At 43.6% G+C, this 144,179-nt stretch overlaps 3 long non-coding RNA genes across 3 annotated transcripts; 2 read left to right on the forward strand and 1 right to left on the reverse strand.

Moving 5' to 3' along the window:
• Positions 1–48,448: 48,448 nt before the first annotated feature.
• On the reverse strand, positions 48,449–50,945 carry LOC106491193 (uncharacterized). The gene is made up of 3 exons (XR_001293734.1): positions 50,857–50,945; positions 50,148–50,217; positions 48,449–48,838 (listed from the first exon to the last, which is right to left on the reverse strand). It is a non-coding gene; the product is annotated as an uncharacterized lncRNA (long non-coding RNA).
• A 5,951-nt stretch (positions 50,946–56,896) lies between these two features.
• LOC136991404 (uncharacterized) lies at positions 56,897–115,054 on the forward strand. Its single transcript, XR_010883600.1, has 3 exons — positions 56,897–56,932; positions 112,652–112,784; positions 113,322–115,054. It is a non-coding gene; the product is annotated as an uncharacterized lncRNA (long non-coding RNA).
• Positions 115,055–129,703: 14,649 nt separating this feature from the next.
• Positions 129,704–131,305, forward strand: LOC106491190 (uncharacterized). Its single transcript, XR_001293732.1, has 2 exons — positions 129,704–129,794; positions 131,038–131,305. It is a non-coding gene; the product is annotated as an uncharacterized lncRNA (long non-coding RNA).
• The last annotated feature ends 12,874 nt before the right edge of the window (positions 131,306–144,179 follow it).

A 144,179-nucleotide genomic window follows, 5' to 3' on the forward strand; every position in this document is an offset into this window, starting at 1 on the left:
TTTTGCTCGCAAGGAGCAGGACAGCAGGGTTTGCAATGGATGAATTCCCAGGCGAGTGCAACAATGCCGAGCTTCCCTTCCTCCCGCTGCTCCGGTTTCATGGGAAGCTGCAGACGATGCTTTAATGAAAAAGAGGCAATTGCAGACGGAGGCTTCCCTACGTATATGCAGAATAGGGACCACACCTTTGCCAGCATGTTTGCAAAACCTCTCTGCTGACTTGAGCCAGTCCTTTTCATAGGCTTTTCCCTTTAATACTCTTGCTGGCACAAGTGCTTAAGGAGAAAAATTACATTTGGATAATAATATGTAGCAGCCTTTAATAGCACGCATATCCTGCATGAAAGTAATGCTGGGTTTCTTTTTCCCTGTTTTGCTCATTTCCCAGTCTAGGCAAGTCCTTCGTTCCCTATGTGCCTGTCAAAGAAATTAGCATAGGAATATAAGGGCTTTGACAAAATTTGGTGGATGCTGATATAAGGACTATTTTCCCCTACGGTAGTTCATTTGAGGTATATTAATACAAATGTGTGCACCTAGTCACATAAAACAGTGAGAAATGGGCATTAATTACTTGCAAATTGCAATTAAATTACATCTACTGTACACCAGGCATGGATCATAGCTAATAATCTCACAAGAGTCAGAAAGGACTGACTACCTAAAGTAAGCAGAACCTTAAAATGTCTTATCCTTCGCAGATGATGGGCTTTCGTTCTTTCAGATCATATTTTGCATTTTCTTGCCAGAAGGCAGATTAATTGTTAAATATTCACAAATTTACATTGCACACTGAAGCATCATATTTGAAAACTGGCTTCATGACTCACTTTTAGCCACCGCGGAGGGATCCAGGTCCTTCCAGCACTTATGACAAGCTACATTTTCCACAGACTCTCAGCTCTGTTGAGGATTGTTTCCAACCACTCTCTCTTTTCCATGCAGTTGGAGGAAGAAGCCATGGGGATGCATGTCCATTTTTCTTCCAGCTTCCTTCTCTTCCTGACACATTTTCCTTAGCTGGTCCATCCTGGCCCATCTCTTCATGTGGCTGACACCAGCCTAGGTATCTCTTTGGCTCTTAACGTGATGACTGTACCTGCCATTTATCCGGTCACTGTGCAGGGCCACCTCCTGGCTCAAGGACTGGGCTCCGTACTGCCTTTCTGTTTATTCGTATCTCCCCACTGGTGCGCTGAGGCTGTGCCTGGGACACTGCAGTGGTCCAGCCTTGGAACTGCAGCTGCCTTTGCTTCCCCGAATCACAGACCTTGCAAATAGCAAATAAGGCAGCGGATGGCAGCGATGCCTCCCTGCTGTTTCGTGTGCGTGCCATGCAGCCTGCATCGTGCCCTGCAGGGCCCCATGGGCTGCCGCCCCACTCCCCGCTCGCCCCGCCAGCGGGCACCTCCGCTACTACAGTGTTTTTGTGCAATCAACCTGCAAAATCCTTTTCTCGTTTGGTTGGGTTTGGGCTTTTTTTTCAGATCTGCTCCCAAAGGGCAGCTCCGTCACATCTTTCGTTAGCCAGCACTCACCTCAGCCCGCTTTATTTTTGCTTTGCTCCCAAAGTCACTTCCAGCCTGGGGCAGCATAGTACCAAGTGGAGAGAGTGTTTCTAAATGCTCGATACCCAGAGCTTCCAGGCACCCTCGCAGCCTGCTTTCACTTTCTTAAAGACGGCAGAGGAGCCCTCCAGGAGCAGGCTGGAAGCACCCGCTCAGACGGATGACTGCCTGCTGGCCCCTTGGCTGCCACGTGCTGCTGGCCCCTGGCTCGCAGAGGGGCAGCATCTCCCCTGCAAGGCTCAGGTTACCCCCGAGCCCTCCTGACCAGCTTCTCATCACCCACTGCCATGACCACTTGTCTGCCCCTCAGCTCCTTTCCATAATATCTTTCAGGCTTGCAGGACTTTCCCAGGGTTTGCTCCCCCCTCAAAGCCACCTTCTTCCCTATGAGCTCTGGCAGCGTTGGCCCCTTCCCTGGCCCCTCACAGCGGTGCCCGCGGGTCTGAGCCGCGCTCTCTCCCTCTCCTGTGCTGACCCATCTAGCACAGCGGGAATTATCTCTGCAAGTCACTGAGTCACTGTTTAAATGTGATATTAAATTTTCCTTTCAACCTTTAGCCTGTGCATTCCCCACACCATAAAGCATTCAGTAGATACAATGCATTCAGCCTGATATATATGTGTATGAATGAGGTGCATGACACTGCAATGCATAAACCATTACCTCTTACTATCTCTCACAGCATTTTTTCCCACTTGTTCACCGTTAGTCTTATATAAAATGATTTGCAATCCGTGTGTGGGTTAAATTGACAACCTTTCAAGGCAGCCTAGCTTAGGACACAGAAAGATCAAGTTCTCTGCCTCGGGGCAGTCACCTTTTGAATTCCTGAGACAATATGTGCCTAATACCACTACAACCAGCCACGCAGCGGACATCACCCTCATGTCTTCTGGAGACACACTACCTCTGCTGCTGGGGAGTTAGGAAAACTGGGATTGGCCGAAGCTGAAAAGACATAGGAGAAACACCTGCCCTGCTTGAGATTTTGATCAGTCCTACGTGGCATGGGTTAACACAGTCCCCAAGCTGCAGTATCTGGAAAAAAATAAAAATTGCAAACAGGGAGACAGGGTGGAGGCAGGGGAAGCCCCCAAAGCCATAGCAGCAGATCTCAACTCCATTTCCATCAAAGCTCAGGGGCCTTCCTCATGTTCCCCAAGGAGACGCTGCCTCTCCCACATGTTTTGGGTCTTGTGCAACACTGGGTGCCTGCTGCTCTCCAGCAGTGCAAAGCAGACATAAAAGGGGGCTGCGGCGTTGGCGCGTGAAGAAATCCAGGGGTGAGGGACACAGCTGTGGACGTGGCAGACCCATGCTTTGGTCCCCATGCCACTTTTTAAGGGCATCATTTTCCTTATGCCTCGTTTCCTTGTCTGCAGATCAGTTTTATGGCTCTTCCCTGCGTTGTGCAAACATGATGAAGTCTTTGGGCTACTTGAATAGCCCAGGCCAGTGGCCAACTAAGTTCTGCAAATAGCATTTCTGAACTGACAACCATTTGGTCTGACTCTACATTAAAATATAGCATGTAAAGCAGTGGCGAAGAAGGCGTACCAGTACAAATCGCCACCGGAGACACTACATCAAAATCTTTGGGGAGAAAGTTATTCTTCAGCCATTTGATATGGCTCGCCCTGTACAGCCAGCTTTACAATGACAAATTGTTTTCCCTGCAAATGTCAATAAGTAGCCAGCCTTTCAAGTGCAGATTGACATCTTGCTAGTTTGTTTTTGCACAGACAGAAAGAGGCAAGACTCTGCTAGCGAAACCCATGGCAAGCTATTGACTGGAGCTCCTGCTGCAGCATTTCACATGGCTTCAACCTTTTTTCAATATCAAATTTTAATAGGGCAATAATTGTGGGGGTGTTGGCCAGACCACAGCTGTTATGAACAGCGTCAGCACTTCCAGTAGATACAGCAGGAGACGTTCCAAGGAATTTCCCAACAGATAAGTCATCTCAAGATGAATTTGGGATGCAAAAGCCTTTATTTCAACAACTGTTTTCCTTGAGGGAGTGGGGCATCATTGAGATTTCCTCCCAGCTGTCCCCCCTCTAGCTGGCCATCTGAATGAAGGCTCCGAACAGCTATAATTGCTCATTTTGCCTCAAAAATGTGCACATTTTGAATGCTTGGGGCCAGATGCACAGAAGTGCCCAGGTGCCTAGCTGCCGCTGGCTGGGATGGTGCTACCTGCTCACCCTGCCCGGGCGCCCGTGGCCCAGCATCGCCTGCGGCTCTGCCGCCCACATCGCCCAAGGCTCTGCGAGGGAGTAATTCTATTTTTTTTTTTTTTTTTAGTGGCAATTAGAGCTTGTCTTTGGTTCATCTCCAAGAGGTGAGATGTGTGCTCCAGCCTCAAGTAGGGTCTTGCTGAAGCGTCTGTCAGCAAGGAGCAGCTGTGCCTGCGGGGCTTGTTTTAGGTGAAGAGAAGCACAGAGCATGGAAGCAGGATAAAGGGGTGCATGCACCCACGATCCCCTCGGGAGCAAAGCAGCTTCTGTCCCTGCAAGTAGCCAAATGCACTTGTAGGCACCTCCGTCCTTTGATGGACAGATCAGCTAAAAATTCAGGGCAAAGCACCACACACCTCACTTAACCAGGTGTAGGGCAAGGGAGGGAGGACCGCCCCAGCCTCAGCCCGGATGGGAAAAGCTGTGTGCATGATCTCTGGCTCTAAACACACCAGGAGCCAGGCTGGGTTTCATGCCCCAGCCTGGACAACGACCAAACTTGCCATCCCCAAAGGATGAAAACTGCAAGTCCAAGTCTCCAAGTCCCGTTGGGTTTTCTAGTTGTGTCAACATGTTAGAGGACTCCTAGTATTTCCATAGCGAGAGACTTATATGTATCCGGTTTCTAAGCAAGGCAAATGCTTATCTCTGGGTAATACTAGACACATTAGAACAAGGCGTTTCCTTTTCTTTAAAGGCTGCTGCTTCATATGGGTTGGAGTGCTTTCTACCAGCTGTCCAGCCAACTCCATTTTTTAAGAAACGCCTGAATTAAGCAAATCTGCATCCATGTGTTCATTATGGTTCCTGCCCTGCGCTAGGGCACAAGGCCTCCAGCCATTTCCATAAGGAACCACACAGCAAAACCGCAGCTCCAGCAGGCACCGATTTTTATTTTTGATACTTGCTCTCTCTGGGGCACTCGTGAGCAATCTTTGCGGTGCTGCCGAAGGTGGTAAACAAGGGGAGCAAGCCGAGGGAAGCAGGTGCTCTTCTCTTATCTGATGATTTGAAGTAGTATAGGCAGAGCTGGAATACATCTGAAGCAAAATCATTATATTTCCATAACTTTATCTGCAGAGGACATAGGAGTTACAATGCAATCAGTGCTATATAGTTTAAAGTGTAACTGAAATGCATTATAAAGTCAGCTGCAGCAGAGAACATATGGTACAGCTTGCCACTCTGCTATAGTATTTCTTGAAAAGACATTTTTCTTACAAAAACTAAGACATTATCAGTCAAATTGTAAGTAACCCATTTCCATTTATAGTGTACAGTCTACCCTCTGAGTCACATACAAGATTGGCAATAACAGCTGTGAGACTCCTAAAACTTCTTTTTTTTCCCCCCACCCTTTTTATGTTCCTGAATCTGAAAATGCTTCTGCTCGAGTGGCTGGGCTTCCCTCCCCTCCGCTCCACCAGCCGAGCACAGCGGCGGCAGGGGCTCGCCATCCGTGGGCTGCCGCGCGCAGCTCCGCTGCGTCCGGGTACAGCACGCTCATCCGGTCAGCATCCCGCACCAGGGACCGGCAGTGCGCGTGTGACACCCCGGTGTTTCTCCTCAGCCGGGGCACGTAACGGATATCCTGCGGCCAAGCGCAATTTAAGACAGGAAGTGTTTCTGCTGCGACAGGGCTGCTTTAGTGTATAAAACCCCTTGGGGATTTGGGGGAAGTCCCCTGAAACCATGAATGATTTACGAACGTTACTGAATCCTTCCTCCCATCCCTCCGTCACCTGGAAGAACCGAGTGTCCCTTCCCTCTCAAGAGCAGAAGTGCGCTCTGCCATGCTTAGGAAGACTTGGGCACCTCTTGACGCAGCACTGCTTTCATTTATAGCATGTTTGGTGTTTGTTCTCATTTCAATATGTTTTCTTTTAGAAGACACTCTCAAAGATTTCTCTGCAAAGGAAAAAGGTCAAGGTTATTTCCTTAGGGAAGGAGGGCAGGAAGAAGGTCAGCAAACTATTTAAGCAAATAAATAATGCGCTGAATTGTCAGCAAAGTATTGAAGCAGAGCAGATGGGCTGTGTTTGCAAGCTCATTTGCATCATGAATACTTTGGCATTGCCCAGATTTTACATAAGCCTTCTCTTTAATATTTTGTTATCGTACAATGTTTTTTGTGATCCCTTATATGCACACACACTCTTTTCAAACAGATCAAATTCAGAACTAGTACAAGCTAGTGCAGCTACAATAAAAATGGATTTTTCAATATGTTCAAAAGACTTGAGACAGAGCATGTAACTATCAGCTATAGCCCTAGAGCCATATCCTATAGGGTGTATTTAACAAAGAGGCTAAGCTGCACTTTTTATCCAACTTTTTCTCCTTTGAGCAATGCCAGGGTCTGAACCTTCAGGCCCACCTCATTTGGAGAGGGGGGAAAACTACTGAAGAAAAGTCATTTCCTGTTTAAAATACTGAAATAATCCTTGCATAGGAAAAATGCTATGGAGTCCATGGTATTTCATTGTTGAGATGGAAAAACTATGAAGACACATCTGAAAGAAGCCTTCAAATTGGTATTGCAACATTTTGCTGACTCCATCCTTGGGCGCCTCTCAGGTTAAATCAGCAGAATGAAGTTCCTGTGTAATATCAGCATGGCTAAAACAGGATGTCCAAAGTTGGAAAATGAGCCGCGTGCTCTGACCTCATCAAAGACTCTGGTACTGCAAACACTACACTCGCAAGTGATATATTCATCCGCAATGGTTAACTGCTAAATATAGGGAGATACAGGATTGCAGGAGAGCCTTTGAGTACAGCACTGTTACTCAAATGACAAATACCTGGGGACTACAAAGTACATAACACAGAGTATAAGAGGTGTTGAAAATGTTCAGTGAGGTACAAAGCTGACCGCTGGGTGAATTTTCTTTCAATGTTTGAACCTGAAGCAGTCATGAGAATCTTCTATCATCTAAAAATTGTGGATCTACTGCAGGTGGGCACACCAAAACTTTGGATTTCGATCCCCTCTTTATCATTATTGGTTCTTAGATCACATTAAACATCACCAGAGAGGTGAGCTCTGTCAACAGCTGCACACATTTACCTTCATGCTTTTAAAAAGTCTGCTTAAAATGATCTCAAAGCAGAGAGTAAAGCGACCCACAGTCTTTCAGCATGTTTGCTTTCTCCATCAGCCTCTGGATAAGGAGAGCGGATGAAGAAAGCCACATGTTGCATGTTCTGCCCTTCTCTGCAGCATGCCCTTAGCTGCTTGCTGTGTCCATGCTTTAAACTGCTGCAGGGCTCCCCGTTACAGAGCCATGCAGCCTGCTCTGCCAAAGAGTAATGATTGCAACACACCTTGCTGCAGCTATCCATTTATTTTTGTTAAGAAAGTACTCAGTGGCAAACTTGGCTGCTTCTCAATACAGAAGCAAGGATTTTGAAATGTAATTCACTGATTCATGAGGCTCCCAGATAAAAAAAATCCTTCCTTACCGGGAAGAGGGGTGTCCAGTCTTCATGTTATCAAGCTTTTAAGTTCTCCAGAAGTAGCTGACAATGAAGCTGGGAAATGCTATTTGCACTTGCTGTGAGTAGAACTGCATGGACTTTAGGATCATCTGCTTACATGAGCGACTTTCCTCTGGATAAAAACATAGCCGGCTGCAAAACCCCAGCCCTGGATTTAAGATCTCAAGTCTGAAATGAGATCGCGTCAGCTTTGTACAAATGAATTGGCACCTGGATTTGACTGCAGATGAGGAAGCAAACTGCAGAAGTAACCATGGGCTGAGCTATGCACATGCATCAGTAGAGAAAATAAAGCCTAAAACAAAAGTTTCACCATTGCCCCTTCTTCATGGGACCCATGAGGAGCAGCTGTTAGGCAGATTCCCGACGCATCCAGTGCAAAAATGAAGGCCAAAGCTCACACACGCAGTTCCCACCCGCCTGTGGCAGCTTTGTAGCAACCTGTCCAGTGATGAGACCAGGACATTGGGATAGAGGCTTTCACTCCAGGCTGACTTGTTTTCCAAGTTCTAACATCTCAGGCAATCTCTCCCTGATTTGGAAGTGTAACCGGCATATTTCTGTTTGCAGACTTTGGCATATAAGTCCTCCACAAGACTGTTCTCCATTATTTCTTCTCTCACAAAGGAAGGGAGACAATCAAATGAATAAAGCTATTTTGTGGAAAGTATTTTTATTGAAATATTTGCTGCTGTTGTTACTGTTAATTAAGACAGCAGACCTTGATTAGCCAAGAACAGATTAAGTTTGTTTATATTTGCAGTATGGGGGTGAGAGGGGTAATAGGAAACTATAAAAAGAGGAAAAAAAGATATTGCAGCTCCCGGAGGGCTTGCCCATCAAGAATGGGGAGAAGGTTTGCACTGCTATTGACACATTTAAGTAGATGCATGAAACAAAAGCAGCCCCCACTGTAAATATACTTGTCGTGCACAAAGACTTCTACTTTCACAGCCTCCTTTGGTTTGAAAACAAAAAAGCCATACTTGCAAAAAGTTCCTCTTCATATTGAAAACACCCCTTTGGGCTCAGACCTTGCAACTCTACTGACACAAAAACAAACAAACATACAAAAAGCCTTTTAATGTCGTCCCTCAAAGTTAAATCTTTATCCTAGCTTTTGTGGCTTGCTAGCTCGTGACTAGTGTATTTTCATTCAGATGATTAGACTTTGAGGGATTTATACCACATGAGAATCTGAGCCCGTGAGCTTTTACTTGGCCTCTGTGATCGCCATGGAGAGAGGGGCTTTATTCTGTTTTGTAAAGTATTTTGTAGCTAGGCATGGTGCGATCATGCAAAGGTTTGGCACGGCACTCCGTTCCCTGGTCGTACCCAGCCGGGCTGTGCTGGTATTCGCAGATCAAACCCAGGAACAGGAGGTTCTGCTTCACTCTCGTGGGAAGCGTCTTTCCTTCTCTTTTCCTTTTGTCTTTTTTTTAGCAGACCGAAGATGTGCTCATTTCCCATTCCTGCCTACTGAATTATTCACTGAAAATGTTCCACTGGTATCTTCTTGTCTGCCAGGGAGCTCATAATCCACCAACTCCTCCTCAGTCTTGAGTTGCAATCAGAGCAATTAGCAACCCATTGAAGAAGTCGACATGCCAGCCACGGTGAGGACACGGGTGTGAGTGAGGAGCTGGCCCTGGCCGATCTGACCCTCCCGCCAAAGGCGCATGGGCTAGGGTTTGTTGTAAGGGACAAGATCTCCTAGGCAAGAGAGGGGGGCTTGGGGGCCAGAATAAGAGTTTTCCACTGATGATGGTGAAATTGCTGAAATCAGTGCGTTGGCTGAAACTGATTTCAGCGGCAACAAGGTCGAGCCTATTCTCTCCCAGGCCCTGTTACAGTCTTGGCTTGAAAGGTGAGAAAAACTTTTGCTGTGGGTGCTCAAGAAAGTTGCTCTGGGAAAGGTTTTTCAACTCCCCAGATGTGTCAGGCTTCCCTCCTGCATGTAACAACCCCCTTTTTTTTGGCTGGAAAGGATATGAAGGGGAACGCAAGGGGCTGTTTGGGGGCATTGATTGCTTCCCTCTGCTGCTTTGAAAACAATCAAAAAATGGTAAGAAGATGGCAGTGGAAAGCACTGCAGCAGGGCCTGGCCACCCGCAGTACAGTGGTACCTCCTCCCTTCAGCAGGCTTGGTTGGTTTATTTGCAGGCATCTTGTAGCTGCTGTCCCAACACACTCTGCTTTTGCAATCCCATCTTCTGCTCCTAGAAAAACACATTACCGCGGCTGAGAAAAGGGCACACCATTCCCCTCTGCCAGCATGCTGGCCTGTTCTCAAAGGGAAAAGGTGCCGCGCTGTGATCCCTCCCTGCCCACCGCCCGTGCCAGTGATTGCCTAGCCAACGTGTAATGCAAAGTGATGCCTGACCCAAGTGGAAGGTCGACATAAGCAGCCTTTGTACAAACATTCCCCGCGGAAAACGGGTACATGCATTTCCTATTCTGTCTTCCAGTCTGCACCGGGAGCTTAATAGGTCAGGACCAGAGCAATTTATCACCTCTCCCCACTCTATCCCTTGCCTTGCTAATATATTGGAGATTCCCTCCTGCTCTTTTGGGCTCTTCCTCACTAATGTCTCCAGAAAGATAATCTGTCGAGAAAGAATGTGAGAATTATTAAATCAATAAACACTGCTAACCTTTCGACTGTGTCCATCAAAAGTGATCTTCTTGCCATTGCAGCAACTGTGTGCTTTAACAGACTGAAAGCAAAGTGTTCTTGCTGCATATGTCAAACAAGACAGGAAAAAACATGCTTTTTCTATCAGGAGAACAGGGGTGTCCACTGGGGCTCACAGCAGATTCCTCCTAAGCCCCAAGTCTAAAAAGCTTTGCAACGTTAAAGGGAAACACAAGCCACAAGCCCATAGTTTTCTGTAGGAAATTCTCCCATATATATCCAACTATTGTTACAGAGGGAAAAGCTAACACATTCACACATAGCTAAACGAAAATATATGACTAACGCGTAAAATTATTTCAACAAGTTTTGGTAGATTTTCTGTGGGCCAAGTGGTTTCCTGAGCACAAAACTTTTGCCTTTTTTTTTTCCCCAGAATCAGCTTTTGGAAATCAAAATGCAGAAATCTGGCATGTGTTTGAGTTTAAGCCTGCAGGGAGACCCAGTGAGCTTGTTAGGTGTCTTTCAAGCGTTTAACAGTGAGATGATGACTAAACATTTTGCAGTTCTCATGAAGGCCAAGGTCTCCAGTAAGCACATGGAGGCACAGCTTTTTATGAATATCAGTAAGAATTGCATGTGCTTATCTCATTATGTGTTTTTAGTGAGGCTTTTCCTGGTCTGCGCAAGAGGTATCTGTTCTCAAAGCAAAATACGCAACGTGGATCAGTAGTAAAGACCAGAGAGAAGAATTTTGCTCATTCAGGAAATCTCTCCCTCCTGCAAATATCAACATGTTTACTCAGCTTCCTGGAAGACACATGAATGATTCGTTAATAGGTCTTGTCTCTTGTATTAGAAAAACATGATATAATTTTTATTTAAGGAGCGTCACTGTTTTGCATGCCCGCAAGAATGAAAAAGTGTCCAAAAGCTGTTTCCTGTTAATAATAGTATATATTCTCCTTAAATCTCCTTACAGTATGCTCACTGTTTAAAACACAGAGTGAAAATATTTCTGTGTTTAAAAATATCCCAGAAATGTTTATTTTAAGCTGTTGTGAGGGCCACCCAGATCATTCTAAAGCCTATACTATTTATAGCTTTTATTGGAGAAGTGTTACTTTGAATCATCTTTATCTTGCAGTTTGAATGGGCCAGATTCAGATTTTTTGTCTCCATGCATGTGTTGTACCAGTAAGCTTCCCAGCGACTGAAGTAGAGTGATTTTAGGCAAGAGATTTATCAGAGCTAATCCTTTGGGGGAAAAGTACATTGAAATCCACTGCAGCTCTAAATGGTATTCTTGGATGTAAGTTTTAGTAAGAAGCATTTGTTTTTTGTTTTTTTTTTTCCTCACACGTACTGAGGAGCAAGCAAAAGAAAATTCCTCAATCTGTTTATTCTGCAAGAGCTAGCAACATGAGAGTAATGTACACAGTGAACAACAGTGTAACGCAAAACATCATTTACATTACAAGTAGTCTCTTCCCAGCATCTGTTGCTACAAACTGCAATGCACTAAACTGATTCACTTTCCCTGGCTTGGCCTGGCTACAGAAACACATTTATATGACTTAGCACAGTAACTCCTCAAGACATCTTAACAGCAAAAAGATGTATCAAGCCCTTAGTCATATCCTGCACACCTCACAAATAAAAGCATTTTAGTTCCACAGGCCAGATCAAATAAGCAATAATTTGTTAAATTGGTGAAACATCCAATAAAATGGATTAGCAATCTCAAAGTAATGTAAGCATGCCAGATGTTCCCAGTGCTCATTTGTGATAAGTTAATGGAGAAAGTTGCAGAGAGCCCCTGCTGAATCGCAGTTGGGCTTGGCTAAGCCATCAGGGCGACGGCTCTAAGTGCATCCTTTATTCCAGGAAGCTCATGCAGCAGTTCTGTCCCTCTAGGTAGTTTATGGGGTCTCCTTCATTGTCATACACTTGAGCCTCCTCCAAGTATTTTAATGCAGAAGTAGCAAAAACAATATACTCCCTCTTTCCTCCCATGACCATCTGTAGGAGACAGTGCCGATATATGTGTGTACATGTGCCTACCTTACTGGGAGAAAGCCAAACGCAGCGTGACTGCTGCAAAGGGTTTGGGGTCAGCTCCTGGCCACCACTCGGGAACGGGATTTTCTCTGAACGGTGGGAAGGAGCCAGTGTGGGAAGAAGCACCGTGGAAGGCAAAGCTCATGGAGACCTGGGTTGCTAAGCAGATGGGCTGCTGTGGGCTTTTTTTTTTTTCCCCACCAACTGAGTGTTTTTCAAATCTTCAGAGCATTTTCTGCATTCAATTCTGCCCACAGGTATCTATAAAAGGATCTTTGGAGGCCATTTCCTGGGATTCCCCAGGATCACCTGGAAAATCAGGGACCCTGGAGAAGGGGCCAAAAGAAGATGGGACACAAGCAGGATGGGCAGCACTGGGCACTTACCTTGTCAGTAACTCCTGTCTCACACATGAGGTGCTCGAGTGCTCGGTCCCCACCTCAACGGCAGGTACTTGTGTCCACCCTGTCCTCAGCGATAAAGTCCCTGAGACCATTAGTCTCATCCTTTGAGACCCTTCCCCAGAGCTAATTTCATGAACATCTTTCCAAGCTCAAGTTCAGTGATGCTTTTTCCCAAACTATTGCCTCGCTGGTGTACCAGATACCCTCTCACAGACACAAAATGGAATAACTTGTCAAGTCCGTCGGCTTTGCGGTCTCGGAGTGGAGGGGCTCGTTGTCCAGAGCGGAAGCCACAGATTGCTTTATCTCAGGCCGAAACCTTTCAAAACCTGCCAAGCAGCAGCACCTCTTGAGAATCCCCTTCAAACAGGAGAACAACCAGAGCTACGTGCCAAGCTGCAATAAGAAATGGAGACTGAGAGTTGTATAATATTTACATTTAATACGATCCACTGACATCTGACATTTTTCTGGTAAATTTTACTTGGGCCAGAAACACTTCTGAAACACTAAGTAAATTTTAACTGCTCTGAAGATCTTTTACGCCGGTGGTATCTGTGGTGAAAGTGCAGTGAAATATTTTGCTGTCTTCCTCCCAAACCTCACCCAGCTGGTTCTGTCACAGATTTGGGAACTTTCGTGAGACTTCTTATGCATCCTCTCTACACTGATGCTGCTAAAGTAGCCCCTTTTCTTGGTGTGTTATTCCCCGCTCTCACTGTCACCCTGGTTGCAAACAGAATGGATGTGGCACATTCTTGTGTGGCAAATCCAGCTTCCCTGAGCTCAGATCCCCAGAAGAAGCTAAATCCCCATTCAGTGGGGAAGTTGGTTGCTCTGTACAAACTTTCAGTTCTTGACTCTGTTGATTTTACATTCTCTTTCAGTGATCTGACTCCGATGATTTTACGTTGCCTTTTTGTGATTTGTACACAGCCGCCTCGTGGACGTAACGGTGTCACAAACAGATATCTTTTAAAAAGCAATAAAAATTCAAAAATGGGGAGATAAAATTAATAGCTGATCAACCAGTCAACCGCTGGTAATGAAACAGAGAACAGATAGACAACGAAAACCTGAGCAGAATGCGATGGCTCCAGCCTTCGTCTGGAACCTCTGTCCCCAAAACCTTGGAAGAAGTCCAGCGGAGAAGTGTGCTGTCTGAAACAGTATCCTGCCCCAAAGTTTGGATCAATTTGTGCTGTGCAGCCTATTAACTTTTTGCTAATCCTCCCCACATTATTTTACATCTTGCCTTCCATCACGAAGAAAGAGGGCTCATGCCAGAGCCCCAGTGACTAATAGGGAGCCGCCCTTTGAAACAGGAACGCTCAAGTTACAGCCAGGTGCAGGCCTTAATGGGCTCGGGTTATGCTGCCAAGACATAATTGCCCTAAATCAGTCTGAGCCCGCACGGAGACAGTTCGCTGTGTTTTGAAGTCCATTTGCCCTTATTGCTTGTTCAGCTCCATAATGCATTAATGATAAGATAGCATGGTGAATATGTAATACAGCAGTCCCCCCAAAATCCTGAAGTAATGAATCAATACTGCACTTATCCACTCTGACTACTGAAAAAAAAAGGAATAGAGATAAAGCTGGATGCAGAATGAGCACTGGAAATCTCCTCTTTTTCCAAAGATTTCTTTTCTGCTGCCAATGCAAGGGATTTTGTGCATCTTTAAGGGCCATGGGGGCTGGTTTGCAGAAGTACCCCCCAATCCTGCACCTGACTGCCCTACTCCCTCCCTTGCTGTTTATCTGCTTGGGTGTGTTTTTATATGTTTTTCAAGTGCCTTTCTCGAATGAAATGTGCTGCATTAACAAAAATCTTCAGGAAGACCACAGAAGGACCTGAACACCTTTCCTTGTGCCAGGCAGGCTCTGGAAAGCGGGTACTTAGTGGTCTGAGGACTAGCAAATACACCCACTACCGAGCAACCCTTGGAAAGTTGTTGGGCTGGCCTGCCAATGAAAGAGCTGCACACAGCTTTGCGCACTGACGGCAGCTCCCTTCGAGCTGCCTGAATCTTGGCAGGGTTTTCTCCCTTCCACCCCTCTGATTAGTGCATTATAACTGCTTGACAAATCACTGTTGCTCTATTGACACGTTGATGCTGCTGCTTTCTTCTCAGCCAGTCAAGAGGATCCTGTTTGCTGGTAAAGGATGCTTTTGGGCATTGGAATCACCAAACGACACAAACGTCATCTTGTAAGAGTGAAAACGGCAGATATCCACACAGAGGCTATCATCTTTTTGAAACTGACATCCTCATTTTCATTTTGCCCCATCTCCTCCTTTTTCGTGTTAAAATTTAGAGGGAGGAAAACCCAGATCAAAAGGGCAAAGGGGTAAAAATCACTGCCCTGGCTTTTCTTCTTTACTTAGTGCAGAGTAAGGCAATGAACAGTTTCTACTACCTGCTGATTAGAGCAGTGAACTATCGCTACCTGCCTAGCTCTCACGGCATATCTTGTTCCTGTCCTTGTCGTTGGTATAAGACAGGGTATGGTCTGACCTGTGTCAGCTGGCTGCAGTCTCAGTAGGAGAGCTGAGGTGGATCTCAGTGTGAGCACAGGTTAACTTGCCCCAGTACCCTCTTCCGCAGCACCTATACCTGGACTGTGGGAAGTGCCATAGGCTTGGGAACTAGTTATTTTCAGATAACAGTTGTGAATCTGTTTATGCGGGGCTTCTTAGCTGGAGGAGAGATCAGCAGTCCAGCTCTGCTTGGTTAGCTATGAAAAATCAGATGAATAATGGGAGAAAGCCTCGCCCTCTATATTTTTTTCTCTAGTGCATAAGGCAGTCCTAATACCCTTGTTCTGTCTTGGTTTTGAAAGATTTTTGAATCATTGCATCTTGAGAGACTTTGTGTCCTGGATCACCTTGAGTTCTGAGTATTATGGTGTACCCAAAATGACTCTGCAATCTGGTGTCGCTCGTAATAAAACTTCTTTATTTACACTGCTATCCTTTACTAAATTGGATGCATTAACTTCCCTAAATATTCTGGGCTGGCTAAGGGGACTGCTCCTTCAGTAAAGGTCTGTGTCTTTGAAAGCAAAGGTCACGAGTTTTGTTCCTGTTGCTGCATGTGTGCAACTGGCTGTCACGCAGCCGTGTCTCTGGACGTCTGTGCCAACAGATTTCTATTTCTTCCGACTGGGGCCAGCAGAACTACGTGAAGTAAAAGAGATGCTATACAATTAGCAAGTGACACTTCTTATTGCAGGGTGAAAAGCAGAGAAGCCATCTCATTGCTGGATGGAATCGGCTCATTTTGAGGTGTGACTCAGCTTGGAGAATTTTCTGCATCAGAGCATTGTGTTTGACAGGGCTGAAGCCGTAAATGATAGCGAATGCGGAGGATCAATGGGTTGCAGTCAGCAAAATGCTATAGACAAAGGGACAGTCAGCCCAAATTCACTGAAAAAAATCATAAAGCCATAGTGTTTAGATATTAAAAAGACTTGTAGGTTATCCACTGCATCCATTGTTGATGCAGATTTGTGCCTTTTAGTGCATTTTCAAGTGCTTTTTCTAGTCCAGTGCTAAATAACCCAGGATTTCATTGGTCCCCTTAGGAAGGGATTTCACAGTTCAAGAGATCTTTTCATATGGAACAATTTCCTATGCCTCCACCAAAATGTTCATTTGTTCAGTTTCACCTATTTCTTCTAGTTATATAGCTTCCAGCCTTGCATGACCCTGGGGATTCTTCCCATGCCTTGGCATCAAATCCTTCAATCCTTGGAGAGAGCAATTATATTTCCCCTAGAAATCATCTAACTGAGTGATATGTGTTTAGTTACTTTAATCTTTCCCTATTCTTCAGCTTGTTCAACCTTATCTCTGCTTCTCATTTATGAATTTTTCCCTCTCTTCCATCTTTCCAGGATTATTGAGGCATCTTTAAGTGAACTTAGCATTATACTTTCAGCCTTGTGGAGAGGACCATCATTTTCTTGTACAATGACATTTACTATATGATAGGTATTTTCTGAGGTATACAACTCTCTAACACCATACTTATTTTTATATCCAGTAGCACAGCTGGGTGTCTGTCTGCAGTAGAGATTTCCCACTAATTACCCCTCCCCCCCCTAGACTTTGCTGCTTGGATTGGACAGTGACTTCTGGAATAGGTACTAAACTGTTCTTTGTGTCCTGCACTGGTCTGAATACTGTACAGCTACCTGAGGAGTAGGATGAGATTATCCAGCATCTGCCTGTGTTGGTTTTCCTATTCCTCTCTTCAAGGCATCTAACACTGAACTTGTTCAGTATCCTGACTCCAATAAGGCTGAAAGATTTGGCAGTTCCTGTGATCTTAACTGAGATGATTCTTTTCACAGATAAATCCACATGTGTATTTTTTCTCCTTCAGAGTGAAGAACTGAGACTACAAAAGGGTCCGCAGGTCATCTTTCCCCTCAGTTAGAGGCAGCTGCTTGAAATAGATGTTTAGTCTAGAAGAGTCCACAGAACTTCTCATATATACACATGCAAGACAAGACACACTCCATCACTGTTGCAAGCACAAGACTTGTAGTATAGAAGACCAAAAGCTACACAAATGGCAATATGCTTCAAGTAAAGAGCAATGAAGGACACTGCTAATGTCCTAAATCCCCACACCAGCAGGAAATTTGTTAGCTGAAAACGTCCAAATGAAAGATGAATCCCCATTCTTACAGTATCTCTAACTGTTCTTCATTGTCTTTTGCCCGGATGACTTCAGTTATTTCATAAATCACCGCAGTTCTGTTGAAGACAAGCAAGGCACCAAGACGTGCCCTTGTTCTGTGATGAGTAACACTGAGTTGTCACTGTTGGCTCAGAGAAAGGGGAAAAGACTTTTCTGATCTGTTGTTCAAGGTGGGAAGTCTAAATTCATGCACTCAAATCTCTGCAAAGGCATCAGAATAAGTGACCTACTTGTAACCTGGGCAATTGTAATTCCACTTGTTTAGTGCCCTGATCCAGCAAAGTACATAAACACCTTAAGAATAAGCACAGGGAAACCTAAGCAGGTTCATAAACATTGATAGATCAGGGTCTACCTGTCCAAATGCAGCTGTAAAATTGTTCCTTCACTTGGTACACTACAATGGACTTGATGTCCATGTACTTATTTCTTTTAGCCTGAAATTCTATACAAAGCATCACCACTTATGCAGCAATAAAACCAGTGTTTATTAACCAAAGTACTTTACATTTCACACAGTGCTTTTCACCAAATAGTTGCAAATAAATGGGATGGAAAATGTAGCTTATAAAATGAAATCCTTGGAGCACTGGCAAAGTTACAGCCCATTCTGTGGAAATATGGAATCATGGTCCATATACATATCGTATCATCGTTTGGGCTTCAGTAAGCCTAACAAACATGGAATAAAATTCTGTGTCCTCTTTTGCGGAAAGGACTGATCTCTTTCCTCAGGAAAGCAATCAGTAGAACAATGAAAATAATTCATCAGATTAAAGTACAAATAAGTCCTGTCCTGATGATTGAATGTTATCACGTTCAATTTCAACTTAATTATTTTTGTATTTAATTACAGAACAGTTAATTACTTCATTTTAATTATGTATCTCTTTTAATTAGATTGAGGCAAAAAAAAACCTGATAAGGTTGCTACTACTCCACAGCCCTTGCATTTTTCATTTTATCTCACGATGTATCGGCTGATTTCCCTCACTTTGCCGTTAGTTTGGGTCCCTGCTCCATGTCTCTCTCAAAACCCCTGCTTTTGATTTACTTTTACTCAACCTCACTTCAGCAAAGCCCCGAAGCACGAGCTCCTTGCAAGCCCGTGAGGCTCCCTGCTAGCTCAAAGGAGACTGTGCCCACGTGCTTAACAAAAAAAAAAAGGTTGTGTTTGATACTTTTGGCTTGCCTCAGCTTTCCCACCATGCCGTGCGGCTGGAGCTGGTTTTGACCATCAAGGTCCCGTTTGCCGGGAAGGAGACACCGCTCCTCTCTCTCGCCTACTTCCTTGCGGTGTGGGAAATTCGTGTGTGTGTGTGTGTGTGTGTGTGTGTGTGTGTGTGCTGCTCTCATTCACACAGTTTGCCAAGTGCTTCTTCAATACCTTGAAAACTTCAGGTATCCCCACCGAAATCACGAGGACCCTCCCGTGCATGGAGATACAGTGACCTGGAATTAGGGTGGCGAAATGCTGGCCTTCCGTATGGGAACAGGCCACTGAGCAGCGGTTAAGAGGTTATTTGCCTACGCAGTCTATAAAATCTATAGACCGGCATTAGCGTTATCAGTCAACCCTTCCCAGTGCGATAACTCAGGCGGCTCAGAGCTCTCAGGTGCCGCAGCTGATGCTGAACGGCCCCGGAGGGGAGGCAACAAGTGCCCCTAGGGGAAACCAGCTGCAGCCAACCGCAGCTCCTCAGCCCAGCCAGCCCACTGATAGCTCTTAGACTGCAATCCGGCCAGACCATCCCGACTTCTGTATTAACTGGCGTGTTAGCATCTTAACTAATTAACTTAAATTTTTTATTAGTACCTCCTTATAAATGTTGACCATTCAGTGTAGTCAGTGAATGCTAACCTCAGTATAAATGCTGAATGAAAGCAATGTGTATGGTAGAATGGAAAGTCCCTTTTGAATATGTATTTCTGCAGCACTTCTTTTCTGCTTGCCGGGATAAAAATGTATTCCTGAACTTACAGAACAGGAGAAAATCATAAAAGCTTACGAAGCCACAGAAACACGCTCAGACTGAAATGCAGTAGGAGGACTGTTCAGCTGTGTCTGTAAAAAAATGATACACAAATTCTAGTAATTCATGTTACTCCTACATGTTCAGAAAAGAGAAATACAAAAATATTGGTCGATATTTATTAAGGCTCAGCCTTATGCTTCTCAAGATTACTACAAAGTCTTAGGTACAGTCTCAGTCCATTACAAACTCTGTTAATTTTTCATTTGTTTTTTGCAAGACAAGTAAGGGTGGCTTGCTTGCATAGACTTGCTTGCTGTCTTCACACCTGCTCTCACTAAAGTTCACCACAGGAGCACAACATTTTGTTGATGTGAATAGTCCTACTACGCATAAACAACTTCACTGCACTCAGCAGTGGTGGAAGAATGGTGCCTTAGTTAAGATGAGAAGAGGGGAAGGGTTTGGTTAGGCAGTTCACCTTGCCCGGAACTATACTGAATTCCAGCAAGATTATTATATACACTCTGAGAATAAGATGTAAACCTGCCAATTTGCAATACCACTGAACAAGCAAACACTTCCCTCTGTTCAGTTCCGTTAAAATGCCTATAAATATTAACAAAAAAAAATACAGGAAATGTACAGGAAAACTATATTAACCAAACTAAATGTTACAAAATAGTTAAGTATTAATAAAGCTTTTACTTTTGCACTAATCCCATTCCCTTCAGCTATAAAGCCCTATATAAGACCCTGGCACTTCCTCCCTCTGTTTTTATGGCCATTAACATTAACAACAGTATGAACAGCTCTCTCAGGGAGACAAAAAGCTAGCTGACTTGGGGAAGAGTAGCCAAGGCAGTACATGTAGCCCTGCTGCAGACTCTTGCTGCAAGATTGCTGTGTGTCTCCCAGGGGCTGGTAAACTTAGCAGGAGCTCTGAGACCTGGCAAAGTTGTGTCAGTCTGGGATAGTAGAAAACATTGCTTCTGGGTGCTTATTTGTGCTGATATCCCTGCCAAGTGTGCACCAGCCAGTCTGTCTCAGGAGGCTGAAGACCCCGAGAGAAGCAGGGTCCCTGTTTTTATTTGTCTGTCAATCAGACCTGACGTCCGCTTTCCGCCTGGACCTGTCCCACCACTGTCAGCTCCGTCCTTCGATTCTCAATACCAGTCATACTTAAGCTGACAGGTCTCTTTGCGTTGCTGGCAAGCTAAAAAGACCCTTGAAATCAATGGAGAAGTTTAGCATAATGGAAGAACTTAAAATCTGCCCTCCTAAGGAGTCACCTAGCCCAGCATTTTGTTTCCAACAGCAGACAACGGGCATGGAGAAAGAATACACAAAAATGAACATGTACAGCACGATCCTTCTAGCATATTTCCCCATCTTTTGGCACCTACTAACAGAGGGATTTCCTGAGCCAAAGGTTCCATTCAGCCATAGCACCAATGGACCTATTCACTGGGTGTTTGTTTAACCATGTTTTTAATTCACTTATATTTTTGGTGTCCACATCATCTTGTGCCAATGAATTCTTTAAATTAATCAAGCACTGTGGGAAAAGAGGTATGTTCTGGGGGGTTTATGTATTTAGTTTTCATCAGTTTGATCTCTAAATTTTTAATTCAATTTTAAGGCCGGCAATTTTCACTTTGGGGGGGGGGGGGTTCATTTCAGCCCAGCTGGGTAATTTTAATTTCAGAAAAATGTTGCATATTTTGAGGTATTTACTCTCTGCTTTTGAAGAAATGCATTTTACATTTTAAGGTCCAAATTTATGCTGACTATTTAAAGTCATGGCTCTTCTTTCTCTTCCTACTGTGAGAAGGGAGAATTTTCTGAAAGCTTGAAATCTCTCTGAAGGTCTCTGACTGCCAAGTGCTGGAGGTCGGGTTAGTGGTCTGGGGTGGGTATCAGACATGCTTCCCCTGCTCTTATCTCTCTCCCACATCCTCAGTCAGAGACTGAGCAAAATAGTCCTTGGTCTGACCTGGCGTGACTGCCTTTGTCGCTTTTAAACTCAGCAACTGAAGTATAGTATGGGCTAGAATATTACTTGAGTAAAACCATACCAGCTAACTAACTTCTGCATTATGTCAGTCCTAAGGCACAAACTATCTGTTAGCTGTACCCAAGAAGCAGTCTAATAGATTAGTGCATATGCAAATATAATATCGCTATCCTCATCAAAGGGCAGAGGACGATTATAAAGGTGATCACACTGGAGAGACCCCGGCTTCATCACAGGACATCTCCCTTTCCTCTGTAGCCGAGCGATAGACTCATCTTTATGTTTAAAATGGAAATTCCAAAGCAACTGAGGTGTCACCAGTTAAAAAATTCAGGGAACATGCTAAATTGAAAAGGAGGTGAAAGTTTCCAGTTTTATGTCAAGAGAGAGCCATTTTTGCACAAACACTTTAGGCTTTACAAGCCCTTTTTCTTCTCCCGCTTCTCAAAAGGGCTCTACTCCTGACATGGGGGGACTTTTTGGTTAAGTTGCATTGATATTTCTTGTCTGCAAAGATGAGGTTGCACCTTTTTAAATAAACCTAGCCTTTTAAAAAAGACTTTTCTTTGTGCTCTTGGCTAAGCCTGCCTGCAAGAGTGTGAATGAGCTGATGGTGATAGTGGTTCCTATGATGTACCCGCTTGCCCACAGCAGTGATGATGGGAATGAAGGGGGACGCAGGCGCTCAGCTCCCAAGCCTGAGAGCTCCCTAAACCCAGAAGGCCTCTGGCAGTGAGCACAAAACCCAGACTTGAACTAAAGCTACATTTTTCGTTGCCAACCTGCAACCTCCACGGTGGACCAGGCGGCAGGTCTGACTGCCCTCAGACCATCCCTGGTGTTTGCATCAGTCTTTGAAGAAAAGAAGCAAAGTTCTTTACCACTGACAGATCAATGTCATAAAATTCAATATTCAAGGGTCCTTCCCTGGTGGCTTAACCTTTCTCATCTGTGACATAAACTTTACTGCAGCACATAGTTCAGCACAGGGTCAGAGATCACGCGGCAAGCTCATTTCGGGGGTGAAAGGTCAGAATAAAACGGTGCAGTTCTTTCATTCATAGCCTTAAAACTGCGTAAGCTCTGCAGCATCGCGGCATGCTAGTCCTTGGTAACCAGGCTGGCTTTGCAAATAGCTATAATCCAATTAATGGAGGTGACAGAGGTGGAAAATGGGGGGAGCGGGGAATGATGCTGTCAAGAGAGAGTTTGAGTGAAACATTTTTTAGCCACCGTTTCAGAGAGCTCCCATCAAGTGCTTTAACGCTTCAGTTTTCTTTCCTCTTCTTGATTGTAATACCCTTCTTGAACTTTGCAAATAAAATGTGCTTTCCCTTTTGATTTTTGTCATCATCTGTCTGGCAAGTTATCAGACTTTTAATTCCAAGCTTCTTCTCCCCCCCCCCACCCACACATCTAGACTTCCTACGGGGTGAGAAGTTAATAAAGTATTTCTCGTGGATTCCCTGCACTCTGGTGAATCAGTGCTGTGCCCGCAGCCCCAGGCAAGGCATATTAGATCATTTGTATTGTCTCTTCTCTTCAGCAGAAGAGGAATGAGACATTAACCTAAATCCAGGACTGTATTAGTCTATTACAACCTGGATTATTCTAGCTTTTTTCAAAATTCCTCTTAAACTGGAGCAAGGTCATAACCAAATGTTTGCAAATTGCAAACTGTTCCTTTGGCCCAGGTGTCTCAAATGACCAGGACTAGAAGAGGCACCTTTGGGAAAAAATGGGCAGCACAGAAAACTATTACGTGGCCCTCAACAAGAATGTGCAGGGAAGCTGGAAGTGCTGGGATGCTATCTACTAGAAACCGCAATCTAAAATCAAAACTAAGGATGCTAAATTCTGGGTCAGTAAAGACACTTGCAATTATCAGGATGCCCTAGAATAAGGCTGGCCTGAAGAGAAATCTAGGCTAACCGAGCAGCTTTTCTTCAAGTTATAGTACCAAGAAGAAGACAGGTTTTTCCTAGGTCTCGCCTGCTGCCTCTCCCCTGCGTGCCCCATAGTGCAAAACGCGGCTCCCAGGCTCTGACCAGACCCAATGGTCAGCAAGAAACACCGCTCAGACAACTCAAGCAAACAGGGAAAGACAGGACTCAGAGCAAGGCTGTCACAACCACTTAGTAAGAGGATGCTAATCATGAGGATTGGCTGCTGCGAAGGATAGACCAGAGGTTTAGTTTCTGAGCTGATGGTGAAACTCTGAACTGGGGCTGGCAGCTTGGAGGAGGTGTTGGTGGCCCAGCCCCAGTGGCACGCAGCACGCGGCCCGTCACGCAAAGCAAAGGTGCACAGGGCCCTCGATGGTCTGTAACACTGTTTCCAGTATCAGTCTACCTGAGCCCAACACCCGCACCTTTTGGGATCGGAAAGAAATCGGAAGCGATGACGCTGCGTGGCGCGTCAGCTAGACTACTCCCCGTGACGCTAGGAGTAGCAAAGCTGAGCCCAGTCCTTCAGGAGAGCTCCTGCAGGTCCAGGCAAACACAACCCCATTCTCGGGAACATGAAGACTTCTGTGAGGGCAGTTAATTGAACCAGTGTCATTTAAAATGATTTAGATAATGACAGATAATGTCAGCTCTGGCTACTGTTTCAGTCACTGGAATAAATGGGAGGACAAGAGGGCAGAAATAGAAATAAATGAAAGGGAAATTTCTACCAGATGTTGGGGGAGGTTTTTATTTTTATCTTTCTACCTCCCTTCATTCAGAGAGTAAGCAGCATGTGCCATACAAGAGCCCTTACCAGACCAAGCAGCCAGGTGCTAGTGCTACGCTTGCTCTTGGAAGCAGGTGGGGAGCAGAGTAATGGTCCCAGTACGATGTGTTGGGCATCCTCCCTTCCTCCCCCAGGGTCTTCCTCTTCATCCCTTGTCTGGCTGGTGAAGTAAGCTGATAGTCTATGTAGGCTGCATAGGCAATGGGTAGGACACTGATCCCGAGGAGAAGTAGCACAGTGCACATAGCACGGGCATATATGCCTGTAAAATACTCACATCTGGTGAGGAAAATGGGGTAAAATTCGAGCCCTGCTGCAACCCCTGCCTGAATATCTACTGATTTCCAAGGAGCCAGGGCTTCACTGCAGAACTGTGCATTCCCTTGGCTGATGCTCATGCGCATGGCAGAGGCCAAGGCAGCCGTTGGTGCTGGATGCCGTGGGCTGCAGCAAGGGGAGCGTGCGAGGTCCTGCTCAGAAGTTACCACCAAGACACAACAAGACAGTGTGGCGAGCATCTGACTGAAGGGCCTCTCTCCTCTCAGTAGTGTTGAGGGTTAGCCTATTTCTGGCTCGTCTGTGATAATGCAGTTTGTGTTTTGGATGCTTGCTTGCACTTAAACCTTTTAATCACTTGTTCATTAAGAAAAGGTTTTCAGGACACCTTGCTGAGAAGCAGCATCTCATATACTTCTGAGGAGAAAAAACAGCCACTTAGCCAAACACTCAAAATACTCAGATCCTAATGACAGAATAATAATGAGGGTGAAGTATTATCAACTTAATGATAAACTAAGAGATTTAGCACCCATAATATGGATTTATTCTGTAACACCCATAGCTGATTCATGAAGGATAAGTGGAATGCAACTGTTTGTTAGAAACTGGAAATTGTATTTCCTGTTGAGAACTGGACCAACGAATTTGCATTTTAAAAATGACTTAGTGATATGTTGGAGGAGTGGTGCAAGAGGTGAGAAAAAACTCTAGACCTTTCTTGTGGTGACTCATGACAAGACAGAATCAGAAATTGAATTTGCAGAGGCGAAAGTCCTTATGAGACACATATTATTTCCTGTTTACTTCTATGCACATCCATCTTCATGAGTAAATCAACATTTCTTAACTCATTCACTGGAAGAACCAATAGTTTCTGACAGACATGCAAGTTATGGCAACAAACAACCCCATCTTATCCAAGTATCCAAGACTCATACATAGGGCAGAACCTGTCCATCTGCCAGTAGCAGAGGAAGAAGGCCGCATCTCCTAAAAATAAGACCTGAAGTATCTAATCCCCGAAAAGGAGTTTGTCCAGAGGGGAAGTCAGTTTGGAAAACAGCTGTCTCCTGGCTGGGAGAAGAGGTGAGCACACAATTGCCATTTAATATACCAGGACCATGAGTATGAAAATGTGGATTGTAGTATATACAGGGGAGAGAGAACAACTGGAAATCTATGGAGTAGATGGTCTGCATTAGGGCTACCAACATTTCCCAGCACAACATTAATGCTCCCTGCACCTCTGGCCCGAGTCTGTGTGGCCCCCAGGGGTATGCAGGTACACGAGCTTAAGGCAAGTGTAAAACAAACCAACAGACAAGCCAGGGAGCTGAATGATTCTGCACTAACTTTGTTTTTTAACAGGCTGAACTTAGGAAAAGCAACAAAAAGGCCGTTGCAATGATCAAGCCTCGAACTAAGCAAGGGAGACACCGGATATCAAGTAGCAGCTGCCATTAAACACAGATGGGTTTTAGCAAGTGTCTATAAATGGCTCCAACAGGTCCTTAGAGCAGGGTGAGAAGGCAACTGAAATGACAAGTCATATCTGATAACTACTGCCACATGCCATCAGAGGGGGTCACTGCTGCATACGCTGGGTGGTTCTCAACATCCAAAAAGGAGTGTTTGGTCCAAAACCCAGATCATTAATTGGTGTATACTGGTATGCCTGAGCTAAGTCTTGCTCTACAGTGCAAGCTGATAGCAATGACTGGGCCAAATCATCGTCTTTTTGCAATCAGATTGAGGAATGACAGAAGAAAAAGCTCTGCTCAGTCTGAAGCAACAGAAATAGCAAAATCCTTAAGAAGGAAAAAAAGGCATCTTCTGGGGTGGTAGCAGTGAAAAGTAGAGATTTAGACTCCTAAAACCAGCACTATCAGATTGAAACAAGGAGTTAAGGGAGCATGTAAGAGTTACCCATGCGGAAGGTCTACCTGCAGTTTTTGTACTTGAATACATGCAGAAGGTGATTTTATCCTGAACATATAGGCTGTGTGTTTCTATGCACAGACAGATATAAGCACACAGTGGGAAGGGTCTCTAGTGAAGGTGACCAGTGAGTAACCAAGGAATGAAATTCTCTCTTTCCATACAGCTCACTCACTGCACTAGGACTGTATTTATTGTCACACCAAATCACTTGGAGCATCTTTGTTATGTTACCGCACAACAACAGGTCGCAGATTGCGTGAGGCTATCAAAGTCATCTCGCTAGATCAAAATTAACTTTCCCAAAGGCCGCACTTGCTGTTTCTAAGTGCCACCACTGGCAAAGCTGGTAAAAAGCTCTTTAGCAAAAGTCAGATCACTGCTCTAATTGGAATGGATACTAATCTTTTTCCTGCCAAGCTATCACATATTGAATTTATCAGTACTTTCCTGTTCTTTTCCTGGATCATCATTACAGGCAGCCAAGGTGCAAGATATGAGATTGCCTCTCTTGTGTTTACTGCAGGCTTTGCTCTGGTCATGGTGAAATGGGGAAAGATGCCCATGGCACCACACCTCCATGAATATTGCATTTGATAAGAATTGATGCCATTTTACATACTTATGTACACAAACATATTGATCGGTCACACATAAAGTGCAATCTAATGCAATGCTGTGGCAGACACTGCCCACTGAAGCGATTTGTGATTGTGTTAAATGATTCCTTTCCTGACAAAGTGAATAATTTCTAATCCATGTAGGCGCAGGCCATTAGCATGGTTTATCTTAAAGAGTGCTTCTCAGCTAGACCAAAAGGCAAACTAGAGATGTTGCTGCTCTACTTGAGGTCAGAGGAGTTTGGAGACAGCTAGCAGCAAAATCTGGGATTTAAAAATCTCTGGCTCCTCAGATACGGTACAGATTTTCAGGTAGTTTCATTTAGGATACTTGGAAGACTGGCCCATCCGTTTCTGGACCCTTCACGACAGATAGTGTGCTTTAAAAGCAAACCAAGGTACATATTGCATTTCCTTGCATACAATTTTATGAGTGCATGGGTGGCTGCCCAGGACTGAGGGCAATAGTTAGGAGGGGGTAGACTCAACCTTAATGCTCATTAAAATACAGACTAAACTGAAATAGACTCCAAGCATGAGTCTAAAATTCTTAGCATAACTCTAAAACGCTTAGATAACTGCATTTTTTCCAGAGAGGGTGTTTCAGTTTTGTCTGGACTGCATGCTTTCAGGGCCAAAACAAACCTCGTGAAATTTCCCTGGTTAGGGGAAAAAGCACAGTGCAGTCAAACCCAGCCTGCTGTGCCTATGGGCAGGGTCAGCTTTGGAGGAGCCCATTTAGAGATGTTCCACCTCAGGATCCCTCATTTTCAGACCCATTGGAAAAGGCTGGCCGTGTTTAAGACTGCCACCTCAGACCCCCCTGAGGGAAGGCGGACGGATGTGGTTGCACGCACCTGCCTCTGTAAAACACAGGAGCGCTTGATTTGCTACCCACACAAATTTGCTCTCTTGCTGCCAAGGAAGATAAGCCGTATGTGATGCCCTGCCTAAAGCACTAGACATCAATATATCTTGCTGGCTTGCACACCTCCTTGCAGGGCCCCAGGAATGGCTCCCAGCAGCCCGGGGCTGGCTCAATCGCACAGAGAAATCCTGCTGCTCGTGGCAAAGCTCTTGGGGGACAGAAGAGCTGGGGCTAGATGGGGTCTTTCACTGCAAGATATCAAAATCAGAGATGTTTTCTGCTCTGGTTTTGACACATGCTGCTCTGATGTGGAGCCAGGGGCATGACCGGCATCCTTCCTGGGAGATGCCCACGCCATACCTGTGCTCCCAGGGCATCAGCAGCACCAGGATTTGAGCACGTCAGCAGCTGTCACGCTAATTCTTTTCTCCTAAGACATCTTGCCAGGAATGCAGTTGATGTCTAATAGCACCCTGTCATCTCTTGTCTCTGTGATTTACGTCTTGCAAAACTCTGGCCAGTACCAGAGGAATGATGTGTGCACCCGCTATATGATGAAAAAGGGGGGTTTCCTCCGGGCAGCATGTGCGGCCTTCCCGGGCACGCCATTCACGCAGGTGATGCCTGCTCCGAGGTCATGGTGATGGCGCAGCTCCACAAGCAGCTCCCACTGGCTCCCTGCACCACGCTGCCGTCTCGGGGTCCAGGCAGCCGCAGCGCTGCTGAGGCCTGGCTCTGGGTGACCTCATCACTTGTTTTGGAGGTCTGGAGCAGGAGCTGGCAGATAAGCACATCATTATTGTCATTAATAATAAACATGACAGCCATTAATTTCGTTCTTTGAGTATGAAAGGGTTCGGCTTTCACTAAGGTTTATTTTTCCCCTCAAATCTCTTGTATGTCTATATTCAGACCTCTCAAAATCAGTTCTTTCTATAATGTAAATTGTTTTAATATATTAGAAGGGTTAAAAATGTTTTCTACCATCATGAACTGTGGGCTAATGTGCATTTATCTCCTGCTTCAGTATTCTGCTTCTGCATACTCTAGAAGGACATGATGTTCAGAGATTGGTAGCAGATGCAGATAATATTTTAAGTTTGTTAAAGAAAAGTATTTTTTTCTGTTTCTTTCCTATTTGTTTTGCGCATTTACCATTTCTAAAGATTTTTTTTTTTTTTAACCTATGTTACAAGAGGTTCTCAACACTTCTTTCCTTTTCCCGTGGAAATCTGGCACCTTAAAGGAGCACCAGCTGCCCAAGACGGTCCCTCCTGCAGTGGGCTTGTTGCCTGTGATGACTCTGCATCAACTGCCTGAACTAACCGTGCGCTACTGCTGGTAGCCTGATAGCCAGCTTTTCTGGGAATCAGGCCTTCAGTTTAAAAAATTGGATAAAAAATATCAGGTATTAATACCTAGCCCCACCACGGGCTGCAGGGTGTGTGTGTGGGGAGGAACAGGGAGGTCAGGGCACGGTGAGAAGTACCCAGAGCCTGCGCAGGCCAGCAGCTAGCTTGGCCACTGGAGCAGCTTGCAGCCTCAAACCTGCCTTTTCTGGGACCTCCTTCCAAAACTACAGGGCAGGGAAGGCTGCAGTTCAAGCTTGTTTTGTGATCGGGGTGTTGTCATTATTTGCTCTTACAGATAAAGCAGTGGAGCAAAAATTAATGAGAAAATATGAGGATGATGCAATCCGGCACGAAATCCCAGCTCAGCTGAAGCCGGCAGGGGTTTTGCTGCCTGCATAGCGAGAGTTCACATGACAGCAGGGAAATGAAAGATGAGGATGAGGCAGCAGTTAATGACTGAGCTGCTCTTCACTCCGATCTGTGAGCCAGCCAGTCCTTTCCTGGCTCTTTCTCTGCACCTATATCCTCTCATTGCAGCTGGAGGTACCATGCTTACAGACAGACAGACAAACCGCTATGACAGGGCTCTGCCAAAGGGTCCTGCAGCCCAGAGAAGAGTTTGTTTATAAAAAAGATTGCAATGCAATGCTAACTCAAATACCAGAAGGGATTTTTACCATCAGAGGCTGATTTTACACTTCTGGTCACCAGGCATAAGATAACAGGGGAAGAAGGGGAGGAAAGACTGCAAGGTAGATGTGCCTGGGACGAGACACCTCTCCATGGTCTGAGTGTTGATGTACCAGTAGATACCCATAGAGAATTTGCTCCCCCATCTGTTCCTCTGTAGATCACTTTAAAAATTAACTTACTGTATTCAGAAGAAAATGTGATTGTTACAGTTAAGTGGCTGCAGTGCTAGAGATAGTTCTTCCTCCCCTCTCTCAAACTATATCAAAAAAGGCACAATTAATAATACATTAACTTAGCCAGGAACTAGTAGGAATAAGGAAAAGTTTTGTTACAAATACATTTTATTTTGTATAATAAACAGGATTTTTTTTCCTGGTCTATAGTATTGCAGAACAGATAATTCCTCTGTGCAGAGTATTTCACACTTTCCCAGTTTCAGACAGATTAGCACAAATTAAATTTTGTCTCAGCTCATCTGATCTCGGAAAACCCTCCTCCATTAAGTTATGCTGCATTCAGATAATTATTCTGTAAAAATATTCTTAAACTAATTGTGTGAATGGAGCAAAAATACAGTTACATCAGTTAGAAACTCTCTCCGTGTCCAGCAGAAAATGTTGAGCACAGTGAGCTTCCAGGGTGCTTTCATCAGTGAAGAGACTGGACATTTGACAAGGTCAATATTTATGCATAGTTCATATGTGAGGGTAAAATCATTAAAAACAAGGTAATACAAATACAAATAGGTAATAATGTTTTTAAAAGCTCAAAGGAGACTTATAAATCCATTAATTTTTCAGCAAGACTGAATCCATCAGAGCCCAGATCCTTCTTTCTAATAAATTCAGTTGTCAGACTCTGGGTCATTTACTGCAGATGCTGACAATGCTCTATCGTTATCCAGGTTAGTCTATGCTTTTGTTAGTATTTTCTTTCTATGTCTTTAAATTGACTGTACAATAAAGCCTGCTGCTTGAGCAGCAGGCCTTATACCAATCAAACCACTTAGTTATTACATTTTTCCATGGCTAAAAATAATAAATGGCTATGGTAGCATTTTGCTGTCTTCAGAGTGATCTGGGATCAGTTCTCTTCTAAGAAAAATAGTGCCTGAAATTAGATGCAAGCTCTGCCTTGTTACACTCCAGAGAGCAACGTAGCATAGCAGTGCTCTGGAGAGCCATTTTTTCAAATAGTTTCCTCATAAGTATTATATAGGTTTCTTGGGCAACAGGAAATGTGGAAACATCTTAGTAAAGTTATCAGTAAAGTTGGCCTTTGAGTGCAGAGTTCCCAGCTCTGTTTCACAGGATGTTTCCACCACCCCTGGGCCAGTTCTACATGAAGGTTCCCAGTAGCGCTTGTCCTAGCTGACTATATATTAAAACTTTCTCCAAAAGCCTTTTGGCAACATATATCTGGGTTTCTAACTTCTCTGGTGCTCAGTCCAGATGATATCACATAGCTACTGGTGGAAAAGTCACAAAAACATTAGAACTTTTGGTATCAACCCTTACCTTCCTTGGGTTTGCAATATAAGGGGCAGGGTGGTTTTCCAGATATTATAATAGATGATCAGCAGTCAGTAGCAGTCAGAACAACTTCTTATTTTCCAGGCTGTAAATAGGCAGAAGGTTGTTCTCATTTCCTTTTCTTTCTGCAATCACACCTCTGTGCCCTTGCATCAGCTACTGCACTTCACATGACATTGTGCCTTAAGTCCGGCTAGATGATTAAGCTGGTCCGGAACTTGGCAGTAAGTTTCTTCTGCTGTAAGCAAAGTTTGCACTAAAAAAAGCTGCACTGGCTCCCTGTTGCTTCTGAGTGGCTTATACAGTAAGAAACTTAACCTTCAGACATGCCTTGGCACCGATCTAGCTTAGGGATATCTGAAAGTTCAACCAGGGAAGGTACTTGGCATGGAGTCTTCATCCCACCCAAAGCAAAAACAAAGACAAGCTTTCAGTGGTAGCTCCTCAGGTCTAGGACTCAGCCCTCTCCGCAGCTTGTAATAACCTAAAGTAGTTACTCTCCAAAGATTTTTTTTTCACCTTATTCAATGTGGAGGAAGGAAAACAATATGGCTGCTGAGCTGACAGGTTCTGACCCGAAGCGGCAACTCCATCTCTGGCTAGGAGCCTCTCATACAAACCATTACTTCTGGTATAAACAAACGATGTGTAGAAATAGCAGATATTATTTCTGCAAGAGATTCCAGAGAGGTGAAGGACACATCTATGGTGCAGCTACACGTTGCAGCAGGACAGGCTTTGAGTGCAAGTTTTCAGGATTTCCATTCAATACCTTGGCTCCAGAACTGTCCTTACACCCTAATAAATGATACTTCACTTGGAAAACACAACTTTAAGCCTGACCTTGTAAGGCCCTGTCATTTTTTAGCCAAGACCCAGAGTGACCAACTTTCCCAGGTAAGAGTTTAAACAGTCCAGCCCTCTATGTTCTTCAGTTTCTTCCCTAGCAATGTTTTTCTTAGATGTACTGGTGTGATGTGATTGCCATGTTGCAATTCATGGACTGAAAATCACTTCTTTACTAAGCCTCCTTTCCTATATCAAAAAAATGCACTGCCTATTAGTCTCAGTTTGACTGTTTGCAGTGTCTTCTTGCAAAATACACCACAATGGGCTTTGCAGTCCCCTGTCCCTTCAAACTTGTAGCTTAGAGCAGCCCTAACTCAGGTAACCTCAACGAACAGCCATCCCTGCCCCATGCAGTCTTCCCCGCAGAAAAATTACAGCCTCAGTACAGCTCTTGCCCTGCGTTGTCTGATGGGTCTCGTCCCTCTCCAGCAGTCCTTGCTCCTCAAAGAGGGTCCCATGGACATAAAACCCATCTACAGGGATCCTGGCCCCCTCCTCGGTGCGGCTCCCAGCCCACCTCCTCCCAGGCCTTGAGCTTGTTCACCTCTTCGCCAGACGTTCAGGGTTTTTTTTGTTTGTTTGTTTGTTTTTTAAACAGAGTCCACATTTTCTGCAGAGAACACTTACACAGGCAAAGATATGTAAACAGTCAAAAAATTCCCCTCTAACAAGAAAGGGCAAGAGAAGAGAGAAAAAGGTTTTAGGGAAATATTTTCTGTAAATCCCAGTGGAATATTTCACTGCAGGCAACTACATTATGGGGCTTAATGCCACAGGGTAGTATGGAGTGTCAGTGAGTTTAATAAGAGTCCAGAAAAGGTTAGACCCTTATTTAAATGATGGGAACATTCAGAATGACAAGTTCCATTTTAATCACCGACTAATGTACTCTTCTAAGGTAAGCTCTCACACTTTAGGACTTACCTCCCAGTAGTTATCAGTTAATCTAGGAGAAAATGTCTTTGGTGGGAGGGGAGGATTATTCCATATTGCCTAGATTAAATATTCCACAGTTGCATCTAACACCTTGGACTGTGGTGCTGGCAAGTATTGGGAGGGAATGCAATGAACAGACCAGTTTTCCTTCCATTTTAGCAATTTTGGCAGCTACTCACCAGCTGACCATTTTCCACAGCTCTTCCCTTATGTAGACAACATTTTCATCATCAGTAACTGTATGAAGATGCCTCTCACATGTTATACTCCCACTTACATGGTAATAGAGTGTGAAGAATATTCAAGCAATAAATACCAAAATGCTATTTTAGGTATAGAATATATTTGAAACAAAAGTAGCTGGTATTCTTAAATGTATATATAAATAATTGGCATTCCTCAGCTGTTTCTGAAAATGTATAGAGAATAATACTAATAAAAGCTATGTCAAATAAAGATGGAAGGGATAAAAATCCCTGTGAAATTTTAATATGAGAAATACAGAACATACTGTTCATACAGTGTAGTTTTTCCATTAAATATTTAAAATATACCTTCTATACTAAATCTGTATTTTAACAAATATCTGTTCTGTTTATAAATTGGTAGCACATTTTATGAGCATTGCATACATCCAGTAGAAACTGCCTCAATAAAAAGAACTTAATCTTTACATATTCATCCTCTTGATCAAACATTTCCATTTCATATCAAGATACATTTGTTTTTTTATAACAATTTATACATTTTCTACTTAGAGATAATGCAATTACAAATGTTTCTTGTAAATCTTTCTTACTTCCCTTCCATACCATTTCATTTAAATATCATTCTGATATTTACAATTGCTTCATTTTAATAAGAAAAGATGCTCACCACCAATTATTTAATTGAATGCTGCTTCTCATCACACTATTCATGTCTTTCAAAATAATTTGTATTTTCTGTATTTTGAGCAGATATACGAAAACATCATTGTTATTTTGTCAAATAGCATTTCTGCAACATGCCACTATTTGGAGTAAGAGCTGATATGAGACTGGAAATCAGCAGTCCCATCAGCCCTACCGGGTCTGTGTTCTCTTTTACTAGGCAGAGTAAATACCTTACTCATGAAAGACCTCCAGCTGGGTTAAATCAGCACTTATTTGATGCCTGAGAACTGAGCTGAAAATATCTTAGTTTTGTAGGGGATCTTACATGTGCCTCTTTCTTTCGTATTCTCAAAACAGTGGACAAGTCCATAAGAAAGTCCTGCTGGGAAGGAATGCTGCTCAGCCGCACATTATCTCAGTAATGACATCCATGCAGTGCTCCCTTTTGTTCTTATTTACTTATTTATCTTTTTTACTTTTTCCATTTACATTTAATGAAAATCCAGATTATGTGAGGGGAACAAAAGGAGCTGAATAATGAATTAAAATAGGCTATAGGCAAACTGCATCTCTATAGTACAGCAACATCCTTCCACACAGTTTTGGCCTTTTTTTAAGGTGTGTTTCAGGTTATTCCCCATTTCTACATCATTAAAATACATATGAAATAGTAGTTGCAGAAGGCTATCTAGTGTGGGCTGGTACAGGCAGAACTGGTGCCCCAATGCTCCTCAAAACACAAGTGCCAGAAGGAAATGTCAGGTTCGCATCTGATATAAAATATTGAAGTTGATTCAGTTATACTGTCTTAGACCAATGGGATGTGCTCACACCTTAGTTCTGCCAAAACAATTGATAAAGTGTATTACCTTAACACTAAAATCTCCTGAACTGGGTGCTTAACATTGCACAGTTTTCTGAGCTAGTGTTGTTGGTTCCTTTTTGGTGTGCAAATTAGGAAACATCTTTAATTACCTGACAATGTTGCTATCTTTTTCTATTGGACCCGTTCTTCATTAATTGCTACTCAAAATGCTGCTCCTCCTGCTCCTCCTCATCAATGCATGACTGTCTCATTTACTGTGCACAGTTCACACTCTGCTCTGAAGACAGAATTATTCATCTCTTCCTGGGCTTTGCTGCAGCATGTGATATCAGTGTTTCACAAACATTTAACTCACTCCCACAGTGCTTCTGGTGGGCTGCATTAGTGGTAGAGATGGTTATACATAGAGAACAGAGACACAGAGAGTGTATGGCCAAACCTACCCACTAATTCAGGATGGAAGATTTGAAATACTTAAGGCTTATCATTTTATAGCACATCATATTTTCAGCAGCACTTCAGATGCTCAGAAAAGAGCTTCTATTGTTTTCAGACAGGACTGTGCATGCTAAATGCTCCTGGAAGCCCAATCCCAGGCTTTCAAGCTGGGTACCACAAAATGCAAATGATCTCTGAAAAGTTTGGCTCATGTGGCTTTCTAGGATCACAAAGGGATTTTGTGGCAGAAGAAAGGCTGGAGTGAGATGCCAGGAGGGGACCTGGCTTTCTCTGCCCACCATGCCCTGTCCTGTTTGCTACCCATGTTCCAGCTGATACAACAAACAAGTTGCAGAGAACAGTTTAATTTGCTCCACTGCTCTGATTCAGTCCAGAAGCAAATTCAGGCTGCACACTCAATATAAACCCATCTGGCCATCTTTTAGAGAATACAGTTGGCCATAACAGGCTATGGATGCACAACAGAGTCCATTTAAAACTGTTTGGGCAACTTTAGTTCTAACAGTTCTGAATGTTCTTGACATTTGGTTTGTCTTAAGATGGTAGCATTTGCACATAGTCTTCCAGATTGTTTTTTGAAGAAAGGTGATAAAAATGTAATCCCATTATTTAGCATCAAATAGCCATGTGATTCATCTGGGTTGGCTGAAATTTCTATATTCACAAGGGAAACCTCCCACACTTGAGCCAGCTGAGTACCTGAAAACAGTGTTAAGTGGACCAGCTTTAAGTGGTTTTGTGGACCAGCAGTAGAAGAGGATGAGAAAAATGAGGTTCTTGGTTGATGCATGTATCCAGGGAATGGCAGAAGTCACGGATTTGGGAGTCCATTGCAGGGTCTGGATGCCCATCTGGTTTCCTTGGGGACCAGCAACAGGAGCAAAGCCACTGAAAGCAGAGGAGAAAGAAGCCATCTGTTCTTTACCCTGTGGCCTGTCACAATCCAGTCATTACAGGAAAGCATCAGGTTAAGCGCATCAACCACCAGTAGCTCCTGGGTGTGGGTACGTTCAGCTGCTCTGTGCACGTGCACTCCAGTCAGTGAGCTCCTGCAGAGTTGAGGGATTGCAGCCTCTTGTGTGAGGTTGGTCCCCGAGAGATTTTTAGCTGTTCACCATGGACAAGGAGTTAACGAGCATATGCAACCCACAGTGCTTTTTTTGTATTCCTGTACTTAGGGCAAGTTTGGAATGGGGATGGTGAAAAGCATATCCTTGACCCAAGGTCTTGGCTACAAGAGAATTCCCAGGCCCTACCAGAAAGCACAGATAGCACAGAGCTATCAAGTTCAACAGAGAGATACATGTCGTTGCCCAACCTCATTCTGAGAAAAAAAATTAGTAGGCAGTGAACATCCGCTATAGAAAACTTTAATGGAAGTAGTTATCACTTTCTTGTGTTCTTAGAAACAGAAAGCAGTGTCTTATCACAGCAACTACCAAGCCTTTTCAGTAAATGGTAAAGTCTCCAAAGCCATCTATAATTAAAATCATCTCTGTAGTCCAAAATAGTCATTTCAAATAATAACATTTTCCAAGTATTTTTAAATGATTAAATAATGAAGCACAAGCAGAAATCTAGAAAGAGCAATCAGATAATCATTAATGACTTGATATGTAATCTTGAACCTGTGAACAGTTGACTGTACACTGTTCCATGGCGAGAGGCCAACACCTTCCAGGAGCATAGCCTTAAAGTTATAATTTAAATCCTTTTTATCTGATATTTCATTTTTTACTTTTTTTTGTTACAAGTGGCTCTGTGACCAACAGTATGAAGGAAGTTGGATTTCCTATAGATTTGCATCTTTGGGTTTAGCTGTCAAGAAGATGTGACATAAGGCATGAACAGATGCTGACTTCCCTGTGTAAGGTACTTATAGGATCCCTTTTCCCTTCTTAGTCACCTATTTTCATGAAAATTTATAGAACCTATCTGTGAGACCTATATCAGATTTTGTTGGGAAAGGTCTGTAAGTTCGAAAGCTAGCAGAGAGGGCAAATTGACATGATATGGTCATATAAGCTTTTCTTTTTTTTTAAGGAAGTGGAGCTGAGAAGGTGTATGTGTATATAATCACTGTATGTACCAGGGCAGATCTGCAGAAAGCGCATACAAGCAAAGCACAGCTGAAACTGTTGGAGCTATGCCAGTTGATATGAGTTGAAGATTTTGCCCGCATTATATATTCTAGCCTTTCATTTGTGTAGCATGTTGAGAGTCCAAATGGTTTGCGTTTCTTAAAGTAATACATCACTTGAAATAGATTTCCAGGATATAATTGCTGTAGCTAGTGCATGTATTTATTATCTTTGCACGATAACTAACTCCAAAGCTTAATAGAATGGTATATCATTTTTTGCACAATAGTGGTGTCTTGTTAAATTATTCACAATAGTTATTTGACAGATACTAATAACCATTATCTGGCATTCAAGAGAATGACAAAAATGACTATTTGTTACATTCTTCCATTAGCTAATATTCATAAAATGAATGTGATGTAAAATGACCTTCTGATGCACGGCTATCTAGGATGAGTTTAAATGTTTCATATTATTAACAGTGAAAACAGATATTGAAACTTGTTTACAAGTGTTCCCAGGCACCTAGGTAAGTAAACTTCAGTCCTAATCACTGATCTCTTGTTCTGGGTTAGAAAATGTCCCAGCTTGGAACATTTCACACTCCCGCACGCCTCTGCCTTTTGCTATGTGCCTGCCAGCCAACTCTCTGTTCTGTTAAAATGTTGGCAGTGGATTTGTGCTGTGACCCTCTGCACAAAGCTGAGATCCCTCAGGAGGTCTCACTTATCCCAGAAGTAAATTGATGTTGACATTTTTCTTCAGAGATGAAAACCTATTATATTAACATTCATCGTGTTTCCCATCCCAGCCAATACCCCACCATGAAAACATACCATTCATAGACTTGATTCATATTGATAGAATGGGCTGCAGGTGGGATTTATTTTCCCATTGTCGATTCCCATTGAGCCAAGGGGTATTTACATGTGCTAATAGACATTAGCCATGCAAATCCCCAGTTCATCGATGGGAAAAAGGACTCTGAAAATTGTTAAATCTGATTTTCCAGAAGATTAAAAACAAGCCGCACTTAATCATATGCTCCTTTTTTGTTTTTAAGAATGTTACTCTGATTATTCAAATATAATGACCCAAATATATTCAGTTATGCAGAACAATGAAGGAAAATCAAGTGTCCTTGATTCCCTGACATGTTCCTATGGAAATAACTGATTAAATCTTTCAAAGCAATGTATTTTCTCATTTTCCATTTTAATCATCACATTATATATCACTGCTGTTCAAATGCGGAAACAGAAGTTTAGTTTTAGATGCACGTCCAGCTTACTTGCTTGATTTAATTTTTTAAAACTCTACAAACAAGTTATCAGCTGATTCTATAACCTGAAACAATGGGCTTTTACTCTAATTGGCAAACAGGAGCTCAGATCCCGCCAAAGAATAACTGTTCCATGCTTCATTGCCAGCATAACCCATTCAAGGCCCAGCAGCCATGCTTTCAGCTGTAAGATGAGAATTCATCGACTGGAAATGAACAAGGTAGAGAAACTAGGCAAATGAACAAGGTAGAGGAACTGGTTGGTTCCAACTGGTCAGAAGATGGCTAGGAACTACCACCAACATGATGAAACTTCCATAAGATGAACACAAAGCTGGTTTAGAAAGTTGTGTTTAAACAGTAGTTGTCAGTTGCTCCCTACCAAGGTCAGGGACATACAGATTTGGGGTTCTGTGAAAGCTTGTCATGGGTCCAATCACTTTCAATATTTTCACAAATAACTTAGATGTTTATTTTATTTGCAGATGAACTGAAACTGAATGGGTTTACAAGTAAACTGGAGGTGCAGATTAGAATTCAAAATGATCTTGATAAATCCGAGATCCTTTCTCCAGTAGGAGATGCAACCCAATAAATATGAACAGAAAGTAGGAATGATCCACTGTACAAGCAGACAATGGTTAGACAGCAAAAGATGTAGGTTAAGGGGGCTTTGACCCAAATGTTAGTCTGGAACAGCTACAACATGAAATAACCCTTAATGGAAGAACCAAGTCCAGTCTCAAGATACCGTCTGTAGCCTCTACTGTTTGTTTTCTTAAACTGTAAAATTTGGGGGCAAAAACACTCTTTCATTTGTTATTGTGTCTGTACAACATGTATTACAATGGGGTCCACATTAAAACTAAGGCGTTCTATCAGTGATGATGATGATGACGTTGTTTACAGAGTCTGCAGCCCCATCTGCCATTGGTAGGAGACCCAGGAGCCAAGGAGGTTTGACTTGTAGGCACATAGGAGCCACAGAGCAGATGATTCACTTCTCCCTCAGCCCTTGCAGAACTCAGACCATCTGACACACAAGAGGGAGAACAAAATTTGGCACATTGTCAAAACTGCTGTTACAGAGCCACACCTGCATATTTTACTAAACAACACCAAGCAGGTAGTTTGACATTAAGCTGCTTAGATTTTCTTCATCCTATGGACACAGTAAGAGACAGATAAAATGCAATGAAAAGGCCTGTATTGTCTTTTTCTTGTTTGAAGCCACTTCACTCGTGCCTTGAGCTCTGCATGTTGTCAGAGTCCAGAGTTCCTCCAACACTTCTCTTTGTGCCAGTACTCTGGCCACTTATTTCCCTGCTGGCAGCCCCTACATCTGTGCCAGACCATTCTCAGTCGGTTGAGCAATGAGCCAGGTTCAGGATATGACTTGGGTTAAAATGAAGTTTTTCACAGCTTCTTGTGAAGGATCTGTCATAAGCTTTTGGTGGAACCAAATACATTGTATTGAGAGGGTCACCCTCATCCGCACACTTACCGACTCCTCCAAAGGTCTCTAAAAGATCTGCGAAGCAGAGCTTCCCTCTGTATCAATTCAGCCTATATGTCCAGTCTGGTTTTCATTACAGTATCTGACAATTTGCTTGGTATAGCAGACATACAGGACTATGGTTTCCCAGAGCACTTTTTAAAAATTGGTATCCTATTTACCACCTCCATTTCCTTTTGTGTGACTGATTGAAAGCATAGGTTACACATCGCAGTTGGTAGTTCAGCAGTCTTGTAATTGAGTCTCCTTTGGAGTCCAGGGTGAACCCTAGCTGGCCCTGGTGATTTGTTGCTATTCATTTTATCAACTTGTTCTAAAACCTCCTCTACTGACAGTTCAGTCTGAGGCAGTTTCTCACTCATCTCCAGTAACAAAATGTTCTGGTGTGGGAAGCTTCCCAAAGCTCCTCTTTAGCAAACGCTAGCACAAAGGACTCATTTGCCTTTTCTGGTGAGATCCTGTCGTCTCTAAGTGCTTCCACCACACCGCAGTCATCTATTGGCCCTATGTGCTCACTGGCAAGCGTCCTTTGCCTGCTGTAGTTGAAAAAGGTTTTATTATTGTTTTTTATGCCTTTTAGTAAATTATTCCTCAAAGTCTGTTTTGGCTTGCTTTACTATGGTTTTGCATCTGATTTGCAGAATCTGTGCTCTTCTTAATTTCCCTAGTCTGGACACAAGCTACACTTCTTACAGCCATCTTTGACAGCCTTCTGTACTAAGCTGCTTAATCTGTGCTTGTTTTATTTTCTTTTTTTCTAAAATATTTTCTGATAACTGGTAATACATGCATTTACTACGACTCCTTGGTAAGGTTGCTTTTAGATAACCTCCACACCACCTGCAAGCATTTCACCCTCTTGGCTGTTGCTTTTAATTTCCTTTTAACAAGCCACACATCTATATGTCACTGGTCCCTACGTGAACTATGAACACTGATTTCTCTTGAGCACCCAGATGCTTTACAGACTCTGTTATTGCTGCACCTGCTGGGCATGACCAAAATGCTCCACTGGCTCCAAGGGCCCTTGGGGCTTGATAATTGACTCATCTGCTAAATAGACTAAACATGGACATCTCCACATTCCTGCTGGACTCCTTCCTTTACTCTCCTCTACATACAGTCCTTGTGGATGGATATGGGGAGAAGGAAGGAGACTCTCTGTTTCTTGCTTACCTACCCTATTTTAATCCATTTGGTAGGGGTTCTGCAGTGGGAAGGGGCCCCCTCCTTTTGCAAAATTAGAGACCTTCTCCATCATCTTGGTTCATTCAGCTCGAGCAAGGGAAATGACTAAGGGCATTTTAAAGCACAGTACTGAGTTTTCTGCAGCTGGTACTCCTCCTTGGGAGGACACCAAAACTCAACACATGAATGTACTGCAACATAGCACTAAGTACTGAAAAAGACCTCTGCCATTATAAAGTATGTGACCAAACTGAGAAATTATCCCTTCTTGGCCTTTAGTTTTGACTCCTGTAAATCCCTCTTTTATGTTCCCTGCTCACTAAATATTAATCTTCAAAATGCAATGGCTCATCTCTTAATAGGCACTTGACTGGATTCACCTTTGTGTGCAAAAATGTTCAGTGGCTTCCTGTACATTTCACAATCCAATACAAAATTTGATCACCACTCTTAATGACTTTGTGATTTATTGACCTGTCCATCTTTCCTAACTTCATCTCCTTCAGCTTTATTTATGCCTTTTGTACAGCGAACGGGAAATAAACAGCACACAAATCTCCTTTACAACCAAATAAATGCATGATGATGATAGAACAACAAAACCATCGTTAAGAAAAGTCCCTCCTTCAAGGTACTCACATTCACTACTTTTTTTGCAGCTTGCATAACCAGGCCTACTAAACTCTGAGCAATTATTCCTTCTAGGGATTTCTCCCTAATGCCATTATCCCTAATGGCACTAGCAAAGATTTTGCTTCATATGTAGCCCTCATTAACTGTATAATCACACACGTATTCATGCAAAACGTCTCCTGCATGTACTGTACTGTAGGGAAGAGGGTCTTGGTGTAAATTAATGGAATTTGAAAAGCTCTCAGCACAGAATTTATGAAAATTTGTTTGCTCATTATTACAGTTTTCCACAAAACAGAATATTCCTGTTTTCCTGGAAAGAACTGCACTTTCCAGCTGTGATTCCAAGCTACACTCCGGTTATTTCCCTGAGACCCAAAGACCTAAATCAGCTCTGAATCCACCAGCCCCACAGTCACTCTACCCATTCAGGAAAATATGTTTGTTTAAAAATATCCTTCCTCGGGTGACAGGGTGCAATGGTCTCTATACTCAACCCTGCTCTGACTATTTATGTACATGTGCAGGAGAAAGGGTATTAAAAAAAGGGTAAGTTCTGCCTGTGTCCCTGGAAACCCCCAGCTTTCACAACATAGCAGACACCAAAAGCAAGTGGCTGAGACTCGATAAGCCATGGAGCTACTCACTGAACTGGCCTCACAGCGAAGATTAGATCAGCCAGCCCCAAGGTCTGAGGAAGAGGGATCTGTGTCTCGAGAATGATCTGGGGATCCTGGTGGACAAGCAAGGCCAGGTAAGCTCCAGTGAGCTCCTGCAGGTAAGAGGGCTATTGTATCCTCCGTGTGAGTATAGCAAGGCCAAGTAGAGGGCTCTCCTCGAGGCTCATACGTCCTTATCCTGGCCTCAGAGGGCCAAAATTCAAAAAAAAAACGTTACTCCTGTTAAGTACTCTTCTATCAGAATTGCTTGTGTCAGCCTCTTAGTTGGTTGGGGCAGAGTACTGATGTAGGCAGCTTAAAAACAAAAAGCAAGCCAAGAAAAACAGCAACTATTCCTTTCTTTCAAAAACCGTCTCTGGCTATTTGACAAATTTTGAACATGGAGGCATTGAAACCACTCCTATACTGAACACAAGTTATTTGGCCTTGATTGTTGGATCAAGCAGAGATGCACTTAACCCTTGAGATCCTCACTTGCCAAATCCTTGTGCTAAGTACACCACCCTCACTGCCTTCTCCCCATGCTGCTGTTGTGTACACCACACTTTGCCGAAGATGCTAAAATTGGCAGGGTAGCAAGTAAAATGAGGATGGTCACAAAGTAGTCCAAGTGGCTTGGAGTGCAGGCACTCAACTAAAAAGGCTTGTAACACATCCAGAAGCAGCAAATACTGGTGACACTTACGAAATAGAGGTCTGTAGCCTGGGAAGTGGGTCTTCCAAGCAATCCAGATAGCCTACTGGTTAAGCAAAAAAGGCCTATTGCAGTCTTCGGGTGCATCTAAAAAAAACAGTAACTAAGCACATTCATACGCAGCACTGCTGAATCCTAACTGAGAATACAAAGTGTAATTCTGATATCCAGGTTACTAGAAGTATTTTGAAAAATCAGAACACATATGAAGAAAAGAGCAATTCAACAGCTAAGAAGCTATCTTCTGATGAAAGACTTGGAGTTCAATCTGTTTAGCTCATCAGAAAGAAGACTGAGGGATGATTTGATAGACAGCAGATAAGCACCCTAACAGAGGAAAAATCTTGGGTATTAAAGAGCTCTTTTAACCTCATGAAGGAAGGGACAACAAGTATCAAACACCAGATGGTGAATTCAGGTCCATTCAAATCGGAAATGTGGCACACTTTTTTAGCATGAGGGGTGAGGGGCACTGGGAGTAAACTGCCACAGAAAGTTATGGATTTCCTCATTCTTAATTATTCCAATGAATTATTAAAGCCTTTCTGAACAATATGCTTCAGGCAAACATGAACATCCTGTGCTCCATACAGAGATAAGTGTGTTAAGCAGAGGGGCAAAGGAAGCATGAAGAGATCAGAGTAACCGATCCTGGCTTTAGACACAACAGCCAAGACTATTCCCCCCATGCCCTTAGGGGTCCTGGTTGCCCCCTCAGAGGAAGAAGAAAGATGTTTCCGGAGAGGAAGTCAGATCTTGGTGCCTGTTTCTTTCCTATACAGGGGGTGTCTGATAACTCTGCTCCTGGACTTACTTCAGTGCTTCAAGACCTTTGACAGCCGACAAAGATGACTCCACGATTTTGGCCTTTCATTACCTTTGAAAGAGAGTGCTGTAAAAAGCATTTGGCTTGTCTATGGTAGAGGATGCTTTTCTTTTTGTTTGCATTTTGTTTTTTGCACACATGATTCTTCAGTCAGCCTCCTCTTCCAATATATGTGGTCAGTGGCCACTGAATTATTGGCTTATGGGTTTTGTTTCCTGTTTTTTTTAAAAAGTCTGTCTTGTATCTGTACCTTGCTCTGTAAAACCAGCATTACTCTGTGTTACTTTTAATGATGTTTACTTGATTACCTTTTAAAACTCCACCAACCACAAAACTATGTCAAAATTGGTGTCCACACACTGCTCACTACTATTGGATGCACTTGATAAACATTGACTGGTAGCACCAGGTTTGCTGCATACATAAACACATTAGCCTATAAAGTTATTCGTACCAAAGAGCATTTCTGCTGTCAGTTGAAATCCTGTCATCTTTACTCTTGCTAGATTTTGCTTGGCTCAAGATGTAGTTGTTTCTGTCATTTCCTCACTGGGCACAACACAAAGGCTTTATTGACTATTCTTGCTTGAGTAAAGGAAGATACCAAGAACAGTTTTGCTTATCTCATAGGCTCCAGTGCATGAAAGACTTGCATTGATAACATTTTCAGCACAGTAGAGGTCAGGCCTGCTGAGAGCCTTGGTTAGTCATATTAATTTTTAATTCTTTATTATTCCACCTAATACATTTACAAAAACAGTTCGTATGCACATTTTCCATCTTTCTGCTTCCACCTTTGGGCAGCCTGTGTCCACAAACCTGGGTTCTGCTCTACTAGGGCAAACACACCCAAACAGGCCTGCAATCGTGTGAATTGGGAACTGCCCCCAGGAACAGAAATTTTCACTTCCATAAGGCTAAGCATGCTGAGCCCATTTCTCACTGTGCTGAGGGGCGTCACCTGGCAAAAGGGGTGCCGGAGCCTGGGGGCAAAGCAGCGGAGTTCCCACACATGAGCTCTGGACCGAGGTCCCTGTGGAGGCACCTTTACACTTACTGCGAGCCAGCTTGGATATCCCCATGCACTGTTTCACAGCAGACCCACATTAGGGACAGCCCTACCTACAGATCTGTTCTGCCTCTCACCCAGGTGTTGTCCCATACAACTTCCTTATCCATACATAAAATACCCTGGCTCAAGTTGAGTGGCATTTCCAAGCCAGGCTGGCTGGTCTGGCTGGAATGTCTGCTTCCCATTGAGCTGGTGGGGATGTGGGTTAAAACCATCTGCAGTGTGCTAGTCCTCCAGCATCTGCGCAAGGACGGATACAATTCGTCCCCTGCTAACAGCCTTTGGTGGGATATCTTCCCAGTAATCTAATTTGCAACACATACAATTTCAGCTGCACAACATCCTGTGGTAGAGTTCCTCTGTGTAATTGGGTGCTGTGCAAGAAGCATCTTCTTCCCCTGTTTGTTTTGAATTACTCATCATAATGTCAGTCAGCATCCCATAACTGTCATGTTAGAGAGCTCCCTTAAAAAATCCTGCCATAATACTTGTGTTGAAGGCAACCATACCAAAAAGACATTAACGTATGGTATAAGAAGAGCAAAATTAGACCCTTTCTAACAAATGCCACCACCAGATGGCAGGGAAAAAATAACTGAAAACAGTATCTCACATGCACCAGCCTCATTTCGGGCCAAGAGGAAAAAGTTGCCCAAGGAGCAATCTTGGTGCAGAACCGCATGTCCTTTGGCATGCCCTTTGCAGCCCCACTCCACATGGGCCTCAGCGCTTTCTCCCTCTCCTAATCCAATCCCAAACCCAAATCCTAATCCTAACCTGAACCCGAACCCTAAACCTAAGCCTAACGCTAACCCTAATCTCAGGCAGGGCCACAACCTGAGACCACCAGCCCCATTCCTCACCCAAATGGAAAAGTGCCCCCGGGAGCAGTCTTGGTGCAGCTTCACATTTCCTTCAGCATGCCCTCTGCAGCCCCACTCCACGTGGGCCTCAACGCTTTCTCCCTCTCCTAACCCTAATCCAAACCCAAACCCTAACCGTAATGTCGTGCGGGGCCCCAGCCTGAGACCACCAGCCCCATTCCTTGCCCAAACAGAAAAGTGGCCCTGGGACCACCCTTGGTGCAGCCCTGCATTTCCTGTGGCCTGTCCTTTGTAGCCCCACTCCATGTGGGCCTCAAGGCTTTCTCTCTCTCCCAACTCTAACCCTAATCTCAGTCACAGCCAAGCATTCCCTTTTCCCAGAAGAGCACAACTTTGGCTTACAACCAAGTTCTGCATCACAAAAAATGTGAGACCTTGTACATGTAACTCATGTGAGCAACTCTTACTACTGAAATAAACCCTTCCAGGACATTGAACTTTCCCAGGAATAGGTTTTGCCTTCATGCGAAAGTTTACAGGTTCATGCTCTGATTTGTCTGATAATTTTTTTATTCTGCTAGCCGAAATTCTAAAAAGAGATTTATTCAGGCAAAGGATAAAAGCAGCAAGTACTCCCTGTGCAAAGAGATCAAAAAAATCTGTAAATGGCAGAAGTGAGTGAGAAACCATGAACAGCAGCATACTATATTACCCCTGCCTTGTGAGTCACTTTGGAGCACCTTTTAGTTTATTTATTAAACAGTTTCTGCACAAAGTGTGTTTTGCTCTACTAAAACATCATATAGTGAATGCTAAAATGGTGTTGTAGCTCTTAAGCGCTGGGGTGGGGGGAGGGCAGAAATGCCCCTTTTATTCCTAGAGTTATTGTTTTATAAATAAAAGGTGCTGATGACATTGTGTGTACAACACAGATAGGGCATAAAGAATCACTGCAGTGGTTTGATAGGGATGATCTGCCACTGAAAACCCATTAACGCAGACTGTAGGTGAGCTAAATGTGCTGAAATTTCGGGATGTGGAATGCCAGGAGAACAGCCCTTAAAATAGTTCCACCAAAAATAGTCCATGTGGACAATAGGAGAGGTTTTTTCCTTCATTTATTTATATTCCCAGCTCCTTGTCACATTGTCCCTCGAGTGCTCCCAGAGGGAGACAGAGCAGGAGCACAGTTTTGTCCTACGCACACGTGCCACTGCGCATTGCTGCGACCTGCTTAGGAACGGGAACACACCTAAAAAGGCAAATCTCCCCCGACCTCAGCATGACAGAGCCGTGGCAGTGAGGAGAGCAAATAACCGCCTTGAGCAGCTGAAAAACACCTTGGGGAAACTACTGCTCCCCAAATGCCTGAGAGCAGCTCCCCACGAACAGCCAGCAAATCTTGCCATAGAGCCCAGAGGAAATAAATTAAATATTGCCTACGAGCCGATGGCCTGCTTGAGAGGAGGGTATGAGCACAAGTGTGTGGTTTAATTTAGATTTATATTAGTTTGGTGGTGGTTAGAATTAAAATCTATTGACAGCCCAGAGTATCTTAAATGGGAATGCATGTGTGTTTTTCAGATTCAATTAACTCTTGGCACAGCGGCCCCCACCAGCCTGCCAGGCCCCCAAGAGCTCAGGAGGCCTTGCCTGTGTCTCTGGTGGGCAAGCGGACTACACTGGTCAGTCATGACAAGCACCCACCTATTTAATGGCCTGAGAAAAATCACCTGTCCCCAGTGCATGTGTTACCAGCAAAGCTGCACAGTCCCTCAGGGACTCCAGGCGGTGCCCACGCAGTCTTCACTTCCCTGTGTAAGCACCTCTTACGTGATTTTGGAGGAAAAATCATCATTCAAGAGGTTAAAATAGTACAAAGCTTCAGCGTGACTCTGGAGATGCTCAGCAGGACCAGCGTGACTTTAACTAGGATTAAAGGGAAGGACTGAGTGATGCTTTGAGCCACCAGGTACATGCTCCAGCCACATTTCATGAACAGGTGAGACCTAGGCTCCCTCACCCATCTTTGGTTTCTGCAGGGAAAAAAAAAAAAGAGAGAGAGAGAGAGAACCAAAAACAGGTGTTTAGACTAGAACTAAGTCACCATGTGTCCCTGAGCATGACAGTCAGAGTACGAGACACGCCAGGCTTTGCATTTGGTGCACGATAAAGGCATAACCCAAGGCAGACAAAGGAAGCCTCCAGGCAAGGAAAACCTTCCTGTAGGAGAAACTCATGTTTTGGCATGTGGTGAAACACAGCCATGCCAACTATGTTTCACTTGCAATATGTGCAGTGAACATAGGTGGGAAGTCAGTGCCCAGATTTGCAATCGGCAGCTCGCAATTCAGTGTGATGACTCAGGATTTTCAGTTTCACTGCAGGCAAAGACTGCTCAGCCCTTACTCAGGCAAAATTCCCAATTTTTTACAAGAAGAGGCTATGTCTTGCCTGCCTAGCTATTGTCCAGTTAAAGCTAATACTGCTAACTCCCAGCATTCAGAAATTTTTTAAACAACGGTCCTGAAAAATGTTGCAATCATTGTTTTTTATTGCCTTTATAGTCATCTTTTCTGTGCTTAGAAGTGATGTTTTCAAACTCTTCCTGAAATCCACAGGGCCTGGGAATTCAGTCAGTTTTGTTCTTTCAATGAAAATGGAACTTATCCTGCAGTCACATGACTCCCAAAGCTAGGGCTGTACAAAAAAACAATGAATCCCGACAACGTATCTGCCAGATCTCCCTGGGATCTGCAGGGGAAACAGCCATTTCCTCTGTAGGGTATGTTAAAGGCAACTCTTGCTGCTGTTGTTTGATGATGTAATGTGGCCACAGTGCTCAGTAGCAAGGTACTTCCACATGCCGTCGGGCAGCATCACCCTATGTGACGCCATAGGGTCCATCCTCTCCTCCAGGCAGAGGACATCCAGTGCTTCCACCACGTCTTCTGCCTTGTTTATCTGTAGGTTTACAGCAGAAGGTGGGAAGAAGACTTACACCTAGGTCAGGCATAATTAAATAACATGGGATTTGGAACAAATAAAGTAAAAACAATTCATGTGAGGTGTTGAAAAGGACAAGGTGGAAGCAAATCTGAGTTAAGCACTGATGGTAGCAAGAGCTGAGCGGACACAGACGTTCCAGCACTTGGGAAGGTATAGAAAGGAGGCAGACAGCAATCTCTGGAAACATATATCAAAGAACGTATAGATCTTCTGCAGTCATTAGGAGGAAAGAATGAACGACAGAAAAAGAGAGAGGAGAGAAGGTCAACAGAGAAGGGTTAAAGGTTAATTTCCTGATTGCCAGAATATGAAAGGTAATGGCCTCAGATGCCCGTGAATTTCTTTTCAAAAGAGGCCACATCATTTAATGCACTCTTCTATTACTGCTCTCATGTCAGCTTACTAGTGTTCCAAAATGGCCTTTTTTCACTATTAATATGATAACAATTCACATAATGTGGTCTTCTGATAGACCTCGAAATTTCTGACATGTTAGGTAAGGGCAGAAAATCTGTTAGAAACATGACCTGCTCTTGCCAAAGTCAATAGGAACTTTGCTACCAATGTCTATGGCAATGCGGACAGGCCAATTATGATGATTAACAGTATTAGTCACATCTTTACTGGAACCTGTTGTTTATGAACAATTCCAAAATGTTTGTTCGGAGAGCTCAATTTAGATGCAAACATTGCCAGCTTGTACTACATTTTGTGCTGTCGGGAGCTCTCAAACTCTGGTGTGTGTCACCCACAGTCTGTAGGCTGCCCACTGCTCTCATTTTAAGCATGGGATTTGGATTTTGGAGGGCACGTAGCCTACAAGGAGCTCTTATAGGAAATATTGTACAGGATGGGAAAGCTGGAGAAGTGGTCTGCGTCTTAGACTGAAAGTTTTAAGGTTGGATGGTTATAAGGAGGTGGTGGGAATCATGGTCCCTCTCCATTCCTTTTCTACTGCTAAATGAACAGGAAGCCCCGGTGGAAAGGCTGAGTATCAGTGCCTTAGATTCAGCCAAGCATGAATGCCAAGCACTTGGCCCCGCTTGGATATTTGATGGGAAATTAGTTTGTGTGCCTTGAGGTCTCAGCTAAGCTCAGGGCCCTGTTTGATGTACACGTAGTCTGTGGCCACAGGTGTTTAGGACTTAAATAGACAAGGCAGAGCAAGGTAATGTTAACTCTCCATTGGGCTGATGAAGGACTGAAGGCTGATGGGGTAAGAAGGCAAGGGCACCCACAGCTCGGGACAGGAACGAAAACTTACCCTCAGAAGCCTTGCCCCGACACAACCACAGGCTCACCCTGCCTCTTCAAGCTTCTCAGGTCAAGCTGCACTGGTCAGAGACACAAGTTCATAACACTATAATGGGAAAACGAAGTTTACCTGCTTCTAACTGGGGTAATACAGCACTTACCCACTTCTCAAATACACCAAATAAATCAAAGGTTACCTGCTTGTTTTTGAAGAGGAGCTTGAAGTGCTTGAGCAATCAGAAGGCATCTCCCAAGTTCTGAAAATGTAGTGAGAGTTGCCTAATTGCTCAACTACTGTATCTCCACGGCCTCAAAACATTTTAACAACTGACATACAGATCCAGTGCATGTAACTTATTTTTGTATTCTCCAACTGTGCCAAAAGAGTATTTTATTTTACACTTTAGCAGGAGAGCTATTCTATACATAAATGGGCCACTAAACAGAGTTATGCCATATCGGCACTTCTCAGAACATCAGACACGTATATTGCCAGCTTTCAGGATGTGGGATGTAAGACGAATAGATTTCATACCACGACTTCCAAGCCTGCATACTGGGACTTCTGTTTCAACTGCCCTCTTCACCACAGTGATGGCAGTTACTTATGATAAATAGATTAAAGGCTGAGCAACTTAGATTTTCTCCAAGTGATATGTTATTTCAACTTCTTTTACATTAAAATTCATTTGCATTAGGGAGGAAATAATCATACTCACATGTACCTGGAAAATAATTTGCTTGGGCATTCAGGTTTATCCATTTCTTGTTAGAGTGGAAATGTCTTTTGGTCAGTGGCTGAACGAGGTGGTTCTTGGTGACCATTACTTATTAAAACTCATAATTCTGTCTGTATTTTGTAAGGAGATCTTTATTGTAGCTATAGTGGGAAAGACTGTCACTTCTCATAAAAATAATTCCAACATATTTTTGGCCCAACTATTTCCCCACTGAAGTCAATAACCTAATTCCTAGAAATGCATTCTATTAAGCAACTGGTACTTCTTTACATACCATAAATTACAAGATCTAAAAGTAAGCAACCCCTTAGGTTAGTTGCAGCTTTGGTATTTATTGGGATTGGAGTCAGATTCTTTGGAAACACTTTCTAGCACTGTTTAAAGACTTTCAATTTTCTGTTTTATGTAATTTAACCACTTAGAAACTTTTGTTCAAAAATAACTCTGTGAGTATTCTTATAACATAAGTATAATGGGATGATTACATTACCACAGAAATTCTGGAATTTATATAAATACGATGACAAATCTCCCTCTGTTTCATTCAGGCTGCTTGCATATACACTCTCTCTCTCTCTCTCATATATTGGTCTGTGCTACTCATGAACTGGTAGATTTCTTCTTATTTTGGTACAATTACCAAAACTTCTGTTCTCCTTCCTGTAGGAATCCTTTAGATAAGGAAGCTGAAAGTCTGGGGGTATCCTGGCATGTATCAAACTACAGGGGTACTCATACTCAAGAGGGGGTGCAGACCTTAATCTTCAGCTTTTTTGCCAGACTGTGGACCACAGTGTCCACAGCATGGGCAGAGGTCTACTTCTGCCAATTCTGCCCCAGGGCTGGGAACTTCTGGTGGCAGGGCAGAGCGAAGAGCCAGCTAGCAGGAGCGCCAAAAGCGGTGTTTCAGGTAAACATGAGCCAGAGGCTTTACCTGAATAATGTCAGCAGCAAAACAGAGCAAAGGTTTGCTTTCTGCTTCATTTGCAATCTGCTCCTCCCGCGCTTCACTGCTTCTTTGTAGCAGCAAAGGGTTCAGCGTATCTGTGCACCAGAAAGCTTTCCTAAATCAATAGTCTCCTGTTGCCACATAAATACCTAACTGGAGCAAAGATGTTTATTTTCAAAGTGGGAGATGTTGCTCCTGTGACAATGTTTTATTATAATGATTTTGATCCTGAACTTGCAATCTTTACACTGAGACAAGACTCCCCTTGATTTCAGTGCAAGCTTTGTCTGACTAAGGATTTCAGAATTAGTTCTTTGCTTTTTTTTTTATTGAAAAACAAGCCCGCACTTGACAAGGAAAAAGCAGTAAGTGGATCATGTCAGGGGAGACAAGCTCCTTGAAGAAATTTCTAGCAGGAAAAACACAGCTTTACAATTACAGGGCAGTAAGTTACAAGGTTAAAGTTTTAAGAATATTTCAGGAGAAAGACAACAATGCACTGTTGGAAATGTACCTTTTCCGTCAGGAAAGGCCCAATCAGCATACCCCTCAGGTACTTCTCAAGACTGACACTACACAGATGAATACATGCTGAAGTACTGAAACCAAGAATAGGAACATACTTCCATGAAAATTTTAAATGTTCATATACTTGAATTAAGTCCATTTTGACCTGAGGATTTTTGAGGGAAGACTGCGTATCAGTCTGGCCGTGCTTTCCGCCACCAAAAGGGCCACAGCTCCAAGGAGACCACAAGCTCGCCCAAGCGCTGCTCCATGGAGAACTACCAAAAAACCACACCTGGCACACATACACCATTCGTGGAGGAGAACCACACAGCACCCAAACCCTGCAGGCACGGGCACCGCATAAAGCGCAGCAGCTAATAATAATTGTAGAGGCTAGAAACACTGTCCTGCTGCTCCCAGGGTGGGGGGGCGGCAGCAAACCCCCACAGCGCCACGCGGGGAGGCGAGCCGTACCGGCAGAGTGGGGCGGGCACAGGACGCTGGGGTGCTCGGCTCAGTGCAGGTGAAGTGGAGCTGGGGTGTCACATGGCACTTACACCCCCAGGGATGTGGGCAGGAAGGTCGGGGCCTCTGGAGAGCCTGGGGCAAAAGGCCACCAGGGCAAGGGGTGGTCTGGCATGGCCTGGGCCCAAGAGGGTGTTTGGATGGGTCTGGGGATTTGGTGGAGTTGTTTGTTGTGGTTTTTTTTAACCAAAAATTCCCACCAGGAGCACAGGGCTGTCAGCGTGGGTCAGGTTCGCAGCCACTTGCTGAGCACCAGGCTGCATTTTGGAGACCCGCTCAAGCAGGTGGGTGCCTCCAAAAGTTGGCTGTGGTTTGATCAAAATTTGGCAGCTGGTGCTGCAAGCAGGGATACAGTGGGGGGGGGGGGGGATTCCCCAGGAGGGTCACTGGATTAAAGAGCAGCAAGAATAGGGCAACCCCAGTGCCTAAAAGCAGGGAATAAGAGCCCAAATTAGAGTAACTCAGGTGCTTCAGGCTGGGACATTGCATTTCAAAGGCAGGCAGCAGTGATGGCAACACATTGGCTGGCCCTGTGGCCCCTGTGGCTCCCTGCCCAGGCAGGATCTGGTCTTCTGGCAGGATCCTGACCCTCAGTGGGGCAAGGTTTGCCCCTGGCTAGGCATCAGCACCACTCGCTGAGCCCTCACCAAATACCGGTCTTCAGAAATTGAGGCACAGCCAGCATCACTCTATAAAAATTAGTTTTCAGAATGGCTCATTCTTACAGCAGGCTGCCAATATATTTTAATGGGATTGTGCAGCCCCCCTGCTCATGCTTTTTAAAAAGAGATAACACCAGGGTCGATATTTTTAATTAAACTCATTTCTTTATAGGCGTGAACCAGAACCATCTTCTCCTTGTGAGCAAAATACGTATGTGTATAGGTGTGCACGTTGTGAAAAGAAGCTGGGAGGAGGTGGCTTTCCCTGGCACGACTCCCAGGCCTTCTCGTCCCCATTGCAAGCGGGGGCCGCCAGGACGGCCTGTGCCCTCCCTGCCGCCCCCCCGCCCCCCCCAACCTAGTTCAAAAGACCTTTTCACACTTTTTTTTTTTTAAACCTGCGACTACAACCCGAGCCATGAATATTTCAGACAACTGGGAAACTCGCTATAGCGCCGTTATTTTGCTAATGCTGGGGCCTGCCGTTCCAGCAGCGCGGGGATGCTCCGCCGCCCGAGCCGGGATCCCTCGGGGATCCAGGGCAGGACCCCGCTGCGGCGCCTCGCTCCAACGAGATTTTTTTGAGGCACTTCCCAAGTTACAGGCTGGCAGATGTGCTCCCCCCCGGCCCGCTCGGGTGTTACACAGGGATGCCCCCACCTTCACGACAGACGGGAGAGCGGTGAGGACGTAGCAGGAGCCGCCGAGATTAGGGGAGCCGGCGGGACACGGGCCGAAGGGCGCCCCCGGCGCAGCCCGGTTCCGCGGGGGGCCCGCAGTTATCCCAGGGAGGGGGGAAGAGCGCGGCGCGGCCCCGCCCGCCAGCGCGCCCCTTCCCGCGCCGCCCGCTGCAGCGCGGCCCTGCCCGGGGCGCCTCGGGCGGCGCCTTCGCCGCCGGGGACGGGGGGGGCGTTCTAGAACGCGGCGGGGGGCGTTTCCGACCGCCGGCGCTCCAGAACGCGGGGCGTTTCCGAGTCCCGGCGTTCTAGAACGCGGCGCACCCCTCGCCGCCGCCGCCGCCGCCGCCCGGCGGGACCCGCCCGGCTCCGCTCCGCAGTGTCGGGGGCTGCCCCGTCACCTGATCGCCGCGCGCGCGCGCGCCGCCGCCGCCCCCCCGCTTCCCCCCCCGCGAGCGCGCGCGGGGGCGGGGGTGCCCGGTATATACGGCCCCGCCGCCCCCGCCCCTGCCTGCCTCCTGCAGCAGGGGAGGCTGCGAGGCGCCGCCGCCGCCGCAGCCGCCGCCGCGCCGGCCCCCGGCAGGTGGGCGAGCCGCGCCGGGGCTGCCACGGGGTGAGTGCGCGGGCGGCGGGCGCGGGGCTCCGGCCGCCCCCCCACCCTTCGCCGGGTGGGGGCCTGGGGGAAGGCGGCGGGGAGCGGCGCCGTCGCGGGAAGGGGCGCGCCGGGGCGCGCCGCTGCTCGCGGGGGCGGGCGGCGGCGCGGGGCGAGCCCGGGCCCTACCTGTTGCGGAGCCCGGGGGGGGGGTCGGGCAGCCCCGTCCCGGGGCCGCGGTGCGGGAGCGCAGGCCGAAGCAGCGGGCGGGGGGCGGCGGGGCAGGGCAGCGCGGGGGGGCTAAAGTTGAGGGCGGCAGCGGCCCGGGCGGTGTCGGGGGGGCCCGGCCCTGCGGCGGCCGCGCCGCTGCTGCCCGCGGGGGCTTGGGGCTCGCCCGCCGGGGGGGCCGCCGCTGCGGGGCTTCCGGAGGCGCCCGGAGCCGCGGGGCCGGGCGCGCTGGCGGGGCCGAGGCCGGGGCGGGGGGAGCCAGCCTGCGCCGTGTGGCACCTGCATTATGTCGGTTCGTGGCCAGAGCCTCCGCCTTGGGCTCTGCGTGGAAAGTTGCTAGAACTCCCCAAATGGGAAGTTATTTTACAAAGCGCAGCGCCGAAAGGCCGGGCGCCGGTGCTGCCGCCGATTTAAAAGGCTGCTCGTATGGAAGCTCTCTTCAAAACCTGCCCCTCTTGCACCATTGCGCAGAGGTTCCTTATAGCACATAAGCATTGTCATAGTAAAAGTCTGTGGCCTTAATTCAGCCTGCTGATAGTCGTGGAGTTGTATGTAATAGGTGCCAGGTTAGCTCTCCAAGCTGTGTGCAGTATTTTAAAATATACACAGTGAAGGGTGGAAAAGACTCCCCTTCCTACAAGCAGTTGCAGAAGAAATGTTTTTCTAAGACTTGCGTTGTGTTTGCTTTTTAAAACAAAGTTCTGCCAGCATCAGATGCTAGCCGCTATTTACCTGACCAGGTATCCAGCAAAAGCCGGCTTCAGGTTTTTTCATTTGCATTTTTGACCGGTTGTCAGTCTGTCTGGAGAAGAAGCCTCTCTGCAGGAGTACACCGTTGCAGGAGTTGTGGCGTTTCGGTGTGGCTGTGCCTGAGTTCTGCTTACGTGCCCGGGAACCGCTGCACGGGAATGTTCCAGAAGGGAACCCGTTCTCGCAGCAGTACAGGCGCTGTCTTGTCTGTAGCAGTGCTCCAGAGCACCCACCTCTCGCTAGCGACCGCACAAGTGGAATAAGCAATCGGGTTTTGACACTGATACAGCAAATCTCATTTTAACCCAGAAGGAGATAATATAAAGCTTCTGCGCTAAGTGTCTGTGATGCAGAGGAATTGCAAGGAGAGCTTGGCTTTCCTCGTGCAATCGTTGTACCAAACTGTAATTGTAGCTCTGTGCAATCATTTATGTTTAACAGGGAACCGCTAGAAAATATTTTTGCTCTGCTGCTTCTACTGAAGTGGTTTTGTGAAATCCAGGTTGCTACAACCTGAAGGAAGCTAAAAATGGCAATATTTGTTAATCCTTCTTTTTAACAAACCCTTTCTTCCTGTGATGTGCCAGTAGCTCCCTTTGTAAAATAGATGTTTAAAGACTTTGTGCAGCAGGATGGAGTCTTTTGCTTTCTAACAAACCAGGCAGATAGCACAAAATCAGCCGAGACGGGGCAGTCTACTCACAGTGACAAGAGGAAGAAGAGTGCTTGAAGAGACCTTGATTTCAAGCATCACCTTGCATGTCCTACCATTTGTCCTACCCAAGCAAAATTATTACCTCTTGAAGGTGTGAAATACATGGATTTCAAAAAGCCTTTCTTGTTTTTCTGGGCCTTACCAGGAGGGAAACGGCTACTCGTGAGCAGACACTTTAGGCGTTTCTCAAATGTTCTTCCATTGTAACCGTAACTTCAAGAGGTTAAAGTACCTAGAACACTTCTCCTGTCTAGTAGCTGCACCTTGCATAACGTGCTTAGAATAAGCATGTCGTTGGCAAAACCATAGGTAGCGCTGGGGAAGGGCAACTTTTGCGGTTGAAACTCACAAAGCCAGCAAATAACATCTCCACCAATACCTGGGTCTTGCAGGTCTTCAGCGTGGCTGACACGGCTACAGCTTCCTGTCTGCGGCTCAGCGCAATGTGTAAGTATGAGAGGTGTTTCTCCCGTTTTTGTGTGGCTTGCGGTAGACTATCCTTTTCTGACTCCTTCCCCCTCCCCCCGCCTCTTTATTCTAAATGGGGTGTTTGCGACAAACTGGGAAGTAGCATATTGCAGATGTTTTTGGTGGAGAGGCATTATGGGTAATATCTGACAGTCTCCACCTTTGCTTGCATGAAGGGGTCTGGTTTTGCATGCCAAAAACACATCACCAGCAAAGAATTTGCCTGTGTTTCCAGTCCTCACCTCACTGTCACCTACTTATTATGAAAGAATGGGATATAATTCTCTTAATTTGTGGCAACATTATGGCCTTTCTTGATTCATTGACGTATCTGAAGGTAGGTACCCCAAGGACTTCATTAATACCACTAAGCGCTCAATGAATAGATGAAAACCACAAAGCAAAACTAAGGTATGGTAATATGTGACTTGGCTTTCATGTGAAAATAGTGCTTTTATCTGATAAGAATACTCTCTGAACTGTCTTATCGGTGTGAAACATCTGCCTATTAAATCCCTGTTCAGAAGGGGAGAGTTGGCCACACTGCCATACGGGTTAAGTAATGGTCGATTAATAGGATTCTGTTAAATACATGCCTTGGAGTATTAGTGTAAGGAATAACTGTTCTTAATATGCCTGTATTTTGACTTCAGAGTAAGTCCATGTTTCTGGGAGCTCTTCATACTGCATAGATGCATCACTGTTATCTGGAGATGCTAAGTAGGTCTTAAAAAGATCTTAACATCATTTTTTTTTTCCCATCCACAGCATCAGTTTTAGAAATGAGAAGGGAGGGGGGTTGGAAATTAGGCCCTCCTGAGAAAACCATGTCCTACCTGATTACTTTCCCTTTAATACATCAGACTAAATGACACTCCATTTTGACTTGTGTTAACATTATGTTGTTGGCTAGTGTTAGGCTTGCATTCTTAAGAGACAGGTGAGGATTACAAATTTCTTTTTAACTCAACTGAGTGCATATAGCAAGTCCTAGAAGGAGAACATGATATTACATTTTCTGTTTTCAAAACAATTTTTACGTATTTTCTATAGTTCAACAGTGCATCTTCAGTATTTTTCATAATGTATATATACTTGGTATTTTATATTAAGGTAAGACTGCCTAAAATCATTCATACAAATAATGATTAAGTAAATGTGATGCAAATTCTTACATGAGAAACTTGATATTTCCCCTTGTTAGGAATTAGGTGGTTAAATCCATGTATTTATTGCAAATTCTATAACTTGGGTTTCATAAATAAGTGTGAAGTTTTCTAACAAATATTATACATTTGTATGTCCGTGTATATGCATGGTGCAGGGAGAGAAAGCAATAACCTTTCTTCATCTTATTTCAACTGTTATGTTCACCTTATATGCAGATAGAACAAGGTTGATGCAGGCTGTGTTTTAAAAAGGTAGGGGAAAAGATCCTTGTTCTCAAAATATTTTTAGGAAACGTAATTAACCAGTATAGGCTTGCTGGGAGGAGGGGAGGGGGAAGAGGGGCTTTGGAGATGGGTTGTTTTTGTTTCTTCTGGTGTTCTTTCATTTGTTAAGAATTGGTTTCCCAGTTTGGGAATCAGCAAGGGAAGGAGAGGTGGGAGATGTTATTACAGGAAAAAGATCAGTGCTGTTCTCTTCCTTCATTGTTTCATCCTTGAGTTTTTCCTTCTCGAGTCCGACCTGCCGAAAAGGTACCTCGGGAGGGGAGGAGAAGAGGAGGGCATATTTGGGGGACGCCCCCGCGCTGTGGCGGGGCCGTTCAACGGGAAAGCGGCGGCGGAGCCCGCCGGTGCCCGGGGCGGCGCCGTGACGGCGGGCCGCCGGCTGGGTGGGGCGCGGCGCGGCGCTCCGCTCGCGGCGAGCCCTTTGTCCGGGAAGCGCCTGGAGCGCGGTGGTCGCCCGGCAGCCGGCGGCCCGCCGCACCTTTCGAACGGCGCGAAGACGGAGTTAGTGAATGCATCTTCCGGTTGCCACGCAGTGTGCTTGGGGGGGGGGGGGGGTGCGTTACCGGAGCCACGACTCTTGCCGCTTTGGTTCGTATCGCAGCATGACGGCTTGGAGCTGGATTTGTAAAATAATTCCTGTTTAAATCATTGCTGAAGCCTTGAGCAAAAGAAAAGCCCCGTGTGCAGCTCTTAAACTGCTTTGCCTGATTATTTTTAAGGTTTCTTTTCCTTGCAAGTGTAATGAATTAACTTCCTGAGAGTTTCACATGGCAGCTGGAGAATACAAATCTTCCTGTTCCTAAGCTGCATTTTAAGTCTCCTGTATTATTGAATGGATGGAATTACTAGATAATTACAGAAAACCTACTGCATTATCTAAGTTAAATGTGGGCATTGTTTAAAACGTTAGTTTAATGAGATAAAGCATTATTAAAAGCTCCTGGTGGGAAAAATATATTTGTACTTTTTTTTAATGCTGAAAATGCTACATGATCATTAAAGAACTTGTAGCATTTCACAAATGGGATACCTGCAAGATACTGTTAATTTTTAAAGCTCTAGCATGTAAAAGCAAGTCTAATAATCCCAGATGTGTAAGCAACTATTCATGTTTTGCCAAGTTTGAAACGTTTTAGTATAAAATGTATAGCTCGTGCAAGACTCTAGCAAGCCTGAGTATATTGAAAATTGTGTTGTGCAGGAATCTGCTGCAATAGTGAATTTGGGGGGGAATTACATATGATTGTGAGGTGTCTAAGAAATAATAAAACTAATATTTGTGCTGGTTTGCTAGTCCATTAAACATTTTTAAACGCCTCAATCCCTTTTAAAGGAAGTAATTAAGCAAGTGTTAAATTGTAAATGAATGCTAGATGACAGTATCGCCACTGAAATGCAGAATTCTCTATGGTTTATACTTTCTGTGGAGACTAATAGAATTTAATTTGCATGTGTCGAAAAGAAAATGGTGGCTTCTCGTCATCGCTCAGTGAAGACTGAATAGAAAACTGATGTGAAGTCTTAACACTAAGACACTATTTTGCAAAGAATAATGTGTATACTGAAGTATCATCATAAAACTAGACAACTTTTAAAATGAGCAGTAAATATTTTGAGGTGCAGTTCTTCTGTGCTTAGTATCAGAGTGTTATAATGGGTATCTGCATTAATAGTACACACTCAGGCTTATGTGTTGTATTATAGATAAAATTAAAATAGGGACTAGGCTAAAGAGGGAAACATTAAGTGCTATCCAGGAATTGATTTTTTTTTTTCTTTTTTTCCTTAAGCTTATCTAAGATAATCAATGGTAAGATGAAAAAGTGTAGATGGTAAAATGGTACATATTTATCATCTGTGCAGTATTGATCTAGATGAAAAGGAAACAAGTAAAAATCAGCATTTTAAATAGAACTTAAAAATGAATCTCTAAGACTTTGAAACCTGTAATCAGTGTAAATTGGAAGGGAGGAGAAGGAAGAGATTGGGGTCTCCATTGTAGGAGCACAGCACATGCTCTACTTCAGCTCTATATTTAAGGAGTTAAGTATTGTGATGGAAAAGATGAAGTGACCATCTAAACTTACTGGATTTCAAATCAACTAGTGGCACTTGTGAATTATACAGAGTATTTCTGAAAAATCAGTGTGGTGCATCTGTGCTTTGTCTGAGTAGCAGACCTGTTTGCAGAGCTGTTTGTCACACTGTCATTTTTATTATAATAGAGCTTATATGGAAATATTTCTGCAGTGCATCTAAAGGAAAGACAAATGGCAGTGTTTATGGAAGGTGGCAGATTATACTGCAATGTGCATTAGGGAGGAGGGGGTTGTTACCCCCCAGCCTCCTTAAAAGAAGGGATTTACATTATTTTGTTCAAATGTGGTGCATGTTATATTGGACTAAGGTAAAGATTAACGCAACCGATCCTTAACTTGGTTAAGGACTGTAGGTCCTGCCCCAAGGTAAATAAAGAATACGGTTTTGTTTGCCCAAACAGCTTCCTCCTGCAGTCTTACTGTGTAGAAAAGAGTTGGGAGTCTGTTCTCTTGTAATTGCTTGTCTTGCATATAAATGAATTAAAACTAGATGTTTTTTGAAGAAGTTTGGCTTTTCTAACAAAACAAAAGATTTGGGGGGGGGTGGAATTTTTCTTCTTTTACTTCAGTTGAAGGGCCTGGTTCCATTTTAATATGTCTGTATTTAAAGAGCACAAACATCAATTTCAAAATAAATAAATGGTGACCTATTTAAGTAATGTAAAGCAGCAATTGCTCCTGTAGAGTTATGCTGTTCAACTTTAGTAGGGAATGTGGCCCATTATAATTCAGCAATATGCTGTTAACTTTCATGAAAGTTTGGAGTTTAATTATTTTCTAAGCATAGGAGAAAAACCGTGAAGAAGGAAGGTGAAGGGGAGAAAAATTATTTTTTCTTTCCTCATTTGGGGAAGTCTGCTTTCCCTACTTAATAGATTTAATTTCTTCCTTTTCCCTACAAAGTGATAACACACAAAAGAAGACAAATCGTAGAAGCTGTTGCTGGTTTCACGTGAAAGAAGGTGCAAAACTGGACACAAATTCCCCCAGTGTCCTGATGAGTCGTGTCTTCCTCCCGCATCCCGGGGTGGTGCCTGGGCTGGATGGCTGCAGGCTTCCAGGAGCTGCACTCCTGGCCTGAGGACAGGTAGATTTTTGCTGCATTTTTGACTGATCTTTATTCTGGTGAAAAATCAGTGTTTGTCTCAAATTAACAAATAAGTAGGTTACTTCTAAGGACTAACTGAAGTGTAGAGCTTATATTTGGGTTTCGGGTTTTTTTGTCTTGTTTTGTTTTAAGCTGGTAATTTTTTCAGACTTCAGTTGTGATCTGAAGCTGCACTAGAACTAGTTTGGGTTCACGAGCAAGGTAACACAGCCGTAGCGCCGTTGCAAATCATACTGGAGGAAATGGCTCCTTCCCAGTGGCTCGGCAATGTTGTGCTTGCAGTATCCTGAATCCTTCCTCGGTGCCAGTCCATGTTGCTGTTAGCAAAGCTGCGAGTCCTTTACTTTGAAATGTCTTGCACCCTTCAGCTCCATTAGCGTAAGCTTGGTGTTTCCATCATCACTAGAGTGAGAGTTTACCTGTTCACGGTAGACTGTCATCCTTGGCTGTTTGGCCAAGGAATAGAGGGAAGGGTGTCCTCGCCTCAGCATATGGGCAAGTCACCCTTAAGGAAGCACCCTTCCCTTTACTGGAAGCCAGTGGAAACATGCTTAGCACACAGTGGTATGTATTGTATCAGTGACGAGTGCTGGTCATTGTCCCTTAAATCTCTGCTGTTGAATGATTGCAAAGTCCAAATGAGCTTCCCTCCAATGTTGCTTTTCCAATGAAGAATTGGGCAAAGGCAGTGGAAATTGTTTATCAAGTTCTTGTAGGCTTGCTGTTAGGTCTAATGCCTGCAACTATCTGTGATCCTTTGGGAAGAGCGTGCTGTGTAGTCCTTTCCGACTCTTTTGCTTGTGACTGCCCTTGTAGGGGGGAGGTGGGAAGAATGGTTCGGATCTTCCCTCCTCAAAACCCCATGTGTGATAGGCCCCTTCCAAAACAGGGGCAGCCTTCTTGGACAAAGACAGGTTTCCCGAGTGTCTGAACACACTACCCAGCTGGCTGTCAATATTCAAGCCCACTGAAATAGTGTACTAGGGACTGCACACGAGCTGAATACCACCTTTTGGGGTGGAACGGATGTTTTTTTTACTTGTTTTTGTTTTGTGTTTTTCCTTTTAAATGAAGGCAATGTCTAGTGGCCAGAGAAGTGGCTGAGAGGCACCCTGTGCTGCATAGCCAGCGAAGGGAACTTAGATGACACCACTTAGAGCCAAACAACTGGAGAGTTGCTGGGGTTTGCTGCTCTGCCTCGTGCCCTCTTCCCTATGCAATGCGCTCAGCAGGAAGGCACCGCATCAGTCTGTGGCTTTAGCCCCTGGACAGCATCACTTCCTGGATTATGGAGGCTGTCATCTATCATCACTGTTGCAGACTGTAAAAGACAGTCCGGCGCTCCTGACGAAGTGGCAGGATTGGCCATGATTGGGAAAGAGCTTGCAGGGTTGGCAGGCATTTTTAAGTAGGAAAGTGATTCCTAAGGAAGGAAAGAAGGTGGGGAGGGAGCAACCACCAAAGACCTGCAGCAACAACTTTGCCCTTGCACTGGGAGTTGGAATTTACATAAACCAGGTAGCTTAAATAAGTGTGCCTGAGCACAATTGGAGATGGGGATTTGGGGGGGGGGGAGAGAAGGAAGGGGGCAATATATTTAGGAAGATCAGAAAGATTCTGACTCCTGTCAGAGAAAGCCAAAGGAAAGTGAGCAGAGTTTTCTGGGAGGGAAGAAATGACTTATATCAAATAGAGCTGCCAGGTCCCCTGAATGTTGCGGTGCTCCGAAGGAGGTGCGAGTGCATCAGATGTACAGTGGAGCTGGGAGCACGCTTCCCATAGCCAGCGTGCCGAGGGAGAGTCACGGCAGGTGTTTAGCTGAGCAAGGAACAACCCATTTGAGGTATCCAAAGGCTGATTTATAACAAGATGAACAGCATACTTACAGTCTTAAAAAAACCTCACAAGTTGTGGTACCTCCTGGCTTGATGCTACTCCTGTTAAAATCTGCTGGCATTCTGCCTTTGGTTTCAGCAGATACAATGACTAGATGGAGAGAAAATTGCAGTGGATGAGCACCTGCACAAGCTTACTGTTAGTGTATCTCAGAAGTGTTAAGCACTCACAAACCTGTTTACACTGGGAACTGTGGTGCTCTGTACCATTTTTTTTCATTTAGGGCTTGTTGCCTACCCATGCAACATCGGTGCTCTGGAGACCTCCTGGTCTTCATGCAGATATGCTTTCAATAACGTCAAAATGTACTCTAATCACAAATGCCATTTTTCTAAAACCTTGAGCAGAGATGGTCAGCTTAAAAGATAAGCCAGTGATGTTAGGAAAACAGGCTGGAGACCACAAGCAAATTCATTGAGCCCTTCTGTTGAACTTGAGTGCAGTGAGCAAAGGGGCACCTAGCACAGTGCAGCATGTTACGCAGGCAAATGTGTCCAGAAAGCCTGTGGTGGGACTGGAAAGCCCTTGCTGCCATCAGGTACCACATTGTCCCAGTGACGCCTGCGGGACCTCTGGTCACTGCCAGCAGTTGCAGGAGAGCAGCCAGTGACCTTGTGTCTTGTGTCTGCTGTACATTAACTCTTTCCAGCGCTTGGCTAAAACTTGTGGCAAGTTGTGCTGGAGCAAGCTGGCTGAGTTGGGCTGTGAGTCCTTCCCCCTTGTATAGCACTGTCTTGATCACCAAGGTGCTGTGGAAAGTCACTGATCTGCTCCCCTGTGGGGCATGTATTCAGGGTTTTTCTATTCACTGTCAGCTCCTACCTAACAACAATATAAGCATTATATAATCTGCTGGCTGTGTATTTCTCAGTTGACATCCCAGTCTTGATTATTTCCTTTCATTGCTCACCTTGTTCTTCTCTAGCTGCTGCTGTGTCTGCTGCAGATCTTGGTGCTGTCACTTCGATTGGCATCCCGTTGCAGTGGTGCTGCTAATAGCAGATGGTGCAAGAGCTCACACCTTAGATGCTTCCCAGAAGAGGCACAGATGCAAGTTCAGGCTCCTTAGGAGCAGGCATTTCTGAAAATGCATACCCGACAAACAGCAATGGCAACAACAATAGAAAGCTTCGGCAGGTATCTCACATGTACTCTATTTATGGTCCCAGCACCCTATTTCAAAATAGTAACCAGAGCAATTAGTAACTGGAGCAATTAGTAGTCAGTAATCTAATGTGTCCTGGGAGATAGATATATATCTATATACACACACATGCAAGTATGTATGTATACACACATATACCATTCTTGGATAGACAAGAAATCCAGCTGTGAATATATATATTTCACATGTATAGGAAACTAAAAGAGATTTTATTTCTCCGGTTCCCTAACACTAAAGAAGCAACTATTTCTTTATCCTATTTGGCACAGCATCTAGCCATAGCCCAAGAACACCACAGCATACCTTGGAGTTTGGCGTGTGGCTGTTGCATCATAACTGAACGTATCGAATAATGTAGAACAGCTGGAAAAATTATTTTAAAAAAAAGTTAAACCTCAGAAAGCATATAGTGAGGCAGATTCTTAAACCATTTTGCCCTGTTAGGCTAGGGATTGGAAAGCATGTTAGATGGATGTGCTTTGTCAGGGAAATGGAAAAGACTGACTAAACCTTCTCCTCCTGCTTGCAAAAGAAATCCAGACTAAGTCAAGCAGTGTCTTTAACCCTACCCTGTCCTGAAAATTGGAGGAAAACACCATTCTTATGGCTTCTGTTAGGTCAAAGCATAACTTAAAGCTGGAAAAAAGGGCTCCCGTCCCAGGCTATCAGGATGCCTACAGCTAACCTGCTGGTACAGAGCTTTAGAAAACACAACCAAGTTTTTGCTACCACCTTGTGAAAATGTTCTTGGGAGTTGTGGTAGAAGCCCTGTTGTTTGTGTCACTTCAGACTTCCAGGAATAGAAAATTGACTGGCAACAGGAGGGACATGGTTTGGTTTTTGCAGGTATCGGTTCTCACATTGTCTGTAACTTGCTTTGTTGTCCACTGATGTTATAAATAGATCAAGTCAGGAATATGCCTGGTTTATATAAATCTGCAGAAAATATAGTATGCTTCTGGGTGTTCTGTAGCTAATGTACAAGCTTTTTTTTTTTTTTTTAATCAGTTTCTGGAGGGGGCAGATATTCTGCCTTTGATCTGGAGTGCTAACCAGAGTGTTGGTGAGAAACTAAAGGCAGAAGTGTCTTCACCCAGCGCAGCAGAGGACTAACCCTTTCATGACACGCTCACTCTTGCCCAGACTGAGACAAGTTTAACCATGCAAACTCTGAACTGTTGCAGTGTTGGAAGGGGGTGAGATGGGGGGAGTACATGCCTTGCCAAATCAGTTTTGGGAATTAATGCTGTCATAAGCATTTTTAACTCCACTGGCACAAGTCTGGGTGCTGATGGGGGAGCAGGATGAAAGGGAAGGCACTGCCTTGAAATATAAGCTAAACACTGGACTTTCCATCTTGTTTTTACGTTTGTCTGGGGAATTTTGTTTTCTTCTCTGCCCTCCATCCCAGAACTGATCAGCCTGCTCCGAAACCAGGCTCTGGAAGCTGTGCCCTTTCCCATGAGCTTCCCAAGCACAGTAACATCCTCCCTGCATGGGTGGCATCCCTCACCCTGTCCCCCTTGGCCCTGCATGCTGGTGCAGGGTGCCAGCGTTTCCCATCTCGGGGAAAAGTCCCCGTTCAGAAACTCCAGGCACTGCAGGAAGCGCAGCTGCATGTAGGTCCCCTTTTAGTCCCTTATGAACAAACACACAGGGAATTAAAAAAAAAAAAAGACGAAGCACAAATATAATAATGCTAGAGAGTGAGAATTGCTAATATTTTGCCATTGCCAAGAAAATGGCTGCCTGTGCAAGTAGGAAAAAGGAAAATGCAAGAAAGAGGGTGTTTTGTGAGGACTAAAGGGTGTGGCTCGAGCATCACTAACAAATGCTGAAGAAAAAATGCTCTTTGTTCTGCAGTCAGGTGGGTTGACAACTATTCTCACTCCATCCGTTGAATGCATAACACCCAATGCAATTAAAAGATTCGGAAATACGTGACATACTGAAAAATGCAGCAAGCAGAGAGATTCATCCTGGAATCTGCCTTTTTTTTTTTTTTAACAATTAAGTCTCAAAGCTCCTCAGTATCAAATTCAGCGCATCTGTGACTTACATTCCTGCATTGTTTCAATATAATGTTTTGTGTGTTTAATGCTTCAAGTGGCCAAATGGTTAGTTCAAGCTGCTTAGCACTAAAATTTGTACTGGCCTACGTGCGACTAGAATTGGACCAGAGTGTGTATTAAAGTATATTAAAAATATATGTACATCTATGTATGCATGCAGTACAGCAAATTGACTCATAATGACAGTGTGCTACTTGGAAAATAATTTAAAAGCTGTTCGTTTAAAAGTACCCGTGTTTGTCTGGCAATTTTAATCACTTATTTTCTTTCTACTGAATTTTAAAAAAATGCACTCACAGTTGCTTTTTGATTGTTGTAGGCTAAAGGAATATCTAGATTTTAAAAATACCCTCTTTTTATGCTGTCTTTTCTCTCCTGTAAGTTGGTTTGATTAAGAGACTAAAATGCTGGGGGGGGGGGGTTGTTTGGTTGCTTCCCCAACCCCCCCCTTTCCCTTAAGTGTCATAACTAGAACTTAGTATCTCTGCAGTTGCTGGTAAGAAGTGAAATCTTTGTGCAAGTGAAAACTATGAACTAGTTTGTGGAAAAACAAGCTGGACTGAACATGTAACGCAATGAAAAGAGAATATGACCGAAACAAGTCTCCTTTCTTTCAGTTTTAAGTAAATTTAAGTTCAGGAATCTGTACAGTTTTATGTGTTAGTGTAAATATATGTATATTTTCATATCTTCAAAAAAAATTATTTCTTCTTTTTCTGGGAAGAAGAGAAATCTACTCGTAAATTTACATCTTACGACATTTCCTTACAACTGCACACTGGCTTGTGTACTGCTAGAGGCCAGCCCATCATTTCTTGGTAAAAAGAACCTTTCAGCTCGGTTACCTCCTGTAGAGAGCTAATTTTCCAGCAGTCAGGCTTGATCTGGATAAATAATTAGAGAGCGCAAGAGAGATGAAGATGATCACATCAGTGCTGTCTGTAATTCAGTTAATACAGCCAGACCCTGTGATTTCGTGTCTGCAGCGTACTTGCGTGGTCTCAAAAGCTGCAGAGGCAAGCAGCAACAAAGCCAATCGGTTACATTTGTCTTGGAAGAATTAACGGCACTTTTCATTCATTTGCCGAAAGCAAGCAAACAGCTGCAGCATGCATCTGCAACATGAGAAGGTGATTCTTGACACGTTCTCTCTCCCCACCCCCGTGTATGCAAAAATTTCATCATGCAATTAATTCTGGGTATTATCTTGAAGAACAGCTTTTTTTTTTTGCAGTTTGAGACCTTGTGGCATTTTACGTTTGATTTTAAAATTGGTATCTCTTACTTTTCAATGTGAAGGCTGACTAGGTGAAGCCTACTGTTTCAGCATTCAGCAAATTAAAAAAAGTTGGTCAAAATTATAGCAAGTTTACACTGATAGCAATACTAAACTGAAGAGAGGGAGATATGCATGTGTCTTTGAGTAAGCTGAAACACTTCACATGACTTGTAACTGGACCTCTTACGCAGATGTTAAAGCAAGCTATACTCTTGTGCAGGCTTTTAGAATATGTTTAATATTGATGTGAGCTGTTCCTCCTGCCTATGATATAAAAGGGTTAAAAATGTATCTTCAGTTCACTTTATTCCCAGTGGTAGATCCATGGCATTTACACATGGATCAGATTAAAATAGGTCAATATCTTTTGTGGAGGGTCTTTTGACCATTTTGGTGTATGACTGCAGTACACCTACCTTGAGGATGAATGGGCCCTGAGGAAATCCATGCATTAACAGAAACACAGCCTAGGGATACTTTAGGATCACATTCTTTTATTCGTCAACTAAATCAAAGCCTTGACATAGGATACTTTGTCATCAAGTCAGTCTAAATAATACTTTTTGAGGTGACAAATAACTTCTGCTGAAGAAATAAAAACATGCATTTGCATAGGCAAGAAGCATATAAATGCTGTGGGCTAATTCTGTTCTTTACTGTACATTGTTTGTGTTAAAATATACGTGTATGTGCTCTAGCTGAAATTTCTCAGAACCTCATTAAAAAGAAAATCATATATTCAGGAATTGCCTTATGTCAGGAAGTCTTTGTCTGCCTGTTTGCTTTATTGCAGTTGTTTACCACCTTGGATCGATTTTTGCCTACCACATCAGTGTATTGAGGATGATGGGGAAGGCAGGGTGGAAGAGGAAGGGGGGCAGTTCTGCAGTTCATAGGACCAAGGAGCTGTTTGCTGCCTCATCTTTTTGTTGTTGTGTTGGTTGGGTTTTTTTTTTTTAAACTTGGAATTTCCATATCCTAAAGAGGAAGAGGCTTCTTTTCGATATAATGGAGCCATTAACATCTATTAATAATGCAGGCAGGGTAAGTAGCTGGAGTTGGAGCTCCCTGGGGGCCTCGTAAAACAGATGTGCACTATATCTTCCCGGATTTGATAGCTGCTGGGGTCGAGGGGGTCGCTGTGGTTCCCGTTTATTTCCTCTGGCAGCGGTTTTCTAATTTAAGCACCTCTGTCTCCTGGCTACAGTTGCCTGCTGTGATGTGGAGGGGGTGTTCGCGCATTGTCATGCCTGGTGCCTGGAAAAGGGCACCGGCGGCTCCGCTAGTGCCGCCACGCCGCGAGCGAGCTGCCTTGCTCTTAGCGCTTTCTTTGCAGATGCATTTGCCGTCGAGGTGGCAGAGCCAGCTTCTTTTGTTGATCTTTTTTGCAAAAGAGAGAAGGTAAGCGCTTCTTCCATCTCGCAGCCGCAAAATTCTTTTTTTTGTATTGGAAGTGAGAAATATTTCAGCTTGCGAGAGCATGTACTGTATCATTTGACATGAGGTCTACCCATCGGTGGAAAATGTAATTGCCATATCCCCTTTTTCAAGATTATGCTTTTCAGGTTTTAATCGAATATATTCGTGGTGCTGGCTCTGAATAGATACTGCATGTTCTTTCTCTAGCTCTCTGCCTTTAACTTGGAAAGGGTGGGGTATGCCAGAAGGGCTTAAAATATATTCTGTGTTTCATTGTGGGTTTTTTTTTTTTAATTACAGATTGCTCTTCAAACATGGTGATTAAAATAGCGATAAAATATTAGTGGTCATAGTGTATAGCAAAAAATCTTCATCACCAAAACTGTATCTGGACATTATGCTCGCATTATGCAGGCTTAGGATTGCCTTCAAGCAAATAGGAGATGTGAATGTCTATCCTTGTGTGCACTTGTGTTACAATATAGTCTTGCTGTATGCAATTAAATGTAGAGGTATGTACTTTAAGCTAGCTTGTCACAGATGTAAAGGAAAAAAAATCCTGCTGTCAGCTCCAAATCCTGTTCAGTGTCCTATGCCAGCTGAGTATTATGGCTAAAAGTTTAGAAATGTGTAGAGAGATAATATAACTCCTTTGAAAGGAACAGGCAGAATAGTTATCCCCTCCTTTTTTCTCCTACTACCATGTGTGCAAATGTTCATTAATCTTTCACTATGAGCAATACTTCATGGTATAGGGAAGCATAATTTCTGTTGTATTTCCTGCAGTAATACAACCAAGAACCGATTGCATCTATATTTTCAGAAACATAAAGATACATCAGGTAGATAGAAAAAACAGGGATGTGAGCTGGATTTTTTTTTTTTTCCTGAAAGTGCTGCATAAGCCAGTTCATGTAATCTTAGAAGGCAGTCTTTAGGGTGGATGGGTCACTCTTTCCCCAAATTCATTTGAAAATTTAAGTTAAAATTTGTCTCTGACTTATCACATGCTTAAAAAATCCTTGCTGTATTGAGCTCTTCTTTTTGTGTACTGAGATGTTGTGTATTAGCTCGCCTGTCCTTGTGAATGCGCACCAAATACACCATGCGCTTCTCTTAAAATGGTACCGTGATCATTACTGGACTGTGTTAAATTTAGGTGTGAAGGGCCATGTTAATAATTTGGCTATCAGGTGTACTTTAAAAGCATGAATATTTATAACACTTGTTTTTTCAAATGAATTTTCTTTCTCTAATAGTGTCCAATAAATTCAATAGACAAGAAAACATTTTTAATCTTTACTTACAATTTTAATATAAAGGTATAGATATAAACATGCAGTTTGGCTTTTGTTTTGCCTTTTATTAGATCCAGACTATACTTGCAGATAATTGTCTCTTTTTAATGTATTATTACTCTTACCTCTTTCTGATAGAATTTCAGCATAATCCTAGCATCTATTAGACTTTAAAGAAAAATGCACACATTTTAAAAAAAATATGTAGATTAAGTAATTAAATGTGTCTATTTTTAAAATAAGCAATCTGCAGATAATTTCTTTTTAAATAGACCACTGCTTATTAAAAACCATTTTTCATGGGAAGACTTGCTGTGTTTTACTTCTGGTAATTTTGTTTGCTGAATAATGTAGAACATTTGCCCCTCATTACAGAAGAGGTCAATAATGCTTGTAACTGACAAATTCAATAGAACAATAAAATACCTTCTGTTTTTAATCGGGTACTAAAGTCAATGTTTTATGTTGGTATTTTGTGAACTTATAACCTGTTTCGTAAATTCTGGGGGATTTTTTGTCTGTTTTATATATATATATATATATATTACATATTCACATCATTCAGCCCTTTTTTTACAAAATCAGTGCATGATGCTACAACTGGTATTGGAGCTAAGCAATTCCTTTTCTGCTGGTTCTATACAATTAATTCTGAAGGGATTATTCTAGACCCAAACATTAGTCAGCATAAGTTGAGATGGTAGGACTGAGCTGTCCATTTTAGAGTTTACCTATCATTTGTTAATACAAAACCAACAAACCCTTGACACTTCTTGTTTAGCTGGTGTCAGTAGCTTATTTTGGCCCCTTTTACGTTATTAATGGCAAATTTTACATAGAAAATACAGTTCAGATATATAATATTTGGTGTTTTTAATATTTAATGCATGAGTATGATTGCAATTCATAGAAAATTCTCCTTTGCCCTTGTAAGAGTTTCTCAGTGGAATGAAGAAAGTCTGTGTAGATTTTTGTGTTGTTGAGTGCCCTTAGTATAACGTAGGGGAAAATGCACACAAAGATGCAATCAGTAATAGGAAGCAGTAATTTTAGTATGAGTTTTATATTATTATTGTCCTCTAAATGACTGAAACTTTTTAAGGTAGAAAAATAACTAAAACTAGAGAATAAATTGTCTACTTAAGGAACTTCACTGAATGTGAAGTCCGGCTTCCGCATTCTTTAGGAAACAAAGGAAAGATCCTCTTTCCTTTGTTAATGGTATTTATCATCTTTAACTCATTAGTTGCTGAAGACAGAGCTGAAATGTTGGTGGGATTACAGACTATCCACTGATTAAAATTCACATAGATCCTTGAAGGAATGTGTATGTGCAGGTTTTTGGTACATAAAATACATACAAAAATATGTAAGCTGCAGTCATTATTCCTCCTTAATATTCCTTAAAGAACATAGGATTTTTATACCTTCATGATGTGAACATTTAATGCCTTCTAGATGAAGAACAATTATGGGATTCCTTTTTTATTTAGCAATCTGTTCTGAACTTCAGGTACACCCTTGTGTAAAATGAAGTGCTTTGTGAGGCAGCCATGAGAACAGAACAAAATAGAAGATGTTATGGGTCTGCTGTATATGAAAAGCCATAATTTGACCTTTCCTGGAAATATATCATTGTAATTTTGTCTAAAAAAAGGTTAGTGTTTCAGAATATTAAAACTGCTTTTAAATAAAGATTGTCTGCAAAGCAGGGTTGATTGTGTTGATATAGAGCGGTATATAAAAATAAATCTTAATGGGTTTTAAAATTCTTTCCATTTTCTTTTTTTATTTAATTTTTCGGGAAAAGGTTATGTACAAAATGTGAGGAATTTTTTTTTTTTCTTTTGGGTGGATGTAGCACTGTCACGTGATGCATAGGTCTTTTTCCAACTCCAGTGAGTTCTCCTTTAATTGAATTTTAAAGACATATTTCAGTGAATACTTCAGTATGTTTTATCTCATTTAAATAGGACTTGCAAAACCACAAATAAGCTGCACCATTTTTTTTTCCACTTTATTCCCAATAAATCATGTGAACATGTTCCTTGAACTTTCTGTTAAGGCTCCCTTCTGGTGAGTTTTTTATGATTTTGTGTGAGATTTTTACCAACCTCTATCCAGGATCCTTACTGTAGTAGCTTATGATAATCTCAAGCATGTTGATATGAGGGGGAGGAGTAGAAATCTAGCAGCTCACCCTCCAGACACCCACGCTGACTGCAGTAGCTGAAACTCTGTACCACAACAAAGCAGGATTGTAAATACAGAGTAAGAAATTGTGAATGTGGCGTTACAATTGCAAAGAGAGGTCCTATACAAAAGTGAATTCTGTTTTCTGTAGATAGTAAAACTGAGAATGTTGGCAGGTAGAAAAAAAATCCTCAAATTAATGTATTGCATTTACATTTTCGTAAGTGTATGTTTCTATATCCCCTGATTTCTGACTGACCAGCCTCAAAAGAAGGGCCCATTCTTCTCTGGATTGTGACTCTAAGTTTGTACCCTTAAAAGGGTCAGGCTCGGGTGCGAAAAGATACAGCCTTGGTGGGGAGAGCTGAAAACAACAGTAATTCTCTGAAGATGTAACTTGCCCTATCTTTGTTTTTTGTTTAAATTTTTTGTATGTATATGTGTGTGTGTGAGTACTATTGTGTATGTGGGAAAGCGGCTGTGAATCCTCCTTGGAGCCTGTAGGAATTCAGAATGAAAGTACAATGGATGGATAGGGACAGCACTTTTAATACCTTTTGAGTTTCAATGTGTAGGAGTTTGGATTACTCTTCCCAGAATCTTCCATCGTGAGAGAGAGTTATGTAGATTACAGAAGAGTATAAATCAGTTATTTATTGAATGTGTCTAGAAGGACAGGAGACCTTTTGTGTACAGAATGGGAGATGACTACTGATTAATTGTACTATAAATGTATACATAGCTTATAAATGTGCCTATGATAAATGCCTGTGTTGTACACCCTTGTCCACTTTATCCATGGACAATGCATTAATTTGTCTCCCTGAGGACTACTGCAAATATTCCAAACATTCATCCCTTTTCAAAAGAAAATAAAACCTGCTGAGGTAATTCTTTTTTTCATCGTCTTGCTGAAATGGTGGGTTTTCCTCTCTGCAGATCGTGCGGGCTTGATGCTTGTGAGAGGTTTGAGGGCAGCTGGCAAGTCCTAAAGAGGGGACGGGGACTCCCGTGCTCACAGTGGGACATAGCTGTGACTCTGCATGAGATGGGAGCTGGCCTTCGCACAGCTGCGGTGTGCATGGAAAGGGCTGACAGGGGGGGAATATGTGAGGTAGCTCTTCACATCCTTCTGCCTTTCAAAGCCTGTGCCGTTGGGTCTCCTGAAAAGCCAGTGAGAGGGGGAGGGTGACCTTTGGTGTTGGAGTTAAGAAAACATGACTTGGTACCAACTTGCGTTGTGAGTCTGCATTTAATAAATTACACTTTAATAAAGTGTAAAGTCACTTTCCTGACACTGTAGTTACTTTGCTCTGACCTTTCCTCAGAATGCCTGTTATCTTAAACATGTGGTTTTCTTGCTTGAAGTAGTAACATAGTTGTCCCTCCCTCCTGCTTATTTTATGCCACAGCACTTTATTTCTGTGAGAATCTACATATCTTTGTTTAGACCATGAATGCTGTATATAGAGATTAAATTACTGCTCATGACAATTAAGTGTACGTGAAACTCTTCATTAGCCTTCCTGTGATAGCTATTTTCTCCATTCTGAAGGAAAGAAATTCTGCCCTGTTTTTACCTCCACAGCAGATGAGTGGGAGGCTTGAAGTACCTCTGCTGACTCCAGAGCAGCAGCATGTGGGTTTTTGGGCAAACCTTATCTCTGGCACTAGGTGAATGGGGGCTGCAACCACCCTCCAAGGCGTGTGCTGAGCCCTGGTTGTGTGGCCAGACAGGGAGCTGGGGATACCCCTCATGTGAAAGAGGGGTCTTCAGTGCACGTGCAGCTCTGCGTCGGGCAGTCCATGACCCTTTGCTTGTTATCTTCTAAATTGAGCAGCAGGGACCTCTACAGGGACACAGCCCCCAGTGGAGGGGCTGGACGTGCTCAGCGTTTTGCAAGAGAGGGGCCAGGTTTTCCCTTTTTGCTAAGTCAGTGTAATAAGTTGTGCTAAAAGCCTACCCCAACTGGCAAGGCAGCACATCGTTGTCCAGCTAAACAGCAGAGATTTTTCTCAAAATGTGTTGAAAGCTCCTTGCTCTCTTAGAGTTGAACTTTGAACCATTTTAAATTCATAAAAGAAGTAGAAATATGCAGATTTTCATATCAAAAGTCAAATCCAAGAGCCTATTAAACACCATAAGTATTCTATAATTGGCTTGATTAGGCTAATATTAATCTAAGTGACACTTCAGTGACATCAATTGTGACAACGGAAGTGACATTTCTAAATTGCCTTATTTTTAGGCAGCATGTTGATCTTTGCTTTTTCAATTGTCCTTGTAGCATAATGCCTGTAGACCAACAAGCATTCTGACAAGCATTGTGTGTCCCTTCTCTCCATTTCCAGGGATGTGAATGGTCAGATTTACTACCGCTCAGTAGCGTTGCTGCCCTGACGGTATCCAGTGATGGAGTTTCTATAAACAGAAATCCATTATTTCTGTCAATTTATTGAGAATTAAAGTGTTTCTTGAGCAGAAGTTCTAGATTAGGTATTACTGATATTTGCCAAGACAAGGGGGGGGGGGGGGGGAAGAGTGCTACTGTTAAAGCCTGTGACTTTGTTAAAGCCAATGACTTCAGTGGTCCAAACATATGATGAAAGAGTATCATCAATGCAATATCCTTTCTTTTTTTTCTCCTCAACAATAGACTGTTTTCAGTTCTGGTTTAGCTTTCAAAGGATAGCAATTTCAAGTACTCAGCATCCAGAGGGTCAGTTTTTACCACTGTCTAGAAACATTGGTCCTATGTAGCCTGCTGACTCCAAGCTAAAACCAGGTGTAGATAGTGGTGTTCTCAGCAAAGTGCCATGCAAGCATTTGCTAAACCCCACTTCAGGTCTTGGAGATACTGTCAGCCTCAGTAGTGCAGGTCTGTACTGCTCCTGGACCTCATGCCTGGGCAGGCCTTGTTCCCAGGCTGCTTGGGGTAGAGCCTCTGCTTCTGTTCGGATTTCGGTCAAGCTGTGGAGCGTGATAGGTGCACTGAGACCAAGGTCATGGGGGGCCCCACAGTGAGAGTTGCATGTCATTTGGTGTCAAGCAGGCTGAATCCCCTCTGAAAAGGAGCACATGTGCTAAGGTGTTAGTCAAACTAGAGCTGTCTGCTAGACATGTGGGGCACGAGTTTCAGCAAGGTTTGCAGCTGGCTTGCTTGCTGCTGGTTTCATGGCTGAGGGAGTATCCTAGAAAACACCTTGCAAGTGGAGGTGCTGGTAACTGTGTAACATTGCTAACTATATAAACACTTTCAATATAGATATGCAAATGTTTTAATCCTGAAGGAGACGGTTTTATTTTCATTTCACTTTGGTAGATGGCTGTGACTGTGATACCACTTCCCCAAAAGATTTAATGCAAAATAACTGGTTTCTTTGTCATGTAGGAGCAGCAACATGGATTATAGCTAAGCAGATGGAGTACTGTGATTGTCTCTCCTGACTGACTAGAAATAACCACATCTGTTGTCTTATTATTCTGTCTTTTTCACCCTTTAAGTCTTACCTTTTAGATTTGAAGGCCCTTGAGATACAGGCTAGTACTTTCTCAGTCTGTTCCTTGCGCAGTGGAGCCCCAGCCTGTTTGGCCAAAAAATTCTGCCATAATACATATGGAAAGCTGGTGACACCATAGTCTGGGTAAGAACCTAATTAAATTGGCTTGTGTTTCCCTTTTGCTTCCAATCTGTCTACTATTGACTGGATTTTTATCTAACATCTTTTAAGTAACTTGGAGGAATGCAGCTGTCTGTAAAGAACCTCTGTTGCAATTTTGATAATATATAGCCAACTTCTTTTAATGTACCCAACCACGTATATGACAATTTAGTGTCATACCCTGATGTTAAATACATTTTCTTGCTTGATGTTCTTTTTTTACACAAAAAGAGTATTCAAACACTATTTTTTTCTTATATATTCCTGTTGTCTTTCCTTTCCAATAAGTTGCTGAAATTAAGCCTGTAGTAAGTCTGTCACTCCTAAAAATCAGATTCCTGTCTTTTATTCTGCTGAGACGATATAAACACAAGACAAACTCTATAAAAGAGATATTTGCTACAGATTTTGTCTCATCCAATTACTTTGTTCTGAAAATGGGATATTTTCTGGGCTTTATGGCTTTTGCGGTCTTAAATTCTGACAGTGAATATTGCCTGCCTCATTGCCATTACAGATGGCAGAGGAAAAGTGTTTTAACTTAATATTTTGTCTATAAACATATTCCACACCCACCTTATCTGTGGATATGACAGGATGAAATCCCATGTGATTAACCAGGAGCAGTCCATCTTGTTGCACACCTATCCAATGGCACTACATAAGTTCATTCTGATATGCTGCAGCTCTGAGGCTAATTATCCAAGAGAAATAGTCATATTTAGTCTACCTTTGTGTGATGCAAAGTCTATTCATTATTGTCTTGTGGTCTTCCAGAAGAGCATTTACTATGATAACTTTGTAATTTAAAAATGGTTTAATGTTCAGGAGAAATAGAGCGAATTGCCTATTCTGTGCATCCTGCTTATTTGAAAACTATTTTCTCTTGCCTAATCAGTGAATATATTTCATATTTTAAGCTAAGGCCTTTCTCTCTGGTTTCTACCACAGAATTGCAAGACTATATTGTATATGTCATAACAGAGATATTAGAGGATTACCTGTGTTTTGGTGACTCGAGCTTCCTTTCCAGCTTGATTAAAAGCACATTGCCATAAAGCTTGGGGTGTCATTGCTGCTGGAAGGATTGTTATTATCTGTTAACTCCTGGAAATTTATTTGCTATCCTGAAGCCAAGGGAATGTAATTCAATGTGAGAAGAACTAAAAATAGGATGTTTTTAGCATAGTTTAACATTCTAGCGGGTCAGCAGCCTTTAGTTTAGTTGTGAGCTGTAGATAACTTGGTATGTTCATTGTGCATTTAAACTTAAAGATATTAATCTGTTTGAAGCCAAGTAAATTTAAAAAGGATTTCCCCTGAAACTTTGTTTCTGTGTCTTTCTAGCAAAAATCATTAGATAACCCCAAAGTTCACATTTGGAATTGTCTGAGAGATTAGAGCACCTAGAGGTGACCACTCAAACCTGCAGAAAACTTCTGTGAATTTTGTTGAAATTTTACAAGTTCCTGGTCTCGTGACTCATCTGTGTTTGGGTAAGGAAAGGCCCCTGTTGGCAGAATAGCCAACAGGTGTAAACCCTGTGCTGTCTGTATCTATTATCCAATCTAAAAATCTCCATTTTAAACACTGCCACTAAGGATCATGCATGATTGTTAGTTCACCTGGACTGGGACATGCGCCAGGTTTTTGAATGAAGTGTTTTATTGGTTGTTTTCATTGACTTGGGCTCACAAAGGGTTTTCCGTTCCAGCTGTAGCTCAGTAAAACTTCTGACTGTGCTGATGATCTCCTTACTGTATCTGGTCAGTTGTTCTGGTTTTACTTAGATCTGAGAAAATCCTGTAGGAAATAACGATAGAGTTGTGTTCTCTGGTCATGCCCTAATACTTCACTTGCAGAATAATGCAAACTTAATTACAAACTCAACAGCATTAAAACATGTTAAGGGCTGACATTTGTGTATGAATTAAGTGTGATGTGTTTGTTGTGGAGGCATGAGGTTGTAATTAAGGTTTTATATAAAATTGCAAAAGGAGATTAATGTTTCCTTATCAGCAGGAAGCAGAAACCAATTTGTTGTGGTAGTGCAGGGTCCGTCCTCATCCCTGGAAGTGTGCTGCGTAGGCATTCACATGGACTCGGAAACCCTTTTGCGAGGCTTCTCATTAAATAGAGCGTACAGTCACGGGAGAGGCAGTGCTTGGTAGCGTGGGAGTCGGGAGTGCTTCTGAGGCTTGCGGCCAGCGTTCCTGACCTGTCTTTTTTTCTTTATGGCTCTGCTGTGATTCCCAACCTGTGCAGCCCTGCATTCCCCATGGAAATTCCCACTTTAGCCCCATCACTGGCCAGTTTTTCAAAATAATTTGCTCCTACACCTGTTTTTCCCTTCCCATGCCTATGCATGCCTTATACTGTCTTCCTCTATACTGCCTTTTCCCAGCTTCTCCCTATACGAGCTAAGCACAGGGAGGATGGTTATGAAATCTTTTACATAGAGGCAGAGTTGATGTTTTCAACATCTGTCCTCTGTTGAGTCAAAATGATATTTTTAACCTCATCTGCAAGTCTTGTTTTTTGTGCTTTTAATGCAAAATACAATAGCTAGCACAGGCCCAGTTCTCTATACACACCCTAGTCTGTTCTTTCTCTCCACAGACAGGAAGCCCTGAATTCCCCATCTTGTTTACATAATTCTAGGATTCTTTAAAGCCACCTACATACATATATAAATGGTTTACTGAGCTGTGCATAATGTGGCCACTGAATGCTTCTGGAATGCATAGGTATCACGTGAAGATAATCGCCCAAATAAATACACTTCCTAGCAAGAGACTCATCTATGGATTGTGTATGTGTAGGTCGTCGTTAAGTGTTGGAGCTGCTTTTGCATTTTGTTCCTCTCTCTACTTGCTCAGCTTTAGATCCCTTTTTTTTTAGACTTGTATTTAAAAAAGATTTTCTTTTGTTAGCTATATTAGAGATATTAATTATACTCATGGAAAGCCACAGTAAGGTGCATATGTACAAAAATAACTGTGTTCTTCATCCAGAGGAAAATTGCAGATCGCATTCTTTAGTGATTTGAGTGGTTGGTTGCTGCTCAGTGGGAGAAGAAAGTAGGACTGTATTTTGTACTTTTCCTCAAAAAAAGAAGAATGTAGAAATTAAGTGTCAAGTTTTTCATGCATGGTTTATCCTGGGTCTACAACCTTCCAGAAAGGCTGTACTGTTCTTAAGGACCATAGAAACAAAGAAGTATAAATTTGCCAAACTATGGTGTAATTAAAATCAGCTCCAAGAGACATTTTTTTTCTTTTTCAGTTAGAGAACTGTGTTTTAGATGTTTGCTGGTGAGGGGCTGAACTTCCTCTTCCTGTTCCTCTGTACAAAAGTGTGACTTGTCTTTGATATGCCATACCCCATGGTAGATTCATCCTGTTGGTTCCCATTTCTCTTACTCTGAGACTTCGCATCACCCCTCTTCCTGCTGCATAGCCCCATCACTTCCTGCGAATGGTATGAACCACACCATGAACAGTAGTGATGTACTTTGTGTGCCTGAAGCTGGAGAGCAATTTCTGCAATTAATGAGGAGTAGAAGGTAACTATTGGGCTTACCATGGCCATATGAAGACTACAGTCTGATGTCATTAGACCTAAATGATCACACTGTCTGGCTGACCCTATCTGTTAATAGATCTCACTTAAAATGGGTTATTTTTCAGTGTTGGCCATGAAGAGTCAATGAGATAATGGGTACTGAGCCTGTTGCTGTTCATCAACTGGACTGATGCATGATGGCACCTACACTGTCAATGTAAAGAGTGGGCTCAGAAGCGATCAGAGCCCAGAAATGCACAGGATTTCTGTCCCCAGGGCTGACTCCTGCCAAAACCCACCTGCAGAGCATGCCCCTGCACTTTGGAGGACAGAGCCTGAGATCATGAGGTATCACACAGCCTCTTGTGAGGGTAGAGATGAAGTACCTTGAGGAGCAGTCTCTGTCCTCAGGGATGTCTCCTCATGGTGCAGCTCAGGGGACACTCAGGTTTCTCCACTTTCACTGAGGCGCTTGGCTCTTGTATTAATGCCCACGTGGGAGTCAAGTCTTGGATTGAAAAGAAGTTCAGATCTTTGCTTAACAGATAATATAGCTATAACTATCAGGGTCTTTCTAAGGCTGCTTTGGCAGTTGGATGTGAGATCAGACTACCTCAAACATGCATAAACTGTTTTTTCACACAAGACTGCCATACTGAGCATCTGCAAAGCCTGTCTTGATATCTGCCTTTAACCCTATTTGTTCATGAGGGCTGTGAGTCAAATCTGCGCATCCCACATCTTAGGTGTAGAATGAAAGCACATGTTAGTTCAAATGACCAGTCATCATGCATTGTATGTCAGTCTGAAAGTGCTTCATTTGAACTATATTGCAAAAAAAAAAAAAAAGTTGGTTGGGCAAACCATACCTTCTCTCACCTCCAATCAAGATTATTTTTATTTGTATAGGCTAAGAAAAAGCCCACTGCAGAACAAACTTGAGATTTGGAATAATCTCTCAGTTAAGAACGAAAGAAAAAGTCTTTAATTTGTGACCCATGTGATCTTTCCTTCGTTTTGGAACAATGTAACCAATGATACCCTGCCTATTGGTCACAAACTATTGCTTTCGTAAATGTTTAAAAAAAAAAATCATTGTTAGCATAAATTCACTTGTAAATGTGAACAGCAATTTAAAATTTTGAAAACCACATTAAAATTATTAATCAGAATGCACACGGCAGCCTGCTGACAATACTGATCTGTGTTCAGCATATTAGTAAAACAAGGAATAAGACTTGTACTCTGAGATCATCTTTATACTGCAAAGCCAGGATGTATCCATCACATCACTAAATGTCATTTATAATCCATTGTAGAATGAACTCCTGAGTTAACAGTTTTCACTGCAAGCCTCCAGGAAAAGCAAGAAAGCTTTTAAAGCTGTTCATAATTTGAAAAAAGTCATAATTTGGGATAAATGTAAAAATATTGATAGAGCATCCCTATCAGAGTCTCTGAATGAGCAGAGTGCACCCAAGAGAGTCCCTGGCACAGGGCAGATTATTGTGTGTTCTGGAGAGTGAATTGATAAGCCTTTCTCATAGCCAGAGAGCCACCAGGGCACTCTTAGGGGGACCGAAATGGCATCGGCACAAAATCAGTTTGTAAATCACATTGTGCGTCAGAATGCTGCCTTTAATTACTGCACGTATACTAACTTCCAAATCATCTCTTCTCCAGAGCCTTCAAACACTGTCTTATCTAGTCAAGCAAGACTTTTTTTTAAAATGTTTCGGCACATTCACGTGTGTAAAAGGAAAGCTGTTGTAGGGTGTTTTGTGGCTCCTGAGCAGGCTGAGGTGTTTCTCTACCATCTGGCCCAAGACCGCTGAGCTGGAGAAGCAGTTGACCTTTTCTGCCTGCCAGACTCCGGCTGCATTTGTTCTGGTGCTACTATGTCAAAGTTTTAACTTCCTCTCAGAAATACTTTTAATGCTAGAAGAAAAGTGCCTGACGGAGAGCAGTGGGAGGATTTTGGTATATCCCTCTGCTGTGGGAGCAGAGCGCAGGCTGCTTCCAGTCTGTCGCGCTGTAAAGAGACTGAAGGAATGAGGATTTCTGCTTCTTGAAACAGGCAGCTTTTGACTTCTGCTGAGGTTGACAGTAATTTAGGGACAGAGGGGCGCCTGTTTGCTGCACAAACACTAATCATCCTGCTCCGTACTGTGGGCTGGCAAACAGCTGCTGCACACTGAAGACTTTTGGTTTCCACAAGGTGCAAGAATTGCACCTTGTTAGGTAAAAGATGCTAAGTTGTCATCATACACTTTTTTTTTTTAAACCAGTTCTGCAGGATATTTCTTAACATAGTCTCTGTGAAAAATGATAATCTCTCTTCCTTCCCTCTTGTCCCAGTATATTTATTATTTCATATCATGCTGTATCCATATCAATAAACATGCTCCCCATTTTAATTTTGATCTGCAGAAGCAAAATAGAAATTGTCTCCTTATGTATTTGATGCTAATTCCTTCACTGAGCATGTAAGATCACAAAATTCCTGGTAGATCTTGGTATCAATGAGCATTTGAAGGAAAATTTAAAATACTTCCCTTTGGTAAACTTTTGGGACCCCTGTAAGAGACATAGTAATTCATACATGTGGAAAAGATCTCATTCAAATTACTGGCATGTGATAGAGTACATTAGTGAAGGACTCATATCTGACTTTTATTACATCCACAGCAGCTTCCATATGACACTTGTAAAAGGAAGAGCTTTGAAATTAAGCGATGCATATACAGTGAGCTGTGTTTGCAAGTTATGATATCAGAATAGATGGGGACATTGGCTAGCTTTCATTTGACCATGCAGTTTAGCACTCGCTAAGGCAGCGAACGTCCACAAACCAGAGGTGTGGAAGGAACAGAATCTCATATTGATTAACATATCTGGGTAAGCAATTACAGGCACAAAAGCCTTGTGGATTGGGCCCATGCAAATGCTAGTTCACACAGAAAACTGGTAGATAAGTGCATTTGCACTACAGCAAGAATATCTTTACAGGTACAGTCTTGAAATTCAGGGCTTGAAAGCCCTGAAATTATCAATACGCCTTTTGGTGTAAAGTTAACCACCAAAAAAACAATTTCTGAGAATCATTAGTATTGTTCAACAAATGCACAACAGTGCAAAGGTTAGTTAAGAATGCTACCTGGCTCTTTTGTAATGTGTTTAAGTTCCAAAATCTTTTAAACTATGCTAAATTTGGGTTGAAATAGTCTCATACTATCTTACATTAGAACAGATACTTGAAAATGTGTGTTTTACTCTACTTACCTGTCACTGAGTTAGGATTCAGTTTCCTCCCTTGCAGTTGGCATCACCAGTGTAGCCTAGGTCAGAGCAAGGTGCACAGCCCCACATTGCCTATCCATGATGTCATTTGCTGTTGGAGAAGAAATACAGGGTCTTAAATGGAGGAGGAAGGGGAAGGGACTGCAGGCTTTAGTCCATAATTGGGTATCTTTACTTTCATTAAAAATGTATTAACAGAAGATTTGTTGTTCATCTTTCAAAATAAGTGTATATATTCTCCTTGTCTGCTGTTAAGAGGGATATTTTTAACAGCTATGGAAAGGACCTTCAAGTACCTGTTGTAAAAATAATTTTCAACTTTTAAAGGAAACCATCTGTAAATCCCATTAGTTACCATTTTTCAATTTTCATGTTTTTAAGCGTGATTTAACTTCAAGTGTTGCAATTCTTAAATCTCATTGAAGAATCACCTTTAGTTCCCATCAGAAAGTTGTTCCCATCAGAAAGAAATCTACCTATTGTGGATTGTTTGATTAAACCTGGGAGATCAACAAATTAAAGCTTGTATCCGCACTAGTGCCCAAGAGTTTTGGGGCCATTCCCTGATTCTGACGGCAGCAGGAGCGCAGGGCTGAACCTGGCTGCCTACCACATGTGGGAAACCCAGACCTAATCTCGTATTTGAAGGAGGTAAAAGGGAGCTACTCAATGTGCTGTACGTGTGCTCAACCCTACCTTTGTAGGGAGGGGTGCCAGACAAATCTGAGGAGTTTCGTGAAGGTATTCTGGGCCAGCTCAGGCTGTGCCCCCCTCCTGCACCCTTTCGCGTTGCTGGTGTTGTGAGATGGTGGCCCCAGGTTGTTCCTCTCCGCAGGCAGAAAGTGGTTGCTGAAACTAGTACTCACTTAGAGATGCTGGGGATGAAAATTAGAGCAATCATCAGCCCCTTTTGCAGATTATATCAAGCTGTAAACTCTAGTTGCCGTGAAAGGAATATAATGGCCTGCCATCATCTTAAGCGCTGTGCTTTGTGCTGTTGTCTTTACCACTTATCCTCAGTTTAATGCCTCTGTTGGAGCGAAAGCACCGTTTTAGTCTTTGGGCCCATCTAGTTCTCACATGTCTTTGAGAGCTGGGATGGCAGTGTCTGCCTTCCCCTGCGGAAGTGAAGTACAGAGCTGAGGGCAGGTGGCTTTTAGGAGGGCATGGTGGGACTGGTGGTGAGGCAACCATGGTGAGAAGAGGCATATTTCCATCCAGCACCACTCTCATGGTGCATTCCTGAGAGGTGATGTGTGCTGATGGGACGTATAAGCAACCTTAACTCTGCCCCTTTTGGCAACCTGCTCTTGCAGGTCTCTGGCTCAAGGTGTCCATGCCCTAGTCGTACTGCTTTGCTCAAGCAGAGCAATGTGGTAGCACATGCGGGCTACCCTTCCCCCCAACTTCTGCAGCATTTCTTTGTGCTGTGCAATATCCAATGTCAGAATCCATGGAAACTGCTGCTAACAGTGGCTTGCAAAAGAATTCATTAATTAAAATATTTTTAAATTTTAATAAAGTTGCTATCTTAAATCAAACAGGGATATTGCTAGTCGTATCCTACTCTGCCCTTGCTTTCCAAAACTAAAACGCAGATAGAGATGAAGTGCCCCTTCACACCCATTTCTCTTTTTCTGTTATCTTAGTCACACAGAAGGGATATATTAATACTAAAATTTCTGTAGCTGCAGAGGTGAGGTCTTGACCCATCCCTGCAACCACCCATGAACTCCTTTATCCATCACCTGGCTTAGCCAGAGGAGAATTAGTGTGGGATTTGTCCCAGTCCTTGTTGCAGTGAAGGCTCGGTGGAGATGGTTGAGTGGCGGAGCCCCACCCAAGAGTGGAGAGAAAAGGGAGCGAGTTAAACATGAACCCTCTTTGCTTTTTTTTTTTTGCCCCAGAGGACCCTGTCGTGTGTGGAGCCTGAATGAATGAGGCCTTTTCGAGGTCTCTCTCCTGCTCTGCTGGGCTTGGGGCGGCTCTCCGTCCCATGTGGACTGTGCAGAAAACACAACCTGTGCTAGTCCTATTTGGTGCATTAGGAAACCCCACCAGGTAAGATGGGAACAAAACTTGATAGCCTGGAAAATAGAGCAGAATCAGTGCAAAATGAATGTGAGAATGAAGATCAGACTACTTCTGAGGGACTGAAGGGACATAAAAAGCTGAAATCTCATTCAAAACTTGTTGGTGATTGAGCTGATGAAATGCTATGGGCGCTCAGTGTGTGGAGGTCTCGCAGGAAGTAACAGAAATGGTCTTTGTATCTGTATTCAAGGGCTGGATCCACTGTGTGTGAAACCAAACATCATTTCCTGCCTTTGCATGCAGGAATCACATGGTGTGAGAGGGTGACGAACCTGAGAAACTAGCAGTCCTTGCTAAAAACAGGTTTAAGTGTCACTTCAGTGTTGAGACACTGGTCTTTAAGAAAAGATGCTCTTCTTTCTGTGCTCAACAATATAAAGCAGGGAGAAAGTCGAAGCTGATATAGGAACAGTCTTTAGGGTAGAAGAGTTAATGTTGTTTTAATGTGTCAGCCTCTGGCTGATAATTTCCCTGGGGTAATTAAAGGTGGAAGCGCTAAGGTTATGAGGGAGAGCCTGGGAATAGATGTGCAGAGGTATCAGCAAGGTAGCACTTCCGCGGGAGCTTGTTTGAACAGGGTCCGTGAAATGCAAGTCCTGGTAGCTCTTGTGAGACTCCCTGTAAATTCGGAGTACAAGGATATTTGAAATTCTTGTGGACAAACAGACAGTAAGGTAAGCCGCTGCTGCTTCAAGACTTCTATATAAAACACTTTTGGCAAATTTCCCTTTCCTTCAGTGAACAGGCTGAGTAGTTCTTGCCAGCATAAAGCAACTCTGGTATCTGATATTCAAAGTTGAAAGATTAGATGTGTGACATGCAGAATAGGGAGGATGAATATATTGGTATTTTCTATTCAGGGGAAAAGGACAAACAACCTGGACATTGAAAATGACCTTTTTCTTCTTAGATCGGTATATAATTTCCTCTATAAGAGTGTGTGGAATATAGGCTGTATTTAAACTTTTCCAAGGAAAACGTTGACTTATGTCAGATCAAAACGTATCAACTTCTTATCCCTGCTATTTCATTCTAATTACTATCACAAATTGTCCTTTCTTCATAGCAGAGATAATTGATTCCAGCCAATTACAAATCCTCATCTTAATTTCATTGTTTTTTATCTTGGGCAACACAAAAGACATTCTGTAAGAGCTCAAACTGTCCTTACTGGATTATGTGAGTAGGCCACTAAATTAATACATTTAAACTTTGTAACCTTTAAAAGTTAAAAAACCAAGAATTTTGATGCTGCCCACAAACAAAATTGGGCATATTCAAATCTTTTTAATATATATCATGTTCACGTTAACATACATTTAAATGACCCTGCTTGAGCAGGGGGGTTGAACTAGATGATCTCCAGAGGTCCTTTCCAACCTCAAAGATTCTGTGATTCTGTGAAAATGCAGATCTCTGTGTTATTTCTGTTTATTAGTGTCATCAAGTGATTAATTTTATGGTTGAAATGAATGTATTAAAACAAAGAAGTGCATCCTAGCAACATACCTACAGTTAAAAAATATTCCCCCTCTGTGTGCTGGGGACTTCATACCAGTCTATTGTAATTCATTTCCTTACCTCCAGGAGGAACAAAAATGAACTGTACAGAGAAAGAAAAATAACAGAAATTGTATTGGCCTGTGTTGTTGAGTAAAGTGATTGATAAAGAGTAATTCTCTGTGAACGGTGTAACTTATTTTATTGCAGAATGAAACAGTGTGCTCAAAATCGTTGCTCCCGCTTTCTGTATTTTTGGCAAGGTTGTTTCCACATCTAACACCTACCAGCGCCACTGACAAGGATGCTTCTGACAGATGAAAGTTGCATTAAAAGGAATGAAAGCATTTCAAACTGACTCATTTCAATAAGTGAACAAAACCTTTGCTAATGGCAATCCTTTGATAATGGCATGTAAAAAGTGGTTGTTTCTCTTTCTACCTTGCTAGCAATGCAAAGCATGTATATGAGGGTTTTTTTCCACAGCTTTTCCTCTCTCTTTTGCATGCCCAGTTAAAGAATGGATGAAGGCAGCAGAGAGCTCCACAGCGATGCCTGACCTCACTTCAGCCACTGTCTACTGCAGAGGCCAGGAACACCTTTTCTTCCTCCATATATAAATGAGGCTGTCAACCAGTAACAAAATATTCCCCAAAACAATGTTCCCAAAATATTTCCAAAAAACCCTCTGCATTTGGATCATCTACAAATTATTTTATTCAAACTGAACAGAGTTTTTAGTTACTTTTTCTAAGATTTCAGTGTAGTAAAGTCTCATTCAGCAATTTTTTTCACAAATACCTGTCTGCAGGTATGAGATACAGGAGAGAACTATTTTGCTGCAGGCTCAGACGAGAGGAGAGATCCTCAGTGCTGTGGCCCAGAGAGGGGTTTACTTTCCATGTTTACTGCAAGAGTTGGATTCAAGTCAGAAGTAAAAAATACCCTTTTGGCCAGTCATCAAAGTTGTGTTTCAGGAAAAGCCATCACTAACCACTCTGCAGAGCTTCTGTCTCAAGTCAGATCACTTAGGTCTCTCATTTTCTGATTTCTGGGAAAGCCTTGAGGTCTCTAGTAGGAGGAAATCTCTTTGCTGTGGAAGTTTACTGGATTGTTTCCACACCTATTTCAAGCCAGCAGGCTGAAACTGAGGTTGGGGACTAGGTTTCTCATTTGTCTTCCAGTTGTATTCTCATCAAGGATCCAGTTAAAGACTGATTATGAAAGATGGAATTAAATCCTCCAAACCATGTATTGACGAAGACCAAACTGTTGTACAAGTGGCAGGAACAGAACTGGGATGACATTCATTGATGCACAGGTTCTGTATAGGAAATTCTGCTTAACCTGGAAACTCAAGGGTGGCTTGTTAGACCCCACAGATGTCTTGGGTGCTGGCCAGCGTCCGTCCTGAAATGAACACTGGAGCACAGCTGGTGGGAACATCGTTGAGCAGTGCAAGTGGGGTGTGCCATCCCGAACTGGGGGAATTACGCCTGAGTTTCAGGCTGTGCCTTTCCAGGGGCTCGCATGGCCATGACTGTCTAGCACGTGCTAAAAGGCTTGTGTAAAGCCTTCTTATAAATTGCCTTAGCCCGCAGAGGGAGGGGAGAGATGGGAGCTGTGGAGCGGTCTGTTGGGAGAGCAGTGGCAGTACGAGGGTCGTTCTGCGGCCATTTGGGGACCATGCCCTAAAGCACCTCTGCCTTTGAGAGTTTGCACAAGTGAACTCATTTGCTCATTGCTGGTGTGTTATCCAATTGCACCTAAAAATGAGGGTGGTCTGTGCACTCTCCCAGCCTTTAGGATGCTGATGCGCTATCCTGTAGGGCTGCACTCTCTCAGTGGTACCATTTATTAACCAGCCAACTTGTTCGATCTTGATGATTTGTTACTCGTTGCAGGAACAAAGTGATTTGTGTGCTGTGTTGTCATGCACCCAGCCCGTCTCCAGGCAGTGCTTGCAGAAAAGGGGAAGGGTGTCAAGAAAATGGAGAAACTAGTCTGAAATAAATAGGATGCAATTCCATGGAACAAATGAGAAGGATGGCATTTAGGCAGGGATAATTACCTGCCCAGCCAATGGGCAGCTCCTAAGGGGTATCTCTTCTGTAATTTGAAAGTTAGAAAATGTCACAAACTAGATGCAAGTCGGCAGTGACTGTTGTAAAAAGAAAACTTGTCATATGTGAAGTGTTGCACATAAGATTCATGAATTTAATCTTTTTGCATTAGTTGATATTGGTAAGGACTCAGCTGGAGTATTTGTATGTCTGCTTTGGGGCACAACACTTCAAGCAAGATGCAAGAGAGGGCAAAGGTTAGTGGCAGGAACAATCAGGAACTTAGGAAATATGATGTAGGATGAAAAGTTAAAAAGAGTCCAAGCTGTTACCAGGTCTCTTCTCTAGCCTGTGCGACCCTGAAATGTGTAAAAAGCTGCTGAAAAGAAGGGAATAATCCATTCTGCGTCTCTGTTGTGGGTAGGAGAAAGAGCAGTAAGTTGCAGCAAGGAGAACGTAGGTAAGATTTTTTAAAAAAAAGCTGTACAACAGCAAAGGGAGTAAAGTACCATAAAGATTGCTTACGGGTGTCCTGGTGTCCCTGGCACTGGGGTGTTTTAAGGAGACCTGGACCAACACCAGTCGAGGTGGTTCAGGCAGACAGTCCTGCCTTCAGGGCAAGAGGATGGGGGCAGGATGCTCCCCAAGGTCTCATCTAGCCAGGTTTCTCCTCATTCTTTATTTTCATGATGCTTAATAGGGGAAAACTATCACTGCACATATGAAAAGTTGGAAAATGCCTGCGTCTATGGCAATTGATAGTCATTTGCTGTGCAGGGACGGAGGCAGGTGATGCAAGAAGGTAGTGCTCTTCGCCCATTCACCATGTTGTGGCAATTGCAGAACGTTGCAATAGCCAGTAGCTCTGCTTCTCTTGAAGGTATTTCCTTCTTTGCATGTTAATAATTTCTTAAATTTTTCCAACACTCCTGATTACAGCATTTGTACACATAACAATGTAGGATCGTACATTGTGTAGGAATAACAACAGCACATCTTCCAGCCTTAGCTCTGCGTTGCCTTGTTGGGTGGTTCTTGTCATGCGTCAGGTCACTAACATCGCTTCAGCAGGGTTTTATAATTGCATTTAATATGTCACTTACTATGCACGCCTCATCTGATAATTTGTCTTTGCTGGGTTGCATAGTCAGTTGTGTGTTGATAACGCATTTAATTTTACTGAGTTACAAAATCTTGGCTGCTTTTAGAAAAGGGTCAGAGCTAAGATAATTTTGTATTTTAAAATACTTATCAACTCCAGACCCTTAGCTTTCTCCAAATGTTAGTTTTCTCTTTTTCTTTTACAGATAGGGCAACTCCATCCTGGTCTATTGTCTTTACTATCTCTTATGAAATTTTATTTGGAGGATCACAAAACTTCTATTATTTAACTGATAGAGGAAGTAAAATCAGAAATTTCATGCCAGTAAACTGGGCTTATTTTGGCAGGGGGAGAGGGATACAGAAGAGAGCCAGCTTTCCAGTATGAGAGCTATCAAGCTGCAAGCCTTCCTACCTCACAACAATAAAAGCAGAGCTAACAAATTAGTGGGTGAGGGGAATATTTTCCGTGATTTTTTTTTTAATTTGACAGCAATCTCTGGAGCTGCATTTTGTCACTTTAGCCTGAACAAGGGATGTCACTTGTAGGAATAATTTTAGTTTTTACCCACTTTTTCAAGTACTGTATTTTACTCCTGTACAACAATTTACTTGTGAAGTTAATTGCTCTTTTATTTTACAGTGACCTTGAGTGTATTTCATATCTGAAGAAAAACAACATTTGGGTTTTCTAATTTAGAAGCACAAAAGAGGTTGAAAGCGACAGTGTTAGTACCTGATTCACATGCTGAAAAAAAGTGCTCGTGTTAAATTATAGGCTGCTGAAGCTGGGACCAAAGATAACATTACTAGACTTTTGCAATAAATATGGTTAATGGGACAACAGGGGTATCATTTGGGCCACCTCTTGTGTGTATACCTTATTTATTTTCATGGTTAGGATTTCATCATTTAAATCAAATGTGTGCATGCATTTTTTTTTTAACATCCCTCTTTCTCCCTGTACTGGTAGGCTTAAAATGTACTGTGTCTAAAATGTTCATGTTTTCTAATAGTATCTAAGTCCACTCTGGCAGAATTTTTGGAAAAGGAGGAACCTCCCCTTCTGTGTTCCCTTTTTCTCTGATTAAGGTCTTTAAGATTAAGAAGAATGTAGGTTATTCTTCATAATGGAAAAAATTCACCTGAGATGGGGGGGGAAAAAAGGAGTCAGGTAGAGAGAGCTGCCATTTTTTTTAAATATGAAAAGGCAGGATAAAATGAGTGCTCTAGCTCGTGCTGAGTTCACTTAGAACAGCTGCCAGCCAGGATTTCTTCTGAAAACCTTGTCCAAACAAATCATTTAAATACAGAATTGTTGTTTTACCGAAGCCTCAATCCTGCAAGATAATTCACATCTGTGCTTGAGATGGATGTATTGCAGTGCTGAAGCCGTAGTCTTTTAACCTCTGCTTAGTATGAGGGGAGTAAAAGGATAGGACACATTCAGCTTGTGCTCACTTGTATTTAGCAATGACTTTTTTATCAAGCCTGTAAATAAATTTGGAGTCCAGCAGTGACTCTTCCCCCTGCCTTACCTCTCCAAATACAGATACAGATTGAATTAAATTTGCAATTCTTTTTAAGACTGAGTTAAAGGAAGAATATCCTTTCACACAAACTAGATTTCAGAAGCACCGACGTGGTGGATATTGGGTGCACAATGGAATTGGTGTGATGGACTGGCCCAAATCCTGGGCCTCCCATGGGTTCAGCAAAATCGTGCATTATTTTGACATCCAGTTTTGGAAAAAAAATCTTTCAGCCCCTTAAATCACCTTTTGCAAGCAAAGATCAGAAAAGGTTACTCTAGCAGCTGAGATATTCCTATCAGCTTTCTTACCTCTTGAAATACTACAGTGCACTGCATTCCCACTTCCTTGCCTGAACTTCAGTGTGCAGGACAGAGCTATAGCTTCATTACATATGGATATTTTTTTCTCCAACCTCCATCATATTTCTGTTTTGAAGTTCCATGCGTCTGTCAACCCTCCCCTGGGAAATAGCTGGTTTCTATATTTTGGCAAACCAAAATAAAAGCCGAATACAGAATAATCATGTTTTTCAAGTACCCTGAGATGCTAAGAGTTTTTGTCTATGCTTATGTCTCTGACCAAGGTGTTAATCACTATATCAGAAAATAAGTTATAATGGCAAAAAGGAGGTCCTGGTCCTTTTGAAATATGAAATATTAATGTTGTTTTCTTACAGGTCTGGGAAACTCCTATGTGTTAGCAAGTTTAATATTTTATAATGCATAAGAATATTTAACAAATGAGGAAAAACATTTAAGGCATTCTTCCTGCTGGTGAAAAAATACCTTTTACGCCTGTGGCTCCCAAACATTTTCTGTTTATAACCCTATGTGCAGGTGATAATTGACTGCAGCCCAAGTTCTAGCATAAACATGAGCTGAAACTGAACTTCTCTCCTGCTTCTGACCCTGCTCTTGCCTGTTGTGACCGCTGCATTTGGGAGTCAGGGCTTCACAGGGTGCAGCAAAGGTTTCGGTCTTGTTGCTGTTGAGTAATGTTTAAGGAATTCTGCATGTCTGTAAATCTCACTGGGGTTTTACTAAAATCCTTTTACATCAAAATTTAGACCAGTGCCCATTGCCATTTCACTGACCAGTCAGCAAAAGCCTGTTTGCTCACCAGACAAGCTTTTGCTGAGGTGCTACATCATCTCCGAAATCCTAAAAATCAGTCCACGATCCCTTTTCCATCCCTCCCTATGCAGCAAATAAAGCATCAAGTGCAGCTTCCCTAACGTGTCTTCATATCTCTGTCATGCAAAGATGCGTAAAGTAGGTGGTGAAGGCATGGGTGCTCTCCTGGTGTGGGTGTGTTTGAAGGTCCTTTCCCTGCTGCAAACCTGGCTGCCTTCCCTGCAGTGAAAATCTAGTGTCTCGTCTGGAGTTATGTTTGTAAAAACAACATTAATCTTAGCACAGTGTTAATATTATGTCAAGCTGGCAAAGGGTCTGTCCCAAGAAGCGTAGTGGATGGTGATCCCCTGTGTAGCGAGTGGTGTCTTGTTGTGGACTCTTGCTTTTTAAGAGAACAATGTTGAATTTAAGTAACAAGCAGGAGCAGCTTGGCTTTCTGATCCCTACACTGAAACACATCCTCCTTTGCGGATCAAGGCAGCTCTGGAAATTTCCACAGCCTGAGCTGTTAAATGATGTAAAGACTTCCAAAATGAGTATACATACAGTGCAAAGGTGTTAGCTAAGTGCTGAAAGCAGCGTAACTGCATCAGCCTGTGCCAGAGCCCAGATGAATAAATCCAGCCCCAGAAGCGGTTCTGGGCTTTCTCATTCCAGATACTAATACAATCCCATACCAGTAACTCAGCAAAAGGCTCAGATAATTCTCCGCAGATGTCATCTATGTATTTGGGTTTAACTTTTTTTCTTTTGTTTTTCTTTTTTCTTTGGGGGCGGGGGAGGGGGAGAAGAAGCAAGTAAAATATTTTTATTAAACATCTTTGCTATTGCCTCATATTAACTGATGGGCGAGTAGATATTTGAATCTGGCTGGTCTACAGCCAGTTAAGTAGTGTCATCACATAAGGAATGTATCTGGGAACCAGACTTAGCTCTTGAGAGTATAGATATAGAAGGACGTAGGAATTCCTTTAAAATTGAGACATGATAAAATTGAGGAAGAACAGGAGGGGATTCATTTTAATTTCTGGCAGGTTGAGGCAGAAATCCTTACCTCTGTGCTTTGTATGAATGTAAGACGCATGTGTATTTTTGATTACTCGGGATCCCTGTCAAATTCCCAAGTTGGGAAATGAGACGTGCATTGAATTTTGACATCAGTGACGGCCCAAGAAAGGGATCAGAATGATTTTGGTACCAGGTGACATGGCTTTACTGTACTTTAACAGCTGGCTTAGGGTAAGAATTTCTTCTACTTCATTGCCAGCATCCTCTTCCAAGGAAATCAGTGTGGACTCTTGCAAATAGCTTTGTCCTTTCTCAAATAGACTGCGCTCTTAATAATCAAAATGAGTCACAGGCACTCCATTAATTGTCCAGATAATTAGCTTTAGGCAATCTGGCATTTCATCTTTGTCTCTGACTTAATCTCAGCTAGTTTTTGTTCCGTCACTGGCATGTGTAATTCCTCATCTATTTTGACATTTCTCTGTCACATTAACATTTATCATATTTCAATTCCTCTAGACTTAAACAAGCTTTAATCAGTCTTACTGGTTTGCAACTTATGCTACATAAAACTCCTATAGCTGTAACTTTTTCTGTCTGGAGATTTGATAAACGTGCAATTTCTGTTATTAACATGTCCTCATAGTCTTAGTTGGCTTTCTTTGTTTCTGTCATTGTGCCTTCATGTAGGTGGCTTAAAACATTCTGTAAGAACTCTCTTTCCTTGGGCATGTATGTGGTATTTGAAACCTAACTTTGTTTTTACTAATCCCTAGAACAATGGCAGATGGTGAAATCCAGAAATCTGTGATAGGGCTGTGTATGTGCACCCATGTGCACACATTGTATCTCTGCGTGCATGAACACACAGGCCGATTAGTGTGGTGGAAGGTGCTGTTAGATAATAAAGCTGCATTTTAAGTTATGCAGCTCACTTCAAGTGAGGACTAAAATAAGGATTTGTTTAGCTCTGTAGTGTATATAGCTTATAAAAAAAGCTGTTTTACAAAACTCTTTTATTACCAATTGGGGGTACTGTACTTTTATTACCTTTTCTCAGAAGTTGGGTGCCTTCTGCTTCAAAAATGAGAAGCTGTTATGCTGTGTCCATTTGGAAAAACTGTGAACTTCCTGGTTAGTTCTGTTGGTCCTAAAGCGCCAGTCTCAAACACTGCATGGCCATCAGAGGCTAGGCTTTAAATCTGTCACTGGTTCCCTGGGTATTGCACATTTTGCATTTCAGACAAGTAACTAGGTGGAAAGATGGAAGAGATTTGGCAGTATAAAGGAAGAAGCATCTTTCTGCTAAGTAGTTTGTTTTTTTTAAAGCTAGCTTTGAAACTGCTCAGAAATTTAGAGTATTAGAGCAAGATCTGATGGAGAGGAATTATATGGGCAGAGGGCAAAGAAAAACAAACAGGTGTGTTACTGATTTGAAGATGGGGAGAAAGGTGTATACAGTGTGTATACATTATCTGTTCTGGAAATAAACTATCCAAAGTGTAATTTTTTGTTAGCTCAGTTGTTCTACACTCTACTGTATTTTCTATTCTCCATTTATTTTTAAAAGGGGAAAAACTGTGGTTTCTTCCACTAACACCAAAAGAATTTTTCCACTTTTTTTTTTTTTAAGTACAGAAGTAATCAGGCAAAGAAAACAACTTCTAAAAGCACTTGTTTTGTGATACAAACTTGCATGACAGCATGGCATTAGAGTAGGGAGCATCTTTCCCTCAGGCAGAGGAGTCTTCTCATCAGCGTGTGACCATCGGAGGGAAATGCTGCAGCTCATGAGTAGCGTTGCATCTGGATTCCCTGCATAACTCAACCCTCACTCACTCAGTGATACTGCTTTGTGCTGAAGTTGCATCAGACTTTGCAAATTAATTGATCAGTGAAATCATTGTGGATATCCACGATGCTACTTGATGGTATACGCTCAAAGGAGAACATTACCCATTCCTAAGGAACTTCTAGACTGACTTCCCAATGCCCTGTTGGAAATGCTGTACTTAGGTCCTAAGCAGGACCAGACGCTGAGCTCCCTAACATTGTGTAGGTTGTTAAAAATCCTGTGGATTCTCTTCTCAGCAATATCTCCGATTCTTATTTCCGTTTCTTGGTGGGAAACCTGCTTTTTGCTGGTTGTCTTTTGCCTGGGAGGTCGCAGGGGCTTCGGAGTTGCTGTGCATTTCTGCCGTGAAACGTGAAATGCTGTGGTTTGGCAATGAGTTGGTTTGCCTCAAAAGGTGTCTGCTTCTCAGGGAGGGTGTCACATGCAAACACAAGTTTGGGGGAGAATGGTGAATAAGCTGTTGATTTTGCATGTGAAGCACAGATAAATAAAAGCCTAACTGTATGCATACAAGTAATCCTGCTTAAGTACATTGTGGAATTGGAACCCATTAAATCCATGACAATATATTTCTAGTTGCTGTAGAAATCACTTACTCTGAATTTAAGTGGAGTTACACCATTTAAAAAATGCTAGTCCCCTTCAGGCTTAGAGGAAAAGGCTGCGACAGCTTGTTTTTTCCTGCTGAACTTGATACGGTCCCTCTTCACCAATGACACCAGGTAACCACTCGCATTTTCATGTTTAGCGTTCAGTTTCTGAAACGCCATGGTAGATTACATATTTGTAACTTTTAGTAGAGTTAAATTGGTTTCATACTATAATCTGTTCTTTTTTATGTATAATTTGCCCTTCAATTATAAAGGGAATTTTATGGCATAGTCTTTCAGAGCCTAGTACAAACCAATCAAAAGTTTCAGGTATGAAGATTTTATCATAATTGATCTGATCTCCTTCATAACAACATAAACTTACTATCTATTGACTATTACATCGGGCTTTATTTGATTGGTTTTAAAAAAATGTGTTTTTTCAAGGAAAAGGCCAAGTTCATCCTTCCATTGGTAGAAGGATTTGCCAACTGTTGTGCACTTGGCTGAGTAATAGGTAGGTTTCCCTAACTCAGAGATTTTAAAGCCAGAAGGGACTATTAAATTATTTAGTCTGCATAATGCAAGCTATAAAATGTGATTTAAACTAGGTATTTTCTGCAGCGAATCCCTCATCAGTAATTTTTAATGTATCATATCAGGACCTCAGACAGTGAGGGTGCTGCTGCAAACTGATGGCTAAGCAAAAGGTGCCGCCAGTGAGGGAGAGGAGGTGCAGCCACGGGCTCCCTCTTCAGTAGCCGGGAGGGTGCAGAGATGGAGTTGGTAGCACCGGGTGAAGATGGAGAGGTCCAGGCATTTTTGCAGTCCCCCAGGTCCTGGTGGACAGGCAGAGCTGCTTTCGGTGGGGTCGTGGCTGCACGTGCTGGTCTCAGCTGGGGAGATGTGGGGGCTTCGGCTGCCATCCGGGCTAGCAGACAGGACTTGGTGACAGCCAGACAGTTGCCCTCTGGCCAGGACGCTGCCTGGATGCCAATATGCCTACGAATGCAGCAGCATTTTGGCTTTGCTAGATTTCAGGGACAGGCTGGTAGCGGCAGCTGGAAACCCCAGCTGAAATGGGGTCCCCCCTGGGCACAGCACGGAGGGAGGAGGCCCAGAGAGAGGAAGAGACTTGCTCAGAGCCGTGCAAGATGCAGCGGAGGTCGCGCTGCCCGTCTCTACCTCCAGCTGCAGCGGTGGGAGCTCGTCCTGCCTCTCTGCTCGTGGCCCAGACATGCCCTTGGCCGCCTCCACCACTCCCTCTGATAGCAGATGCAGGAATGGAGGCAGCATTAGTTGCTCGTGTAGTTATTTGGTAAATAAATACAATTTGTTTTTAGTAAGGATGACTTTAAGTCATATGAATTCTTGTACTCACAGATGACTCTTTCTCAGCCTCCTCTCACATTTACCAGCCGTGGGAGGAGGTATTTGAACACAAATATGATTCTGGATTTATGGAGACTGCTCATGTGAGTAGAGATATGCATTTGCATTAGTATTTGCAGGCTTCAGCTCATGCGTTGTGCTTTGCCTTGTCTTTTTCCTCTGTCGATCCACTTCTGTCTTTCGCTGTTCTCATCAGGGAGGAAGACCCGTCACCACCATGGGCTAGCAGGGGGAGTACAAGCAAACGGTGGGGATTTGGTGTCAAGCTGCAACCAGGCTTTTACACCCCTCACCTTTCAACATCTGGGCTAAGAGCTTTTCTGATTTATTGCAGGTGTTTCTGGAGCAAGAGGTGAGCTACTGCATCTCTGTCACATGTGCTAGCTGTAGATAGGCGTTTGGGTAAGATTACCTGAGAAATGGGGTAGGGAAACTTTAAAGCCATGACAACGCGGCTGAGGCTGACGGAGCTAATCAGCATCGTGCACGCCTGGCCTGTCAGGCACATCAGATCCTCCAGAAGGACAGAAATACTGCGTGCGGGAAATAAGGGTCAGGAGTGGCAGGAGGGGAGGAGAGAGACACGTTTAAGAACCAGCCAGCGAGAAAATGGAAAGAGTCGGAAACGCATTTGCTATTGCTGCCTGTCAAAATTACAAAGCTGATGTATGCTTATGCAAGTGCAGATTTTTGCTTTAATATTGCATATTCTAGACTGTTGTTGTCTATTCTGCAGTGGTTGGACAGAACGTAGCACAGCTAGGTCCTGGACTGTGACTCTTTGGTTGTCATCTTAGTGGTACTCTCTTAAATTACAGTAATAAATGTAATACATTATAGTAATAAGATATAACAATACATTTTTTCTGGGTGTGACAACAACAATTTGCCTTTAATCAAGAAGCTATATCGTCCCAAAATTTCATTTATAGGCTGTTTCCTAAAATTAGGAGCTTAGACTATTTCCTGTCAGTCTTAAGTCTGCACTATTTCTCCTAAATTATTTAAAGGTATTAAAAATGCATAGTACGTACACTGTATCAAGTTTAATGAAAGATCAGATTGGTCCTGACTTTACATGAAATTACACATTAGCCATTATTTATTGTTGCATTTTATTTCATTTGGGAAACAGAATTAACTCAGATGAGTACTTTCAGATAGACATTACCCAGAAATACCCCCTATGTTATTTAACAGATTTTGTAGGTCTGGACATTGTTTCCAAAGAAAGTTCATATTCTATTTGAATTGAAATGGGCCAAGTCAGCTCTTTATCATGATAAATTATTGTAATTTAAAATCTGGAGGTTTTTTGTAATCATCATGTGTATTGTATTTCTGCCCCCAGAAAGGCTGGAGGGAGAATCAAATAAAAATTTAAGATAAATTCTATCTCCTTTCCTTCCTGTTCTCTTTCTCTTTCTCCTTTTTCTCTTCTTTCTGCCAGTCTCCTTTGAAATATATTTTTGTTTTAGGGATTTTTTTTTTTTAACCTTAACATTGTAAAAGAATGTCATCAGGAAACAAACTTTGAAATATTGCAAAGTTTACTACAAGTCTCTTATGGAGAATGGTCAGTCATTTTATTAGATTTCTGTAATAATTGGAGCCTTCCCTTGATTAGAGAGTCTAATGGATTACCTGATAGTAAAAGTAAAGCAATTCTGTTGGTAATTTGACATGTATTAGACTGGCTTGATACATATATATATATTCTTAGAAGAGCATATGTATTAGTCACAGAAAGACATAATACTTCTCTCCTGATGTTATCCATGCAGATGTATGCAAAAGATGGCAGTGCTAGAGATTTTAGCTGAAGACCTCTGAGTAACAGCTGAACTTTGGGTCCGTAAATCACTGTTACGGGAGGAGTATTTGCATGGACAGATGAACATGATTTGATTCAGTTCATGTTTTCTTTCTCACCCATCAGCAAGGCTTATGTGCTGGTTGCAATCTTCCAAATCTAGCACCACTTCAAAATAAAGCAGGTCATTTAAATAAGTGCTCACAACAAAGTTGTAGGTTTGTTGCCTAATGGAAAGGCACAGTATGAAATGGTCGTCGTGCAGATCTCTCTTCCGTGCTTGCTGAGATCCTGTTTGTCAAGGCGTGTTTTACCTGGGGTTTTTATTGGAAACCTGCGACTAGGAGTGAGATGATCGTTTCACGGCCTGCTGCCCTGTGGGCAGCTGCCAGCTGTGTAAAGCCCCACCAGATGCTGCGCCCCTCGTTTGGGGTCTGCCGGTGCTCGCACCCCCTAAAAGCTGGGTCTCCTCCTTGCTCAGGGATTCAGCCCCTGCGGTATCACGCTCGCAGGCAGCTGAAACCCCGGCGTTTGGCAGTGCAAGGCATCCCCAGCCAACACTGCCCCTCTCCAGCGAGGGCATTTTGGAGAAAAGAAGTGACCTTGTGAGCAAGTATCATGCACTTTCACATAAATGCAGCTAGCTTGTGCTATTGCTTCTCTCTGCCACATCTGGGTTGGTGCTACTTCATAGCAGCAAAAAACTGTTAATTGCAGGAGGCAGAGGAGAGGTACAGCTGCAAATGTACGTCTGTCAGGGACATATCAGGATCCATCCTCTAATCAATGGTTTATTTATTAAAGCATCAAAACCTCTGCACGCACTATAGCCACGACGCACTGCAGCTCTGCTCAGATATTTCATCTGAATCAATGAAAGTAATCATCAATGAGCGCAGCTAACAGAGGCAGCGAACAGACGCAGCAGTTTGCGCAGCAGTGGTTGGGCTCTGACTAGAACTTGAGGATCTTGTGGAAGTTGTGGGCTTTCTGAGGACCCCCGAGGACCTAGAAGGTGATCGCTGTGAACAGGAAAGGGGAAGCTAGGCAAGGACAACTGCAGGAGGCCTTGACTTCTCCTGGGAAAAGCTCGTGGGAAAAGCTCCAGCTAGGAGTGGCTGCTGCTAACGAGCTCTCTGGGTTGCCCCTGACCAGAGGGGGTTGGGGCCTTTGATCCCAGTGGCCCTTGATTGGGCGGTCAAGCACCCTGTGAATCAGTGCTAGGGAGAGGCCTATATAAGAGCCAGGCCTAGAGCGCAGCTCCCAGAGCGCAGCGAACAGACGCAGCAGTTTGCGCAGCAGTTTGCGCAGCAGTTTGCGCAGAAGGGCGCGCGAAGGGACCTTCATTTCTGTTCCCTGTGGTGTACACTTCCCCAATATGGTCGTGACACGCCGCACAGCGCGTTCCCCAGCGGCTGCTGGAGTTGCTGTGTCAGAGGCTGCGACCCAGACCGACCCTCTGACAGTAGATGCAGCTCTGCAGGTCTCAGGCTGCAGGGAGTGCTGGGGGCCTCTCCGGGAGGCCTGGGCTGGCAGTCAGCTCTCCTGCAGGAGGTGTGCTGCTGTTGACGAGTTGTGTCGTCAGGTAAGGGGGTTACGGGAGGAGGTCAGTAGGCTGCGCAGCATCCGAGAAGCGGAGCAAGAGATAGACAGGGTATTCTCGGAGACTGTACAGCTCCAGGAGTCCCAACCCCCCACAGCAGTGGAGTTGCCAGAGGGCTCTGTGCCGTGTGAAACGGTACATCATAACATCATAGAAGAAGGCTGGAAACTGGTCACTGCTCGTGGGAGGAGAAAGGCTCCTACTCCTCCTGAAGACCTGAAGCTGAAGAACAGGTTTAGTGCCCTCCAGGATGAGGAGGAGATGGGCATGGCTGCCAGGGAAGTAACCGGGACAACAGACCCTGTGCCCTACCGGAACACCCGGAAAAAGCGGCGGGTGATTGTTGTGGGGGACTCCCTGCTGCAGGGGACGGAGGCATCTATCTGCAGACCTGACCTCTTGTCTAGAGAGGTTTGTGGCCTGCCGGGGGCTCGTGTGAGAGATGTCATGGAAAGACTGCCAAGGCTCGTCCATTCTTCGGACTATTACCCACTGCTGCTCTTCCATGTGGGCGCCAATGACACCAAGGGCAAACTGCAGACCATCAAGCAGGATTTCAGAGCTCTGGGGATGGTGGTCAAGGGTCTGGGAGCCCAGGTCATCTTCTCCTCAATCCTGCCAGTGAGGGGGATGGATGAGAGGAGGAGGAGACGGACTTTCCAGGTTAACGACTGGCTGCGCCGCTGGTGTTGGCAGCAGGGTTTTGGTTTCTACGACCATGGGACCCTGTTTGAAGATCGACAACTGATGGCGAGAGATGGGATCCACCTCACGAGGCGGGGCACGCGTGTCTTTGCCAACAGGTTGGCCAACCTGGTAAGGAGGGCTTTAAACTAGGAAAGATGGGGGAAGGGGAGAGTTATAGTGCCAAGGTAGTTGGCAAAAGACTGCTCAAGTCAGGATGCCTCCAACAGGTGAATGCAGCCAGGGAAGTGCGCATGGGATGTGGCTATGGAGGACCCTCTTTTACCCCTCCTGGGAAACCTGCATGCTCGATCACCTCTCTGAAATGCCTGTACACCAATGCACGCAGCTTGGGGAACAAACAGGAAGAACTAGAGATCTGTGTGCGGTCGCAGGGCCATGATCTCATTGCCATTACAGAGACATGGTGGGATAGCTCGCATGACTGGAGTGCTGTCATGGATGGCTACGTACTTTTTAGGAAAGACAGGCCAGGAAAGCGAGGTGGTGGAGTTGCTCTTTATGTGAGAGAGCAACTGGAAAGTATTGAGCTGTGCCTAGGGGTGGATGAAGAGCGAGTCGAGAGCTTATGGGTAAGGATCAAAGGGCAGGCTAATAGAGGTGACACTGTTGTGGGTGTTTACTACAGGCCACCTGATCAGGATGAGGAAGTGGATGAGGCCTTCTACAGACAGCTGGAAGTAGCCTCACAATCCCAGGCCCTGGTTCTCATGGGGGACTTCAACCACCCTGATATCTGCTGGAAAGACAGCACAGCTAGGCACAAACAGTCCTGGAGATTCCTGCAGAGCATTGGTGACAACTTCTTGACCCAGGTGGTGGAGGAGCCAACAAGGAGAGGTGTGCTGCTGGACCTCGTACTAACTAACAAAGAAGGACTGGTGGAAGATGTGAAGGTTGGGGGCTGCCTTGGCTGCAGTGACCATGAGATGGTGGAGTTCAGGATCCTGCGAGGAGGCAGCAGGGCACCAAGTAGGATCGCAACCCTGGACTTCAGGAGAGCAAACTTTGTCCTCTTCAGGGACCTACTTGGAGGAATCCCATGGGTGAGGGCCCTGGAAGGAAGGAGTGTTCAAGAGAGTTGGTTAATATTCAAACATCACTTCCTCCAGGCTCAAGAGCGGTGCATCCCTATGAGTAGGAAGTCAAGCAAAGGAGGCAGGAGACCTGCATGGATGAGCAAGGAGCTCCTGGCAAAACTCAACCAGAAGAAGGAAGTCTACAGAAAGTGGAAAGGGGGACAGGCCACTTGGGAGGAATATAGGAATGTTGTCAGAGTATGCAGGGATGCGACGAGGAAGGCTAAGGCCCGTTTGGAATTAAATCTGGCTAGAGATGTCAAGGACAACAAGAAGGGCTTCTTCAAATACATCAGCAGCAAGAGGAAGACTAAGGAAAATGTGGGCCCTTTGCTGAATGGGGTGGGTGCCCTGGTGACAAAGGATGCAGAGAAGGCAGAGTTACTGAATGCCACCTTTGCTTCAGTCTTTACTGGTCAGGCCAGCCCTCAGGAGCCCCAGACCCTGGAGGCAAGAGAGAAAGTCTGGAGAGAGGAAGACTTTCCCTTGGTGGAGGAGGAGTGGGTTAGAGATCATTTAAGCAAACTTGACACCCACAAATCCATGGGACCTGATGGGATGCACCCACGAGTGCTGAGGGAGCTGGCGGATGTTATTGCTAAGCCACTCTCCATCATCTTTGAAAGGTCATGGAGAACAGGAGAGGTGCCCGAGGACTGGAAGAAAGCCAATGTCACGCCAGTCTTCAAAAAGGGCAAGAAGGAGGACCCAGGGAACTACAGGCCAGTCAGCCTCACCTCCATCCCTGGAAAGGTGATGGAGCAGCTCATCCTGGAAGCCATCTCCACGCATGTGGAGGACAAGAAGGTGATCAGGAGTAGTCAGCATGGCTTCACCAAGGGGAAATCATGCCTAACCAATCTGATAGCCTTCTATGATGGAATGACTGGCTGGGTAGATGAGGGGAGAGCAGTGGATGTTGTCTACCTAGACTTCAGCAAGGCTTTTGACACTGTCTCCCATAGCATCCTCATAGACAAGCTCAGGAAGTGTGGGTTAGATGAGTGGACAGTGAGGTGGATTGAGACCTGGCTGAATGGCAGAGCTCAGAGAGTTGTGATCAGTGGTACAGAGTCTAGTTGGAGGCCTGTAGCTAGCGGTGTCCCCCAGGGGTCAGTACTGGGTCCAGTCTTGTTCAACTTCTTCATCAATGACCTGGATGAAGGCACAGAGTGCACACTCAGCAAGTTTGCTGATGATACAAAACTGGGAGGAGTGGCCGATACGCCAGAGGGCTGTGCTGCCATTCAAAGAGACTTGGACAGGCTGGAGAGGAGGGCAGAGAGGAACCTCATGAAATTCAACAAAGGGAAGTGCAGGGTCCTGCACCTGGGGAGGAATAACCCCATGCAACAGTACAGGTTGGGGGTTGACCTGCTGGAAAGCAGCTCTGCTGAGAAGGACCTGGGAGTGCTGGTGGACACCAAGTTAAGCATGAGGCAGCAATGTGCCCTTGTGGCCAAGAAGGCCAATGGTATCCTGGGGTGCATCAGGAAGAGTGTTGCCAGCAGGTGGAGGGAGGTGATCCTCCCCCTCTCCTCAGCCCTGGTGAGGCCACATCTGGAGTACTGTGTCCAGTTCTGGGCTCCCCAGTACAAGAGGGATGTGGCACTACTGGAGCAAGTCCAGCGAAGGGCCACAAAGATGATTAGGGGACTGGAGCATCTCTCTTATGAGGAAAGACTGAGAGAGCTGGGCCTGTTTAGCCTGGAGAAGAGAAGGCTGAGAGGAGATCTTATCAATGTGTACAAGTATCTGAAGGGAGGGTGTCGAGAGGATGGGGCCAGACTCTTTTCAGTGGTGCCCAGCGACAGGACGCGAGGCAATGGGCACAAACTGAAACACAGACACTTCCATCTTAACATGAGGAAAAACTTTTTCACTGTGAGGGTGACAGAGCACTGGCACAGGTTGCCCAGAGAGGTTGTGGAGTCTCCTTCTCTGGAGATATTCAAAAGCCGCCTGGATGCAATCCTGTGCAATGTGCTCTAGGTGACCCTGCTTGAGCAGGGGGGTTGGACTAGATGATCTCCAGAGGTCCCTTCCAACCTCAGTGATTCTGTGATTCTGTGATTCTGTGATCTGCTTTACATCAGATATTGAATCAGTGCAGGTCCTGGAATGATAAATGACTTTATCTGCATGGAATCGACTCAAAAAGATAACCGGAGCTTGGAGGCTGGGTATTAAAAACACTCTAAATTCCACTGTAACTTGCGCTTTCATGTTTTTTTTCTCCGTCTTGCTCTGGCTTCTGTGAAGCAAATTAGAGTCTTTAACTCTGTGCGATCAAATCTTGTGCAATTAGGGAAAAGGCTCATGAAACAGGACCAACGGGAACGTGCTGGAAAAACAAAATGGGAGCCGGCAGCAGCTGCCCAGGATTCGTGCAGTCGACGCAGGGCCGTCTCCTCCTGTTGCCGCAGAGCCGCGGCAGCCTCGCAAAACTCCATCAATTTGGCTCGGCAGCATCGGCAGGCAGGGAGCGCGGTGACAGCTCTGCCTAATGAGGTCGGTGTCGTTAAGATATAGTGCTGTAGTTCAGCCAGGCAGCGTTCAGTTAACTCTCTGCCTGTGTAAACAGGTCTAATGATGCGATGCGCCTTTTAATGTACAGAGAACGGATTTGTCACCCTTCAAATATGCTAAGAGTCAAGGAGGTGAAAACAAGTGGTGGCCACTGCGATGGTTTCAGCTCGAACCTTTCCGGGGTGGGTTTCTCACGCCAGTGGTCCTGGCGGGCTTTGAGGGTACCATGAGGCCTTCTGGCCTTGAGCACCCAATGTCAAAAAACAAAACAAATGCAAATGCAGTTGGAATAAAGTAATCCCTGAACCACTGGAGATATCTGTTCAGCTGTTTTTGCTAACGTCGACCAAGCTTGGAAGTTGACACTAAGGTCAACAGATCATAAAATTTCAAAACACAGTAGCAATATCCTTTTTGTTTTTCAATTCAAAAAAATCCACGCGACTTTGCTCTGCATGCTCTGGCAGCTGATTCATTCTGGGAGATTGCAGGATGTTGGCTTCGGTGTTCATTTCCATGCACAGGGCTCTGTTTTTTCTGTTTTTAACTGGGACCATGTGTCTCTATATCCCTCTGAAATGTGAGGCTTTGGAATTCCCAAGTTTTATATTCTTGTAGCTTTCATTTTCCTCTTACCACCAGCCAGAGGTTGGATGAAGAAGTCAGAGTTGCTACAATTCTTATCACTTACTGAAGGTAGTCCCTATAATGTAAAAGGAGATTACTCATCCAAAGAAATTTTGTTTGGAAATTCACTACAAGAGTCATAATTTTTTCACTGTGTGGCCATTTTAATTATTACAGCAGCAGAGATTCTTTTTTACGGTTTATATGATACAGTGAATAATTTTCACTGGCCAGAGACTTGAAAGATACCCCATTTATGGTACTTTTCACAGGGCCTGTTGAAGTCAGTGGAGGGTGTCCTGTTGTCTTCAGTGAGCACTGAGCCCATGGATGTTAAAAGAGAGAAATTTGACTTGGTGTAAATCCTTTGTGTTTGAATTGGGGATAATTTCAGTCTGAACCTGCTTTTTTGACAGAGCTAATTCGCCCTCGAAGGGGCTGCTTTAGAGGAGCTCCACAATTTGCATGTTGTGTGAGGTCTATTATTGACATAATGAGGTGTTATTGGATTAGAGGGTTTACCACCAGAACTAATTGTTCAAAAGAATGTATAGGTTTTTATAAGCCTCCCAAACTGGCCTTTATTAGATTGGAATTAATATATTTCACTTGCATGCTTGCAGTGACTCAGGCCTGCTGTTCCCTTTATGACCAGTACTTACAGGAACTTACAGAACTGCGAAGGAAATATGCACACAAACTAACATCTTTCGGGGCAATATCCTCAAGTTGCTCCTTTGGAGTATTATTCTCTTGTGTGATACACATTCATTTGTACAATCCCTGCCCTGCGGTCAGGAGAGACACACTTGTTCCAAACATTCCAGTGTAATAGCTTGTTATCCAATAGTGTTATATTTAAAGGCTTGGGCTGGTGTATTATAAAAATACTGCATTATAGAACTAGTTTAAGTATTTAATAAAACAACTATTTACAATTTCTATTTACTGAATTATATCTACAATATGTAATTTGTACCCGGCCACCTGTCCTGCACATAGAAGGGGACAGTGAGGTCACTTTGTTTTCTCCTGGGAATGTGATCTTCTGTGTTTTCCTGGACAGTTCAGTCTAAAGAGGCTTCTGGATTGGCTCCTGTTGGTATTGTTAAATAGCAATGAAATAAGGAAGGCATCAAACACTGAAGAAATGAGAAAGTGATTCCTCACCATGCACTCCCTTTCAGAAGTTACGTGCAAATTTTCAAACTCATAGATGTAGCATGTTCAGCACTGCTCCGTCTCCACCAGGAAAGCCTGCTTAGTGTTACATTACTTTATTGAAACTCAGTGTGGACTGTTCAAAGCAGCTCCCAGCCAGGGGTTTAAAACACTTGCTGGGGAGCAGTGTTGGAGTGGTTTTTTTGGAGCCTGCAGAGCAAGCGCAGCCCACACTGGAGGTTGGCTGACCTTAGGTTATATTCCTAGCTCTGCTGCTAGCTGCTCTTTGATATGGAGCAGGAAAGAGAGCAGCAGTGTGCCCATTCTCCATCCTCCCAAGGACTTTGTAAGAGATATTTGGTGATGCATAGCTGTAAACTTAAAATATGGAGTGAAAAGTTTCCTGGGCAGAAGCCAGGGAGAGAATTAATTTCCCCCTGGAGCTCACGGTTGATGTTGTATTATGGGGCTACCATCAAGGTATAAGCGGTAGCCATCTGGCAGCCCCAGACCAGCTCTGGGCATTTCCGTAACAGACCTTTCTTGGAAGAGCTGCCTAGATTGAATAAACTCTGCCTGCAGGATGGGAGACAGGGGCAGTTACACACCTAAACCACATGGAAATATAAATAAATATTTGCCTGTCATGTTGTCAGCTATTACAAAAACCCACTCTCAAAGGGCAGCTCTGAAGAGATACAAAGCAGCATTTTCAAGGAGCTTCCTGAATTTGCACAGATAAAGGAGAAATAGCAAGCGTCAGCGCAGAAACAGAAAAGCATGAATATACCCAGTGCTCAAAAATTGCTAATGCCTCATGGTCGGCAATCAGTCTTGATATGTTCTTCTTTTCTCCAAATTTACACTTTCCTTCTTCCCATCCTCCCTCCCGCTTCCTGGTAAGCAGTTTGAGAGCTCTGCCCTGCGCTGGTGAGTGGTTTCAGCTGCCAGCAACTCCAGCCATGGAAATAGCCGGGTGATTGGCACTTTTGTTTATGCTGAGTGCTTTAGGCTGCTCACTGAGAGCAACCTGCCGACACTGAATCACAGCCACGGGGAGCTCTGACCAATGCAACTCAGCATTTAGGAAGCAGCATCTGCTCTGCCCCCTTCCCGTACTCACCAGCTAATTTGGGGTTGGGGGAAGCATCCCCACAACGTGGCTAAACAAGTTGGTTTGTTTAGGCATGAGACTTGTGTACCCCAAACAGCTGGACGCCAGTCATGAGCATGCTGTTGCATGGGCTGTCCCCTAGGAGTGGATGAAGGCAGAGGCAGAGTCTCTCGTGACAGTAGTTTGGCTGAAGCTGCTGGAGCTTCAGCAGGCAACAACCACTGAGGAAATGGCTCAGGCTGCTTGTGCCAGTCCATGGAGCTATGTAAAGGTTTTTATGGAAGAGGAAAATCCATAAAGGTATTTGGTAGCCTGCAGAAGAAAGAAATGAGAGCTCCAGTTTCTTTGCTAATTCTGTGGCATGTCAGTGTGACCGTTTTCTATTGCATGTTGCTAGCTTCCAACGGAAAAAGCTTTCTCATGGAGACCTCAAGTCATTATTATGCTAACTATAGATACTTGGGAAAATGTTCATAAGCTCAGCTCAGAATTAAGTCAAGTTATCTGATTTATAAAAGGGAGAGCTAGTATTTTCCTTTCTAAAGACTTTAGTTCCAGTCATTTTTGGTCCTGTATTATAGTAAGAATTTACATTCAAGATTGAGAGTTACTAACTGATGACTAATATAATGATACCTTTCACGTAATTGTTTACACATAATACGTTTTCTCCTCTGTTAGTTTTAGTAATGAAACTTTGGCGAATATAGGAAATGCATATAACTTCATATGTTATCTCCTTTTCATCAACCCATTTTCTGTGTGAAAGGGAAAGTAGCTTTTTACCACTGAGATCTCAGTGCTTCAAACAAAGCCATGTGAATCTGTTCAATAGAAAATGAAACTAATGCGTAAATGTATTAATGCACTAAAACCTGCACTCTTTTTTGTTGTTGTTTCAGTGTTAGTTTAGAGGAGAGAAATTAAATATCTGACCAGGGAAGGGGTATGGTAAAAGTGCATGAATGAAAAATGATTACTCTTTTATACATTTTGTTGGACATCCAGTTACACAAAAAGGAGAGATTGTTGCCTCAGAGTTACTACCTTGCTCCACACTTAGGTATCAAATACATTCAAATTTATACTAGTCAGTTCTTTGGTGTGCAATTTGTATGCATGTTGATAGGGTTTCAAAAAGTGTGGGGGAGGTAACCCTCCAGGGACTTTTTATACACAAGCCAAGTGCTCCTGCATGCATGATGGAGCAATTTCTTCTCTCTGGAAAGTGCTGCTAGATAGAAATACGATAGCAGAGCAAACATTGGCTTCCTTAGAATTGTTACTTGTTCAAATAAGGATACCATAACCAAATCCTATAGTAGATCAAAAGTGCTCTCTTCTGTACAGATGAGATTTCTCAATAATTTTTGGTAGGATGCCAAACAGAAGGCATAGTTCATTGAAAGTTGGTACACAGTATAGAGTATAAGCTTATATATACTTAAAACCCTTTAATTTAATATTTAAATCTAATATGTTAAGTATTTTTCCAATGGTTTAGGGCTTGTTCCCTTGCTAGAATAGATTAGCAGTGTTTTATTTTGGTCAATGCATTCATACTGATTTACCCTCTTGAAAAATCTGAAGATTGATTTGTTTTTGGAAGTTTAGCAGTTTATCTCACTGGAATTATTTAACGCAGTGTCCTCCTGAAAAGTCAACAGAGCTTGGAGAGTAAAGGAACAGATATATATTCCTTTACAGAGTGGAGCACTCATCTGCCTGTGCCGTATACTGGTATACAAAAGTCTAGCAAATAAACTTGAACCTAAACTAAGCATAGAGATTTATATGCTGAACTGATTTCAAGAGCGGATTCACAGCACAGACGAATTTAAAGGGGATTAATAATCTATCAATAATACATATCTAAGACATGTAGCAGCAATGTGGATTTTGAAATGGAGAAAACTTAAGTGAAATATAGAGGCTGTGTCCACACTGAAAATTTACTAATTGAGTGAAATCTTCTAACAGTGCTAAACCAGCACAAGGTCTTTTGGCTTTATAAAAGGAATACTGGCGTAAAACAATGGACTTCAATCTGTGTAGTATACCGCAGTTTCTATCTATTACTATTATCTGTAAGTAACACTTCCATGCTAAAATTTAAGCTATAACCCCCTTCTCAAAACTGTATGCTGATTTTCTTAAAGAGAACTCTAATTACTCTCTTTAAGCTTTTGACTTGGAGCTGCATATAATTTCTCCCTACAGTTGGATAATTAAATCATACAGTGTTCATCTCTTGTGACTTTTCCTGTCCCAGAAATCTTAAATTCTTGCTCGCTAGCTGTCTTCTTCCACAGAGCACAGCCACTGACGAAGCCTTTACCTTTAATTTACTTGTGCCAGTAAGACAGCAGTTTGTCTCAATTCAGAAGCGAGGCTTCATCTTGCTCTCCTTGAGTTTTACTGAATATTTCTTTTCCTAGAAAAGAGGCTCCATCTCTCCCACACGTACGTTCCTCAGGCATTACAAAACAGAGGATTTTTTTTTTTTCTTCCTTGTGACCTGATTCTGCAAACCTGCAAGCAGTCCTATTTAAATCAGCAGCCTGGCTTGCATGAACAAGATTTGGGGAATGGATTAATCTGGAAATCAAAAAGTGCAATTTGAGTTCCTTTGTAGCACAGTATGGGGCCTACTCTTTGCAGGCAATCAGGGCTAAAGTTGCAAGTGTAAAGTTGCTGCACTTAAACATATGATGATACCCTGATGCAGAGAAGTCCTGGGAGTCACTGGTGCAGAACACCACACTGAATCAGACCACAGAAGTATAGTTTTGTATCATATTGGAAAATGAATTGAAGGTCTAGAAGAGTTCGCGGTTGGCAAGTCATTTCTATTGGAATTCCTTCCTAAGTAAGGTTCAAGCTCCTTGCTTCATTTCTCGTCTTCAAAAGAAAAAGTTTTTGAAAACTGCAGGGTGCTCAGCTGTGAATTAGGTCCTGAAAAGAGCTTAGACCTGGGCATGAGCATTCTGCTAAAGTCAGCAGGATTGTGCACATGCTGAAAATGAAGACCTCATAGTCAGCCTTGCTCAGGGATTTTGCAGGACTGTGTCCAGTGAGAAGGGCTGACATCTCTGGAGGGCTTTCCTGTGGCAGGTTAGAGGGGCTATGAGAGATCATAGGGCAGTCAGTTTGGAAACCGGTAATTTGATGTTGAACCATTGGTTCTAATATTACTTCTTGGGTCTAACCATGACTGTTACTGTCATCCCGTTACTTTCACTTGGCCATTTTGCTCTGGGTAGAATTGCTGTGGTGGTGTGTATTAGGGCAAGGGTTCGGCAAAGCAAGGGAAGTTCACCCCCAAAAAGCTAACAAAGGACTAGCTTTGTGTTTTGCTTTGTATTAATGTACCAACATGCTGCTGAGTTTTCACGGGAGAACATGTCTACTAGTCATGCTGACTTCTATTTACTGGAACTGCAGGTTAGCATCTTATACTTTCCCCATAGATTTCTAAATTCTGCATGTTTTCAGTACATTTTATCTGCATCGCTATTCAGCATCAGTATTAAAATGTCATTTAAAATGACATTAAGCAGATGCTGAGACGCTGCTCCCCGTGCTTCGCCTCTTCCCCGGCATCAAACCTGAAGTATCCTCTGTTTCTGCTGTCTCCCTCCTGCCAGCTCAGGGTGACCCTGCAGGAATTCCTGGTGGAAATGCTCAGGTGTTCTTAGTATTTAGTGTCTCCTTTTCCTCCCACAAAGGACATTTACTTGCAGTGATGGAAAAATACATCAGTGCTCCTGATGGCATTCGTAGTGTTGGCCCTCATGGATAAAGCCCTGAGTGCTTTGGGCCTTCCCAGCTTAAATGGGACCATGGAGATGATCAAAATTTCACTCTCACCATGGTAGGCATGAGAGCAGGGGTGGGGGAGGGTATCACGTTTAAGATTTTTTTCCCTTCTGTGTGGTTCTGTAATTGCTCATATTTGTGAGGTTTCAGGTAATGGTCTTTACTCTTGCAGAGGTTGTTGGTTCTTAAGTGAGTAGGTTGAGTGCAAATGTACTACTATTCAGTTTACAGGTAGGTAGTCTCTTTTTTGTCTGGCAGCTGGGTGGCCTTGTATCTATGGATGCAGTCTTTAGCATCATTAACAGTTCTTTAAGTGTCTCTATTTAAAAATTGTAGAAGAGTGATGTTTAAAGAAATGACTGAGGTTGAAAGAAGGAGCTAAATTACCTGAACTAGTTTCCAGAATAGTGCACTCCATGCTGTGGGTCAGCTTAGCATCTTCAAGTAGATTTCTTTGTGTATTTTAGCCCGAAGACAGCAAGGAGCCACACAGAAGGAAGCCCTGTGATGCTGCAGCAGCAGCTTTGTCAGAGGTTGCATGCGCGTCTTGAAGGGTCTGCTCCTGAGATTACGCAGTGTCAAAGCTGTGCGGAGACGCAGGCAAGGAATCCCTTTGAACGCTGATCTTTCACTTTTCTCTTTTTGGTGATAAAATAGTCAAGTGAGCAAGAAGTGACCCATTTTCTGTGCTACCTTTCAAAGTGAGCAGAGGAAGGAGAGTGTAGTGAGGGCACGGGTGGAGCCCTCTGAATGCAAACGATTTATTGAGTAGCTGCTTTAAGCATTTCAAATTACTTCTGTCATCATCCAGTAGCACCTATTCACAGGTGTGAGCTGGAATGTGTCACCTGGAAGAAACAGGTAGCTGGGGAGCTGATATGCAGTTAATGTCTCTCTTTGTCCCTCTGCAAAGGAGGTGTTTCCTAATGACTCGCACGGGGACAAGAAGTCCTGCTGGGCAGCCCTTGCACTTCAGCTGGACTCTTCCTTGCTGCATCACAACTAACAAAGCAAAGTTAGATACCTGGTGCATCCTGTGCTCAGAAATGCCTTGCCAGCTTTAACAGGGTGGTTTTTCTTGTAGCCTGGAAAGCAAAGAAGTTCACCTGACTTTGTCATACATGTTCCCTTCTGCAGGAAGGATGTTCGACATGACAGCTGGTTACACGAGCGTGTGCTCCTTGCGTTCAGCCCAAAAGGATCCCTGAACCCTCCGTAGCTGAGGGGAGCCGGAGCACCTGCCTCTGAACCACGGCCAAAGTCACACCATCGGTACAGGAGAGCAGCTATCAGCAGGCAGAGTCAGAGCAGGTTAATTTATCTAGACACAGTCTTTTTTTTCTTATGAAAAGTGCCAGGTTATATCCAGTGGTACATGTTTTCCCAGGGATTGTTTTACATAACTGAATATAAAAGTGATTTTTTTTTGTAACTCTTCCAAGGTGTCAGAGGCTTCATCTCTGGTGAAAACCATGGGAATAACATCATCTTCAAACAGGAGCAAGTGTGCAAGGGAAGGAGGTTGGGTTGATCTGATAGTCTGAGGTTGCGTTGCCAAGAAACACCCAAGCTAAATGAATCAGCCACCAAACCACCTATTAAGTTCAAATTTTACGCTGTTTCGGAAGGGCTAGCTTGGCAGATAGTCTCGTAAAGTTGAACAGCTTGGTGCACAGTGGAGTTTTATAACTTCAGCCTCAGAAAACAGAACACTGCAGTCCTGAAAGCCTTCAAAGAGTTTTCCTCCCCAGTGATAGAAGTATGGCCACATAAAGCACATATGTAATTAAAAGTGGTAGGGATATATCTGCAGAAGATATGACCTTGGAAATGCATTTTATAGTTATCCTGCCTTTGTGCCAGAATTCTTATCCGTTTTCAGGAGTGAGAGCTATTTCAGATTGCCATCTTTATCTTCCCTGCCACTTCTTACCTTTTTTATTAAACTGTGTCCTATTTCTACTTAATCCACAGTAAAGCAAGCATTTTGCTGATGACACAGTTCCATTTCATTACTGACATCTTTAGGAAATGAAAAGTGATCAAATTCCCTTATGAAGGAGGATGCCAGTTTAGAGAAGTTGCATCTAACTTTTCTTAAAAGTATAACCTAGAGATAATTTTTTTAAAAAACCTTGCAACCCAGATAGTACTGATGTGCAGTTAAAATGTAAGCAGGGACAGATGGTTGTACAAGGCTGTTTATAAGCAATTAGTCTCTGAAAGACCACTGTTTGTGCTATCTTTTCTCCGTGGACACTTAGGCCCTATATAATAACTGATTTTATGAAATACTGTATAGCTGTTAACCAACAGAACTGAATTCTTCAGTTGCTTAGTAACTAAACCAATTCAGGGAGGAAATAAAAATAGAATATATTTTAGAACCTTTAGGCCCTTTGCCAAGCAAAATATTCTCACAAGCAGCAGTCAGATTTGTGATTTGAATGGATTTTCTTAATAGAATAGATTCTATTTGTTTTATGTAGATAAATGCTACTTGTTTTTCAAATCTGATTAATTACATATCCAGGCCATTAGGTCTTGTAGCTTCTGTTCTCTTCCCCAAGTTTATTTAACTAAAAATATAACATCACTGAATATAATATAAATAAAAATGGAAAAATATCTTACTTGCCAGCTTCTTTTCTGCCTTAATCAAGTTAAAAAGCCTAAGACTGCAGTATAACTCAATAAATCACATTATATTGCCAGGAGGAATATCACAAGCATCTGCTTAATTCAAGTGTGTTTTTTTCTGTACTTACCTGTAAAGTTTGTTGAGAGAAAAAGGATATTGTTTAAAAACAGATATTATTGCCACTATTGGTAGAAATTACAGTATAATACAGTACCATTTATTCAAGCAATGTAGGAACCTGATACCTTTAGTTTATCTAAAAAAAATGCTTTGACTGACAAAATTTGCCTCCTTTTCTAAAATACATCTTCAAAACTTTTAGTGTTTGTTGTCTGCACTTTTTAGAGCCTTGCTCTGTTTATGCACATAGTCTGTGCTTTGACACATTGCATACACAAGTCTTTTGCAAAATTATGGTGAGGGTCTGCATTTTTTTTCCTGTAAATTTATTGATGTCACCACTGGGTAAAGGATTTGCAGAACTAAATCCTTACATGTGTGAACAAGCATCACTGAAGTCAACTCTCTTGCCCTTACTCCTGAATAAGGTATGCAGTACGGGATCCCATATTCATGTAATGCATGTATTCTGAAACTGTCACGGTGCTTTGGGTTATCAAAACAGATAGAGCGCTCCTTTTGCAGAACAATTTGAATACCTACTTGCAAGTACATGAATTCTGATTTAATTCTCCGCTCCTTTGAACCATGCATTCAGGAAGTTCTCAGGTATTCCTTTATCTCTTTCAGTTCAATAAGTATTTTAATGTAGGGCAAAAAGCATTCAGGATTCAGTTTTATGTGGCTGGCACATTTTGCTCGAAGAAGAATACATTTTTAGATGTAGTGATTCAGCAGGTTTTTCATTCCACTTTAGGCTTATCAGACTGTAGGGTAAAAAGCTAAATATAGCAAATACATGCTTTACACAGTATTGTAATACTTCTAGTTTAATGCTTTTTTTTTGCTATTGCAGTTTCAGGCACGGCTATCCTTATTTTTGGCACTGTAATTTATTAATACAGCTAACAGGCTTGTCCGAAGGAAATTATGATTTTTCATCATTGTATGCTGAAAGAATAGCATGCCAAATCAAACAGGAAATTTCCACTGGAACATCACTGTAATTAGTTTGCATGTGTGAAACTAGGAGAAATATAGTCAGTATGTCTGAAACTGAGAAATATGAGAAATAGGGGCATGGCAGTTACCTGCAAGCCCATGATGCGGCCCAGATCTTCACTTCAGAGCAGAGGTTTCCAAATGAAGATTTAAGGAAAGAAAAGGGAAAAAAAAGCACTAGATGTGTGCCCACCTCTAATTTAATAATTAATTGTTGCCCTTCAGTCTCTTTCCTGTGTAAACTGCAGGTCACTTTTAGTTATTTTGGTAGTATTTCCAATTAAGTATGACAGCGTGGCAACATGCTTGCCATCTCCTTGTGCCAGAAGAGCTCCTGCTAGCTAGGTGTTAATTTTTAGGGGGAAGATGAATTTGGATGTGAAAACTCTTGCAAGCAGATGGGGTCACCGAGGACTAGCTTTCCAACATTTTCCCTTCCTCACTGAGTTACTTAACTCTGTAGGTTACTGCTCCTCCTTGCTGCCTAAGCCCCTTTTTGGTGCCACAGCCTTTTGCTTGCAAAGCGGGTTAATCCTGGGCGCTGCCCCATCATGAAAAGCCGGTGACCAGGCATCCCTGCACATGTGAGCCCAGTTAGCGGGGAGAGCTGGTGCTTGCCAGCAAAGCCGCCCTCTGCCCAGCGCTCCTTTGCGCCAGGCACACATCTGCAAGGCTGGGGCAGGACCGGTGGGGTCAGGTTTCAGGGCTGAGCAGAGGGAAACGCAGCCCGGGGGCTGCTCCCACGCACCAGCCCCACGTGGCTACGGCCTTGGCAAGCACCGCGGGATGGATCCCACGCCTTGCACCGCAGAGGAAGCCCCTAAAAAAAAAATCAGCCTCCCCAGGACAGGGTGGAAGCCAGCTACCCGGCCTTGTTTGAGTGTGTGGATATGCTAATGGTAGTCGCTGGGAGTTAAAGGGAGGAACCAGATGATGCTCCGGGGAGGCGGATGCGGGGAGAAACAATGGTCTGTAAGGAGCCCGGCTCGCAGCGCGGGGCTGGAGAGGGCTGGGGGCAGCAGCCACCCCGCCAGATGGTCCCACCATGCATCTGCGTTGCAGCCGCAAGAGAGGTGCAGGCACCAATAAGGGCTGCCAGCCTGATCCAGCAGCGATGGTATCGGTGCAGGGTTGGAGCGGCAGGAAAACATATATAACATATAGCAGTGTCCGTCATCGAGGCATGGAGTGGTTGCTAAGCATGGGGTGACGCCCTTCGACCCCAGGCTGGCCCTGATGGGGCTGGGTTGTGTCCAGCTTTTCCAGCATCTTTGGTCCTACAGCCTTCTCCCCATCTCCTTCTGTTTCTAATGTAACTTCGTGGGTTGCCTGTGATACGTATTGCTGCGTAGAGAGGGCCAGCACAAAGCTCACTGCCCTTCAAGACCTGCTGGCAAGCTCCCCTGAGCACTTCGGAGGCGTGCAGATCTTGTGTCCTCTGCAAGAGCATCACCCAGGGCTCTCAGATTGGGGCTGAACGTAGTCTGAGCCTTTGCATGACATTTTGGGGGGAAACCAGCCAGAAGGTCACTCTAGCTTGGAGCCAATACGCATTTTCTCTCTGGAGCTCCTGGTCTTTCTAGCTCTGGCAGCTTGCCTGACCTCAAAGGTCAACCTGAATGTTTGTATTTTATTGAGGATAAAAAAATGTAAGTGCCATGGTAAAATACAACTGGATAGGCTACTAATTTTTCCCCTAAAGAAGTTCAGGAAACATTGCATAATACAAGGGTTTGTGGCCAAATTGTATTATGCAGTTAATTCAAGTAAATTGCAGCTACTCTGTAGCAAATAATTACCACCTGTTTCACATCTGCCTCAAATCCACTCAAAATACAGCAATCTAGTCATCATTCTTGTACTATTTATGCAGTTTTATTATTTGCAGTTAGATTTCTATTTACTTATCTGATTTACAAGAATTTTTTCATGCCTTCTGTACACAAAACGGCAAATTTAATAACCTCCTTAGGATTTGTTTATAAAACCTTTCAAAATATGTTTGTAATGCATGACAGGGCTGCTGATACACTGCAGATACTCAGTGGCCTTTTTCATAATGAACTGTGGTTCTGAAAGCACTGCCTACTCTCTGAGATTTCAACACCTCCATTTCACCTTCAAAAATAGTGCACGTGAACATGCCACACACCCAAGAGCCTTTCCAAAGTCACCTTTGCTCGGTGAAGGCAGAAGCTCTTGACTTGTGTGCTTGGTGCACAGTTGGGACAGACAGATGTTGCAGTGAGACAAACGAGGAATTTTAGCAAGAATGAACACCTTTTGCACAGATCACCAGTTATGATGGAAGTACAGAGGGAAGACAAGGATGAAAGCCAAATGTATGCTCCTTTAAAATACTCAAAACAGCCAGTAAGTGGGGCATGAACTCTTCGGGCTTGATGCTGATCTTGCACAGCAAAGTGCATCATCTTGGTGGTTCCTTTCAATATTACATTTTACAACACGACTGAGAGCGTGGAAGGGAGGGCGAGGGGTTAATTCCTTGTGGCACGTTTAGGCTGTCCCCTGAAATCACCTGAAATCACCAGAGCAAAACCAGCGGAGCAGTGAATCAGGCCGGTGCTTCTCCGTGGTTAGAGCAGCAAGAATCAGAAATCTTGCTGTGCCAGCGTGTGGGGACGCAGGGGCACAGGGCGCCCCACGCTCCCAGGACCTGTGGGTCTGAGCTCCTCCCTTGGCCCTCCGAGCTGGGAAATGTCACCTGCTACTAGTCTGCAATTTTAAGACCTTATCCATTAGAGCCAACTCCTATGTACTCCTTTGCAGCTTTTGATATTACATTGGGAGCAAAGCATGGTTCTGTCTGCCTTCGGTCTGAGTTAGGGTCATTGGCCTGCCTGGATGTATTTCTGTAGCAACATCCTCTCTGCCTTTAAATTTGCCACCCTGGGTAGGAATTGGGCTTCCATACAGGCAAAACTACTTTTCATTTCTGTAGTGTCCTCTTCATGCTGACCTCTCTCACAAAGGCAATGGCATTTACCACCGCTGCACGCATCTCTGAACTACTGTTCAGTGGTGATGCAGAGCTTGTGCCCAACATGTATAAATGAGAAAAATGTGGATTTGTCATGGATTGTGGATTTGTGTCGCGGGCTGTGTCACGGAATTGGGGATTTTTGTGTATTGTCCATCTCTGGTGCTTCTTTAGGAGGGGAAGGAAGTGATGGGTTGAGATCTCAAAGTCTTTGTGAACAGGCGGAAAACATTTTACAGCTGATAAAAGTTAAACTTGGAAGATTCCCAGGGAACGAACGGGAGGAGCAGACTTGGTGCCCACTATTGCTTGTCTCTGTGATGCCTCTCAAAACTGCCTGTCAAAATCCCCCATCCAGGAACATGGTACATTAGTAATTATGCGCATCTATTAGCAAAGCAGCCATTCTTTCTCTGAAACGCTTTGTGGCAATATATCTCCAAAGAAGCACATATCTCATCTTGGTGTCTGCTAGATGGCCATAACACCTCCCTAAGGGAGATGCCTCTGATAACACTATATTAAAGGCGGGGCTTGGTTTTGTCTTTTAAACCTCTATCGCACAAGCCAGTGCACAAGGAAAGACACCTATTATAATTTTGTAGAGAAACGTTAACAAAAGCTGCCTGCGTGTGCGCACACACACACACGCGCGCACACACACACACACAATTCAATGTTAACATTGCAGGAAGCTATGATGATGACAGGAGTACTTTCATTGTCATTTCTGCTGGGGGAAGAAAAAACGTTTATTTATGCCGATAACCCAAGTTCAGCTTCATTCCTGAGCATCCTGTTTGCACATATGAGACTGTTTATCAGCTGCATCTTTAGGTACAGATAAAAATGCAATACTATGCAGTTCCCATCTTCAGAATACTTGTGGTTATTTGTCTTAAACTGATTAGTACCATAATAAAATGCCCTGTAGGGACATGGATATTGTGTAGTAAGAATCCCAAATACATTGTGAGGTTTTTTTTTCCAAAAAAAATGCTTAATTGAACTCTCTTACATTTGTTTTTCCTGATTATATTCTGTTCATTAATGAAGAACAAGTTTGAATAAGAACTAAGAGCAAAACTAGAGGCAGAAGATAGTGTAATATGTTATTGTTAATTAAGCTGCAAACCTAAAACATGATTCCTTCCAACTTCTTATCTTCCAGACACTAGCTTACTTAGTGTTTTCAGAGACTACTGCCAGACAGACGCATCCTGTTGTGATAAAAGAAACCTGCTGGATTTGGGACTGAGGCTTAGCATTCGTGGTACAACTGACCATATGTGATTCGCTGTCAAGTTTGCAATTTTAATGGTAAATCTCTGAAGTAGTTTTACTTTGATTCAGTTTCTTCACTGGTATGGAAACACAAGAGGGGATGGCTTGTTTGCGGCTGGTTTGCACTAATGTAGGTTGCATTGTAGTCTGTGCAACATAAAGGAAAAGCACTTGCATATTTATCCTTAGGAGTTGCTCTGGGTGGGTTTTTTTCTTATGTTTGGGGGGGGGGGGAGCGGGTTAGGAAAAAATGACTGGGTCCAGAGATTACATTCCAATAGGGATAACATTTAAAATTCTTATGCTGGTCATGGTTTTTATCTGGCTTCAACAGAACTGAATAATTTTGTTAATTGTTATTGTCTTCCTGCCTCTTTGAGAAATCTGAGCCTCAAACCTCTGTAAAGTTTGAGAGCAGGAGGATGTCTTTACTTGTGAAAGAAGCATAGCAAACAGCAGGTAGAATTGGGAGGAGTTTGGGGTCCTTCTTTCCTAAGAAGGAGCACTATAAGACCCCAGTCATCTTTTTTTATTTTTCTGATCTCAGTGTATTTTGATTTCAAAGTGTGTAAAGAACACGCTTTCCACACTTCTATCTGCTAATATTTCAACCATGTCTAACCCACATTGCTAAAAAATCAAAGGTCATGTATTTGTGTAAGGCCACACACCTACATTTCTCATTTATGTCTTTTTGATGAATATATGTTGCTGTTCTGTTATGGTAAGTAACAGCTGGTATCTCTGGCTGGAGGGAGCAGCAGTATGTTGCACAAGCCTTGCCCATTCAACTCTGCCCGTGCATCTTCATCCTGCCCTGCAACATCTTTGCCACGCTCTGAGATCTGATCCTGAATATCCATCTCATCTACTTAGGGAAGGCACTAAATAACTTAGCAGACTGCTGCTTATGTGATGTTTTTGTAGGAATGCAAATAAACAAATAAACCACTTTTGGTAGTGGTCTGCCAGAGGTGACTAAGCTTACACGTGTGCTGTGCACACAAGTTATTAAAACTACATCCTTGCACAGAGGATTTGCAGAGTGGGTTCAGGAGGCAGAAGCCAATGTGCTTGCTCACTGCGACTACTTTTTTTACCTGTGGGAAAGATTGATGTTTTGGCTGCGGATTTTTAAGGCATGGGAGTCAAATCACACTTTCCTTGCTCCCTGCTCAGCTCTGGAAGCTTGGTGTACCTCATGATTTTCTTTCTGTTTGACAATTCAGAAATACCATGGAATTCAGTGGAAGAAAAGCCAACACAAAGTATGTGAAGTCACACCTACATCCCTCTGTAAAAGCTCCTACTCATTTGTCTGCTCTCAGTTTCTCTCACACTCACTTTTCTGGTATGCCACACCACTGAAGGAAATCTCAAATTCAAACAGCTTTATTAGATCTTTTATTAATCTGACATATTAAACTATCAGGTTAGTATATTCGCTCTCCCTAACCCAGGACTACAATTTGGCTGTTAAAGATATGGTGGACAAGCACTGATGATACATGTGGCATTTGGCTAAGGGCAGAACTACCATTAATATTAGTCTTCAGTTTTATTAAGGCAGAGTGATGAGGAGAGCAGGCTTCTTCTCAGTCATCAGCCTTGAGACATTAATTGCAGTCTGAAGAACAGCTTGCATTTTATTTGTCCTCCAGACTTCAGAATAGTTTGTATAGGTATAAAGGACAGTGATGTTCGCAAGGATATGGAGAAAATAAGAATAAGAAAGTTCCCTTCCTTCTTCACTTTATGCAAGTTTTACTCAGAACCTGAGGTGAGATTATCATCATTTTTTATGGGTTACCTTCACCTCCAGTCTTTCTGCTCCTCTGAGCTTTCTGGGTTTCAGCCAGAGAAGTCAAATGCCACAGAAAAATCCAGTCTTCTAAGATTCGCTGCCTGAAGGTTATCTGGAGAGGCATCAAAACTTCTAAGTCAGCCAAGTGTCTTATTGTGTCTATTAAGTGTCCATTAAACAGTCGTAGAGAGAAAGTATAGGTTAACATCCAATACCTGGCCCTGGGCTTACCATTTTCCCTTTAGTTGAATACTTACCATGTTTGTATTTTAAGTCAATTTAAATCGCCAGTGGCTTGTTGTGGGACTGTATCTTCTCTGCACCGTAGCAAACACTGAGCATTTGAACAGCGCTTTAATTTTAGCGATCAATGTTTGCAACCAACATCTTTTGCGGGATAGTAGCAGAAAGAGAGATTCTTTTCATCCTGGACTGGCAAAACCTAAAGGCTAAGCAAAGCCAGAAAAGGGGGGAGCAGCTCCAAGATGCTCAGCAGCACCATGTTACAGAAGACGAGATCAGTCGGGGCTTCTCACCGAATTGCTGCACCTTTATGATTTTCAACCAGAATTTTTGCGGTAAAGCTCGCGAGCCCAAAGGAGCAGAGCAGAGGTATCCCGGGACAGCGCCGGTGCGCGCTTGCGAGCGGGTGGCACGTCAGCTGATATATGGGCTAGATTTAGCAGCATATATGAGCTCCAAGTGCCCCGCACCGCTGTGATGCTGCAGGGCAGGAGGGAGGGCGGGAGCAGGGCCGCAGACTGGGCTCCCGAATGCAATTCGAGCCCATCTGCGGTTCAGGTTGGTGTGCCGGCATCGGCAGCGTGGGGACAGCGCTGCTGCCCCGGGGAGCTGATTAATAGATGCGGAAAGAGTCAGGCCAGTGACTTGTCACTTGATTTTGCTAGTGATTTCTCTAAACAATGAACAGGCAATCTTGTAACAGGCCATAGACTTCCGAGATGAAAGTCAACTCGCTGTTGTGGGTATTGTGAGTACTTTCTGATAAAGAGTTTCTAAAATGGAGGCATCAGTGTCCCATTATTTATGAAAATCACATGTATATACTAAGTGAAAGCTGCATTATTTAAGAACATTGAGAGAAAAGAGTACACTTAAGCGTTTTGAGCATATTTAAAATTTATTTCCTTTGAAACAAAACTTTTTATTTTTCTAAGGCGGAAAGATGTTTAATTTAAAGAGGTGTTTTAGCCAATGGAATGGCACAAAATGAAAATGATCAACCTTTGTCCCCAAAGAGGCCATACTGCGTCAGAACGTTTAGCAAAGACCACATCGCCATCTTCTCCCGTCGTCTGACGCTGCTGGGCAGAAAGGTCCTTGCAGGTGTTGCAGGCTGCCCTGCTGCGGGTATAGTGTTGGCAAAGACGCAAATAACACCAGCCATGTATTTTATTTTACTCTAGAGTCATCATTTTACTTGTGCTGTTCTCTATTGCTGTAAGTTAGCCAGTTTCCTAGACTGTATTTTTTTTTTCTCTTGGAGAAGTACAGTTCCATACATCAGCATTAGACACTAATCTCCAAGCCTGTAAAACAGGTTTTGTGCACTACAAGAGAGTGAGTCCTGTAATGAACTGTAACAGCCCTGTCCTGCTGCTGCAGCGATACTAGGGGAGAGGCTCTTCTGACGTGTCTGTGTGGCATTCAGCAAGCAATTTTTCAGATTACTCCTTTAAAACCAAATAGATAATGACACCCTAGACTAGTATGGTGCCTGTCAGGAGCATACATTTGACCTAAACATGTCTCAGAGACTTGTTTATTTTCTCATTACCAACAGTATGCTGGCCCAGTGTAATTGTCAGTGAGCTTGATGCATTTTGTGCAATGACACTGATGGGTTTAAAACAGTGGTAGCAGTCAGACCTGGATCCCAGGAATTGTTGAACAGTGCTTGCTTTTTTATTTTTTTATTTTTTTTAAATGCTCTACATTGGAGTCCCTCTGCCTACTAGTTTGATTCTCTGCAGTCCTCAGCAGTGCAGTAACTTTACAGACACAGGAGAAGGACCTGAGAGAGAAAGAAATTATTCTTTACTAAAGTGGAAGATCTAGCAGGTTGGGGTGGGGGAGGTAGTTAACAAACATTTTTTTTAGTCTGGATTTTAAATATTTCCATATATGATAAGGAAAATGTGAACAGTATGTACTTCTTGATCAGATATATTGATGGAGGGGAATCTCCTGTGCACAAACAGGTCAGTGTACAAACCGCGTGGTGTTAAGTTTCATTGTCTGCAATCAGTAATGCTCAGCAAGAGACAGTAAAACAACTGCAAGATGGGAGACCGTTTTGTGGTGCATGTGCATTGCTTTGTTGAACAAACATCAGAAAAAAGCCCCCAAATCCTTTTGAACCTCACTGTGATGAAACAGCGTTCCTCTGTCAGGACATCTAAAAACAATTCTGAATTTGCCGGTGTTAATGATCAACGTTCATTACAAGATGATTTTTCCAACAATGAATCAGGTCACTGAAAAAGCACCTCGCTGTGCTTATATAGCATGCACCGGCCTTTATTAAGGTATCGGCTGCTTATTATTCTGCTACCCCTTTTTATTTTCTTCTCCCTCTCTCTCAGGAAGACTGCATACAAATATAGCAATCGATTGAGAGGAGATGTTCTGCTTTTACAAGATTAATTACAAACACAGGGATGCTGTGTCTGGCCTGTATGTATGATTGATCTTGTAGGAGGAAATGCAATAGGAAGCTAATGCTTCCTTTTATCCAGTAAGCAAAGTTCAAAGATGTTTACATTCTGCTGGGTAAGCACTGCTGTCGGAGGCCCTGAAGATGGATGGACTGTTCGGTCAGCACAAATTCACGCCAAGGTAACACGCTGAGCCATCTCTGCGGACATCTCTCCAGCCACAAGGCTGTAGGGTCAGAATCGCTAATTTAGCAAATAGCTTAATTGTTTCACATTTTAATTGGGCCAGAGATGCGCACGAAGCTGCTATGGTACAAGAGGCAGTAAGTGGAAGGTGTGGGTGGACTCTGCTGGTGGGGCGGTGGGCCAAGGAGGACGGGCTGCCAAGGAGGAAGGTTTCAGGTTACGCTGTTCTCGGAACGGCCATCCCCGTGCAGCTTTTCAGAAGTCATGCAGGTTTTTTCTTTAAAATGTGGCTTGTGTAAGGCACAATCTTTGTATTCCCACTCCGTAGTCCATGGGAAGTAGTTGTGGAAGCATCTGCAAAAAGTGCAGTGCTTAGCTGCCCTTGTTTGTATTTGTATATAAATATAATCTTACAAGCCATGGATTTGGCTCAAGGTCCGTTTGAACAGGCTCATTCATTCTTGGGCACAGTCTGGCACTTGTATTTAGGCTGAGAAACAGTGTCAAGGGTGACAGATCCAGCTTAGTGACTCAGCCCTCTTCTTCATGGTATTTTAAATAATAGATGGGCTAGTGCTGAAATTTAACTCCTGCCAGAGCTGCTGAAATATATGGTATATTTAAAATATTGATACAACATTGACTCTCTGCTCAGGTAAAGGAGGAGATCTCCACATGGGATTGGTTTTCTTAGAAGGGAAAAGAAATCGGAGGGAGGAGGAGAGGGGATCCTGTGCCATAATATCGTGTAACAGTGTAAAAATGCCCTTCACCTGAGGCAGTAAAGCTTTCAACTCTTGCAGCATGTTCACAGAGAATCCTGAAACCAATGCTGCCGTCTGTGTTATGTTTATATGAGCATATGCACTGAGCTGATGATGGGGGAGAGAAAGGGCTGTTCCCTCTGTTAAAATAATTAGTGTAAGAAGTACAGCGTGGTGAGCGCAAAAGGAGGTAGCGATCCCTTTGTTCGCCTCTCACCGTTGATAGCCGGGTAAGCCAGCCTTGTGCGGTTAAGCTCCGAATTTACTTATCCTTTTATTTTCTTTCTAGAGGTCTGGAGTAGTATGTCCTGTTGATGCCAGAATTAACAAGTGACACTGAACCACTGCTGCGTTAGAGCAACATCGAGGATTTCAGTGGTCTTTTCTTTTTCTCTTTTTTTTTTTTTTTTTTTGGACATGCAAATCCTGCCTGATAAACATAACCCGCTTGCTGTTTAGCAGTCAGTTTACTAGGCTTGACAAAGGTTATTGCAATAATTGATGTTCCTCTTCTAATAATTAATGTTAATGAGTCCACTAAAGAGTAAACAAGACAACAAAGAACTGTTAATGAGACAGTCTTTACTCATTTGTTTAATCTTTTAGTAAGATAATGGGCGATAAATATATCACTATTCAGCCATCTTCAAGTCCTTAATGCGTGGAGAGTGCTTTAAAAAGAGATTTGAGCTGATTTTTTACACTTGCATTTAGTATATTCAGCTGACGGGGTAGGTGGGGCGTCTGAAAGAGTTTGAAGACCTATATAATTAAGTGCGTTGACATTCTGCGTCTGAAGGACATTGGCAGATATCCAGATACTGTGTTCTGCTCTCAAACCATTTAATTGAAACCATACAAAAAGAGGGGGGGAGGGCAAAAGAGAGGGAGATCTTGGCAAAAACCTTATGTGCGGTTTTTCACTATTGGATTGACCAGACAGGGCAACAAAGCTGATAAAACAGGATTAGCAAAATTGTATTGTTGGATATTATATGCTGTGTGACATGTACTACAGCAAAGGAATTTGGCAGGATTAACCTGCAGAGGATAAAGATGTAATAGACAAGAGGGCTGAATTAATAGATTGCTGTGACCAAAGCAAGAAAATCTATTTGCATGGAATATTAACAGCAATAATAAGCTTTTGGCCGGGGGAGTTCCCGTTGCTGTCCATAGTCCTGCAGTTATCCTGCCTGGAGAATGTCTTTCACCAGGAGGAAATTGAATGTAGAAAAAAACAGCTCAGTGGCATGGTTTTTCATTATTCTTTCTTTTTCTTTAAAAAAAAAAAAAAAGGCAAATTCCTAGGCAGGATTATCTGTGTTGTTGGGTTTTTCTCCCCAAACAGAGAAGTTTATTTTTCTGTTTATAGGAGATGAGAGTCTTCTCGTAATGCACTAGTGTCATCCTAAAGTAAATATTCTTTCTTGGTATTTTTCCTCAGGGCTTCCAGACCCAGCAGGCTGGACAGCATGGGAGAACACACTTCCATAGCTGTGTTTATTCAAATTGTACATGAAATTGCACATTTAAATACATGTAATTTTATCCCTAGCTGAAATCGTAAGAAAGCTTTCAAACCACATAGTTTTAGAGAACACGAAAACAATTGACAAGAGATGACTAAATAAAACCATACTAAGTAAAAATGGGTGAATATGAAAATTTTGGGTCGAACATACTCTGACTGAGACTATGTCCCCATCTCCCTGAGGGGATAAAGAAGCAGGAAGCCAGCCTCTGTGTCTGGTACTTTAGAGGGAGTGAACATCTTAGATCAAGTATAATTAATTTCTCAATTGTAGGGTACATAATACTGTTTCTTACTGGAAAAGGCTTTTAAATTGGCTTCTTCAAGAGAGCAAGCAATGCATGCAGTAGCCTGATTTTTTTTAAAGAAGCCTGATATACTTTAGTGCAGATTGCATGAGAGGTTTCAGAAGGTTTTAAACAACCTTGAAAAAGGCTCGTATCATTTGTTTTTCTTTTCCCACCCACAGTACTAGTGACAGACTTTAGTGTTCCCATGGAACAGAGAATGTACAAAAAGTATTTGGCATTATTCTGTGTGTGACACAATGTGCTTCATCAAGTGTGTGGAGTGCCACAACATGCAGTGAAAGATCTGCTTAGGGGAAACTATTCACCTTCATCCAGCATTATCATGTCACCATTGATCAGTACCAGCCAAAACACAAGTTCAGCTTTCAGCCTCTTCCTTTCTGGGTTGAAGGTTGAATAATAGATACGCATAAAATATAAATACATTGTTTTGTTCAGTGTATCCTGGTGTATTAAAATTCCACAAACTGCTCTTTAAATAAAAGCTCTGTTAGTACAACATGACTGAGACTTTACACGTGCAGACACATGCACTGATGTCAAGACATTTAGCTCCATTTCCTACAGCGACTAAATTATATAACCTGTCTCTCTGGAATATCTTCTGTTACTGCATATGTTAATAGCTTTTCTGCCTCGGGACTAAATGTGACCACGTCTTCCTTCTCTGCACTGAAAGGCAATGTGTGCTGTTTCCTCTGGATTAAATCAGGGTGGGGATGCATGGGGGAGGATACTCCTGTTGTCAGCAAGGTCCGAAGTTTTGCCTCCACATCTAACCAATTTCATGAGACCTATTAGTATTTTCTCCCTGGAGGTTTGTTGGGCTTCACATCACTTTCTTTGTCTCCTGTTTGGTTAAGAAGTCCTGCAATGGGTTCATATCCCAGTGATAGTCCCAAACTGATTCACAAAAACTTGGCTTGCTTTCAGGTTTTGGTTGCTGAGGAAAGTCCATAATGTAACAGACTGGTTCAAGTTTATTTTTTGCGTATTTTTCCACGTGTCCAGATGAACTAGCAGGATAAGGTGTTGTTGGTATCCCCTTAAGAACGGCCCAACTGTTTTGCACAATTTGTAGTACATGAGCAGCATTTTGAGGGGGACTGGTCTCCCTCAAACTGGCCCATTTGGATTTCCACATTTTTTATTTTGTTTGCTTGAAAAGTTGCAGGACCACCCAGACTCATGCTCTCCCCAAGGCCATTCCTGCAGTGCTACAGCATTGCACTTTTGAACTCCTGTCATGCCTGAGATGCATGCTGTTTGCAGGCTACCACAGTTCGTGTGCTCGCTGATATCAGATCTATAGGGCTTTTTTTCCTTTAACCAATATGAAAGTCGTGGAATCCATAATTCCCTGTGTGATTTGAACAGAAGATTGGCTTTAGTGGTTAACTGTGGGATGTTCCCCTCAACTGCTGCAAGTTCCTGAGGGGCAGCCATGGAGGGGAATGAAGGGCCCATAGGCTGGGGCACTGTGGGTCCCCTCAGGTTTTTGGCAGGGAGGGAGCAGCTATGCTGGACATCAGTACGCCGAGCAAGTTCTGGGAATAAACCCACGCATGCCTTGGTGTCTCTCCCACCTCGGAGAAGCAGACAAGATGCAGGCCTGAGGAACACAAGGATAAATGGCAGCTTGGTGCTGAAGAAGCCACGCAGTCCCCAGGGCACCGTTCTCCTTCTGATGATATCCCAGGATCCGTGAAAAAGCAGCCTGTTTCTTCTGTGTCTCTTAGGGCTTGGCTGAGTTTCTAGGTTACTTTGCCTGCCTGCAAGCCTCCGTTCCTTATGAAATCGATGTAGGAAATGAACAGCAAGAGCCAGCTGTACACCTAACCAATATTACACTACGCTGGCCACCTTTACAAAGCAGTAAATCTTGAGTGCAGCACCAGTTTGCCGCTCTGTATTTGGAGATATACACCCTTCACACTTTCATATTGCTTTAAACAGTCTGGCAGGGATAGAGAACCCATGTGATTGATGGACCTAACCCTATCCCTTTGCTTTTTAGCGTGCAACTGTAAGGAAGATGGACCCCTGGAAGAGGACAGACTGTGGACAACCCTGGCCATGGCGACCCCAGCTGGGTCACCCTGTCGGTGGTGTGCAGCAGCTGGTGTTGTGAATCAGGCCGTCACCAGTCAGAGAACGGCTACTTCACAACACCAGGGTTGCACCCCACCAAGCTCAACGGCTGGCCGTAGAGAAGTGAAGGTTTTCTGAGGCAAGGCGCATGGAGCACGTCCTCATTTCCTCCACCAAAGTCCAGACCTGCAAAGGTAGTCAGGTGCTCAACTCCTATTTAGGCACCAGCCTCCCACTGAAGTCTGAAATAGAAGTTAGGCCCCTAAATATCTCTGCGGGTCTGGCCCCGAGACCCTGCCTTGCTATGTAATATAGAGCAGTTCTTCAGCAGGCACAGAGCAATCCCAGCAGAGACTCTGTAACTACCTGACATACTATTTTAGTGCTAAGGAATGTGAAACTTTTAATAAGTCATGGAAAATAGTAGGGTGAAAAACATCTGTATGTTCCTTGTGTAGCTCTCCATGACAGTCATGCCTGTGGTCCTCGCCTATGACTAATCCTTGTCCCTTTCCTCTGTAGACACCTAATCACATATTCTCTGCAAAAGATACTATACCTACCAGGAAAAAAGCCAAATTCCCTGGAAATGACACTAGAACAGCCCCAAGTGTATTGTAATGAATGAAAAAGCACCAAAAACAAATATTGTGGTTGTCCAGTAGTGGTACCAGCAGCTGCTGTCATTGAAATAGAGAAAATGTGTGAATTTGCATTGCTTAAGAAACCCATTACAACCTGCTGTTAGTCATTAAGGATGGGTGAAGCACACACAAACCCACCCTGTCCTGAGTGACCCTGTAACACTTCCCATGTGTTGCGAGTTGCAATGCAGACTCATCTGTATCTCTGCCCTTGTAACATAAAGCCAATGTTCTGTTAGTCTTAAGAGAACAGGGTATAGCGGAGCACTTGCCACTTGAAGTCATGTAGGGTTAATGGAGGTCGGCACAAAGTTGATTGCTACATACAATCCAATAAGTTAAAGGGATGTCACTCGGTTTTGATCTCTGAAATCAGCCGTCTTCTCATGGACTCAGGATGGGTTTTTTACTGATGATGTTTTCCCTTCCTCCCACCCCACAAGTAAAACTGGCTATATTCTTACATATTGGCTGGCTATCCTCTTGTAGTACTTACAACATAAAACACTCGATAGGTTTAAAGGTAAGAGTGGAGAAATAAAGAGAGGAAACAATTCGTGAAACATAGAACTGATTAAGGATTACTTGGAAGTTGTCTTTGTTGTCCTAGCTCATCTGATTGAAGCTAGCAGTAAAAATAACTTAAATTCCATCCTGGTTGTCTGATTGCTGGCAGGGAGATGAATGTAGTCAGGATATACCCAAGATCAGAAATAGCAAAGGACAGCCTGGAAATACATGTGTGAAGAGACAAAGGTTGTCCCATTAAACACTTCCTTATCTTTCTGTTCAGGTGGGATTCCTACAGAAGTAACCCTGAATTTCCTTCACGGTGAAAACCCCATAACTAATGGCATTAAAAACATACAAGAAGTATGGAGGCTCACTCCAATAGGACAGGGCAGTCTGTGGATGCAAGTTAAAATTGGCTTTTTTCATTGATTAGAGGAAAAGCAGGACCCTGGTTCTAACTCCGGTGCTATGACAAGAATGAGTATGAATTTGTCAACCTGACATGCAAGAAGTCTGTTTTATTAAACTTGTGCGCTGCTAACACAAAATGTGTGCTGTGTTGTAGTTTCATTGTTTATTGTAACCTTGTTTAAAGCTTAATACCTAACACTCCAAGGTTTGTTTTATGGAATAAAATATTCGGTTCTTTAGAAACAGGATGTAATAATGCAATAACCCCTGCACGCATGTGTGCGCACACACTGATTTATGTGAGCAGCTATGCATACATAGAATTAAAAACCTTTCATATTTTATTATGACCTGGAAACCTGTTTGACCTATTCGGTTTATGTCTATAAACATGTATAAAATTTGAAATGGGTTAATGCTTAATATCCACTGACAGATGACGTGATAGACTATCTCTGCACTTCTCTAAGTATGTTATGTGGAGGAACATCGTGGGAATGACTGGTCATTTTCAGTTCCTTTTGTTAAAAAATTTATTGGCAATGTCGCACTTCAGAGGTACCTTTGGGGCATTTATTGTACTCCATGTTACTAACTTGAATCCATCACACTTTCTGCTCTTTTAAGGTGATTTCCTAGCAAATTAATGCATACCATAACATAGCACTGCTACTGAAAATCAAACACTCCTGCTTGCAGTTAAGGAATCTAATCATATCACCTAGCAGGGTGGATAGCAGGCTGAATGGCCAACTGTCAGCTTTAGATGACAAAGTAAGTTCTTTTTGCTCCATTCAGCAGTTAAAATACTTAATTTTAGCATGTGCTGCAATGAAAGGTGAATGAACAAAATAAATAGCTCAATATGAGATTTAAATTTGTGCGCATATTATTCTTCAGTAAGCACCTAAAGTTCCTGTTCACTTCAACTTGAATTTTGGCAGCTGAGCTGGAAAAAATCAGGCCCCATTGAGTTTCTGGGAAGCACCCAAAACCAGAGGGACTTGCAATCTGTGGGTATGTCAGGAAATCTTTCTGGTGCTTTCTGGATCCTTTCTGATGCTTATGTACTATTATGAAAAATGTTAGTTTTTCCCAAAAAATATTATATCAGAATTGTTGAAAGGCCTAATTTTTTGATCTTAATAAAACACTGTGCTCATTGCTGGAGGAAAAAAAGATCAATATCCCTTGTGAGTTTTTTATTTTTAAGGCATTGTTATTCTGAAAGTACTTTTTATATTTAGGCAAGTAATATATCCTTTCACCCTTGGACCCTTTAAAATCTAAATCTGATGGTTTTATTTTCTCAGCGCATCCACTTTGTAGTACAACTGTTCTTCAATTATTTTGATGGTCGTCTTTGTTTCTTTCCTGGGCTTGCCAGCAGTGCACATAGCACTTCCGCAAGTAGAATCCTTGTACATTTTGCTCTCTTTCTCCTGCATGCAAAAGCCAAGCTGACAGGCACAGTAGGGCTAAGCATCTCTCACATTGTGTTTGCACGCACACTGCTTTGTTTGTCATGGGGTTACTCATGAAAAGTGGCATTAATGAATTTCCTTTTTGCCTCTCTAATTGGGTTTCTTTTGCAAACAAGTAATATGAAATTAAAGTGATATTTCAGATGGACCAGCATTGCAAAACAAACAGTAGGTGGGACTGAATTTTTGTACCCACAAACCTGAGTCAGGTTCCTATTTCAGTAGTATAAAAGCATCTCAATAGGAGGGGAAAAAAATACAGAAATGTTCTTCAGGCATCTTAACACAGTGAGCAAGAGGTGACACTGAGGAGGAAAAAAGTGGTTTCTTCACAGCTACCATTTAAAAAACCAAAGAAGGATTTTGATAGGCTGATCAGATTAAGTAACCTAAGAAACCCCTATTTATTTATTCTGACACACTGCCTGTACTTTGAAATCACTTCTGTTAGATTTATGCTTTATCCAGCACGTAGCAAAGATGACCATTGGCAAAGAAGACAAAAACATAAAGAAGGCAAAATGCACAAACAAAAACAGAGTTGGGAAGCAAAGGGGAAGGAGAAGCTCAAGATGCCGTTGTGACCGTGAGACCCCTCTGCTTCCCAGAATCCGCTCCCTTGCAGGCTCGGCCAGGAGCAGACAGGAAGGCAACCAAACTGCAAGCAGAGAGCAAGCGCAGCCAAGGCATGGAGAGGCTCCGTGAGGCTGCGAGTGCCCAGGTAACCTCACCAGGTGGACAATTACCTTGCTGGGGGTGAAGCACATGTGAAATGTAGGTCTCAGAACAGACTTTATGCTACTTCACCACTTAATTCCCATAGCAATGTATGCATTACTGCAAGGTTACCACTCTGCAGTGCAACTTGTCTGGTTGATGCTGAGCTTGTTCTCTCTGTAGTAAATGACTATCAGTGATTTTTTTATAGTTCACAAATATAAGAATACATATATAATATATACAAAATATATAAATATATAATATATATAAACATATATTATAGTCCTCCCAATGTATAATCAGGCTTCAAATGTACGTATAAATGGGGCCTAAACATCCCCATTGTGCAGTGAAGTCACATAACAAAGAGCATAAAAAAAAAAATCACAAAGTAAGGTGGCGTAGCCATTCCCCTCAAAGGTTAACAGAAATAGCACAAGAGAGGAAACAGTTTCTGAGAAACATATAATCTCCTCAAAGTTTTATAACGTATCCTCTAAGGGGGTTCTCTCCATTTAAAAACCAAAGCAACAGAGATTTTGCTCTGTCATAAGCCTGTGCCCCTGTTTATATGGGAAATTCCAGAAATTCCAGCAATATTTCTTGGACAAACAGTTGCCTCTGTTCTTTAACAAGACTGGCTACATGCGCCTCAATAAATGAGATATTTTTTTTTACATTGCATTTCATTAAAACCAGTCTTTCAACCATGCCTTACAGGAAAGAGGTACCCAAGCTAGCTTGTGTTAGCAAGCTTTGTGAGTGGAGCTGCTCTCACCACCACAGAGACCATTTTTCAAATACGTGCAAAGACAGCCGCTCTCCAGGGCCTGCTTCATGCCAGGACAACTCTGCTGCTTGCCGGGGGCAGCGACACTGTGCCAGGCGGGAGGCTGGGACATTGAAGCTCCCCCGGTGCCGCCGCAGCTTCGCGCCACGCTGCTGCCTCCGCAGAGCCCAGGGCAGGGGCTTGGGTCCAGCTGGTTCATTTCTGTGGTGTGACAGCACGAAGCAGCAGACCTGGGAAGGGTGCTGAGGTCTGTAGTAATATTTTGACTAAGTGGTGTCTCGATGATTCAGCTAAAAATTTCGGTGGTACGGGAAGAAAAGCCCAATTCTAGCAGAGAATTCTTCAGCGTACATCAAAACGCTACTTCCTAGGAGACTGGCCTCGCCCTGTCTTTGGGGATGTGGTCATTAAAAGGCCTAAACCTATATTTTAATTTCATTCTTCACACAGGGGCCTTGTGCCCTGAGTAGTTTTCATCCTGGTGTCTCTCATTTTCTGTTGTGTAGCTCTAGTAGCACGCCACATCCTCGGCTCTCCGCAAGAGCCGACAGCTCCTCCTTGCGAATAGCAGCTGTGGACCGAGGCAGCTGATAATGTTGCAAATTACATTTTATTTCAAAAGCTCCAGCTGAATTTCATAGTCGCAGAGATGCCAGATCTGGTAGAGATTCGAGGAGGCAGCACTTTGTGTTGGTTTTACCTCTCCCCAGTGAGGTACATTTCTGCAGGAGCAGCTTAGAAATTTCTGTAATTCACATGCATTACAATAGTGAGGAAAGCTTGGATCGTATCAGAAAATAACCCTTGTGAACTGGCTTAGAAGTTGTTAGGCCATGAAAGACAGCTGAAGGGCTATTAGCAGATTTAAAACCACTGGAGTTAACTGAGATGGCAATTCCTAGAAGATTTGCGCAAAAATGGAGGTTATAAAGCAACACGTTTTCATTTCCTAACTCTCCTGTATTCTTATTTGTGCTGGAAAGGGGCAGCTGTGCCATAAAGCTCTTTGAAGACTCACTGGCACTTTGCATGGGTGGGAACTGGATGGGAACAGTGACGCACTGCATTTTTTTTCCCAAAACCAGCAGTTCTGGATGTCCCTGCTGGTAATTCTGAAGTCCCTTTATGGCCAGAGTAACATCGAGAGGCACCAGCTGAAGGGAAGATGCTGCTCTTCTAGAGGCTGAGCTCAAGCATACGGAGCAGGAGAGTTTGCAAAGTAAAATGGAGAAAATAAAGCAGTGGAGAAGAAATAAAAGGAGAGGTGCTGGGGCTTGCTGAAGGCCGTAGAGCAGGTTAGCAGCGGGTCTGGGAACCAAACCCAGAGCCTCCCACCCTGTCAGGTGTACAGGGCTGCACTCCAGCACCAGGAACTACAGGATTTGGGGGTTTCTTCCTTAAGGAAGTGGAGTAATGACATGGACTCAGCACATTTATAAAAGGGAACTCCCCCCTCCCGTTCAAAGGGTGAAATTAAAATGCAGGTTTTGTCTTGCTGATAACCACATCACCAAAGGTATCTCGCAGTTGCAAGTGCTGCGTTCAGCTAGTAGTGCTCCTGGGTAGGTTTGGTCACAGCATGCTGAAAGCCTGCGAGCACCTCAACTGCTTCTGTAGTGGAGAAACACAGACAAGGGACCTAAACCCTGCCTGGTCTTCCTTCCCATGTACGGGGCTTGGAAAATCCAGCCAGGCTGAGCTCAGAGTAGTGGCTGGATGGGATGAGACACCCCCATGTCCATATTCCTTGCGGCAGGGCAAAAGGCAGAGGGCTTTAGCACTGACAACTTACACCGGTTTTACATGACTATTTTTTACAATGTAAAAATACTAGTTACCATAGTAACAGTCACATGGCCCAGTACTTATCCTAACTCTGGAGATACATTACAGAAAACTCTCTCAGAATAAAAATACCAGCACGTCACAGGAACTTTTGCACTTCATCATAATGTTTCCAAGGGAAGCATTCCTGCTTTTGGTAACCTTTTCCCTTTATTATATTTCAGTATATCTCATTTATTATTCTACTGTTCCACATATAAACTATATTTTTCCTCTACCTTAGGGATCTCAAAGCAGATTTGTAACACAATAGCAGCACCCCTTGTGCCATTGCAGTGCATGATAATTCACTAGCGACAAGAAGAGGGCTGTTTTTCCTCCAGGAATGATTTTTGATCTCTTCCCACTTTCAGCTAGTCTAGAACCTAAGGTATTTCATTGCATTCTGATGGCTGCATAGCTGAAAAAGCCCTTTTCATTTCATTACTCGAATTAAATACACATCATCTTCAGGCCATCTTCATTCAAAATGGCAATTTCGTTGCTGCCTAATCACAAGGTAAGAGAAATGGAGCTGATGACTGCCCCCGATCACATGTTCCCTCAGGCCGGCAGTGTCAAGGGAGCAGTATTGCTCATCCTGTCATGGGAAAGACATGTCTGTTGTCAGGGAAAAGTAACCCAGAAATGCCCCCGGGCGAGCACAGCACTATCCAAATGGGATCCAGAGACAGAGAAACAGTGCTCAGAGTCCAGGGCTTTATTGGCCGGCCGCACATCACATGCACTGCAGTGCTTTACATGCAGCGATGACTCCATCAAACACCTCATCCTGCCTGCCAGTACATTGCTGCCTGCTGTACCTAAGGGCTGATGTTCAGAAAACACCCGCATGCACTGTGCTTCGCTCCGCTCTTCAGACACGGCTTAACCCAAACTCTTCCTGCCCTCTCACCCATCAGCAGGGTTCTCATACGCTGTTGGGCCATGAAGGTATAAGCAGCCCGTTTTATCTAGACTTTCATTAAACAGCCCAAGAAAGTGAAAAAGTGAGAGTGAAGTGTTCCTGAGCCTGCAGCCAGCTGCCTACAATGGGAGGTCATGTACACCATGGAGTCCAGACGAGAAGAAATAAAGGCTACCCCCAGGGCCACAGCGGACAGAAAGAGCTTTTCATGCTGTAGATTTCAATGGGATGGTCAATAATGGGGAGGTTTTGATGGAATTGGCTTGTTTTTCCCCTAGTGGAGGAAAGAAGCCCACCTAGGTTTGTTTTTTTGCCTTTGTAAAACAAACTAGTTATGGTTGCACTGGATTCACCAAAAAGCCTTCCCTATCAGCCCCAGGATGAGGGAGCAGATTTCAAAGAGCCAAACAACATTACCACTAATGTCTGCAGCACAGTGTAGCTGAGCTCCTTGCTTAACCCCTGCCTCTTGCTGCCAATGTCCCAGCTCACCAATTCAGGCACATTCACAGGGTTGCATTTTCATTCACGCAAGCTGAAGACTTACTTCCCCCAAAGCTAAGATCCAGAAAAATACCAGATTGCAAAATAAAGATGTTCATAGTGATTGAGACAGTCAGTGACCAAGAAAACCCTCACATGAGCATTTTTTTAAGAAAACAAACTGCACTGGCTTGTCATGTGAATTAATACCCCTGCAGCATGACTTTGTGCATTTAATCCTTGCTGATGTTGCTTTTGATCACTGCTAGATGAAAATGAAACCTTGGATGCTTCAGGGCTGCTATTAGGACAGATTCAATGAGATGAAAATGCATTTCAGGAAATACTACTGAAGGCCATTTTTGTTTTAAATTATTTCTGGGTATACACGAGGCTCTAATTCCTTTAGCAGAAAACCCTGGAGATATGAGGAATTTCAGTAGAAGAAAGGCACATTGAAAGCACACTTCAAAAATCTGCCCTTCCAACCCGCGGAAATAAATGTCACTCAGAGGCATTAACGTTACTCCCTTGATCACAAGACTTTTCCTTTTCAGGAGAATATTTTGGCACTCCACATCTTTTTCTTCACAGGCTTTTTGAAGATCAAGACATCCCTGACCACAGACACTGGCCAGTCTCCTCTTGTGACAACCCCACCAGGGCCTGCAGCCAGCACTGCACACTCCATGTGCTGGTCCCACAGCATCCAGGTTTTTCCATAAGCAGTCCTTGCTGCAGGTTACTCAAAACCCTGCTTATGTGGCTGAATTTCTGCCTGCCCCAGCTGAAGGCATCATCCTTCATTCGGGGAGCATGGGGAGTTTAACCACCACTAAGGTCCACTCCTTGCCCTAAATGAGACAACCTCCTTCTCTTTTCTCAAGTTTATATCCTCATTTCTCCATCTGGAAGGTGTACCTGCTTAGGGAGGTGTTGCAAACATCAAATAAGGCACAAAGCACTTCTCTTACTCAACATAAACTTTCTATGTCTTAAGCATCCACTTTAACAACACTCCCAAAACTTGTCTCTCTCCTAAAATCAGCTGATCTTAACAGATGCTGATGGACCCATTTGCTTTTAACTGTGGAGATAAGCAGAGCAAAACAACATTTCTGGGTAAACGTCACTCTGGAGTGCCCTGATCTCACCCTGGGCATGATACCGCAGTGCAGCGGAGGACAAGGGTGGTTTTCATGGCAGCTCCACAGTGCTGGTAAAGCAATGTTTCACCACGCTGGGGCTAGGAAAGGGCAACGCCCCCGCTGCCTTCCCAGACCAGAGGCTTTAGCGCTGCAGAGACCCGCAGGGTGCCGCTCGCCTTGTCCGGGTTCCCGCCGGCAGGGCAGAGCAGTGCAGGGATTTTTGCAGCACCCCCAGCTATTCCCACGCCTCGGCCCACACTGTCACACGTGTCCTGATGGCAGGCCCAGACCTGCCGTGCTCCCGTGAGGCCTGGTGCTCCTTTCCCTGACTGCAGCAGGTGAGGAAAGCTGCTTCACTCCCTTTCCACAGCAGCCATCCATGCTGGCAGAGGCTGTTTGCTCGTCCTCCTCTTCCTCCTAGACACTCCATCCCGAAGCCCCCCCCCATCCTGCCTCACAGGCAAGGATTAATCCTGTGGGACTTTCAGAGCTGGCAAAACTCATGGCAACCTTCAGACTGGTCTGCATTAGACTGGGAGCTAATCCAGGCCAGCTGGCCACTCTACAGAAAGAGAAAATGTCAAGCTTTAGGCTGTGCCGTGGAGCTGTTGGGTGGAGGAATCAAGGATGAGGGGACAGACAAACTGTGGATCCAGTCACCCACTGGGTCGCATCTCTCCATCACTTCTTGCCCTAGGAAGGACAGGATGGGGATAGAGGAGAGGACCGAGCATGTGAAAGGCAGTGCTTCGCATTCAGGTTTCGCACACTGCATTTCTGGAGTTTGATGAAACACATCCTCTCCCTTTGAAGACCAGCCAGCAGAGGAATCATGGCTAATTTCTAATCACACAACTGGCCCAAGGCAAGCAGGGCCATACCATATGATTTACACTGTGTAAATCATTGTTTTTCACAATCTACTTGGTTCAAACCTGACATGAATCACTTTAACCTCCATCTGAAGAATCAGGTCTCTTCTTCTAATTTAAGCACATGACTGGAGTCCACTGAGTCTCACAGTTAGATTTGGTCAGGAAAAAATTATGTGAAAAATACGGACTTTCAACCACATTTTCATAGAAGAAAAAATCCATGTTTGGAAACATTTAATTGAAAAAGAAAAAAGCAAGCAGTTATTGAAAACAATCTAGTTTTGCAGTGAAAAACTCCAGGATTTCCTCTGAGGAAAAAAAATCCAAACCATTTCGAACTGAAGTTTTCCCTATAAAAATTAGCATTTAGTGGGGGAGAGCAAAATTTCTGTTGAATCGAAATCGAAAATGAGTTATGTTGAATTTAATTAAAAGCCTTCTGCTAGTTCTCCTAGCAGCTTTCAAAGGAATCTATATGAGCTGAAGAGGAGGGAGGGAGAGGCTTCCACCTTGGAAAAGGCAGGCAGAGCAGGGCTTTTCCCTGCCTGGAGCAGTGTGTGTAACTGTATCCCTGTTTCACTGCTGCTGAGAGTGTTTTGAGCATCTGCCTGGCAGAAGCATATTCAGTTGTGTTTAATGATCAACTGGTGTCTAATGATCAACAGAGATAAACTGAGGTTGCACACTATGGCAAAGTTTTCTATTGACTTCCAAATTTCCCTGTATTGGCACTGCCGCCAGATGCTTGGCAGGGGCTGAGCGGGAGGTGGCAGGGGACTGCAGCCACCCGCACTGCCCTGAGCAGGTCTTGCTTGCCCGTGACAGCCCCAGGCCCTCTGCCTTCACAGCCCTGGCCACAGGCTGCTACAGTGAGCCAGGTACAGATGAGCAGCACGTAACTTCTCTGCAGCAGACACCATCAATCCCTGCCCTCTCGACCGGCCCTCCGGCAGATGGGCTCCCTTTCCAGAGCCACAAGCCCTCCCAGGGCACAAGCGGACCCAGCCACTGTTGGCCTCTCCCCGGCGGGGCCACGCGTGGTCCCATGACACGGCCGGCCAGCAAGTCACACTGCCAAGAGGCTCTCCTCCAAAGGTTTGGGGTGGGCAGGCATGGCTCTGGCCCCCTTGCACTCCTCTTACTCCCAGAGGGTCAAAGGGCCAGTAAATTCACTTCACCCCACATGTCCCCTCTTCGGGAGAGTGTTGAGTGTTCCTGTTTGGGATAGCACATATATATGTGGCACAACAGGCCCTGGACATAAGTGTGCCTCCTGCTCCATGCAGAGTCTCCTTCTCACATGTTAAAAACAGCACTCAGGCTTTGGTGGGCTTGCTTGGCATTTTCTTTTCTACCTTTAACTTATGGTTGATAACACTTCTGTTCACTCTAGGCTCCACCATCTCAGATGCAGAAATTTTTTATTATTTGGTGTTTGGCAAAATATGAAGAGAAGCTAGAAGACCTTGTGCTCTATCTCATAATAGTGATATATTTGTTTACAGCCAAAAGCCTTTCAGATTTTCTTTCAGCATTTCCCTGGCTTTCTCTGTGTTTGCACAGCATATAACACAGTGGAGCTAAGACATACAGCAGGGTTTTCTAAATACTCTTACTAAATCATCCCCATCTGTATGTCCTACAGAAATGAATTTAAAGACCTCATAGCTGATTTTGTGTTACAGATAGGGACACAGGCTATGAAGAGACTGAAAAATCACACAGATCACTTACAAGGCTGTGAGAAGACCTCTGCATCTTTACAATCCAAAATTGGTTCTAAGCCACCTATATATTCATTTTGGCCTAGTTTCAATCTTGATGTCTACAACTCTCAGCAGATTTAAAGATTAGAAAAGAGAACAAATTAAGTTTGCTGGAACATCAGCCCCAAAACTTCATAACAAGAAAATGGATCTTCTATCCAACATTATCAGCAGGACCAGTGGGGATGTCTGGCCTGGGGCAAACCCACACTCTGGGGAAAGCATTTGGATCTGGGCCCAATTCCAAGAACAGCTTTTTATGACTGAGGCCCAGGTCTGTCTGCTGACACCGGCACATTTAGGAGAAGTGGCAGTCAGTCAAGCCAAGCTCAACCCCAGCATTTAAAGACCACAAGGGTCATGAGCTACAAGAGCAGTCGGGAGCCAGCAGCAGCACTAGAGAGCAGGAATAGGCAATAAAAGCATAGAAATAGCACTCAGCACCTGTGGGTGACCCACTCTGTCAGTGACCTGGTGCTGCCTGGACCTTCTGGGAGACAGGGAGCTGGCAGACAGGAAACCTTCCCATTAGTTCACCTCATCAACAGCCTGAGGTGAGGAGAGAGTGGGGCAAATTCCCAGGGGATATCCCAAGTGCAGGCTGTGAGGTTGCTGAGAGGCACCAGTCACACTTATGAGCATTATTTAATTGTTCCTGCCACAGCAGTGTTTCTGTGGGAAGACTGAGAACACCAAGATCTTAGATTATGTCATGAGTGTTTTTCAGGCAGGTGCTCAGAAACTTGCAGAATGAAACCCTCCATCACATGTGAGGCTTGGGGCCATGTTTCTATGCATGGACCAGAAATTTGCTGGAAACCACTGCCATCAGTGAGGGAAGCCCAAAGTCATCTGTAATATGAATTAATACAAATATACTGGCAAAGCAATTCAGGAATTAATGGATAAAGAAACCACCGATCTTCCTCCTGTCCAAAACTGTAGGTTGGGAGAGGAGGAGACAGCTGAGAAGACTCCCTGTACCTTGGGAAGCAGGAAAGGTGTCTGGTATTCATTTTAATTACCATGCAGCAATGGTCAGGGAGTGCAGCAGTCTGGGTGAGTCTCCCATTTATCACATGGCAGGGTATTGTTTCAGCATAGGAAAATATAGTGGAAAAAAAATACAATCCCAGATGGAAGTTTTTGAAACTTTCTGTGAAGTCTCTCTCTTTCCCCAAAATAACACAAGCTTTCTTATATGGCCACCACACAATAATTTTACCCTCATTTAGCACAGAAGATTCTGATATGGAAACTTGGGGGGAAAAAAACCCTTCCACATTGAAATCAAAACAAATCACTTTTTTGCATATTAATAAGGCTCCTGATTGAAAGCATTCTAGCTATTCACAGAGGAATATCAACAGTAGATGTTGCTAATTTAAGCCCAGCTAATTAAAAGAAAAAAGAAAAAAACACTCCCCTAGAAACAGCCATATGAAAGATGCATTCACCCAGCAAATTTCATCAAGCTCAGCTTATTATAACTGGGTTTAGGGAAACAAACCCATGATTTTTTTTCTCCCTTACTAGCTGGGGTTTTCATACAGTGCATTCTCTCCAGCACACTACCCATGCCTCTCCCTCTGAGCCATTGCAGCTGCGAGCTGGGGGAGATGCTGGGATGTGGCTGTGAATGGTTTGGAGCTTCAGCAAGACTTCATAAATGGCATAGGGCATTAGAGGTGGCTAAACTGAGACAGTCTCAGTAACACAGCATGCAGAGTTTGATAGCTGCCTATGCACCTAGTACTTTGCCAAAAATGCCAGGAACAGAGGGACTAGAGAAGTTAAAAGGGCTGTCTCAGCTTGGAGGTAATGTATAAGGATGATAAATACCAACACCCTCCTCTGTAGGACATAGGCTGGTCACAAGACAAGAATTTGGACATGGCTTGGCTCCAGAAACCTGGGTGGTAGGGTAAGGACAAGGCTTGAATCACAGCGTAAAATTCTGCCACATACTCAGACAACACCCCCCATACCCATTTTTCTTCCCATGTCTTTGCTTTCCTGTTACTGGGAAATTATAAGGGATGGGTCTGGAAGGCTAAAACACCACCATACCGAGCTCTTGAATGGCACTGGCTGTCTGTGTCACGGTCTCTTCGGCCCTCATTGCACCCATGATAGATGCTGAGAAGAACCCAGCCAAGTCCTCCTTAAGTCTCTTGAAGTCCCCAGAAACCCCAGTGAAACACTGTCTGAAGGATCTGGAATCACCAGAAAATTTTTCCTGGTTTTCTAAAGTCTATTCTTTCCTGCTGCTGTATCAACAAGATCTTACTGAAATCTGATATGAAGTTTTGTAGAGCACAGGAGTCAGATCTACTGTGCCCCACTCTCGAGAACCTCGCCACCCACACGGCAGGTATTGCTAAGGCCCTAACAGGGGCTGTGCCCGTGAGGTGGTGCAGGGTCAGGGCCAGACATTAGAATCATACCGGCACAGAGTAATCCAGGTTGGATGTGACTTCTGAAGGTGACCTGGTCAAACTTCCCTTTAACACATGTCTAGCTTCAAGATTAGGTCAGGTTGCTCAAGGCCTTGTCCAGCCACAATCAGGACAAGGATGGAGGCTTCACCCTGGTTGTGTTTGACCACCTTCACTGTGAGCTTTTTTTTTTCCTGTTATCGGAATTTCCTTTGTTGCAACTTATGCAACTCCATCTGCCCAGAAATGGACACAGTACTCCAGATGCGGTCTCACAAGTGCCGGACAGAGGGGAAGGCCCACGTCCCTGGACCTGCTGGCTCCGCTCTTATTAAATGCAGCCCTGGTTGCTGTTGGCCCTCTTTGCCTGAAGGGCACATTGCTGGCTCATGTTTGGCCTCCTGTTCACCTGGACCCCCAGGTCCTTTTCTGCAGAGCTGCTCCTTAGCCAGTCGGCCCCCAGCCTGTACTGGTGCAAGGGGTTATTCCTCCCAGGTTCAAGACTTAGCACTTCCCTTGGTTGAACTCCATAGGGTTTCTGCCAGCCCATTTTTC

The sequence above is a fragment of the Apteryx mantelli genome, chromosome 2, assembly GCF_036417845.1.
Source record: "Apteryx mantelli isolate bAptMan1 chromosome 2, bAptMan1.hap1, whole genome shotgun sequence".
Taxonomy (NCBI): domain Eukaryota; kingdom Metazoa; phylum Chordata; class Aves; order Apterygiformes; family Apterygidae; genus Apteryx; species Apteryx mantelli.